The following is a 114,895-nucleotide window of genomic DNA, read 5'->3' as shown; positions in this document are numbered from 1 at the left end:
AAATGCAAGCAGAAAGCAGAGAAAGAGCAACTGAAGAGAGCATGTGGATTTTGAAATCTCAAAGCAGTCACAAAATGTCTCCAGTTTGGCCACACCTTATAAAGAAAGAAGAAAAGTAATGGGGTGAGCAAGCAAGGAGTTGTCAGTGTGGCATTGTGTAAGGTGAGTTGCATGGCTGGCCTTGAGAATAACCTATGAGGCAATTGTTACTATCAGCATAGTGTGGATGAAGTCACTCCACCCTGAGGAAATCAAGGACCAGCTGAAAGTCTTTATTCAGTGACTCAGCAGGAATCCAAATACAGGAAATCTAATGTCAAAGTTCTTATTCTTGCCATTACATCATGCCACTAGAGAAAGTAGAAACGTGAGAAGAAAAATGGAAAACACTATTTAAAATCATGTCAGGGCATTTTCGTTCAACCTGAGAGTACAGTTTAACTTCTGAGTTTGAACAATTTGCTAAAGACCTTTTCTATATAGCACAATCTATTGCATAAGTGAAGACTAAATGACTTATTCTTAATGTTGAATGTCGTAGTTCTATTAAATTACTTCACATTTTCAAACTCAAAGTTCAATTATAGATGAGTGATAAGTTATAGCATATTTAAGGTATGCAATTTAATTGTAAACTCAATAACATTACAATGCAAGGAAAACATTATAACATCAGGAAAAATGATAATGAACTATGTTTACCCCATGAATGACACATAGCCACTGTCAACACCAAGCAACATGAGTCTGTGGTTCACAGTCAATGACAACACAGCCTCCTGTTTCAAATTAGTGGAGGCACTTCTGGGTTATCCTCAAAGTCTGGATCTTCCTCACTGGGTTCATCTCGGGGTTGAGATTCCATTCTTTTGGGTTTGTGTCTTTTCTCTTGTACTATGGTGGACACATCAGGGCAGGAATGCTTGCTGGGGTCAACTTCCAATCTTTCTATCTGCTTTCTTCTACAACAGAAAAAGACAAGTAGGAAATAATGTTACATTGTTTAAAATTAAGCTTCAAAGAAAGTAAACTCATATATTCATTCAGTGAATGCTTAGCGCATGGTGTCTATATGGCACAGAGATTGTACAGAAACACCGTCCTTGGTTTCAATAATTACAATGAATTCTAGAAATAAGACTTTTACTCGTGGAAGAAAAACTAGCAAACAGGGCTGTGCTCCTATTATATAGGCAGCAGGAGATGCAGAATTTGAGAAGCTCTCTTACCTAGGAATTAACAAGCAGAGTCACAGGCCAGGATCAACTGAACTCTAGCCAAGTTTAAGTCCTGAGCTTTGTTATGGTGGAGATATTTAGACAAGTTCAGGTACACAGTTAAGCTCAGCCCACAGCTTCTGCTAGCACAAGTACTTGCTCCTACTGCCCATGCCCAATACTCCCCGAGGTGGTATGACTGCAGAGGACCAGTGAGAAACTCCACTATCAAAAACTCCCAGTGTTTCGATGAACTCTGTGCATGACACACATTCCTGTGCTCCTTTAACAGCAATTTTTATCCTTTGCATCTAGACTCCAGACCAGTGACCTACACATTTCTAACTCTCCCCCAGTGATTCCTCCTGTGTCCAGACAAACATTACAGGAAGCAGAAATTACTTTTCCCTAATATCTTTTAATATCAATGGACTCAATTCCCCAATAAAAACACATAGACTAACAGACTGGCTACATAAACAGGACCCAACTTTTTGCTGCTTACAGGAAACCCACCTCAGGGAAAAAGACAGACACTACCTCAGGGTAAAAGGTTGGAAAACAAATTTCCAAGCAAATGGTCAGAAGAAATAAGCTGGAGTAGCCACTCTAATATCGAATAAAATCTACATCCAACCCAAAGTTATCAAAAAAGACAAGGAGAGGCACTTCATACCCATCAAAGGTAAAATCTTCCAAGATGAACTCTGAATTCTGAATATCTATGCTCCAAATGCAAAGGCATTCATATTCACTAAAGAAACTATGGTAAAGCTCAAAGCACATATTGTACCTCACACAAAAATAATGAAAGATTTCAAGCTGGGCGTGGTGGCACACACCTTTAATCCCAGAACTCTGGAGGCAGAGGCATGCAGATTTCTGAGTTCAAGACCAGCCTGGTCTACAGAGTGAATTCCCGGACATCCAGGGCTATGCAGAGAAAGCCTGTCTCAAATAAACAAAACAAAACAAAACAAAAAAAATAGTGGGAAACTTCAACACCTTACCTGACAGATCCTGGAAACAGAAACTAAACTGAGACACATTGAAACTGACAGAAATTATGAAAGAAATGTACTTAACATATATCTGAAGAATATTTTATCCTAAAACAAAAGGATATGCCGTCTTCTCAGTAACTCATGGCACCTTCTCCAAAATTGGCCATATAATTGGTCACAAAACAGGCCTCAACAGATACAAAAATATTGAAATTATCCCATACATCTTATCTGATCACCACAGACTAAGGCTGATCTTCAATAACAGCATAAATAATAGAAAGCCCAAATTCATATGGAAGCTAAAGAACACTCTACTCAATGAAACCTTGGTCAAGGAAGAAATAAAGAAAGAAATTAAAGACTTTTTAGAGTTTAATGAAAATGAAGCCACAATATACCCAAACTTATGGGACACAGTGAAAGCAGTCCTAAGAAGAAAGGGTCCTAAGAGGAACAGCCTGATAGCACACCTAAAAGCTCTAGAACAAAAGGAAGCAAATTCACCCAAGAGTTGTAGTGGGCAGGAAATAATCAAACTCAGGGCTAAAATCAACCAAGTGGAAACCAAAAGAACTATTCAAAGAATCAACCAAAACAGGAGCTGGTTCTTTGAGAAAATCAACAAGATAGATAAATCTTTAGCCAGACTCACTAGAGGGCACAGGGACAGCATCCTAATTAACAAAATCAGAAATGAAAAGGAAGACATAACAACAGAACCTGAGGAAATCCAAAACATCATCAGATCCTACTACAAAAGGCTATACTCCACAAAACTGGAAAACATGGATAAAATGGATACCAGATACCAAAGTTAAATCAAGATCAGATTAATGACCTAAACAGTCCCATATCCCCTAAAGAAGTAGAAGCAGACATTAATAGTTTCCCAACAAAAAAAAGGCCCAGGACCAGAAGGGTTTAGTGCAGAGTTCTCTCAGACCTTCAAAAAAAGACCTAACTCCAATTCTTCTCAAACATTTCCACAAAATAGAAACAGAAGATACTCTACCCAATTCATTCTATGAAGCCACAATTACTCTGATACCTAAAGCACATAAAGACCCAACAAAGACAGAAAACTTCAGGCCAATTTTCCTTATGAATATCGATGCAAAAATACTCAATAAAATTCTCGCTAACTGAATCCAAGAACACATAAAAACAAATATCCATCATGGTCAAGTAGGCTTCATTCCAGGGATGCAGGAATGGTTTAATATATGGAAATCCATCAAGGAAATCCACTATATAAACAAACTCAAAGACAAAAACCACATGATCATCTCGTTAGATGCTGAGAAAATATTTGACCAAAAAAAAAAAAAATCGAACACCCATTTATGATAAAAGTCTTGGAAAGATCAGGAATTCAAGGCCCATACCTAAACATAATAAAACAATATACAGCAAACCAGTAGCCAACATCAAAGTAAATGGAGAGAAGCTGGAAGCAATCCCACTAAAATCAGGGACTAGACAAGGCTGCCAACTTTCTCCCTACCTATTCAATATAGTACTTGAAGTCCTAGCCAGATCAATTAGACAACAAAAGGAGGTCAAGGGGATACAAATTGGAAAGAAAAAAGTCAAAACATCACTTTTTGCAGATGATATGATACTATATATAAGTGACCCTAAAAATTCCACCAGAAAACTCCTAAATCTGATAAACAGCTTCAGTACAGTTGCTGGATATAAAATTAACTCAAACAAATCAGTGGCCTTTCTCTACACAAAGGATAAACAGGCTGAGAAAGAAATTAGGGAAACAACACCCTTCACAATAATCACAAATAATATAAAATACTTTGGTGTGACTCTACCTAAGGAAGTCAAAGATCTGTATGACAAGAATTGCAAGTCTCTAAAGAAAGAAATAAAAGAAGATCTCAGAAGATGGAAAGATCTCCCATGCTCATGGATTGGCAGGATCAATATAGTAAAAATGTCTATCTTGCCAAAAGCAATTTACAGAGTCAATGCAATCCCCATCAAAATTTCAACTCAACTCTTCACCAAGTTAGAAAGGGCAATTTCCAAATTCATCTGGAATAACAAAAAACCTAGGATAGCAAAAACCCTTCTCAGTGATAAAAGAACCACTGGTGGAATCACCATGCCTGACCTAAAGCTGTAATACAGAGTAATTGTGATAAAAACTGCATGGTAGTAGTACAGCAACATACAGGTAGACCAATGGAATAGAACTGAAGACCCAGAAATGAACCCACACACCTATGTTCACTTGATCTTTGACAAGAGAGCTAAAACCATCCAGTGGGGAAAAGACAGCATTTTCAACAAATGGTACTGTCACAACTGGTGGTTATCATGTAAAAGAATTCGAATTGATCCATTCCTATCTCCTTGTACTAAGGTCAAGTCTAAGTGGATCAAGGAACTCCACATAAAACCAGAGACACTGAAACTTATTGAGGAGAAAGTGGGGAAAAGCCCTGAAGATATGGGCACAGGGGAAATGTCCCTGAATAGAACAGCAATGGCTTGTGCTGTAAGATCCAGAATCAACAAATGGGACCTCATAAAATTTCAAAGCTTCTGTTAAGGCAAAAGATGCTGTCAATAAGACAAAAAGGCCACCAACCGATTGGGAAAGGATCTTTACCAATCCTAAATCAGATAGGGGACTAATATCTAATATATACAAAGAAATCAAGAAGCTGGACTTCAGAAAATCAAATAACCCCATTAAAAATGGGGCACAGAGCTAAACAAAGAATTCTCAACTGAGGAATACTGAATGGCTGAAAAGCACCTGAAAAAATGTTCAACATCCTTAATTATCATGTAAATGCAAATCAAAACAACCCTGAGATTCCACCTCACACCAGTCAGAATGGCTAAGATCAAACATTCATGTGACAGCAGATGCTGGCAAGGATATGGAGAAAGAGGAACACTCCTCCATTGTTGGTGGGATTGCAAGCTTGTACAATCACTCTGGAAATCAGTGTAGCAGTTCCTCAGAAAATTGGACATAGTACTACTGGAGGATCCAGCAATACCTCTCTTGGGCATATATCCAAAAGATTTTCCAACTGGTAATAAGAAAACATGCTCTTGTGAAGATTATATGCCCCAGTACAGGGGAATGCCAGGGCCAGGAATTTGGAGTGGGTGGGTTGGGGAGCAGGGTGGGGGTAGGGTATAGGGGACTTTGGGGATAGCATTTGACATGTAAATGAAGAAAATATCTAATGAAAAAAATTGTTTTTTTTAAAAAAAGCTTGCCCCTAGCTATCTTCAGACTTCCTTTTGGCTGATGCTGCTTTGTGGTTTTTTTTTTTTTTCTGTAATAAATATTAACAATGAGTACAATTGTTCTGAGTTCTATATTCTTAAAATCCATGAGCCTGGGTTCCTCATGGAGATGCTAGCCACTGCCTCCCAATGCAAGCCTTTGATACTCCCTTTAAGTCCTCAGATGACCGCCACTGCTGCCACCTTCTGAAGCAGCCGGACAGGAGATGTCAGTCAAAGCCTCAGAGATAAACAATCAAGGCTGGAGAAGAAGTCCAAGTGTATAACATTAGCAATGCATATACTGTCACTCAGAGAGAAGAAGGCCAGTCAGCAGCTTTTTATCCTCAGACTTTGCTTCTAAAGACTCCATCAAAAAGACCTTCAGATCAGAATTAGTCATCTCCCTTTATTTTTTTTTTTTTTTTTTAGTCATCCCTGGTTATACCCACAACCTATCTTTAAAGCTGAATTAGTGACAGCATACACCAAGTACTCTCCAGGCCAAATTATCTCATAGATGTGAAAGAGACAAAGCACTCAGACATTTCTACTGGAGAACCATGTGGAAAAGAGGGCAGAGTTCAAGGACATTACTCCAAAGGTGAGAATAGGTCATTTAGTTCAGTGTGATCATCACTACACTTCTTTCAGGCACTTTGTGCTATGGTTAGTACTCTTAAACTTAAAGATAAAACATGACTTGTGCCCACAATCTAAGGAAGAAGGCACAGATAATGAACACTCAACTGCTGTGCCCCAGGCTACTTGGCAAGATCTCTGGTGCTGGCACCTTTCATGCTGCTGCAGTACCAAGGAGTAAAGAGCAAATGGCTGGACAGTGGGAGTTATGGAGGAAAGGGCACTGATGCATTGTGAAATTACGCTTTGTAGTTAGAACACAAAGTAAAGTAATGTGTTCCACTGTGACATATATATATATATATATATATATATATATATATATATATACATATATATACATATATATATACATACATATATATATAATATATACATATATATATATATACATATATCATTATACTATGCTCTTATTTTACCCCTCCTTCATCTCCTTTCTGGTTGATTCTCCTGCACTCTCTAAATAGTCTTTCCTTCTGCTTAATGTTACATAACATTAGTTTATCTACTTTCATGTAACATACACAGTGCATGTAATATTTATCTTACCCTGGATAATTTCTCTTAACACTATGATCTCCATTTTCATGCATTTTCCTACAAGTGTCATAATTTCATAGCTCCAAACAGATAAATAAAATTCTATTTTATACACACACACACACACACAAAACCACACTTTTAAACACTCTTCTGCTGACTTCAAGGCAGGTTCCTCTCATCCTCTCATTGCTACAGTGAAAGGGATCTTGATCATTGCTCTCTTCTACAAAATCGCAAACTGGTCCACTATATTGATGACATGCTGATTATACCAAGTAATTGGAAGGCCACACTTGAACTTGTTGGTAGCACATATGCACATCAGAAGATAGTTAATCCAACCAAATTTTAAGGGCTTTCTACCTTAGTGTAATTTTTAGGAGTACATTGGTGTAGCACATACAGATATGTTCTTCTAAGGTGAAAGATAAGTTATTGCACCTGGCCACTCCCACCACCAAGAAAGAAGAGCAATGTGGGCCTGTTGGATTCTTGGGAAAACACATTCTTGGGTGTGTTACTCCAGCCCATATACCAAGTAGCTCAGAAATTGATGGCTTTGTATGGGGTCTGCAATAGGGGTAAGCTCATCAACAAGTCCAGGCTATGATGCAAGCTACTCTACCACTTGGGCCATATGATTGAGCACATCCAATGGTACTTAGTGTGTCAGTGTCAGATAAGGATACTGCTTGGAGCCTTTGGAAGGCCCTATAGGTGAATCACAAAGGAGACATTAAGGATTTCTGAGGAAAGCTTTACCATCATCTACAGACAATTATTCTCTTCACTGAGACAAATTATTCATGCTAAGGGAAACTGCTTCAGTGTGGCCCAGGAGGGCTGAAATGTTTATCATAAGCTGTCAAACTTACAACACCTTGTGTTTTTAAAACCTCTGTCTGGAATTTAGGAGACAGACAGCACATAATGGCCTGTTCTGAGCCACCTGTCCTGAAGCATGCATGAAGCCCCCCAGGACAAGCACCTCTCTGGCCTCTGAGAAGGCAAAAGAATATAAGGCAGATTGGCTATGTATTGCTTAACATCTTGCCTAAGTCCAGTGAGACTGCGCACACACACACACACACACAGAGAGAGAGAGAGAGAGAGAGAGAGAGAGAGAGAGAGAGAGAGAGAGAGAGAGAGAGGGAGAGGGAGAGGGAGAGGGAGAGAGGGAGAGAGGGAGAGAGAGAGAGAGAGAGAAGAGAGAGAGAAGAGAGAGAGATTTACTTTTTTTATTTTGAGACAGGTTTTCTCTGTGTAGCCCTGGCTGTCCTGGAACTCACTCTGTAGACCAGGCTGGCCTCTAACTCACTTCTTATAGAGGGGGGGAAAAAGTAACTCTAGAATTCACTGGGAGGTGGCCCTACAGATTTTATGAAGCTGCCCAGGATTAGAAAAGGTTACATATGTGTCAGCTCAGTTTGTACCATTGTTAAAGTACCCCAGAAAGCTGTTTTCTTGGACTTTATAACCCAGGGAACACAACCCAATCAGCCTAAGCATTGAATGACATAATGTTTGTAGAGAAACTGAAACAGGTCCTGATCTAGTACACTCAGCTTCCTCTTATCACAATGTATTTACTGCATCTTCAATGTTTTCTCAGTTATTCTTGACAATTGCATGCAAGAAAAGAGGAAAAATGGAATTGGTTGAGGACACCAGTGAATTGTCTGGCATGGAGCAGCTCACAATACAAAATAAGATCTTGGGGCAGGGAAGATGGCTCAGTCACTAGAGTGCTTGTCTCACAAGCATGAGGACTTGAGTTCTATAAGCCAAAATCCATGAAAACAAGCCTGGCATCATGCACTTGTAATCTCAGGGCTGTGGAGGCAGAGATGGGATGATCCCTGGGTCCTGCTGGCCAGTCAATCAACCTGTGATGGTTTGTATATTCTTGGACCAGTGAGTGGCACCATCTGGAGGTGTGGCCTTGTTGGAATAAGTGTGACCTGGTTGTAATAGGTGGGTGGGCTTAAGACCCTCACACTAGGTGGCTAAAAGTCAGTCTTCCACTAGCAGCCCTTGAATGAAGACATAGAACTCTGAACTCCTCCTATCCATGCCTGCCTGGATGATGCCATGATCTCACCTTGATGATAATGGACTGAACCTCTGAACCTATAAGCCAGCCCTAATTAAATGTTGTTTTTTATAAGACTTGCCTTGGTCATGGTGTCTGTTCACAGTATTAAAACCCTAACTAAAACACAACCCAAATCATCAAGTTCTAGGTTCTGTGAAAGACTCTATCTCAAAATAAAAATAAGTAAACAAACAAACAAATAAAATCAAATGGAGTAAAAATGATGAACATACCAGATACAAACCTCCATCTGCCAAATGCACATATAACTACACCACATACATGCATGCATACACACACACACACACACGGGCAATATACAAGCACTCAAGTAAAAAGAGTATTTTGCACTAAAACAAGAGGATCAGTAAAAGCAGAAATAAAACCAGAAACAAAACAAGAAGCAATCAGCTATTAGAATATGAAAGTCTGTATTATACAACCACTACTATATTTAAACTGCCTTGAACTTCGTAATAAGACACAAACTTCCCTTTGAGGTGAGCAGTAAGATAAAGATGCTTGACTTCACTTGCTGTATTAGTTACTTCACATAGCGATGACCCAATTTTTTAAAATAAGAAAAACTGACAGAAAAGCTCAGTTACTGGTGGTTAAGAGCACATGGCAGACGCACGCTGGTATCAGGAGGGCCAGAAAGCAGAGAGAATGAAATATAAACTAGAAGCTAGGCATAACCTCCAAAGGCCTCCCCTAGTGACCTGCTTCTTCCAGCTCAACCCACCACTCTCTAAAGTTGTACAGCCTCCCACTGAGGAGCAAGAATTGGAAATGTAAACCCGGGGACTTGAGAGATGGTGACTCTCCAGTTATAGCACTTGCTGCTTTTGCAGAGGACTTATGTTCAGTTTCCAGATATGATGTGATAGCTTACAACTGTCCTCAATTCCAGTTCTAGAGGGCTCGCCATCTGATTTCTGCTGACCACTTGTATACAAGCAATGCACTTATATTCTTCCAGGAAAAGCACTCATACACACAAAATAAAATAACTCTTTAAACAATATGAACCTGTAGGAGACATTACAAAATCTAACCATATCATTTCACACTTGGCCTCCCAAAAGCCCATGGTCATGTCAAAAAGCAATTTGCATTTAGTCAAACTTCAAGATTCTCCACAGTTGCCAGGCACAGTGATTTGTGCCTGTAACCTTAACAGGGTCTGTGTAGAGGAAAACATGTGTTCAAGGATTAGCAGTACAATCCTTAAGTAAGTCTTAAGGAGACACACACTAAAAGTAAAAAGGAGAACTGCAGATGTAGCTCAGTGATAGTCCAGATGTGAAAGGGGCCAGATTCAATCACAAAAGTTTTAACAGCTTCAGTAATACCCACAAACCTAAGTTCATGCTTACTCTCTACTGATACTCAAGGAGATATCTTAGTTGTGAGCCCCTGTAAGATATAAAACAGCATTAGATATTTTTACTATACAATAGCCCAGAGCAAAGGTTCCATCCCAAAAGAGAGGATGTGGGACCAAAGAAAGACTGATCTCGCCAGCAAGAACGACGCTGCAACAGGATCCTTCTGCACACGTTTATTGGGAGAGCTTGATTGCAGGGGTGAAGAGACCCCAAGCCCAGAACTGGTGCTGCTTATATAGGCCTAGGAGAGGCGTGTCTCACACCCGGATTGGTTGTGCTTGGGTTATTCTTATGACCTCATTTGCATGCCTACATCTGATTGGTTAACTTGTCTCTCATCTGATTGGTTAACTTGTCTCTCATCTGATTGGTTAACTTGTCTCTCATCTGATTGGTTAATTCTCAAAACCTCATCTTGGCAAAAAAAGCTTTACTGCCTATGTATGCGTGGTGGCCAGCAGTAGCCAACTGCCACTCTGCAACGGCACATGTGGCTTCCCACAGACTGAAACCCAACAGAAGAACAAGAGTTAAATCTTTAGTTTGTTTGTTTGATTTTTGATTTTTCAAGTCAGGGTTTCTCTGTATAGCCCTGGCTGTCCTGGAACTCACTCTGTTGATCAGGCTGGCCTCGAACTCAGAAATCCACCTGCCTCTGCCTCCCAAGTGCTGGGATTAAAGGCATTCAATGAGCTACCACTGCCTGGCCAAGAATTAAATCTTGATTGGCATGAATCATGTGAATCCCAAGGGACTGCACAGCTCTAAACACATGGCCTCCTTTGATGGTCCCCATGGTCATGGTAATTTAGATTTTACTATCTTAGCTTTATACTTAGATCATTTAAGGACTTCCTGTATGAAATGTGCTAACACACTGCATAGCCATCACAGACTTCTCTGTAAACTTGGTAGAAGCTTCCACAGCTCCCCAAATCTCTCCTTCTACATGTCAACAGATTCAGAACAACACAAACAATATCACATTTAGCCAAACTACAGCCTCATCTGTAACTATATTCCTTTGGTCTATGTGGAGACAGAGAATCATGGGATGGAGTGGGGAGCAGGCCTGGAACAAGAGTAAGTTGAGGCATGTTCAAACTCTGGAAATCTTGTCCTGAAATTGCCAGGCTTGTATGTCCTGGGGCACATAGCCCTGTTCCCCCACCTTTGCCCTACTGGAGGAAGTCACATTGCCTGGTAGCCTTTCCTCTTATAAGGTCATGTTCAAGATCACCGGAAATTCCTCCTTTTGCAAATAAGGTATCCCCAGCACCCTGGCCCCACTCAATAATATGCATACATTCCAATTGCCCCTACTCATCCTACAGACATTCAAAGAGCCTTTGTTCCCCCATTAAAATGAGCTGTCTCACTGGAGCTGCCTCCAGAGAGTCTGTTCTCAACATGCTCAATGCTGCCTGAGGTCTCCTAGCTCCTCGCCATCCCGCTTTGCTTACCCTGTCAGGATCCACTGGTTGTGATCACAAGCAGATCAAATTGCTATGCATTGGGAAGCAGAGCCTGAATAGCAGGAGCCTGGCTGTTTGTCAACTTGGCATCCTATTATCTTTGAATTCAGACTTACTGGAAGTTTCAGAATAAGACAAATTTAAAAAAAAAATCTTTATCCAAATGTAACATGAATAATGGTCAGTAGACAAATTATTTGACTTGTGAATATGGTATTTAGAATTACCATGGAGGGATGTCTCTGGGCATGTCTGTAAGGGACTCTAATTAGGTAGGTTAAATGAGATAGGAAGGCCCACCCTTTAGCTGGTGCCACTGACTCATGACCTGAAAACAAGCATTCCTTTCCCTCTGCTTCCTGACTTTGGATGCAATTGGACCGGTGGCTTCTTCAAGCTCCTGCTACGGCCACGTCCCTGCCATGATGGCCTGTGCCCTGGAACTTTGAATAAAATTAAATCCATTGTTCCTTAAGTTGCTTTTGTCAGACATTTTGTCACATCAATTAGAAAAGTTAATGTATATATAATTAGTCCTCTAGCCCAATTTCCAGTACAATTCTTGTTCCACCTAAAGCCTTATAAACGTATTCTTCATTGTGCTCATTTCTAGTGCATTCTGGTATTTCTAATCCCAAACATAATCCATAATCCAGGGCTTTTCAAGCCTATGTTTCCAAACTCCTCCAAATTTCACCCATAGACTTGATTCAAAAGCCATGGATCCACATAGCCAGGTTTTGTTATAACAAACCCCTTCCTGGTACAAATTTCTGTAGTAATGCTATGAACTAAATACCTGATAGAAACAACTTAAAGTGACAAAGGTTTATATTTGTTCACAGTTTCACCCTACCATGATTAAGAATACATGATGATGAAGGCTAGGTCATGGTCACAGGATATGTGACAGAGGATGCTCATATCAGGACAGAAGAGAAATCAGAGGATGACAGAGTTGGTGACAGACATTACCCCTCGAGACATACCTCTGCCAATTAGGTCATATCTCCTGAAAGTTCCACAGCCTCTAACTCCAAAGTACCATCAGCTACAGATCACATTGGATCTGAAGAGACATTTTAGCTAGAGATCATTAACTTTCCTTATTTAATATTGTAGTGTAATACATACAAAGACAGGATACTGAGAGAATAAGCATGTGCCATAGTTTCAACCCTTAAGTTTCTTGTGCTGGGGCCTGCTGACAATTTCTGAGGTCATCCCACATTCAGACTTTAAAAAGGAATGCAGGGATGCTGGACTCCTCTTTGGACTTAATCCTTCTGAGGTCAAATAAGTAGAGTCTGAACTTGTCTAGCCACTTGATTGGTGATGCGATTTTTCCTTACACATGTGCCTCAGATACAAAGTTGCACAACTGAGATGCCTTTACAAGGCTTTGAACTTCCAAAACTGTGAGCTACATAAGGCTCATCTGTTTATAGTTAGCCTGCTTCTGGTTTTTTCAATGTAGCAATGACAAATGGACTGATATGATTTGCATGTGAAATCAAAAAAGTTGATTTTAAAATTAATGTAGGTATACAAAGAGACAAGAACAGCCAAACTGTTCTTCAAGAAGAAAAGAAGACTTTGGCTAAGAATTATAAAAACTCATTTTACAGCGATGCAAGTTAAGGAAATGGAACAGGTACAGTCCGGAAATAGAATCTAGACCTGCATATTCAGATACATGTGACACAGGGGCCTTGATGGCCAACTTTTTGAGACATTGAGACTGGAAAACATACTTTAAACAAAACTCAATTGCTGATAGAGCATGCCTATATACAAAAGGCAAGATTATAAAGCCCTAGAACACGAGGGTAGAATAAGAGTCCTAGAATAAGGCAAAGAAAGCATCAACCATACAACCATTGTAAATGTCTTATGTTTACTAGTAGATAGAGCAGGAAGGCAATAGTAATGGATCTGGATTGACTGACCTTGTATTTGTTTTATGATCTTGGATGAATTCAACTTTGCATCTCAGTGAGAGAAGCTTTTTTGTGCAGTGCTATTTTGATAGTGAAAACTTGTTTTGTTGAGGGTCTCAGCACCTGCACTCATAAATACCTCCACCTTCGAGGAACCTGTGCAATTTCCTCTGCATCACAGTGTGAAGAGCAACACATGTTCACCAGGTGTTTCCGTCTAGCCATGATGGATAAATCCAACCCCTTCTCTCCCTGACCTGCTCTGTCTATACAGCTTGAGTAGCAGACTGCTCCAGTTAGGAGAAAGTAGAGGTCTCCTCCAGCTCTCCCAGACTATTGCTGCATTGGTGTCCCTCTTCTCTAAAGGTCAACAACCTGGTCAATCTCAATCCCCATGTGCACCTGCAATTGACAGCTGTTTAGTTAATAGAGGCATTAGAAGAACTCCTCAGCTGGGACTCTGCAAAAGCTATAAAGGAATACACACTGGTGTCCACAGGCAGGGGTTGAATCCTGGGGAAGGCAGAATGGAGGCCTCTGAGGACTCAGTTCTCCTCAGCCTACACCTGCAGTCTTTATTTCAACTTACACTTCAGCATCCCAGCTGGGGTTGGTGAACACCACTTGTTCGTAGAGATTCTGTCCACTGTTGTTAGGGGAGTCCAGTCAGAAACAATGTACACAAAGAAGAGTTGAGGCTTACACTGACGTTTGTCAGTGAGGAAGGCTCCAGAAACAATCTACACTTAAGCCCTGGATGTGGGCTTGTGAAATGAGCTTACTCCACAATGAAAATGGGAAACACTTTGTAGAAGTACTTTGCTAAGACATCTCCAACTGCCAACAAATCATGGTAATGATAGTTTTTCTGGGTCTGATAAACACCTCCAAACCAAAGTGATTTGTCTTCCTATCCCACGGTTGCTTCCCAATTAGTTCAGACTGTTTACATGGCTTGAGGATGTTAGGGTTGATTATAACTAATATTCACATAAGACATGGTACCCTAGAATCTGTTATCTGTAGTAAAAAACCACCACGTTGGGAATTATGAATGGTTTTCCAAGGTTAAAAACACAATCAGTTTTCAGTAGAATCTCAATTCCATATCTGTTGTTCAAGCAAATCCAATATTTAAAAATCACTACAAAACCTCCACAGTTGTCTTTGACTATACAAATAGCTGAGGTTTTATGATGCAAAGCACAGACACAACTCTTGTGGAGGTATTTTTTTATGATGTAATTCAGCATATACATTTGGAGCACAGAGATAAGTTTGCCTCGGTCCAAAATAGATTTTACCATCTGGATGTTAAGAGTCTGGAATTCATGAGAAGTAGGATAGCTCAAGGAACTGAGGTCTAACTCCAGAGCCTGGGAACCAGGAAAGCTTTGGATAAAGTACCTTTCATGCTGGAGTCTTTAGAGGAGATTGGCTTTTCCCTGAAGCTTTCCAGGAGGCAGGGACAGGACATTGGAAGAGAAGTTTCTAATACTGTAGAATACTGAAAATGGGTGAGTTTTCCTTTGAGAGAAGGCAGGTTCTGCTGGAAAATGAATTTAGATAGAGGCCTAAAGATGACCTCAGTGTCTTAGGACACTACAAAGAGGGCAGTAATAGAGGGTTTTATCTAGAGAACCCAGAAGCTTGGGTGACAAGGGAGTCATGCATGGATGTAACAAGAACCATGTTATGAACTGTTTCAACAGGCTACATTCAAATCCCCCTTGGAAGTGGGGCTTGAATAGATTAAAGTGGGTACAAAGCAAATGTTCAGCAAATGTCAGCAGTCATGGTTGATAGTGTTGGCCTTACTAATGTTTACATAAGCAGTTGGCACCTGCATGGACACAGATTGAAGTTTTGAGATCAACAGCCTTGAAAGCCAGAGTCTAGGGAGTTGAAACAAACAGGAACATGAATGGTCTGAAGCATTTTCAAGCATTAAATGCTTACACCACCCTGAAAACTGCATCCTGGACAGCACATAATAATGAAAATAGCAATGTGATATAGATAAAGAGAGGCGCAAACATCATACCTGGGGTTTGTTTGTTCCCTGCTACTAGTCGAGGTGGTTTTCACAGACGTGGGTGTTCGTTGACCTCCTGTGATCATTTCTCCTACCTAAAACAAAAACATGACATGTGTAGAGTGCTATGTTCTTCCATGATATGCCCTTAAAAAAAAAAAAAACAAAACAAAAAAAAAAAAAAAAAACAAGCAGCAGAGATCTATGTGTCTATGTGTAATTTTTAAGCTATAAAGCATCTAACTTTTTCTCTCTACGTATTCCATGAAAGAGTCTTAATTTAAGCCTCTTAAACACAACAGTCTTGCAAGACCTCAAGCTAACAAAAGATTGCCAAAGCCAAGCACACAGATTTGGTGAATTAATTTATTCCCAAATGTATTTTATCTGAGAGCCAACAACATGCCAACTGATGAAGGGAAGTGTTGAGGCCGGGATGCTGATTTGAGCAGACCCTGCCTGAGTGTTGCTCCCTAGGAACATGCTGTGCAGAAAGCACCCTAATTCCAGTTAGACCTCTTCCTTCTGCTTTGGAATTAGGAGGGAAACAAACTGCGCTCTCAAAGGCCCCTTCTGGGTCTGAAAATTCTGTAATTCTATTACTTCTTTTGTACTAGGTAAGTTCAGTGTTAAGCATGTTCAGATCTCAACAGACAAATCTATCCAACAAAGGCTGTTTGAAGGCAAAGAGAGGTCATCTAATTTGTGTCCTCTATAAGTGTCTAAGCCCTCTAGTGGAAGAGGAAGAGGACCCACTGCTCCGTATAGGATCCCAGCTGTGCAACAAGCCTAAACTTACTCTTACTATCCTTGTTGCATGCTTTACTTAGGACTCACTTCAGCCCTGAGCAGCATTCCTGAGACAGTTTATTTGCAGGCAGATTGGTGCCTTTAAAACCCCCTCTTTGTATTACTTCGGTCAGGTAAACAATTTAGGGTCATTTGTCCTTTTCATTCAAATGTCAGGGAGGAATATCACCTATCATGCAACTTCATCATCTCCTTCTTCACAGAAAGAACACTCATTCTGGGACACACCTGCCCGGGAGGAACAGGAGGAAGTCATCATTTTGAAAGCTGACATCTACCTGCCTAGACCTAGTGTGTCACACAGCTGTGACACCCCTGGTCCTAGAATTCTTAGACTTGGGACTCAGAGGTCTTGTCACCACCTGGGTCATCTGCTGGCTCACTTAAGCACACTGGACTCACATTTGCATTTGGGAAGGGAGTTGGTGGCCTGGTTTAGCCATAATCCTAAATTTGTCTACCTGGCTGCATAACAAAATTCATACATAGGAAAATAATTTTCTGCCATTTGACTAAGGATTTGGTTTGCCCTCTCCACTAAGCTCACGGAAGAGTTCTGGGTCAGGCCTTGGTTAAGCCTGCATCATTGCTCAGCTTCTCTCACCTCCCATATCTCCCATTACTGGTACCTTCTCTCCCATCTCAGGAGTTGATCATTAGATGCGTCTTGATATTTTGCATAGTCATCTACATCTTAGAACCTGCCTTTTGGAGTACAGTGGCACCTTAGCACCTTTTATCTTTAAAATACTTTAATCCTTTTATGTGGAGTTTACATGCATTAAAATATCAGACTTAAAAATAAAATAAAATATCAGCTTTGTTGTTTTATATGCCTTCCCGTTGTAAACACACTAGCAAGAATGAGAACCTATGCATAATTAGAGTCTTAAAATGCTGGCTTCTAACACTGTTATTTGTCACATATTAGGCACACAGATTCTCTGTTTTTGTGGAAATGCAAATAGAGTCACAGATTTGGAACTTTTCTTCACAGGGAATTTGCTGCGCACCAGAATCTAAATGTGCTTCTTATTTTTAAAAGATATTTTCAGCACAGTTTGTTTCAGAGACAATTTTAGGTTTAAAAGTTACAAGGAATCAAGACATCAGCCATGAGAAAAAAAAAATATGGATGCTGGCATTCTGTTAACATGGGAGTCTATCATCACCAGTATTCACTTCAAGCACAGGGAGACCCTGTCTGGTAGAGTATAGATTCAGAGGGCCAGGGTCCTTGCATTCATTTTTCCATGGTCCTATAATTTGGGGCTGAGCTTCCTCTAGTTGGTAACACCCGTTGAGCAGTGTTCTCACTCATTTGTCCCGTGTATGTTTAGGAATGACTAATGGAAAAGTCGTAAGGTCCGAAATATGTTCAATAAATTAGATAATGTGAGATTAACAGTTTCTTGAGCCCACAGAGAGAAACGTAATCAACTCTCTGAAAATTCAATTCTAGGACAGGCACAGAGGTCCAAATTAACATTTTAATGCTGGTACATTGCATTAACTCTTGGAGGCTTGCTCTGGGGAGCTGGGATAGAACATGGATGCAGAGATATGGCTCAGTTTTCCACAGACTACTCAAACCCCACCTAAGACTTTTTCTGAGCACTGGTTTTTCCAACCCTTGCTTGGCTAGAGCCTGTGTTAGGGCAGCAGCATCCTCAGATCTTCTGTATGGATGCTAATAAAGTACATATGTCTGATTTGCTAATAGTAATTGGCACTCACTCTAAGACCCTGTGACTGAGAAGCAGCTGTAAAAGAGAAACTAAGCTCTTGATTCCCCCTCCCAATTATTTTTTTTTTTTTACATAGAAACATAGGAACTGCCATTCTATGACTATTTCCAATGCTTAGGAGAATAATTTAATATGAATTCAAATCAATAGTAACTCATATGAATCTAGATAAATAAGCAAGGACAATTCATATTTTAGTTGAAAACTTGCTTATAAATTAAAAGAATAAACTGATGAGAAGAAATGAAACAGAAGGACATTTATTGAGGAAAGTCCACAACAATCTGTGGTTAAACACAGTAATCATAAACTCTGAGTCACCAATAATGCATCAGTGCCACCTTAAGGGAAGGAATCACAGCATTTGGAGTCAAAAAGCACACACAAGCCCAGATTTGAATTCTCTGCTTCATTTTCTCAGTGTCTTCCATCCTCCCTCACAAAGAGCTACTCTCTGCATTTATTGAGCCTCACAAAAAGCACCACATGGGCAAGGGATGAGGGATACTTTCCAGAAATCTTTAACCAGTTTTATCAGTGAACAAACCACTGATGCTAACTGACCCCCAAATGACCCAGGAGACAAAAAGCATTGCAAACATTATTGTTTATCAAGCAATATCCAAATGTCATCTTTAACATTTATGGTAGACAGCCATGTGATAAGATTGCTTTCAATGTCTATTTTTGCTGTTTCCAGCAAATGATTATCACAGCAGGCTGGTATTACTCTGGGTCAGGAGCACAGGAGAGTACATAATTCAAGATTATAGCTATGCCTTGGCTTAGGCTATAAAAGTTGATTACTTGGGAAAGCCAAGGTAAACATGGTAGGCTGCTACATGGTTCTCTAAAGGGCAGGTTAAACAAACAGGCTGAGTACGCAGTAGGATGGCAGCCTTAAGTCTTAGGTGACCTTAAGGTATGTTATTAACTCAGCTATCAAGTCCTGCAAGATGCCAGTCTCTTAGATAGTAAGAGATTGGTTTATCATAATGCATTGCCACTGTAATTAATTATTTACTGTTTCTTACAAATTTGACCCTGCTTCTTTAATATAATGTGCACAAAAATGCCAATAAATTTCTCTTGGAGACTTCACTTTTCTCCACAGTTTTAAATGTTACTTCCATTAGGTTTGCTTAATAAAACGTTCGGTGAACACCTACTATGTGTTAAGCACTAAGGGAAAGATAGAAAAGCTGATAGATTAGAAATAGCCTCTGGTCATTTCACAAGGAAAAATGACACAACCAACTGAAATACCTGGATGGATGTAACTGAAAGACAGATGTATGGCCAGCACTCTGAGAAGGCCTATTAAAGGACATGATGTTTCATAACGGAAAGAAACACATGTTTTCCAGAAGACAGAAATAGAGAATATTCCTGGGAAAGAAAAAAAGCAGGATAAAGACAGTAAGGTAAATGAACACATCAGTCACATGGGACCAGGCTGGTCACTCTTGGGGATGATGCTGGAGACCTGGCATCATAGTTGCTGCATCCCTGTGAGGTGTTCAGACATTTCATATGAGGTGTCAGAAGCTTTGCAGTCATTTACTCGCTTGTTCATGTCATGAGGAATATTTAAACTTCCTCATTCACTCAGGCAAAGTGTTTGATAGCAGGAACAACACCTGTAAATCCTCCTCAATTTAGACTGCTTTGTAAGATAGCAGTGTATGTGAAAATTACATTTCCTTACAGACTTCACTGTCTCTCAGTTTTAACTTTTACCTTTATTAAAACTTCATAAATCAAAATGACTCTGAGATTCTATCTTACACATCAGAATAGCTGAGATTAAAACCTCAAGGGACAGCACACATATACCCTTGGAAAACATTCTTCCACTGATGGTGGGGATGCAAATTTGTACAACCATTTTGGAAAGCAATTTGATGGTTTCTCAGAAAATTGGGAATAGTTTTACCTCAAGACCCAGCTCTACCACAACATCCAAACAATGTTCCACCAACGTGGTAACAAGGACACCTGCTCAACTATGTTCATAGCAATTTTATTTGTAATTGCCAGAAACTTGGATCAACTTCAATGTCCCTCAACAGAAGAATGGATAAAGAAAGTGAGGCACATTTACACAATGGCATATTACTAGGCCTTTAAAAAAAATGACATCATGAAATTTGCAGGCAAATGGATTGAACTAGAAAAGGTCATCCTAAGTAAGGTAATTACAAAAAGACAACCATGGTGTGTACCCATTTATAAGTTGATATTAGTCATAAAGTACAGAATAACCATGCTACAATCCACAGAACCAAAGAAGAAGTAAGAAGGAGGGCCCAAGTTGGGACACCTGAATCTCACTGAGTAGAAATAGAAAGGAAATGTAATTTTCACATTGGGGTGGATGGATGGAGGGAACTGTGTCTGGGAGGGGATAAGGAGGGGAGCAGGAGGGATCTAGTGGGGAGATGATGGCGGGAGAGAGTACTAGGACAGAGCACTGGAATCAATGGGGGAGGATTCCTGGGATAAGCTAGAAACCTAGGACAACAAACACTCCCAAGAATCTATGAGGGTTACCCTAGCTAAGACTCGTAGCAATGGGGCATATGGAACTTGAACCAGCCATCTTCAGTAACCTGAAAAGACTCCAATATAGGGATGGGGACACTAACCCAGCCACAAAATCTTTGACTCACAATTGTCCTGCCTACAAGATGCGCAGGTTTAAAGATGTATCAGAAATTATGGGAATGGCTAACTAATGGCTGGCCCAGCTTGAGACCAATCCCATGGTGACAGAGCCCATCCCCGACACAATTACTGATACTCTGCTATACTTGCAGACAGGTGCCTGGCATACTTGTTTTCTGAGAGGCTTCACCCAACAACAGATGGAAACAGATGTAGAGATGTACAACCAGACATTAGGCAGAGCTTGGGACATCCCATTAGAGAGTGGGAGGAAGAACTGACAGAGATAGAGAGGTCAAGGACACTACAAGGAAACCCTACAGAATCTAACTAGCCTTGGCCCATAGCACCCCACAAAGACTGAACAGCCAAACAGAAAGCATGCATGGCTCTCTGCACATAAGTAATAGTTGTGTATCTTGGTCTTCATGTGGGACCCCTAACAGCAGGAGCAGCAGCTGTCTTTGACTCTGCTGCCTGCTTTTGAATCTCTTTCCTTAACTGGTCTGCCTTGTCTAGCCTCAGTAGAAAACCGGGTTAGTCCTACTGCAAACTGATATGCCAAGGTGCATTGATCTCCATGAGAGAACTCTTCTTTTCTTAGGAGAAAGAAGGTGGGTGGGGTGAGAGAGAGGTACTAGAAGAGAGGAGGGAGAGGAAGCTTTGGTTGGGATATAAATAAATAAATAAATAAATAAATAAATTATAAAACTTTCAATGAAAAGTTTACTTGAAGCCTTACAATATGCTTCAAAGTGCTTACTAGTTTCCATCTTTTTCTTTTTTCTTTTTTTCCCACGTGGGCAGCCCCATACACACTAGACCACTGTATATACTCCAAGCTGTAATAACTTACTGCCCTTGCTGGTTCTGTAGGAGATGCTAACTGGTCTACCCTGTACTTCTCAGACCTTTAGGTACTAATTAGAACAAAGTTCAAATACTTTCTACATGAGTCTGCCTGGGAGTCCAGTCTTTCAGCAGATGTTTTCTAGCTGATTCTTGGGTTCTGCCATGTTTTGACTTTGTACTGACTGATTACAGAGCATTTAAGTTTTTCTGGTAGTTGGTGGTGGTGGTGGTAGTTGGTGGTGGTGGTACTATGTAGACAGGTGTGTGTGTGTGTGTATGTGTGTGTGTGTGTGTGTGTGTGGTACTGGGTGAGCCCCAGCTTTGTGTGTGCCAAGAAGATGCTCTAATATTGAACTGTGACTCATTGCTGTATACTTCTCTGTATGTAATTCATTTACAGAACCCATATTTAAGGGAGGATGACAGCATTCCAGGAATTGATGTAGGATCTAGGATAACATGAAGCTATGGATGGGCAATAACAACTGCCTAATGTTCCATTATATACTGTATGTATAGACTGTTCTGTAATGCACTATTTATAGAAACAAGATACTTTACAATTTCTCAATAATTATACCACATTAGCTATCCATTACAAAAATTTGGATCATTGATTTATTTTTTTCTATAGAGTAAAAATTATTATAATTATGAAGTCATAGCATACATTTTAAAGTTTGATATATGACAGTTTTTATTTCCAAAAGGATTAGGTCACTTCCTATTTCTCCTAGCAATTTATAAGAGGACTCTTCCATTGTAGTCTCACTGGCATTGAATTTTTAAAATGTTTCTGATAGAAAATTGGCAGTGTTGTTTGCTTCTGAAAGAGCAAAACTGCTGAGGAAGGGGGATGAAAAGATGGTTTGCTATGCCCTACAAACTTCTCAATACCCATGAATTTTTTACTATAGAACATATCTATGCAAATAAGCATAAGGTATAAAAGTTCATGATCAGATGAATAGGCATAGCATTTTTATTATAAAATATAGTGCATATTTATCTTGCCTTTTGAGTTTTTCTTGCGAGGACTATTCCCAGCATGTCTGAATGATTTTAAGATTTTTTCTGAAACATTTTTGTGATGTATGAATATTATCTCCCACCTGATTTTTTATGTATGCTTTTCTTACCAGTGGTGCAGCAGCATTAAAAAAAAAAAAACTGAATACTGAGTTGTTTATTTATTTAATGTATGTTTTACCCTCACTAAAATGAAAACACCACATGGGCAGAAATATCTGTGCTGGGCATACACTAGGGCCTCAATAGCTTTTATTAACTAATGGATAAAATTTAAACAACAAATCCTGTAGCTTTAAATTAACTATTAAACCTTAATTAAAGCTACAGGAAGTGGCCACCATTTAACATCTGGAAAATGTGACCCCACAAAGAGTAAAAGTAGGTATTTAACTTTATTTCTGCATTAAAATAATATTAACTATTATAAATATGAAATTTATTTTGATGTATCATGTAAAATAAGATGATGTTAAATAAAAATGGTGAGGACAGAGGCTGCTCAGTGGCTAAGAGGACTTGCTGTTCTTCTAGAGAATGGGTGTTTGGTTCAGTATGCCCATAGGGTGCTTCACAATTGCCTGTAACTCTAGCACAGGGGATTCAATTTTATCTTCTGGCCTCAACAGACCCTGTACACATGTGGCATACACAGACAGCCCACATGCATGTAGATATATATTTTTTTAGAAATCTTTTAAAAGATGACAAATTATCTCAAATAGAAAATATTTCAAATTCTTATTGCATAATCATTTATACATTTCCTGTGTTTACTAAATATATTTATCCAACCAGTTTCAAACAAGGAGTCAATAGAGGTTTCTGGTTGTTTCATCTTGCCATTGGAGTAGGCACATTACTTGTCTTAGGGAGCTTATGGTCTGGTGAAGGGGGAAAAGGCCATGCCAGAAATAGGAGCATGGAATTTAGGCACAAGGTACCCAGGAGTACTATGTGCCATTGTGTGTTGGCCCAGGTTAAATTCCCACAAGAGTGTCATTTGAGCAGGGATTATAGGTGGCAAAATAGGGAAATGTCTTGCAAAGAAAAGGGAAGCCTGGGTGAAATGGTTGTAAGTGGGAGAGGATTGAGAGACTGAGAGTGATAGACAGCCCCAGGCTACATAAGTCTGAAGCATGAATACCGAAAAGGGATGGAGGTGAGAGCTGAGCTTACAAACTGAAAGTGCAAGTGGATAATCCACCAGTACAGCGGGAATTTTATTCTATGGATGAAAAGGACACACTCATAGGCTTCAGGACAGGACCGTGGCATCCTGAAGCTGGCAGTTTGTGAGCATTGAAGAGAAGCATAGTGTGTATTCAAGGAAAGAAGGCCTGAAAAGAATAAGGCCATTCATAGGAAGACTTAAGATATGATGACAGCACTGACAGAGGAGTCAGTGAGCTGTAAAAGAGGCAGAAGTCAGCAGGCTGGAACATGGAGGGGAAGGGCAGGGAAGATGATGACAAACAGAGTCACGAAGAAAAGTTATGGAGAAGGTATAGGAAGAACGGAAGGGAAATGAGCTCATCTTTTAACTGAAAATCCTGACATCCACATTCAAGTTAGCAGTTAAAGAGTATCATAAGCCAATTTATCAGGTAGGGTCAGGCAGGAGATGGTAAGGGGAAGGTTACAGGATAGAGGAGGTAGGAGAAGAAAGATAAAATGAAAGCAACAGGCAAACAGAGTGGTGTGTGCACAAGAATGGTCAGGGAAACAATTGGGGAAAACAGTAGCACATGACTTCACCGAGTTATAAAGAGCATGGGTAAGGAGGGGTACCCCCCAAAAAAAACCTCATACAGTGGAAAGATTAAACAGTTTATAAAGAATATGTACAATCTTGTATAGTATGACATGCAGACAGACAGACAGACAATACAAACAGACATACATATATACCCTGAAGGTGTTAAACAACAGGAAGCAGACACTACAGGGTGTTTGATCCATGGTGGAAGAGGTAGCAATAAACAAGAGGCAAGTTTATATGAATTTTTCCTACAAAGCTCTTCCTGATCTGCAAGGCATAAAGAAATGTGTGTCCCTACTGACCTGGAGTCAAAAGCTGGAATGTGAGCTCCCCAGAATGTTACAAGTAAAGATTCCACAGAACGAGACCCCAAGTTAAGCATGTAAATGCTACTTAAATCCTCATCTGGGCTACATGCAAAGTAATGATTGCAAAGCACACAAACACAAGGACCAGAAGAAAACGAGGAAGACACTTTGGCTAAAATCAAGATCAGAAACTGTGTATAGTCTAATAAAATGCTACCAAAATAGTCAAGTGTGACATGTGCATCACAGGCATTCAAGGCTCAGGGAACATTGTAAAAGAGTGGGTACAAAGATCTATTTGTCAGAAGTGAAGAGAGGACTACTACAAAATGGTATATTCTGGATATGACAGGACCACTGCAGCTGTGAACTCCAAACAGATGTGCTTGCCTGCACAAATCAACACATTCAACACTTCATGAAGGAAATAAAGTGAGGAGAGCTCACAAGCTCCCACCCCATGAGGAACAATTGACAATAGATGGCTTCTAGGGAAGGGGCACTCCATTTTCTTTAAGGATAGAGTCCCTGGTAGGTCAACCATGTTCCAGTGAGTGACCCCAGATCTGTGAATTGGACTAGGTATGGGATCATGAAGTTAGTATGGGGGTGGGCTGTGGGATGCAGATCTAGGAAGAGAGAAAAGTGAGTGTGATCAAAATACTTTGTATGTGTGCAAGAAGCAGGTATGGGAGGGTTTGCAGGGAAGAAAGGAGGAGATGATGCCATTATAATTTCAAAAATAAAAGCAAAACTGCTTTTTTAAAAAAGTGAATACAATTATATTTAAAAGCAAAGACTATTAACAAACCATATCTGAAATAAACATTCTTCAAAGGCGAGCTCCATATGTGGCCATGTGGGAAGCACTAATTCGGGATGTGATCTACTGCAAGAAACACCTGGAAAACTTAGGAAAGGTATATGAAACAGCTGATGTGGCATAGTGTCTAGCAGGCCAGGACTGTAATCTACAAGGGTAAGGCGATAAATGAACTGAGCCCTACTGAACAGCTTCTCTGGATCCATGTTAAAAAAAAGAAAATAAAACTTCTAAATACATAAGAAATAACATGTAAGATAAAAGAAACATTGATTTTTCTTCGATAAGAAATCCTAGACAAAATTTGGAAATAAGAAGGATACCTTTAATAATTAAAAATGATGGTTGTGTCTAGTAACTAAGGACCTTTGTTAGGGCCCACTTTCTTTTTTTCTAAAATCATCCTTATTTCTCTATATGCCAGTGTGTGATCGTGAGGTGGCACCATTTCCTGGCAGGGGATCCAGATCTGGGACTGTGTAAGGATGGAGAGAGTGAACTCAGCAGAAGCATGCATGTATCATTGCTTTCTGCTCCTGACTACAAGACGCCACGGGACCACTCTCTCATACCCCTGCCAATGAGTCTTCTCCACAATGATGAACTGTAACCTGGAAATGGGAGATAATTAATCTCCCTTAAGATGCTTCTAACTTAACCAAAATAATCCCAACAGACATGCTCAAGAGACCCATCTTCTAGGCAGTGATTCTACCTTTTGCCAAGCTGAAATTTATCACTGACCATGGCAGTGATCAACTGCTTCTACAGAGGGCTCAAGGAAACTCAGAGAGGAAAGCAAAACCTGTGGTGCTAGACCTACATATCCACACAAGGAACTGCTTCATGTCATACAGCAAATCTATTTGAAATGGGTCATGTATCTAAGGGGAAAAGCTGAAATGATAAAGGAATCTAGAACAGCTAAAAAAAAATGTCATGAACAAGAAAGCAGAGAGCGATCACCCAAATTGAACCAAATCAGAGAAACTATATGCTAGCAGCAACTTATCCAAGTTGCTTTTAATTGGGGGAATTTCATTTTTTCACAGGAACTGGAAAAGAGACTAAGGCCTTGTAAGTAAAGGCCTTCATGTAGCCTTTTTATTTTGTACACTGATCCATTTATTCTTGTGCCACACTAAGACGGCCTGGTGCTATCCTGAAGCTGAATTATTCTGGTCGTTCTTTGGGTTTTCTATGAACTCGAGAACATCAGTTTTCATACCAGAGCCTTGTTGGTATGATACTGGGAGTATACTGAATCCGCAGGTTAGCCAGAGCTCTATTGAGCTCTTAATAGGATGAATTTGCCCATGGTTATGAGACCTCTCTCCATGAAGTGTTTTAAAGTGCATAGTGCTTATCTCTGCATAGAAACTAAGGCTCTTTCATACCATTATAATTACCTTGATGAAGATAAACCAATCATTATGAGTGAGAAAAGTGACTGTATTTATCACCTTACCATCACAATGACAAATATGCCCATATCAAACAACTTATAAGTAATAACGTTTTATTTTTGCTTCAGAGGTTTCAATCCATTGTCACCTGTCCATGTTGCCTTGGGACTAAGATAGCATAATAGGTTGTGACAGTAACATGTGGTGGAAGAGTTTGTTCTGAAGGGAGCCAAGAGGGGGAATGGGGAGGAAAGAAGAACAGAGTGGGGAAAGGAGAGAAGAGGAGGGAAGGAGAATGGAAGGAAGTAGAAAGAGAAAGGTTTCAGGACCCCAGTATTCTCAAGAGCACCCCTATAACCTGAGTTCCTTCTACAAAGTCTTCTACCCCCAAAATAGCACTTCAAGCTTGAAACCATGCCTTAAATACCTGAGACTCGGAGGGTCATTAAAGATGCAAATTATACCACTGACTGAGAGTACAAGCCACAGGGTTAGGAAAAGTGGTTGTGAAAAGGCAGACTTTGAATTAAGTCCTGGTTATGTGTTTCCAAAATGGGGGGTGGGGCAGTGTCTGGAATATATAATGAAGGGGAAAAAGAAGAGTGGGGAGGGGAGAGGGGATTTTCAGCGGGGAAACCAGGAAAGGGGATAACATTTGAAATGTAAATAAATAAAATATCTAATAAAAGATGCCATGCACAAACTTAAAACAAAAAGAGGAAGGTTGCAAAAACTTACGCCAATGATGGTTATAACTGGACCACAGCAGGGAATGTAAACATCACTCCAAGTAATATGTAAGTCATTTGGAGGCAGAGGGCTCCAGCAAGGGAATAAAAGGGACCCATGATTTTAAAGGGCACTCTGGCTTTTCTATGGAGAAGGAATAGAACATGAGGAAGAAAGGTGAGAAGGCCAGGGGGTAGTCTAGTTGAGTACTCACATTGCTTTAAACAGAGGTGCCATCTTCTGAGAGAAGACAGATTTAGAAAAGGAAATGATTCCTTCTGCCAGACTGTGCATGGATGGAAGATGGAGCGTTCAGTCTGCACTGACCTTGTACTTATGGACCTTAGAAGGTGCATATAGTGTCTTTGATTCTGATGCCTGCAATCTTTCATGATATTTATGCAGTCTATAACCCAAGTAGCATGGGACTTCACTTGTGTTTCAATAGCACATTGGAACAACATTTCTATTTCCTCAAGTTTATTTGTTGGTTTCCTCTACATTTTACATTTAGTTTTATTTGTGTTGACTATTAAGTGTAATGTCTATAAGTTTTTCCTTTGGGAATGAAAATCAAAACTTTTCCAAGATTTTGTTTACTCTGAGGCTATAGTCTATAAAGCCATTAATATTTTATAAGAAGACATTTAGCCTTCTGGCAAGGGATATGTTCGTAATATTATTGAAATACTTCTCACGTTTTGTTGATCATATCCATGAAAGAAAGAGCTGTGTGTGTTTTCTAATACAACTGATTCCATTGACATTTCTAAATATTATGGTTTTTAGACTATTAATGAGCAGCCCAATGTAGAAGGGTATTTGGAAGTCATCTTTATATTACCTTTTTAATATGGACACTATAGTGCTATTATAGTTGCTTCCGTTATTGCTGTAATAAAATAACCTACAAAAGTGACGTCATGAACAAAGGGTTTATGTTAGCTCTCAGTCTGAGGGTACGGTCCGGTATAAAATGAGAGCCATAGCATGGAGAACGTCTGCCCCAATAATGGTAAGAGCATGAGGCAGCCAGTCACACTTTGTCCACATTTAGGAGGTAGACAGAGATGACTGCCTCTTCACAGCTCGTTTCCTTTTTTTTTCTTTGTTACGCAGTTCAGGGACCCTGGTCCCAGGGCTACAGTCACCTGCATTGACAGTGGGCCTCCTCTCTGTGGCTGAAACTCTTTGGAAATGTCCTCACAGATGTTCCCAGAGAAGGGTCTCCCAGGTGATACAAAATCTGGTCAAGCAGATAATGAAGGTCAAGTGCCACCAAGAAAAAGACTCTACATGTGGTCAGTGCTACTTTGCTTTAAGTACTGTCAATGGAAACGAATTTAGCTGAAGTGACCCTTGCTTTGCTTAGGTGCACCATCTAGAGCTTCCTGTGCCCTTTAGACTGGAGGGTTTAAGCTATGTGGCAGCTGGTTTCCTCTGTCACCTACTTATCAATAGTTATTGGTTTAAGGTTTTTCTGTACCTGTCTCAGCTCTGTAACACCATTTTACTGTACTAGTCTTTGCAGTTAATTTCTGTAAGGCATTGAAATTTACATGTTTTAATTAAAATATGCTTACTTTCTCTGCCCTATTTATATTCAGTATCAGCATGGATAAGTGAAATAAAAATATTTGGGCTAACAAAAAGAATGTATTTACATTTGTTCTTTGTCACCATAATTTTTCTATTTCGTGTGTTAACCTGAGTCCCCTAGATCATATGTCTTTCTTAAAATATCATCTTTACCATTTTTACAAAGGAAAGTAATCACTTTGGGGAATTTTGGGGAAGTAGTTTATTAGAGAAAATGCTACTATCTATGAAACTGCTGAGTGCACTAGAGAGATGGCAGCTCTTCAGCAGTAGGGAGTGAGTGATTGAGGGTGGACCAAGTGCAACTAGAAAGCAGGATCACTTCCTCGAGGAATCCTGGGAGGGGGAGAAAGGATGTAGTGCAGTCTCCATGCAAGCTCTCTGTAAGGATAGCCTGGGGGAATCTAAGTCTGGGCAGGTGAGAGTACTGTTTTCTCTGCATTTCTAACAATCCAATATAGGTGCCCAGCACATAGCAGATGATAATTAAAATTTCTGGGATGAACTGCAGAATATACAATGATACAGGCTAGCACTGTCAGTAAAGACCTCTAGAGTCACCCATTCCTTCCTATTATGTCTATGAATAGGGGGAAGAAGGTACTGCTGGGGTTGGATATAATGAGAAAAGGGAAGGATTTGGGAAGCCACCAGAGTCCTCACAACTCATGACTCTAATCTATGAGCACACACTGCAACTTTAAATCTAAGTGGAAGGAAACAGTCTCCCCAAGAGTCTGAGCCTATTCGAAACAGACTTGCCCCTTGACACATCTGAGTTTACAAGGATGATGGCTATGGACGGAACAGGGAGGGGACAGACAAGAATGAGCACCTGAGAGACACAGATCCTAATTCCACAGTAATTTACATAGTGCTTCATCTATGCCGCAAGCTTAACAAATGTCAGCTGAGTTTAATAAATATTTTACTTGACTAGTTAATAATTCAATTGTGTAAACTTTTTTCCAGCATTTTGCAGAAAGTTCTCTATTGCTGAGTTCTGGTACCTTACCTTCTACATCTGGAAAGACAAGTGTGCTAAATTATTCCCTCATCTGATATTAATAACTTCCCGATTAGTTATTTATGGGTTCTGCTTATCTTCCCTCCATCATCATTTTGCTTAAGTACACACATTTAACATCCTCACCCTTGCCTGGTAAATAATATCACTTTTTTTGTGCATGAAACTTCCAAACTGTCTACATCCTTTAGATATGAACTTGCCTTGACATAAGCCAATTATATTACTTGGGAATCTGGGTGAGTTGAATCACATTTTATAAATAGTGCTTAGTAATGAGGCCTAGGCAGGCAATTAAAATAGACAACTATTTTCTAACAATCCTTATGTCAACTGCAGAGGAATTTTTCTCTTGTAAACAGTTCATCTAATTACATAATTTCTGGCATTTATAATAAATAGTCATATATATATGTGTGTGTGTATATATATATGTATATTTCTCTTGTACAGCATGTAAGCTCTGACTGTTAGAAAGAAGTACTATTCATCTTAAAATATGGAAATAAAATTTCCTGTTTACCACTTAGCATTAAGTGTTTATGTGTATAAATTTCCCCAGGACATAAATAATATTTATATGCATGCATATTTCTATATATTTGATCTTTTAATTTCGGATTGTTAAAAAAACTCTGGATTTTACTTTTATCTTTTCCTTTATGTTTTTTCTAGATCATGAAGTGACATGAAATAGTAAGAAGAGGTTCAAAGTTATGATTAGTATATTCTATTTGTACAAAGGAATGAACTTATTGTGACATTTCTGTAAGTGGCAAAGTGAATTTTATTGTATTTACCTACATAACATTCTCTTTTTTGCATTTATATATATATGCATTAATTTAAATATAACATAATTATTAATGAAAAAGAGGCCATGGAAGGGATTGAGGGGGAGAGGGTATGGGAGGAGTTGGAAGAAAGAGATGTGAGTAATGTAAATTATATTTTATTTTTTAAAAGTTCAAAAAAGTAAAAACAATTTGGATGATAATAAGAAATTACAGGTATAAGCCATAATGTCTGGCTTGAGTTTTAGATCAAGATCAATTTCCCTGCATTATGCTATATTTATCACTTTTATTTATTAGCAAATATATTAATATCATAGGAAATGTGTGCTTATTCAATCAAAAACTTATATATCAAAGTGTTGATTTGGATTTTTCATATTATATATTTTGACCATATTCCCCTCTCCCAACTATTCCCATATTCTTTCCACCTTCCTACCCACCTGACTTTACATTCTCTCTCAATAAAAACAAATCAAAAATAAAAATCAAACCAATCAACCAACTATATGAACAAACAAACAAAATCTAGTAAGAGAAAAAAGAATAAACCAAATAAAATGAAACAAAAGGCCTCCTCCCCTAAAAAACCAAACAACTCCTTCAAACAACACAAAACTAAAAACCATGGAAACTATTTGGTTTTGGCCAACTATTCCTGAGCATGGTGCCTGCTGTGCAGAACTGCTGATGCACCCAGTGACATTCCGTTGGGGACAAAAATGATTTTCACTCTTCTGACAGGTAAGGTATCAATTGTAAATAACTTCCTGGTTAGGGGAGGAACTTTGTGTGTTCTCAGGGCTGGCATTTTGGCTGGTGTAAACCTATGCGATCTTTTGCCTGCTGTCACAGTCTCCATGAGGGCATGTATGTCAGTACTATTGTGTCTGGAAGTCAACTGTTTCTTTGGAATTACCCACCACCTCTGGATCCTATCATCCTTCTGCCTCCTTTCCATCACAGATCCCTGAGCATGGAAGGGAATGGTTTGATGAGACATTCCATTTAGGATTAAGTGCTCTAGATTCTCCCTCCCTGCACTGTCCAGCTGTGGTCTCTGCTTTTGATCATCCACATAAGGAAGAAGCTCCTGTGATGAGGGCTGGACGAGCAGGACTGCCTTCTAAACAAACTGTTTAATAGTCTGATAAGAAACGCAAATAATTTACCACTCTTCAAGGAGAACTCTTTTTCTATTTAAAGAAAGTTATTAATTCACAATATTAGAAAAATATGTAAATTACCACTGCCATATTAACATCTGTAAACAGACTGAAATGTACTTGAGCCAATCAAACATGTTTTAAGTATATTCTATCTCAGGTCAGTGTGTAACTGTGGCAAGGAGAAGCTCAATCTTGAAAGAGTGATCAGAAGAGCAAGTGGGATGAGGCCATACCGCTCTGAGCAAAGCTTACACCCCAGCGGTCTATGAAAAACCGTTCAATGAAGTTAGGGATAACTCATATAAAAAACAATATTCTTAGTTATATAAAACAGGGATATGCTTTGTAAACTGCAGATGAATATGACTATCTCTAGGTTCCTTTAAATTATTTCTTTTAGGCATGTGTAACCTATCTGACTGTCCCCCAGGAAAGCCATTCATGCACTCCAGGCTGAGAATCAAAGAGGATTGTATTAAGTTAGGGCAAGCACCAAGAATGTTGATGATGTTTAAAAAGAAAACATTATTTTACACCCTTGACAGAGACAGTCTTGATGGAAGCAGCCTCTCTTCAGCTCTAAAAATTCATGATGATTATTGTCATTCATTCATTCAATCACCCATTTAATAAACATTTGTGGAGGTGTCTGCTATGATCCAGCCAACTTCCTAGGTCTTGGGAATTGAACATTGAATACAACTCACAAAATCCTTTGCCCTGATGATCGTATATTATAGTGGGAGGGGAACTGCTAGAAAACAAATACTTAACCTATGTAGCACATGAGCACTGTCGTGTTCAGGAAAGTGACCAAAAAAAAGCTGTGGTGGGACAGAAGGTATGGAAAGTAACATTAGAAAATGATGTTTTAAGGAAATATTGAGATTAAGGGGAGACTTTAAAGAGTAAACAAACCCATCAGGGACCTTGGAGGAATGGAGACCAACAAGTACAAAGGACATGCATTAGGTATTCTTCTGGCTGCTGTGATGGAATGGGACAGAAACAACCTAAAAGAGAAGAAGATTATCCTGGCATAAAGCTTCAGAGGGAGTTGGCTGGTTGTGATGGGGAAAGAAAGCATGGCTATATAAGTGGCTCCATCCATGGCAGTATGAGTGCTTGCTGGTAGGCCTTCACACTGGATGGATACTCTATTAGGGTCTAAGAAAAGCCAACCCTGAGGAATAGCCACATGGGGCCAGGATGTTGGTGACTTTTCAGTGTGGTCAGCATCAGGGAACAGTGTCTCCAAGGAGTCTCGGGGGTAGAGCTGAGTCACAGACTAAACACAAGGCTTGTGATTACCTGTAAACACTTTAGGCTTCTGATAGGTGGCTCAGAAAGCCTTTCACATGCAAGGCCATGATTTCTAGCAATGTAGAATCTATTTCTTGTACTTATGGAGTTAGTCTAAAAGGCATCACTAGCATAACCTTCCTTTCAGGTTGCAATGTTAAGTGCAATGAAGGTTCTCTTAAAGGACTCCTGGTGGTCATCAGGGTTATTTGGGGCAGTCTTAGAGCATCTTGGGACAAGGTCAGATCTCATTTCCACATGGATCTTCTGGTCATCTGGGTCAAAGAAGAAGTGAGAGGCTTATCAAAAGGCCACCACAGACAAACAGGACAGGGAATGGTGGCAAGGGATTGCCAGATTCTGCATTTATTTTTGAGATGGTGGCATTTTAGAGATGTATGAGTGATGAAGTCTATGCTGTCTTTAAGCCTTATCTTGCTGGCTGTGACCTTTTCTGGATCCTATGTGGTTCTAACACAGCAGGTAATAGGTATCATTAACTCTCATTGGAATCCTTTTTGATGGTAGTGTTCCCAGTTGTTTTGAGCAATAAAGGCTTGACAGTTCCTATCCAGAGCCATCCACAGCCCTCACCATCACGAAGTGCTCTAGTCTTTCAGTTTCTCTCTTCCCTATCTCTCACACCTGAGAACCTCTGATGTATTGCCCTGAGAATTTCCTCTACAGCCGTTGCTTATCTTCCCCCTGAACTCCAATGAACCTTATTCCAGGTTCACCTTGTTCTCCTCCACCTACAGTTTCCTTTACGTTGGGTGTCTCTTCTTTATATGGAAATACCAGCACATGAAATCAATATCAGACTGTGCTGACAGCTAATTACTGTTTCTTTTTTAATAACCATAGAAGATTTATTAAATTTCTCTTTGGGATCAATACAATGATGGCATAGAGCTCAAAAGAGACAAATCGTCATTTATGCTTTCCTAAAAATATTGGTTTAATTATGCCTAATGAAACATCAAGTAACTACAAAAATATTTTCTTCATAATAGGAGTACTATCACTTTCCTCTCAAGTCGAATGAGGCTGAGGAGCTAATAAGGACAAGATTCCACGTTGCTGTGTGTGTCCAAGGAATAAACACAACATGGAAACTGGCGTCTTTTCTGAGGCAGAAAACTCCTGGGATGGAGTTTCTAATTAGTCAGTATGACTTTATGGGCAGGAGAGGGTGTGTGGGAAGTGGAGGGCTGGGCACAACAGGGCAGGACCACCTTAATTAGCATCTTAATCTTGTCCCTTTTCTGTTACTATAACAATATGGGAGCCTCAATAATGTGTAGAGGAAAGAGGTTTGTTTTGTCTCATAGTCTACAGGCAAGGAAGGATAAGCCTACAGGATGCATCTGCTGAGGGTTTCATGCTGCTTTGTGCTTGGTGGAGGTTGGGAGGGGAGAGGGAGCTTGACTGGGTGAGAGTAAAGAAGACCTCACTCTGTAGTAGCTAATCCATTCCTGGATAAAGGCAGCAACCCACTCATGAGTGTTCCACCCCTATGACCTAAAAAACCTCCCTCCAGGACCTACCCTCTAACATATCCACATTAAGGAACTGAGGTCCTGACAGTGAGTTATGAAACATAAATTCAAAACAGTTCATCTTGATAAAGATCAGAGGGACTCAGCCCTCCTCAAAGGCACATGCTTACTGAGTTGGCATTCTTAAATACTGCAAAGAATGGTAATTTCTTAGGCTTTTACTCTAAGTGCCCTCTAATTTTTCCTGCGTAGCAATGAGTAAACCAACCAATCAAGAGTAGGCCATTCCTTCCCTTACATGACAACTGACAGGTCCTTCCCTTGTGCTTGACTACGTTAAATGGGAAGCTGTCAGGCTAAGCAGCCTTCTCCCCCCTCAGGAAGTCTGGCTAATTTGCACATTCATGATCCCTCTCAGGAAAATTCATTCTAGCTTCAGGGGCCTCTCAACCACCATTGCTGCCCAAAATGCAACTCGTGCTTCAGCAGGCCTTCCAACTGCCACAATCACTCCAGGCTACTAGTACTAATTTGGAAGAGTCAAGATGATGTTGCTCATCTTGCAATTGTTTTCACTTCAAAATGGAGGATTAGTGTAACCTTGGTGACAAAGCAGAAAGCCTCTGATTGGTGTAATGCAAGACTTCTGGCCTGTAAATATTTAAGGCTTGTGATAGGTGACACAGAGCGCTTTTCACATGCAAGAGTTTCAGAAGCCTCTCCAGTACACCCTACCTTTCACGTTTCAATATGGAGTACAATGGAGGTTGTCCTAAATCATCTTTTCCTACTTGCTTACCTTCCTCATGGGTAAAGTCAGGTAAGATTGGACCCTTCCCCACAGCCTTGGGCTGGCTGACCAAGTCTCTGACACTAGATCCAGGCAGCTGGCTCTGCTACATTTACATCTTCCTGCCAGAGAACTGAGAACTGCCTGCCCACTGAGCTGCTCAAGAGCCTGCTTTGCAACTCAATCCAATTGAAACAAGCAACAGAACCTAGCCGATACAAAGGGACGTATCCTCGGTTTTTCCCATACATGTTCAGAGCTGTACATTAAAAATTGAGCCTAGATCAGAGAACTTTGTCTTGGTTCATTATTTCTCTCACCCTGTCCTTCCCATCCATCCCCAGCTTTCCTTTCAGGGACCCAGTAACCCGTGGCAGTTGGCAGCTATAGGTGGCACCAGAACGAGTGGCCTGAAAATGGAAAGACCAACTGAGTGACACTGTCTTGATGGGGCTCCACAGAAAACAGAAGAAGATGGTATCCTGCATGGTAAACAACATACAGCATTAATGTTAGCACTACAAATTTAATCTTTTGAAGGCTGTTGATTGCAAGGGTGAAAAAAGGATAGAGGCTAGACTGAGTCAGCGTTGACCCAGTACTGATATCAGCTGGGGGTTGACAGTAGAAAATGCGGCTGGAAAATTCTAAACAGGCATTTGCCCACAGTCAAGAACTGCATCAGGCGAGAGGAATAGGGCTTAAAGTAAAATGAAATAAAATAAAAAGAGTAAAAAACAAAAAACAACAAAAAGGGGTGATGCTAGATATACAAGTGAAATGAGAGAGAGAGAGAGAGATCAAAAGAGAAGGAAAATGGATTTCAGAGCTCTCCTAGGGACAGAAGTAAAATCAGGAGACATCCTGCTTTCCCTCTGGCCAACGAAAAAGTGAAACTCAATGTTCCAAGATATGCTAGTCATAAACAGCGACATTCCTCTACCCACCCATTTCCTGGGTTCAGGGAGTATTTGTTCAAAAAGGACCACCCTGACCATTCATGGAACCTGCTATGCAAATGTACTATTGTTAGGTGCTCATAGAAACTGTCTTGAGAAATAACCCGCAGAATTACCAGGTATTCCTTGTGACTCTTGTGACTTTGCACTTCCTCATGACTCTTAACTGGTATTTTTTTGTATTTTCCAACAACTCCCTCCCCACCCCCTTGAGTTGTGGTTTCTTCCTTTAAATACCCCCTTACCCAGCTACTCAGCTCCACAGTCCTCTACCCCTGTGTGGTGTATGACTGTGGGCCTGAGAGTGCTCTTGAAATAAAAGTCCTCCTGCAGTTTGCATCAAGGCTAATTCTCATGAGTGATTTGGGGTGTTGCCTCTCCTGAGTCAGAACGTGGGGGAGTCCTCACATTGTGGGTCTTTCACCCCTACAGGGGACATCTTTCGTTCTGGTTACATCATTCTCTACCCTCTCTGTATTGTCTGTGTTTGGTGCACTAATCTGTCCATGTGTCAATTTGTATCTATTTTTGTTTTGTTGTCTGAATGACTATGCTTCATGTTGAAAGAAAAAATGGTTAAAACTTTATCTGCTGACTATCCACCTCTTGATTCAGTCTCAGTTTGCACAGTGGAGGCTGATTTAATTTTCCCAGCACCCCTTAGCCAGGAGTCAAGCACAGCAGGAGAGGTCATGCTGAAAAGCTGCTTTTAAAAGAGTCCAGCAGCTTCTTAAGTTCTAAGGCAAATAAGCTGATAGTTGTGTTTTCCTAGAAAAATCTCTGCAATTGTGATTGTTGAGTTCAGCAAATGACAAAGTGCTTTTCTCTTGAAATTATACCTAGGAAAGTAAAAGTTCTTGATCTGGTCTAAATTTATAAGATTCATGTAGCCACATCATTTGGTTTCTGACTGGTCTTAAAGGTATAAATATGCTCTGTATGTCTTGGTCATAGAGCATTGGCTTATAAGTTAATGGGTATGATTAAAAAGGTATAACATTGGTAATAAGAAAGTTAGCTTAAAACTGGTAACTCAGGGTTAGAATCATTTTAAACAACAACATATTGCATAAACCAGACCAGGAAGCCAAGCCTCTAAAGATACTCCTAAATTGGGGTAATACTTTATGTAATTCTTATCCTAGAAACTAGACTCATAAGGGATAAGATTTAAAACAATGTCTCTTTAATGAAGCATTAAAAGTTGCACTGTCATGCATTCATATATAAGGATTGGCAGCCAAACTTTGTAATGTGAAAGTAATGCTTTTGGTATTGATTTTAAAGAGAATGGATTGTTTAAAATTGGGTTTTGCTTTCTAAAAGTTATGGTTATGCCTTTATATTGCAAAAGAAACTTAAAAATTACAGTTTAAATTGCCAATGTTCCATTGGTTGCAGTTTGCAGTTTGATTGTAAGCTTAGGATTTTTAACTCACCCATATTTTGCAATTAGAATGATGGCAAGATTAGTAAAAGTATGGGCCTGTTGCCATTTTTACACAAGCTTTATTGGATACAGTGGTAGGAGCAATTTTAACCCCCCAAGATTGGAAAGGAGATCTCTGTGAGAATTTATTTGGTATCAAACAGGCTCCTGATGAACTTTTTCAGAATTTTGTGGATATGCTACTAAAAACAGCTAGTACAATTTTTGGAGATTCTCAAGCAGGTGCTCCTTTTTTTACACATTTGTCTTATGAGAATGCTAATGCAGCCCTCTGCAGCCATCTGGCCATACAAAGCAAAGACAGACTTATCTGGATATATTCATGTTTTTGCAGAAATTGGACCCTCATACAATCAGACTTTGGCTATGGTTGCTGCCTTGCAGAGGACTACAGTACGTACAAGCAATACTTTCACAGCATTAAGGTTATAAGGAATGTTTTAAGTATAAATCATTTTAGTAAAGAGTCCAAAAATCAGAGGCATAGACAGAGAGTAGAATTGCTCCCCTGGAATCTGTCTTCTCTGCAGTAGGGGTAGTAACTGGGCCAAACCTCAGGAAAATGACTCATATTAAGAAATTGAGTTAATGGAAAGCTCAGAGCAGCCTCAGTGAGGCTTGTGTGGCTTTTCTATTATTTTACAAACTCTGCCTAGGGAAATTTGGGGGCCTTACCACTCCTTGCCTCCAGGGAATTATTTTTGAGCCAAAAGAGCATTATTTCAGATCTATCCAGGTGTTGTTCAAAATAAAGTTTAAACTTAAGATTTATGAAAGGTCAATGAGGCTGTGGAACTTGTAGAGACATTACAATCTGGCAGCCTACTCCATATAGACTTATTATAGATTTAGAAGGTTGTTTTTTCTTTACATCCTGATAATTGGGTTTGCTTCTAGTGAGCTTGTAATCACTGAAAAGTTTTGCCTCTAGGAATGACTACTAGCCTTATATTATGTTTAAAAAAAATGTTTTTGTCTCTGCTTCAATACCAGAAGCTAGGACTTTGAATCTTTCAGTGCATATTGTTTATTATGTGGAGCATATTTTATTACCTAATCCCTCTGAAGGGGAATTTTACTACCCTTGCTCTTTTACAACAAGCTTTAAAGTTTTGGGGAGTAGTTGTTGCTCCAGAAAAGATTCAGAGGCGATAACTTTTTCAATATTTAGGGCCTCAGTTATATCTTAGAAAAGTTATGGTGCAGAAAATTCAAGAAATAAAAGATGATTTGCTTACTTCAAACTATTTTCAGAAGCTTCTAGATGTTAATTGGCTAAGACCTCACCTTAAGCTCACCACAGAACTTAAGCCTTTGTTGGATGTTATCAAGGGAGATGCAAATTAACAGGTGAGAGAAAAATAGCTTTGCAGAAAGTAGAGGAAGCTTCTCTGTAATAAATTGTTATTAATTGTAATCAATGGTAATCAAATGTTAGCTGTTTATTTTAGTTATTGTTATTCAATGTGCCCACAGCAATTCTTTGGTAAAGGTAGCATTAACGTGGATTCATCTTTCTTTATTTCCAAGTAAAGTTTTAACATCCTATTATGAAGCTCTTGTGGTGTTAATAAAAAATTGTAGGATAGAATCATGAAGGTATATTTGAAAAGAATGTTTTATAAACATGATGAGACGACTATTCCTTGTTTCAAACAGCAATTAAATTGATTATTGCAGAATATTGTTATTTGGCCTATTGCATAGTAAAATTTTTAGGCAAAATTGTAATTATCCAAAAGACAAGTTGTTAAAATTTGCTTCTTTACATGCTTTTGTATTTCCTGTAAATTTATGCATGCATCCCATAAAGAATATATCTACTGTATTTAAAAACAGCCCTACTATGGGAGAGAAGTATACGTGATTGGATCACATGTTTATTCTTTTGAGTTTCCTCCTGCTTCAGCACGGACAATTGAATTGTGTGCTCTAGCCACTGTTTTTGAAATGTTGTAAAATCAAGCTTTTGATTTGAATACTGATAGTATATCATATATCATATATCATATATCATATATCATATATCATGATTCTACCCTGATTCTATCTCCAGTCCTGCATTTAGGGGTTAATCCACGAGGCCTTATGCCCAATCATATTCAGCAAACAGATGTAACTCATTAAGCAAAATTTGAAAAATTGAAATATATACATTTGTTTTGACAAGAAGGAATTGATTTGCTTCTCTACATACAGGAGAAGCCTCTAGAAATGTAATTGATCATTGTTTACAAACCTTTAATGCTATGGCATTACCTAAAGTCATTAAGACAGATAATGGGCCAGCCTATACTGGCAACAATTTTATATCATTTTGTAAGGAATTTGGTACTGAACATAAAACTGGATGGAATTCTCTATAACCCAATGGGACAAGGAATTATTGAGTGTGTGCATCACCCTCTGAAAATTGGCTTTTACGTACAAAATAAAGAATTTTTTTGGAGAATTATATCCCCCAAGGTCACTAGAAGCACATCTTGCTTTTGTCTTATTTGTTTTATTATTATTATTTATTATTATGTTTACAAACTGATGCTAAAGGTCAGTTTGCAGCAGATAGCCACCGGCATCCAGTCACTTCTAGTTCATATGCCATGGTCAAATGGCGGGATCCTCTAACTAATCCATGGAATGGCCCAGATCCCATTTTAATATGGGGGAGAGGTTCTGTTTTATTTATTTATTTATTTATTTTTCACAAAAGAAGATGGAGCACGATGGCTGCCTGAAAGATGGATTCGTCAAGTGGACACATGTTCTGAGTCTTCTGGTAAGTATGATTCCAATTATGATGATGGCTGAACATCTTTATTAGCCAACTGAGTTAATTTCGAGCATAGCCGCCATTATTTCCTGAGAAGTAACATTTTTTTCTGCTGATTCTCAAATCCACCTCCCCCACACTGGGAGGCCAGACCTTGGGTCTGATTGTTGCTAATTTGCAACTGAATTGAGTGCCTGGGACATCCCCACAGACAACCTTAATCCTGTTGCATTTAATTTTGGATTTTGTATTTCAAGCAGATCTGTTACCTCCTTACAGCAAAGCTCAGTCATGGAAGTTATTCATCTCTCTGAAGAGATGCATTGAGTGCATATTGTGGCTTTTGTCTGAATGGGAAAATGGTGTGCTATGAGGGCTACTGATGATCCTATGTATGACTTTTATCAACGTAAGACAGGCATGTGCGGAAAGGCCATGGTTGTTCATAATAAACACTAAAATTCCATGTTTGTGCAAATAAACACAAACAAGCTGCACGTGTTCCTGGAACAGGTCAGAGGAGTACAGACATTCAGACCCAAGCCAGGTGTGGTCGCCAGCCACCATAATTCCCAGACAGGACCATGGAGCATAGGTAAATTTTATGCACCAGTCCAGCTAATTTTCAATAAATAAAAAGGGAGGAACTGTGCCCTTCCCCCACAGTCTTGAGCTGACTGAACAAGTCTCTGACACTAGATCCAGGCAGCTGGCCTTGCTACATTTACATCTTCCTGCCAGAGAACTGAGAACTGCCTGCCCACTGAGCTGCTGAAGAGCCTGCTTTGCAACTCAGTCCAGCAGAAACATTCAACAGAACCCAAACAAAGGGATGTGTCCTTGGGTTTTCCCATATATATTCAGTGCTGTACATTAAAACTTGAGCTTTGATCAGAGAACTTTGTTTTGGCTCATTATTTCTCTCACCCTGTCCTTCCATCCATCCCCAGCTTTCCTTTCAGGAACCCAGTAACCAGAGGCAATTGGCAGCTACATAAGATGGTTGTTCAAAACTCACAACTTCTAGAAACTTTAGTCTTAGACCACTTTAGCAGCAGCACAAAGGGTCCCTGACAACTGACAAAAATTAGAAGGCATGGATACCAATACCCAAACTTTGGGTGCTTTAACACAAACTGTTGTGTGCTTGCCTATTATCACTCAAAACTCAAAGCAATAGCTTTTGACTTAAGTACTTACAGCTATATGTCTCTGACTGAAATCTTATAGCAATGAGCTTTGCATTCTCAGGGTCTTAAAACCATAAGACATTGGTTTTGAAAATCTAGAGCTTGCTTTAGTCTGAGCACCTAGATAGACACAAGGCTTCTAAAGCCCATGACCATGAGCCTCAATTTCTCAGAGCCTGGTGCTGCATATTTCTAGATTTGTGAGTCTAAACTGTCAGGTTTTGGAGATAAAAACCTCAGGGTAACAACACTAAGGGAGCTGTGACTTTCCTATGTAGGATCTCTATGTGAAAGAGCAAAACCATCCCCAGTAAAATGCTGATGACAATTTGATATAGACAGATGATAAATGGACAGAATGCTCTTCCAAATGGTGAGAGGGCTGGCCAGAAAAGGCTTACAGACAGAGCAAAGATCAAGGTCATTATATGGAACTGAGGCAAATTTGAGGGACTAGCATTGAGAAACTGTGAAACCCTAGAAGGAGAAAACAGGAGGGAAGCAGAGGACGAGGCATAAGCAGAACCATAGAATATTTTCCAGGAGCTCATAAACTGGGGAAGGATGCTGCTGAACATCAGAGCCACATGTTTCAGGTGCCACTTCTGGTTGCTCAGGAAACTGAACCTTATAGTGATATAGGGACATGCACAACTAGCAAGTAAGTATAAATATTGAGTTGTTTTGTGAGCATTACCTTGGAAAAGTATCTCAAAATGTTTGAGGTGGCTTTGAGCCACAGACAAGAACAATGTCCTGAGATTAACTCTTTGTCCATGCAATTGGCATCTAAGTACACATGGGTTGTTGCACCTATCAACAATGGTGCCATTAATGTTAAATCATAATGTTAGTAAATAACCAGCCTGGAGTTTAAGCATACTCCAGTCTTACCCAGAGAAAACCCTAAGAATCAGGGTCTTGGGGTAATAAACAGCAGGTACGTTGTTCTTCATTTTTATAGTTTCTGGTTTCTTATGAGACATTTTAAGGTTGACTTTTTCATCCTACTTTAATTAGCATCAGTGTCTAAAGGAGGCATTGTCAATGTCCTAACCATACCCTTTGAACATTCACTGTCCTCTAGCAGGTTCTTACTACTATTATCTGCAATTCTAGGGCTGGGGTCTCTTTCCTAAAATAGCTCAGGACTGCATGAACTATGATATCAGCATGTCTGAAATCTTGGGTGCTTATCACACAACTCCCACCTTATACAAGGTAGTAGTCATCAAGAGCTGGTAGATGTAAACAGTCAGTTTACAGACATACTAGTCCCATTGCTTCTCATGTACAACTGTCCTGATACATGTTTCTGGTACAACATCCTATAGTTTTCTACAAGGGTTACTGGACTAATGTGGAACTGTCTACAGGTTCCTTCCCTTCTCTAATTCCTGACCAGCATCCATCTTTACTCTTCAAATAAACTGCTATATCCATGTATCTAATAGTCAGCTCCTAAGAGAGCCAAATTTTAAAATGTGTTTAAAAGTCTATGGCCTACAATTTAATAACTACAGTGACTAAGAAATTCTGAATGTCATCTCAAAGAAGAAAATCAAACAACAGGCATGACCAAATTCAAAACTCTCATTGGACTTCTATAGTGTATCTGTGAGTGTCTGGGTTACCTCTGTGTGATGGATGCTCATTTGAAGTAGATTAATATTCTTCAACTTCCCAGGAATCTAGGTCCTGATAAACCCATTGAAAAATAACAGTGTACCCAGTTGAAAATGCACTTAGTTCATGACCTACTGAACATCATAGTTTTGGAGTATAGAGAGTCTCAGTTGTTTGCCATTATGACTATGTAACTAGTTGTGACCTATTATCATTGCATTATAAGAGTATATATATATATATATATATATATATATATATATATAATATAAAATTAAAGAATGATTTCAACTGAATATCCATTTCTCATTACTTTGAAGTAGAAAAATATAAGTTGAGTCATCATAAAAGACAATTTGTATATTAGGGAGAGGGGGATCTGTCCATATATAATTCTTCTAGAGTAAATCTACATTTGCAGGTAGATTTATATCAGATTCCCTTTCTGCATATTCAAGTCCCATCTGAGAACTATTTTAAGATACTATAATGACAGTCCACAAGTCCTCCTGAGAAACAGCTTATTTCTTGTTTTGATTTGAAATTACAATCCTTCAGAATAACAACTCAAGCTGGGAGGTCATTTATGAAAGTCTCCTCACTGACTAGATAAGATTTTCAGAAGTTTTTTTCTGTGATTAATACAAAGTTTTTCTTCAGCCTTCCCTCTGGATCAGTGGACAGAAATTGTTTATTATATCCTTAGGTACTGATTCTATTAAGATTTCAACTCTCCTCACAATGATTGTTGCTCCTTCCTATTCACTGGAAACTATCAGATGATGGAGTTCTGGTGACTTTTAAAGTCAGGAGATCATACATATACTGAATATAGAGAACAGAACTTGTCCCAAAGCTAAATTGAACATTTCCACTCTCTGGCCTTGGTATGAGAAAGAAGCATATAATTTATACTGTCCAAATACACCCAGGAACCAGAATCATCTAGTGACAGAGGGAGATATCCCATGAGAGTGACATAATGAAAATAAAGGAGAGGGATGTTTGATGAAAAAGCAAAAACAAACAATCAAAACTCTGCACAAATGTCAGATGAGCAGAGGGTGAGAGATGGTCACAGGACAAATGTCAGATGAGCATAGGGTGAGAGATGGCCACAGGAGGTAAAAATGGAGATTAACTGGAAACCTCAGAGGTTTCAGGGGAGGGGAGCTGGGGAAATGATGTCTTATCAGAGTTGGTCTGAGAGAATGCGAGAAAATACATGAAGAAATCAAGTGACAGCAATGATGGCGTGGGTGTGGGCAAAGAAGAACCTTTGTTCACTGCTGCAATGATTATGGAATTCAGTATGGTGGTTTTCCAAAGGCTAAAAATAAAACCATCATGTGGCCATTCTATATCGCTTCTGGGCATATACCCAAAGGACTCTATACCCTACTACAAAAATACTTGCTTATCCACATTCATTGCTGTTCTATGAATAACAGCTAAGAAATGTAATCAGCCTAGATGTCCATCAGTGGAAGAATGAATAATGATAATGTGCTGTGTATACACAATGGAATTCTATTCAGCTATAAGTAAAGGTGAAATTTGAAGGCCAAGTGCGGGAACTATTTTTTAAAAATCCACCGAGTAAAGACCCAGAAAGACAAATGCCACATGTTCTTTGTCTAATGTGATTGTCACTTCGACTCTTTAGATCTGTATGCTGAACCTGGAGCTCCCCAAGAAGCCAGGAAAACAGAAAGGGGCTATTGGGTGGTGAATACCTTAAGACAGTGGGGTTAGGTAGATGGAACAAGGGGACTGGAGGTAGATGGGATTCAGCAGGTATGTAGGTTTGAGGCAATATGGGGAGAAGAAGGTGGTTTATTAAAATAAAGGTTATATACAGATGGTTCTGTGCTGCCTATTCCAGGAAACAGCAACCATGCCTTTGTTTCAAAGGTTGTTATTGGCCATCTTGTTAGGACTATCTTGCTAGGGCCACACTGCAACCATGTCTTTGTTTCAGGAGGTTGTTATAATCAACTTGTTATGCTTACGTTCTGCTTCTGTAACTCCACGTTTTGCCTCCCAAACCCCAACTCCTGAGCTATGAAAACCCCATTTCTAATGCTGATCTTTTGTACCTGGCCTTAAGGCTAGACAGCCTGTGAACATGAGTATAAAATTTCTTTAAAAAAATGAAGATTATATGTAAAAAATACAGGGAAACATTTTATTTGTAGGCTGATTAAAATATAAATTAAAACAAAAAATAGACTAGAAAAGTTATATTGTATGATTGGATTGCACTAACCCTAGAAGCCATGGGTTATTAAACAGGCCCCTCCACATAATCAGATATGTTGTTTGTTTGGGTTGCTTTTTATTGGTCATAGGTTCTCTAGAGATCTTTAAAAATATAACCTCTTGTCATTCTTCTTGGTTATTCATTAGAATGAGGTAAGGCTGTACTGCTGAAAACACCATACATCTTGGTCAAAAAACACAAAAGCCAAGCCCTGAGCTAAAAGCTTCCTCCTTTCTCATTAGCTTTCATAATGCTGATACTGGGAGAGAAAAGGCATCAGGGGTCTTAACAAGTGGTTCTATGAACTATAGTTCTAACCCAGGCAAGATGTGCCTACTACTACAATAGTGATTCAACCAACAAGGCAGAAAACAACAGCTCTCTTACTGGAATCAAAGAACACTTTGCTGATGGGAATTCATGTCAGGTATGTAATCCTGATAAAAAAAAAAACTATGCTTGTGAAGACCATAGACCCTAGAGCGGAACCAAATACCATCATTTAGCTAAATGGATATTGAATCAAACTATAATGGCTATTCTTGGCCTAATCAGAAAATTCTCTCTTTACAGTGAATGGTCTTAATAATGAGCTCTTGGCTGCTCAGTGTGCTGAAAATAAGGTGCAACTGAATGCTCGGCCCTGAACATTTATGTCGTCCAGTTTAGCCTCAGTACTATCACAGAAGATGGGGCAAAAGAACACAAGAGACAGAAGGAAGGGAGAAGGGCAGTAGGGTGCTATTTTCTAGGCATGACACAGACATTCAATCATGAACTTACAATAGCTGAACTATCATGCAATGGTAAATCACAATACTGTACCAACCAATAGCTAATAATGGATAGGGGGAGGGCTTTTGAAGCAACACCTCTCCCCGCTGTACTATTTGGCTACTAATGGATTCTGGGGCTATTAACTTCAGATTTATTTATACTGATAAGTCCATCAGGCTCCACAGGATAGTTCCATACCTGTGGTCACAAGACAAGAAGGTCCAAGTTAATTACATCTATTGGGTCACAAAACAAAACAAAAGGGAAATAAAAGTTGTAAATGGAGGATTGTTGACAAGGTTGGGTAGTTAAGAGAGGGTATACTATGAGAGTAATCAGAATGCATTGTATATATGCATGGAGTTATAAAATAATCTTCTAATTTCTATTGCTGTGATAAAATGCTAGGACAAAAAGCAACATAAATGAGGTTTATTTGGCTTGCAATTTCAATTTATTTTCTATAATTTCAAGGAAGTCAAGCAGGAATACAAAAAACTAGTAACCTCACATTCCAGTCAAGAGCACAGACAGAATCTATCTTTGCTTGTTTGATTACTCTCGACTAGTTTGCTCCTTTCTTACATTGTTTAGTACCCCTGCCTAGGGAAAGATGCTGTTTATAGTATGCTAGATTATCCTTTATCAATTAATCAAGAGAGCTCTGGACAGACATGCTCATAGGCCAACCTGATTTACATAATTCCTCAATAAGGCTCTCTTTCCAGATGATTTTCAATTGTGTCAAGTTGACATTTAGAATTAACCAGCACAGAAAACACATTTAATTAATGAAAATACAGTATATAAAGAAAAGATGTTCATTTTAAGAGTCTTATAATAAAGCAGATCTGGGCAATAAATGAAGGGGAAGGTGTTTTTCATTGTCTTTCTTTTTGTTTTTAGAAAGGAGGTGTTTCCAGGATGTTTTTTTAGTATAAGATCCAGATAAACAAACTTCAATGAAACAGTACAGAGAAATAGAATTGCCAAAGAGAGAGAAGTTTCTCTTTGACACTTGAGTTGAAATAGGATCTAGTGCCCCTTGGAGGAAAGGAGTTGAAAAGACTACAGGGTTGTACAACCAGAAAGAAGGAGTAGAAGGACTGAAGTGGATAGAGATAACCTTTCCATGTTTCCATTTTTCAGGGATGGAAGCTTCTGGAATGAGTTCAGACTGAGAAATATAAAAGCAGCACTTTGGATGCAATAGACAAGCCTGGGGAGGTGACAAGGGGCACTCCAGGCCCACATAACAACCAGAGTGAGTCTATTCGGGCTACAAAACTTGCATAGTTGAGTGGAGAAACATTTGCCTTACTAATATGGAAGAAGGTTGTCTGGCTTTTACACAATTATGGTCTGTTCTATTGGCTTTAATATGTGAACTTCATCTCCTGTGTCTGGTGTAAGCAGAGTCAAACAACATGTTCTCTAACCAAAAGGAAAGGCAATCTGCTGTTCAGTTCCAACAGCAACTTCCTTAATCTCAGTTAATTATTCTGAAGGAAATCCCAAAGGAAATCATGAAGCATGGAGTGTTCCTGTAACTTGTCAGTTGAGAATCGAGATGGGAGTTTAGCTAATGAATCAGTTCAACCTGATTCACATGAGCAAGCCCTCTCAGTGCACGCAAAAATTCAGTTAAATCTTGGGAAGCTAGACCATGGTGAGATCACATACCCAATGTCCCTAGGAAAATTAGTAAAGAGACTATCATATTCATATTACTGGGTTTAGTGATACATCCAAAGACCAGGCTGAAGGACAAGCATGGGCTTTAGGTAATGTGCAGAATTGCCTCATTCAAAATAGCAATTAAAATTATATATCTGCAAACAAACTTACAAATGTACAATGACTGTATAGAGAAAATAAGTACAAGATAAAACTGTCTGAGGGACATCGTGTTACAACAGGGGAGTATGTTATTGTATTTCAGGTTTTAAGAATGTAAACAAACCTATTTACCCCACCCCCATAAAATCTACAAACTCAGCTAAATCTAAAATATTGCCATGGCTTAGATGTGGTTGTCCCAATCAAAGCTTATTGTCCAGTGCAATGACATGGGAAGTGGTAAAGCCTTTAAGAGATGAGGCTTTTTGGAAGGTGACTGGAGAAGGCCCTGTGAAGGGATCATGCAAGTCTTATGAAGTAGATTTGTCCCCAAGGGCAGTCTGTTATAAATGGGCAAGCTATAAACCTTTTCCCATTATTACTGATTCTCTTTTCCCTAGTAGTCTGTTCATCTCTCTCTGTGTCCAATCCCATGGACCCTCCACTCCACTCCATGTATGACATTGGGATCTACCCAGGGGATCCTTGTCAGATTTTTGCATTATACTGTTTGTTCTTCTAGAATTAGAGTTATGAGTCAATCTCACCCATCACTAGGCATTCTGTTATAGCCCCAGGGAAGGAGTTAAGATAATTTGGGGGTTTGAATAGGGTATGGTTCCTATAGATTCAAGTATTTGAATGTTTGGCCACAGAGAGTGGCACTGTTAGAAGATGTGTTCTTCTTGGACTAGGTGTGGCCTTGTTAGAGGAAGTGTGTCACTGTGAGGGTGCACTTTGAGGTCTTCTATGCTCAAGCTATATCTAGTATAGCACAGAGTCTCCTTCTGCTGTCTTCAGATCAAGATGTAGAACTTTTTGCTCCATCAGCGTCCTGTCTGCCTGCAAGCTGCCATGCTTCCACCCTGATGAGTAATGGACTAAACCTCTGAAAATGTAAGCCATCTCCAACTAAATGTTTGCTATACTCATTGTGTCTTTTCATAGCAGTAAAGCCCTAGCTAAAACAGATGATTACAAAACAATATGAACTAATATTTCAAGACAATATTAATAGTAACAAACAATATTAATTAAAATCATGTATGTCTCAATACAAATAGGCATTATATCCTAAACACTGTTCAATCGCTTTGTTTTTTAATCAATGTACACCATACGTCATGCTTACAACCTTTTTAAGACTGAACTATTATGATCATTTTATAAATGATACATTAGCAGCATAGATGAGTTGATTTTCTAGAGGTAATACAGATGCTAAGTAAAAGTAAGAAGATTTGATTCAAGTTCTCTAGCTCCAGAGCCTGTGCCTTTAACTATTGCATTCCATTGTATCTACATAGATGGCAACAGTAATTACAGTGGGCTTGCTTTAGAGGCAGAATCTGATAGGCTTATTCTAGACATAATACGAATGGAAAAATGTGAAACAGCTGGAGATTATTGATAATTAGGGGAGATGAATATTTTAAATATTCAAATTCAATTACTTCATTCATGTACATATATATATACATATACATATACATATACATATACATATACATATACATATACATATACATATACATATACATATACATATACATATACATATACATATACATATACATATACATATATATATACCTGTCCAGGCTTTATTGGACAGATGACAACATCAGTCTTGACTGGATATATCCAATGTAATAAAGACATGGTCCCTGATGACTGAGATTCTGTTTCCATCACTCACAAAGCAAAGGCTGATGAACAAAGTTCTGGAAGCCAGGAAAAAATCTCACCAAGCAGTGGACAAGCCAGAGAAGCCTGGGAAATGAGTTTCCCACTCTATTGTCCACTGCCTGATGCTGCTTTTGTGAACAGTCAGAGGGTCTCATCACCTACAACCCCATGAACCACTTTTAACCAAATAGCAGCCTTTGATTACACAGGAGGTATGATACAACACAGCATGCTGGAGATATGGTGATCATAATGTAAGATATAAAGATGAAGAACAGAATCAGAAGTCTGGTAGCATGCACAGGGTTGTAACCTGAACATCTGCAACCCAGAGTAGCTTACATAACTAGCACAGACTGTGTAGCTGGTGTGGGACATTTCCAGATGGCTCTGACAGCCAAAGCAGGATCGCAAAGCTGAGCTGAGGGCTGGGGGCTGGGGGCTGGGGGCTGGGGGCCGGGGGCTGGGGGCTGGGGGCTGGGGGCTGGGGGCTGGGGGCTGGGGGCTAGGGGCTGGGGACTGGGAACACCCACTGATGTTAGCAACAGAAAATTTAACCTTGACTTATGTGATGGGACCAGACCTGAACTGGTCAATTTACCTACTGGTCAACACTCTGTACAGATCTGAGATTCTGAGAAAAGAGAAAAATATCATTTTGACATCATGAAAGTAATGTGTCTAATTTGTAGCTGCCCGCACATGGTGGCATGGTTCCATATTGCAGCATCTCAGGAGACTGAGGCAGAAGGATTGCAAGTTCAAAGCTTTTCTAAGACACATAGTGAGTTCAAAGACAGACAAGGACACGTAGTGAGACTCTGCCTCGGTGTAAAAAAGTAGAAAAAGGAGTCAGGGTATGTGGTTCAATGGGGGAGCCACTGCCTATCATGTATGTACCAAGACCTACATTCAAGTCCTACAAACTGAGAAAAAAAAAAAAAAAAAGGAATATCATGGTGTTGTCTACTCAATGAAAATGTTGTGTTCTGGAAAAAAAAAAACGGATGCAAATTTCATCACCAAATTCCCACAAATCCACATGTTATGTTGTCCATCCAGGCCCAATCAAGCAGGGTCAGTCTTTCACAGTGTTCTTTACAATGCACCACAGACAGACCTACTGAATATCAACTCACGATAGACTCACAATTTCACTCAGACTATCTAAGTAATATAAGATGTTGAAGACTTTGTTAGGTATTCCTGGGAATCCTAGTTTGCTTAACATGCTGACAATACTCTTCCACAAATAAATTGAAATGCTGCCTCTGACTGGATTGATTTTTTTTTTTAGTTTTTAGGTAAGACGATGTATTTTTACTAACTATGCAACCTCTTTGAGTCAGAATTGTCTGTTATTTAAGACCCAGAGAATCCTAATTGTATGCATTCCTTTTATCAATGAAATATACTGTACATATCGAAGGCGTAAACGACCTTCAGCACACAGTAGACAGCGAGAAGGGCAGCGCAGTAAAACAAGCGTATCCATCATCTCAGAGTTACCCTTCAAGGCAAGAGCAACTACGGCCTGCTCATACAGTGTAGATCTCATATGCAAAGTTCCTAACACTAGTTCCTGTGTTGTAAATTGACTCTCTAGACTTTATTGCCCTACACTTATTCTACTCTGTTCTCAGACCTCCCTATTCCTCCTCATTCCCTCTGTATATTTGATTTTCAGAAACATAGAATTAAGTTTGTATATATTCTTTCTGTGCCTGGCTTGTCTCACTTAGCATAATGTCCTCCAGGCTTGTCTACCCCTTGCCAAATGTGCATACATATACCTGTGTATGAATATACAATAGATATGATATAGATCTATAGAATTTATTCAGTTTGCTCTTGGATATATACTGAGGTTCTTACAATATGTTTTAATACTCCAAGGGTTTTCCTTAGTAATTATAATGCATGCCAGACTCACGCAACTACTGAGTAAGCCAGCAAATTCAGACACAGGATATATCTCTCTGGACTCAAGATCACTACTTTAAACGTTTCAGTGAGAGGGAACATTATGAAGGTGTTAGCTTTAAGTAGCACTGACTTTAATCATGATATAAATGAAGTTAGTTCTATTTATCAGCATTGGATGATTTTTAGAAAAAATAATTGTTGTCAAGTTTATATGCTTAAGAATAATAAAGCACTAATTTTAGGCATGAGTTCTTTATTCTCAGAAGTCTGATGTCAGGCCTTCTCTCACCAGTGACAGAAGGTGGCTGGTCTATATGTGTTTGCCCTTCCCATGATTTTTAAAAGACAATCCTTCAAAGAAAACACTAAGTTTACTACTGAAGACAAACCAGAACCAGCTCTACATGGTCTGCCTGCATCATCTCACCTCTACTCTTCTCTAAAGAAGCCATTTGCTGTGATTTTTATCATGAAACATTTAGGCATCTTTGAAAACAAGAAAAAATCCTACTCCTCAGGAGGCAAGGGTAAAAAGATCCAGAATTTAAGTCTCATTGGGTCATACAAGTAAGACTTACTCCCCAAACAACAATGATAACAAAAACTACCATCACAAAAGGCAATGTAAACAAGAGGAAGTGTTTATTTAAGACCCTCATAAGTAGTGACAACAGAGACTTTTTGGTTCCATTGCCTGCCAACCTGAACAAGGGACCGAGTCATGTCTCTAGCTTTCCCTTTAAGAATAGCAGTTATGATTTCACCTTCGCCTTGTCAGTTACACTGGAAGTTTCCAAATAAACGGGTGGAGGTTGAGGGGAGTTGATGCTCATGGTGTCACACAAATGTCTGTAATGAGTGTGGAGGTAATTATGTGTTCTTTCAGATTTCCCTGTAGATACGTTCTAGTTAATATAGGCACACTCCTTTAATTTGCTACGGCCACCAAGGACCACATGATCCTCACAGTACTGTTTGCTATTTTCTGACAACACATTTTTCTTTTTATTTTTTTCCTCAGAATAAAAATACATAATTGGTTACCTTTGGTCAATCTGTCGGGAAATTGGCTATGAAAAATGAAGTTCTATTTAATCATTATGAAAGCCTTATTGGTTAATCAAATTTATATACTTCCTTGCAGACACCCACTCCTCATTATCCTTTCTTTCCCTGGCAAAGGAAGCCTGTTGCTGGTTTATCTATTACTCTTCTGGAAGCCTAAGGGTCACTGAAGAAGGTAACTCTACCCTAGCTCAAAGGATGAGGTGTAATGAGAGAGGTCAATAAAATGGCATCCTACCTTTGGCCACATTGGTTTCATCTTTCAGATTGAGGCTAATCGAAACTAAATGGGCTCTCTTCATTTAATTGGACCACTTATTCTGAAGGGATTTTGTTCCAAGGTGATAACAGATTCTCTCCCCGTGTCTTTGATTTCTGCTCATTTCTATTTCATGTGAGGTGGGGGTGGGTAGGCAAGAAGTGTGCTGGTTAGTTCCTGTACTCATCTGATAAGAGAAGTTTGTCTGAAAGTAATCTGACACAGACTTGCTTTCTGGTTCCATACGGTTTTTACCTTTCTTGACTTCTTGATATTTAGTTGTTCTGTTTCCACGAATCACATTCAATTGACCATTCATAAATGGTTATACATCTCTGCTCTACCATACTATTCAGTAACTCCACTATTTCTACCATGTTTCCATGAATTCTTCTCAGACTGTAGTAAAGTTATATGCTTATAATTATCTCTCCCCATTAAAATCAGTAAAGATCTAAAGTTTCATATTCATCTTTAAGCCAGCAGTTGATACTAGTCAGGTATTAAACATACTGAACTGAATCAATGTGATTCAATTCCATATGAAAATACAAAGAGTGTATCAACTGCTTTCCCCTAAATGAATAAAGTTTAAGGAAAATTAATATGTATATTGTATTATAAAAATTATATTACTAAGATCATGGAGTACTATCTATATTGTGAGTTCTGTTCACATTTATGATTTTAAAAATTATAAGAACTAGAAGCCTGGAGGTATTGGTAACTTTCCAAAAGTTACAAAATGATTAAGCTGAATGCTTAGAAATGCAGTATCTTTAGAGCATCAAGGCCAGCTAGACTTCCAGGCAGCAGACAGGATGATCAGGACCAGTCTCACTTAGAAGAACCATGCGATCTATCTCTCCAAGTGCTACCCCGACTCTGGTCTGCAGAGCTGGTCAACTTTGGAAGTCACCTAGAGCTCCAGTCACACCCCAGTGTTTCTTCTCAGCAGTTTCTTCTCAGGGGCCTTTTTCCTTGTACATGAGCAGATGTGAGAGTATTTCTGCTTCTCTCAAGTAATGTCACCCTGATCAGAAATCATTGTTAGCCACAAGTCACACTCTTTCAGAAACCAACACACTCAAACATAAAGTTTGTCCAACTGCCATTTTCTACCTTGGGCATGCAGATCAGCAAATGTCCTGTTGTCTGGGACCTTTTAGCAGAGCTGCGGTCAGGCTGGACCTCTGTAGAAAGGGCAAGTTGAAATGGCTGGAAATGAGAAGAAAGGGACGAAAAACAGGGGCATATTATAAAAGCCCACCTCAAGGGCTATTTTCATTACAAATTCATCACACACATGTTAAATTAAGAAAACTGTTTAAATACATTAAAATATATTCTAAAATCTATTCTTCATATACATGAACCATGTTAGCTGATTTTATGTGCAATCTAAAGAGTATTCACAAGCCACAATCAGTGAAGTGTTCATGAGTACACCTAGGGTGGAAAGATCACTTATAGACAAAGCATCAATATACTTCCATTTTAATGTCTCTCTGGGCTAACTCGAATGCATACTCAGAATCAGGGAAAAAAAATCCTCGTTCAAAGTGATAAAATTATAGTTTCCATGAATGAACTGGGTGATCATTTAGAATAGTCATTCAATTGAACTTTGCAGCCATGCTATGAACTTCTTAGAAAAATTACAGCACAGCAGGTGCAGGTTTAAGGCACTCATGTTCCTGAGATTGTGGAGGTCACAGCCATGTCTACTGCATACCATCCTTGTGGTGTGGAAGGACATGCCCATCAAACAGTGCACTATCTGGGTTTCTAGTTTTTCCAATTAGAATTTTTTAAAACTGGGACCACATGGCTAACATCAAGACTTATCTTTAAAAATGGCAATATTCGACAGTTATGCCTACCTTTCCTTTGACCATTACTCGAACGTAAGTTGGCTGCACATCAACCTCAATCAAAGAGGTATCCATGTACCTTCAAAATCAAGCATACCACATCTTGTAATTGTCAAAAAAAAAATCCATTCAGCTCAAAAAAGTAAAAACATGAAGACATGCTTACAAGACCACCTAAGATGAAGAAACTTTTAAACGTCTGCACTAAACTGTCCCTAAAATACTAGCCTCAAATTAGTCCTAGTCCAGAGGAAATTCAATATTTCAGCAATTTCATTTTTAGACGTATGAGTACACTTGGCATTGATTGCCCCTAGCCCAAAAATATATTAGGTCTGAAATGCCAGAGGTTTGCAAAAGGAAAAATGGCTTGTCATGTTCTTCCATGAATATTTTATTTTAAGCCCCCAGGATTTCAGCGGCAGGGAATGCTGAATCCACCACACTCTGGGCCAACAGCCACTGGCTCTGCTCTTTGGATGCTTCTGATGCCCTGCAGCTGTTGCACAGCTGCATTGGACCAGTGCTGCTGGAAGGGCAGTTCCTTTCCCCAGAAGGGACAAGCTACTGAACAGGGATGGCAGCCAACCAAGGTCCTTCAGATTTCACACCACACATCAAAATAAGTGTTGCCGAGTAGCTATATTTTAAAAAATGATTTTGAGCAATGATTCAAAAACCACAAATTTTAAGACAGGGAGGGTCATCCAAGGGGGTGCTGGTGGACTTTAGGGGGGCTGGTAGGCTTTAGGGTTAGATAGGATTCTGAGAAATTCACTCCACAGATTCCTGCTTCAAGTCATTAGACCACATATATGAACTCCTCTCAGCCTGTGTTTTCCTCTGTACAATGAAGAACACCCTGACCTCCAAAATGCTCTGAAGGCACATGAGTTGTGTCCCTTAGACTGTTCATGTTAATTTAGTATTACATCATCCACATTTAAGTCATAATATTAACAAGAAGACAGTCCTCCACCACTCTAAGGCTTCTCATGTATTTATCTGCTTCTGCTTTCAAGGTCTTCCTCTGTCTGCTTTTTTTTTTTTCCTACCAGTACTTTATAGGGTAAACTACTTCTCATCTCCTTGTTTCCATTGCTTAGGTCAACAAGTTTCACTGGCCACCCCACTGTCAATCACCAGCCCCACATACTGGCATTCTGGATCCCCGTGCTCTCTTTCTAGCTTACTGTCCTGCACATAGCCTTTCTCCCTCTGTAGTAACTCACGAGGAGTCTGATTGTTTAGTGCCTGTGTCCCCTGTCTCTTGTATAGATAAAAGAGAGCCATGAACATCTGAAATATGTGGGTGACAAGTTCTTCATGCCTTTTGCAGAGGAGACATTCTGTAAGTACTTTTGAATAAAGACAGAGTAATCCATGACACATGGGTTGAATTTCACCTATAGTCACATGTGTCAACAGATAGTAAGGGATTTTAGTGCAATTCAAACGTCAGAAATAATCTCAGTAATATGAGATAGACTGAAAAGGGTGGAACCATGAATACTCCCCCCCACCCTACCCCCACCAAAAAATCCAAAAACCAAAACCAAAAAAAAAAACAAAAATAAAACAGAAATGGAGGCTGGAGGGCTGTAAGAATAGATGAGATGAAACCAGTGAGGGAAAGATGGAGTTTCCTTCAAAGGCAGGGCGGGGCAGGCATCGAGTAGGCAGAGAATGGAGTAGAGTAGGTGGTAGGCAAGAACATAGTGGGGAAAAAGAAGAGCATTTAAGAGTAACTACCACTCATCACAGCCAAAGTGGAAGGAGCACAAACACCTATAACTTACAAAATAAACAATGTGTAGAATACCCATACCATGGAATATTATGTAACCATAAAAAGGAAGGGAATTCTAACACATAGGAAAGTGGATAAGCCATGAAGTCATTATGGTAAGTGAAAACTGTCAGACAGAGGCCATGCTTTGTGTGACGCCATCTATATAAAATTTCTACTGTGTGCTTATTTAAGGATACAGATCTTACATGAGTGATGACCAGGAGGAGGAAGAAATGATGAAGGCTTGGTGGATATAGGGTTGAGGTGACGCTGTCATATGGCTAGACCGCATTGTGAATTTACCAAGTGCTACTGAATTGTATACTCCAAAATGTCTTGGCACGGTGCATTTTTTTTTAATTTTTAATATTTTTATTACATATTTTCCTCAGTTACATTTCCAATGCTATCCCAAAAGTCCCCCATAGCGCCCCCCACTTCCCTACCCACCCATTCCCATTCTTTTGGCCCTGGCATTCCCCTATATTGGGGCATATAAAGTTTGCAAGTCCAATGGGCCTCTCTTTCCAGTGATGGCCGACTAGGCCATCTTTCGATACATATGCAGCTAGAGACAAGAGCTCCGGGGTTCTGGTTCGTACATCATGTTGTTCCGACAATAGGGTTGCAGATCCCTTTAGCTCCTTGGGTACTTTCTCTAGCTTCTCCATTGGGAGCCCTGTGATACATCCAATAGCTGACTGTGAACATCCACTCCTGTGTTTGCTAGGCCCCGGCATCGTCTCACAAGAGACAGCTATATTTGGGTCCTTTCAGCAAAATCTTGCTAGTGTATGCAATGGTGTCAGCGTTTAGAAGCTGCTTATGGGATGGATCCCTGGATACGGCAGTCTCTAAATGGTCCATCCTTTCATCACAGCTACGAACTTTGTCTCTGTAACTCTTTCCCTGGGTGTTTTGTTCCCAATTCTAAGAAGGGGCACAGTGTCCACACTTTGGTCTTCATTCTTCTTGAGTTTCATGCGTTTAGTAAATTGTATCTTATATCTTGGGTATCCTAAGTTTTGGGCTAATATCCACTTATCAGTGAATACATATTGTGTGAGTTCTTTTGTGATTGTGTTACTTCACTCAAGATGATGCCCTCCAGGTCCATCCATTTGGCTAGGAATTTCATAAATTCATTCTTTTTAATAGCTGAGTAGTACTCCATTGTGTAAATGTACCATAATTTCTGTATCCATTCCTCTGTTGAGGGACATCTGGGTTCTTTCCAGCTTCTGGCTATTATAAATAGGGCTGCTATGAACATAGTGGAGCATGTGTCCTTTTTACCGGTTGGGACATCTTCTGGATATATGCCCAGGAGAGGTATTGCTGGATCCTCCGGTAGTACTATGTCCAATTTTTCTGAGGAACCACCAGACTGATTTCCAGAGTGGTTGTACAAGCTTGCAATCCCACCAACAATGGAGGAGTGTTCCTCTTTCTCCACATCCTCGCCAGCATCTGCTGTCACCTGAATTTTTGATCTTAGCCATTCTGACTGGTGTGAGGTGGAATCTCAGGGTTGTTTTGATTTGCATTTCCCTGATTATTAAGGATGTTGATCATTTTTTCAGGTGCTTCTCTGCCATTCGGTATTCCTCAGGTGAGAATTCTTTGTTCAGTTCTGAGCCCCATTTTTTAATGGGGTTATTTGATTTTCTGGAGTCCACCTTCTTGAGTTCTTTATATATATTACAGTGCATTTTATGTTATGTGTATTTTTGCCACATTTATAAAAGCAAAGTTGGAAGAAGACCTGGACAATTCTGTTCTGGCTTCATCAGTTACTGTTTATGTTGAGAGAAGTCACTCTCTGAAAACATGCCTTCTCTTAGATCATTATAGAAAAAAAACTGTCTCGCTCACCTTCCATGGCTACTGTAAAATGGAATGTAACCAAGAGCATGTAAGAAGTCATTAACAACACACTGGCTTTTACTGGAGCATGCCTGGATATGTCCATGGACTTCATTATTGCTATTCCTTCACTCATTCATTCACTGCATCTGTGGTCCTCCTCCTAGGCATGTGCTACTATTTGAGGTCCTGGAGAGGTACGGCCCAATGAATGTTGACATCAGAATTTTAAGACACAAGGAAATGTAGACTTTATCAGAAAGCAAGTGAAGGACAAGGAGTGGTAGAAGTTCTGGGGAAAGGCAGGCTCTGTCCTTCTCAAAAAGTGGGCAGGTCCTCTCTTATAAGATGACATCTCGGCCTAGCAAACACAGAAGTGGATGATCACAGTCAGCTATTGGATGGAGCTAGAGAAATTACCCAAGGAGCTAAAGGGAACTGCAACCCTATAGGTGGAACAACATGATGAACTAACCAGTACCCCGGAGCTCTTGTCTCTAGCTGCATATGTATCAAAAGATGGCCTAGTCGGCCATCACTGCAAAGAGAGGCCCACTGGACTTGCAAACTTTATATGCCCCAGTACAGGGGAACCCCAGGGCCAAGAAGGGGGAGTGGGTGGGTAGGGAATTGGGGGGTGGGGTGGGTATGGGAGACTTTTGGGATAGCATTGAAAATGTAAATGAGGAAAATACCTAATAAAAATAAATAAATAAATAAGGCTGCTATGAAAAAAAAAAAAAGATGACATCTCATCAGAGGCTGAAGGACAGAGATATTAACCATGACAATGACATAGGCACAGGGAAGTGAGTACAAATGAAATGAGGCACACAATGATCAGAAGTCATTGGGCCAGTGGGTCAAATCTAACACTATCAAGCAATGAAATGGAGTGACCTGGACACCTTCAGATTCGTGTTATAGGAAGGGTAGGTGATAATACAGGCAGAGTGTTGAGGCTTAAAACCCAGCACCTTTAGAGCGAGTAATAATGCTCTGCCATCACTAGGAGGGGCAAACATGTCACTTTGCTACTGTGGTCATGCCTGTCTGCTGGAATAAAGTACAACTGAAAACCACCAGTCATAATGTGGGGATCTTGGAGCAGAGGACATCTTGTGATCATGGGCTCTAAGATGGAATGAGGCAGAGAAGGCTCACCACCCAAGGCTCATTTTTTTTATTAGGTATTTCTTTATTTACATTTCAAATGTTATCCCCTTTCCTGGTTTCCCCTCCAAAACTCCCTAGCCCTCTCCCCTCCCCCTGCTTACCAACCCATCCACTCCTACTTCCTGGCCCTGGCAGTCCCCTACACTGAGGCTTAAACCAAGGCTCATTCTTCTGTCATAGTGTTTTGTAAAACAAAGAGGTCCATCAGAGTAACAGCCTAGAAGCAAAGGGAGCCTGGGGTGTGCATATCAGAAAGCAGTATAGCTCTGAGAATCATTTTAACCCTGTCTGTAGGGTTTGAGTTTTCATAGCCATGGGGCTCTGTCTGGGGTAATTGATTCCCCCCTCCCCTTTCATCTTTGTGTGTTTAACTTTACAGTGACGGATGCAGAGATGGCTCAGTGGCTAAGAATGCTTGTTGATTTTGCAAGAGGAGCTGAGTTCAAGTTTCAAGCACAAAGGCTCGTGACTGCCTGAGACTCCAGCTCCAGAGACTCCAGTGCCCTCTTTTGGCCGTCTGTGGGCCCCAGGCTTGTTCATGGTATATATACATCCATGCAGGCAAGCATTTATACATAAAAAAGTAAAAAAAAAAAATCTGTTTTAAAAATTACGGTGAGCATTTGAACTCTTGGAAACAGCGAACCAAGTTCCATCTCTGTGTTACAGAACTCAGGGGGTTGCTATTTAGAAAGAGATCTGATGGGAAGGCCATGAGATGAATATATAATAAAAATGCTTTACCTATAGACAGCCAGGTCCAGGATGATCTGATTGTGTTTCTCATCATCTTTCAAAGAGAAATCAAGTCTAAAAAGGATGCATTTGGGGATATGGGCCAGGCGGGGGGGGGGGGGGGGAGAAAGGTGGCTTTAGTATATTGGTTATATGAAGATATCACATAATATCATATAATTATCATATAATCAAAATAAAAGACAACAAGTATATAAAAATCCTCAATGAGAAACTTATTTTCACTTATCAGACAGTAAGACATCTATGCTGATTAAATTTTTTTAAAAAGAAGCCCAGAAAGTCTATGGATAAATGTACTTTTACTGACTTTAGTGACATGTAAGGCTTTGGTGCAGAGACGGAGACACCTGGTGGCTGAAGTGCTCTCTCGCATTTCAGTTGCCTCTGCTAGAACCCAGCATGGAGTTCTTTCTGGGGACACACATGCTGCCTCTGTGTGCTGTGCTTCCAAAGTCCTACTCCTCAACTCCCAGCATCCTTCCTTCCTTTTTTTGCTTGCCACATTTTCCCCCATCTCCTTTCTTATTGCCATCCTTCCCAAAGTGGGAAAAGCTGAGATACAGCTAGCAGTTTATGAAGTCTATTTTATAGAGAAGCAGAGGTTCTCAGAAAAGGACATGCTCGGAGAAAAGTCAAAGAAATCTAGATAGGTAAGAGCCAAAGCCCCTGACCCTTCAGCTATATCCCCTGGCTGAGCCCTAAATGTAACTGCCTTGATGCCAGCATATTCCATAGAATTACTTTGTCAGTTTCATTTTAAACAACTAGCTTATCAAACTGTAATCTGTATAATCTAACAATTAAACAATTGTTTGGGAAATACAAACTAACCTTTACATTTGGCTATTCACCACAAGTCTACTGCAGCAGGGACTCTTGTTGTTCCAAACAATCTAACCATATAGGGTTCTATGGGGTCTCAAACAAGCCATGCACGCCTTATCTCTTGGGAGCCTTCTATGTATTATCCTCTCTGCACTGATTGTTTATCCCACAATTCTATAGTCTGCCAATCTGAACTCTCCTTCTATGTTACTTAAAACTAACTTTAGAGGTTTGTTCTGGGTCAAAGATCACCAGTTAGGTTCCTACTTTATCTCTAGTAATAGAATCCCATGAAGTCGGTGGTTATACCAAATAAAAACAGCATTTCTCATCCTCCCTTGCACCAAGGTTGGGAGATAAAGGAATGTGTTGTAGGCACTTTCCAGGAGTTTCTCTTAAAAAAAAAAAAGCAACATTTGTGTCCTTTCTGAACTGACTCCTTTATTCATCTGAGAATAGCAAAGCATGCCAAAAGATGAATCACAGAGACTCTTAGCAAGTCATTGAACTTTCTAGGTAAAAGGCAACATTGACTCACCCTAAGATAGAAGTGGAGGAGTTGATGAATAGTTGGACTCTGGTAATGTTGATATAAAAGCATATGGAGATCACTAATAAAAGCCAGGGAGAGGAGAATCCTGAATCAAGGGATTTGGGTTTTAGTGCCAATGGGTAGATAATTGTTACTGAGATGGAGACAGTGGGAGGTAAGGATGTCTGGGTGGGGGATGGAGAGGAGAATGTAGGGAGCTGGAAAGCAGTTGTTGTTCTTCAATCATGTAGGTCAACAAACTAACGCCACCGAGCTATGAATCTAGAAGCCTTGAACTCAGGGAAGAGGCAGAACTTTGTTCTGAGTAATGTGAACACTGTAGGCAAAGTGAGACTACATGAGATTTGGTATTTGCTTTTGCTACATTTAATTTTTTCATTATTTTCTCCCCCATGTTCGTTCTCTCTCTCTCTCTCTCTCTCTCTCTCTCTCTCTCTCTCTCTCTCTCTCTCTCTCTCTAAAACAAAACAGGGGTAAAAAAGCCATAGTAACAACAGTAAAAGCATGGAGTCTATTTTGTGTTGGTTAACTATTTCTGAGCACAGGGCATGTCCTGGAGTGTGATTGACACATCCAGGGCCACTCCATTGGAGAAAACTGATTTTTCCTCTCCTAGCGGGTATCAACTGCAAATAGCTGCTTGGTTAGGGGTGGAAGACTTTGTACCCACTGTCCTTCTCTGTACTTAGAAAAGTCATAGGATTTAATGAAGTTGTGGCCCAGAAAATACAGGACAAAAACAGGGACAGCTAAGAAACTAAAGCTCATAGCAGAAGATCTATCCAAATATAATAGCAAGAGCCTGCTTTAACAAGCAGGAGACTCTCTGTTCCATCCAAGTTCCCAAGGTAGAATAAGATGACACCTGGGCTATGAATGATCACTGTGCAAATGATTCGACTAAAGGAAGTTTTTGGATAATGCAATATTCAGAAGTGGCTTCAAGATGAAATATGAAGTAAAACGTCAAAGGCTGAGTACTGACAAGCCTGCTAAGAAATTTGGCTGCAGCTTAAGGCAGAGAAGAAGAAGCTGACAGAAACTGGAGAAGTGGGGAGAGGGGGCACGTCTTAGTTTTGTTCTTTAATATTAAAGTTACTAAAATATGCTGGTATGCTAGTGCTGTTGGTCCAGTGAAGTGGCAAGGAATGATGACGAGAGCAGAGGACCCTGGGAAGCTAAGTCTTGGATAGTTAAAGAAGCTGGATAGTGAGCTAGCAAGGGGGCTGAGTTTTGACAGCAGAACCATCACAGCAGGAGAATAATGTCTACCACAGGAAACACAAGATGCCTGGTTGATTTTGTTGTTCCAGTGAATAAAGAAACAAGGTCTTTGGTTAAGTCAATGGGTACTTAAGACAGTGCTGGAGATGAGGAAGAGGAAGAGGTGTGACCTTTGCCTGCAAGTGACTGAGCAAATGTTCACAGTGACAGTACAGGAGAACCACAGGTGACTTGAGACCTGTGGTACCTGCACCTACATCAAGGGCAGTGGGTAAAGGTAGATGCTTTAGTGCACACACACTGAGCAGAGGAGGATGCGCAAGATTAAACAATGCCGGGATCTGTGGCTTGGGGATGGTGGACAGAGGGAAAGATGGGAGTTGAGGAGTCAGCTGAGGATGAGTTTCTGTGAGGGATATAAGATCCAAAGCAGCAAGAGAACCCAGTGTGAGGACAATGAACAGAGCTATAGAGTGAGTGGGTTTCTGTGCGGATGGAGCCTGACTGCTAGAGTGGAGGGAGTTTGAGACACTGGGAATGATGGTCAGTGAGTTGACGAGGTTAAGGCTCAGGACATGGCAGCAAATAGAAGGTTGAAAGGAGAATGATATGGCTGAGCTGAAGGGAGAAAAACAGATCATAGGTCACCAGGACAGAGGATGGGGTTGATGCGGTAGACAAATTGTGGTCTAGGTGTTAGGACCTTACTTGAGCTGAGAGGGCAGGTGGTTAGGAAACTGGGTGGGCTTAAGTAGAAGACTAAAAGGGGGGTGAACATTCTACAAACACTAGTGGATTTTAGGGAGAGGGAGTCAGATAGACACCATGTTGCTGTGGGTTATAATTTTACTAGAAATTAGTGAGGAGTAAGAATGTGGTCAACAGTGGAAGCAGAATCTCTGGTCCTAGTCACTAAATATAGATACAAAGCGTCTATGTAGGGAGTGATGCTGGTGATGGATCTTTAAGCTCCAGAAGATAGAGGTAAATGGTAGAAAGAAACAGGGGGAAAAGAAACTGGGATAGATATAAGGGAATATAAGGGAATGAGGACAGATGACCTGGCACATGAAGAAGGAGGGATGTCCAAGACCTTGAGGGACTAAAGGGCAATGAAGAGTAATTTCCTGTAGAGACTTTTAAGAAAACTGGCTTCAGGGAAGGGGGGGGGGGGGAACGGCGGTTAGCGTGGCAGGAAGAATGGTGCACTCTCTCAGAATACTTATGGCTCTGGGAGTCTCCCTTCCCTGTTGAAGCTGAAGATAAATTGTCTTCCCATTGGGACCTTCAGATGTGGTGAATGTGGCTCCTTCCACGTGCACTGCTGCATATGCTGTACCTGACCTACTGTCTGGAGCTGCATTCCTATGTGGGAAGCTGGAGCCTCAGTTGTGGACATCATTACAACTGGGCCAGTGTGGACAAGTCAGATGCATCAGCTTAACCGCATGACCATACTGCTGACCTAAGGAGCTGATATTCTGTCTGCCAAGCATGCTTTCTGTGAAGATGAGATGTGCCTGGGATGCCTCTAAATTGTCTTTGTTGTGGTAATGACATAGCAAATGAAATGATGGCAATAAATGGACTTTGAGTAATGAAATGAAGCTAATGAGATTTAGCCTATAGGCTTGTTATTTGTATTGAGATTATAAAAGGCACTGTGGGTATGCTTACTAATTCTCAGCTTTCAGACAGACAGACAGACAGGGTAGCTCAGGTATTATGAGACTTAAGGATTTTCCTCTCTCTCTCTCTCTCTCTCTCTCTCTCTCTCTCTCTCTCTTTCTCTCTCTCTCTCCCTCTTTCTCTCTCCCTCTCTCTCTCTCTGAGGTATTTTTAGCAATGCCTTTCCCTAGCTTGTGAATCCTTTCTAGATGTGTTCCAGGGAAAATGTAGATGTGAAGGAAATGTCTCAGTGTTTTTAGCTAGACTGCTTGTGGCAGAGTTTCAAAGAAAATATCATAAACAGGACAATGACGCAGTGACAGTTTTCAGGCATAAAACTGTATATGGTCCAAGATTTCATGGGATGCACGGATAACTAAGATTTCCATATGCCAGGATTGTTTTCTAGAAACCAGGAGAACTGTACACTAGAAATAGAGATGTCTAGCCTTCAATCATGCCTAAAATGACATTATGGTACACTCCTCAAACTCCTTCACAGGGGTCAACATGTTCTAGTCAAACCAAGCCTGTGGCTGAGGCCAGAGCAGTGTGTGCTCCAAGAGCAGTGTCTCTACTTGGCCTCACTTACTTGGCTTCGTTGACATTCAGGACTTTCCCATCTTCTGTAATCAAAGTGCGGGGTGGTTTCACTTTCTTTTTCTTTTCACTTAAGGTTTAGTGAGGGTGATGGGAGAGACCAAGGGGCAGACAAGGGAAATAAAGAGAGGATAAATGTTATTAATACATCTTCATGTTACTTTTAGATACTTAATCACAAATCATAAACATTTTTAGACATTTAATCAGGCATTTGTTACCATACTCACAGCTCATTGAGAGTCTGTCCCCTTAATTCTTTATTCCTTGCTAAAAACTGCACCAAGTTTTACTTGGTTATATTTGTATCTCCAAAGACCAAAACAATTTGCCAGGGAATTTGAATTGGGGAAGTAAACTCCTTTTCATGAAATACTCATGAATATTTAAATGAGTCTATTTTATGCATGGTTTACTCAGATAACTGTCAATTCTCCACGTGTGTATAGAGCTTCTGCGTTGGTTGAAATTACCATTTTTGAAATACAAGTGAAATCTATCCTGTGGAAATAAAAATACTGGTGCATCAGGAATGTGTAAACTGACATTCCTCACAGCATCATTTCCAGTGGCACGTCCAGAACTGCTCAGACTCTCTATCAGTGGAGGACTGATTGGCTCTACTGTGGTATGTAACATTGGAAAGAAGCTCACAGCTGCTAAAAAATGTGTTTTCTCTTTACACACTGATGGAAAAAAATGTTGATGGTGTATCTCGCAAGCAAATATGTACCACTAAAGTTTAGGGTTTTGTGTGTGTGTGTGTGTGTGTGTGTGTGTGTGTGTGTGTGTGTATAGTGCTGTGGGTTAAATCAAGGATGTGCATATGCCAGGAAAGTGCTCGACCACTGAGGCTGGTCCCCGACCACTTTTTTATCAAACTCAAACCATGTTACAGGTTGATTTACTCAGAGGTTAAAAGTGATTTACACAGTTACAGGGAAAGGAGAGAAAGCGTGGAGCAAACCAAGTTTGTTCCTTTTCACCATGATGAATGGTGGCATAGGTGAACTGAGGAAAACAGACTGTGCAGAGCAAAAGGTCAGCACATGGTTTTCTTTACTGCAGATAACATTTGAACATGTGAATAGGCAGATGTGGACACAAGGAAGGATGATGTAACCATAGGTAACCATGTGCCTTGAACTTCTACAGTCTTTAAATAGGGATTGTGTGTTCGTTGACTTTATTGTCTTAATCTTACATTCTTTCCAACGTTAACTGAGCCACCCGATCTGATCAAGCTATTTGAGTGACTTAGGACAGAGAGGGGATCTGGAAACACAGAGCTTCACTATGCTCAGTGTGAACAAGAGTTCACATAGGACAAAAGGCTGGCCTTTGTTACTGTTTTCTCTCAGCTAATAAAATAACTATGTATACAAAGGGGACAGGCTAAAGATCATGACTGACACTCCAAGCAATGCAGCTGTACTTTTAAGGTGTTAGGGGAAAAATCTTCCTCCTGGTTCTAGGCTTAGTATGATATAAATTACTTATTACATAAACATATTATATTGTACACATATATAAACACAAACAATACATACTCAGGAGCAAGAATACATATGTCAGGAATACTGTAAGTCTACAAACACATAGAATTTATATTTCAAAGGGCTCTTAAATCTGTATAGAACCTTCATGTTTGTTGGCTTATCTGCCTTTATCAAAACAAACAAACAAAAAGCCCACTGTGGAGTGCTATGATGGGTGATTTGTTTTGCTTAGCAGAATAGGACCAGTTAGGTTCTCCTTGCAAGCATCACAGAGTGGTGGGGTGTCAGGACATGAACGCTCATTTTCTAATGCTGCTCTTCTGCTCTTCTTAAGGCACTATGTGGCCTGGAACAAGTCACCACATTCTGCATTTCTCTCTCTAATTAGGAAAGAACATTTTATGGAAGCGGTAAAGACTTTGGAAGTTTTTCGATTCAGTTTCTTGCTTTCTATTGATAATCATAGAAAACACACTGTTTTTTATAAATCTCCTTGTCATGTAGACAACCATTTCAGAACTAACTGATGACATTCTCAAGCTCACGAATTCCAAGTATTTTACATCGTAGATTCCAGTCTTGACATGGAATGGAAAGAAATAGAGCCTATTTCTGGAAAGGTGCTGTGGACCAAAAGCATTGCCTAGGGATTCTAGCAATTAGCAAGTAGCGAAATTAAATCTAAGCTCTTAAAGTGGCATTGTCCTGTGAAATGTTCAGGAAAGTTGTACCATGAGAATAAAAAGCTTAGTGAAGCTAATTCTAATTCTTCATTTTGCAGATTAACAAACAGACGAAAAATGTTCATTCATCCCACAAAATAATCTTTCTCTTTGAGTCTTCAGTTGTGCTTCTAACCTAGGTGTAGTGGGTTGGCCTAATGCTGCCTGCACACTAATGCTAAGATGGGGCCCCCAAGACTGGTTATGCCAAAGACAATAGAGTCTGTACTTAAGGCACTGAGTGACCCTGGTCCCAGTCAATTGTGATTGGTGAATGAAGATGCCAACAGCCAATAGCTGGGCAGAAGAGACATAGGTAGGGTTGAAGTTTCACGGGCTTGGGTTGGGAAGGACCAGGAGAAAAAGAAGAAGAGGAGGAGGAAGAGGAAGATGAAGGAAGGAAGGAAGGAAGGAAGGAAGGAAGGAAGTAGTCATGGGATAAGGGTCAAGAGAGTGTGGTCCTAAGTGCTGCCCAATCAGGGTTAAGAGCAGCTCAGATGGAACATAGTAAATAGTAAGTAATAAGGTGGAGTTATTGATAGGGAAATAGATTCTAATAGCTTGAAGGGAGCTGCCCAGCTTTTGTGCTGCTTAGGGCATATGAAAATATAAAGGCCTTATGTATCTTTCATCTGCTAAATCAATGATCAAGGTGGGGTAGAAGCCCCAGCCTGGGAGTTTTACTAATTTCCACTATACCTAGATCATACTATTTCTGGTATGTAAAGTAACTAAAAGGAAACAAAACAAAACTCTGTCTCAAATGTCATAATTCATGGTGTTCTAAACTTCTATTTTTATGTAAATGATGTCAGCCAATAAAATTCAACAAAAAGCTATATTTGGAAAAGGCAAGATTCATACATGATAGTTAATAATGGTTTGGCACAGACAATAAGTATAGCATGTGCAATGGAGAGAATATAGAGTCCACTTGAGATTGATTCACTCAGTTATAGGAAAAATGCATACCTTAACTTATCTTGGGCTTTTCGCTGTTTTTCCATGTGTCTAAGAGTTTCCAGTCTAGATTCAGGCGTGAACAAAGATGGTTTGTTCCAGAATGCCAGATCATCTTCAATGTCATCTGATTCCTTTGTGTTGTGTTGCTCTTCTTGAGTTTCTGGTACCTGGAGGTAGTCTTGGTTCTCTGTGGCAGATGGGCTGGGCAGAGCAAACAGACCCAGAGCATGTAAGCCCAAGAATGAACATAGGAGTTTCATCATTAATGCTTCCTCTTATGTGCCTTATGCTTTCCTATGTTAACTTCATGCCTGTGAATGACAAATGCCATTGGGAGTTCACATGAACTAAGGTGAAGGAAATCATTGCCCCAGAACCAAGGCAGACCCTCAGTTTCTATCCTTAAAATATCACAGTACCCAGTCTGGATGTTCATATGCCTAGTTGATATGGGTTACTTGGGAAGCTTTGATTTCTGATTTCTCATCAGAGTCTATTTGCAGATATAGAGCAGGGTCCATGGGTCCATGTGGTATCTTGCCGGAGGTACTGGTGATCAGCTGAGCATGGAGATCACTGGACCTTTGCAATTTCCCCCATATCCAGCCCTCTCCTATCAGATTCACTCTCTACACTACTCCAATCGAGTTCTGGCTCTAAAAGACGCTTTGATCATTTTACTTCGAGGTTCTTCAATAATTTCTCCCTCTAAATGCTCTTCTGAGACGTGAGCCTTTCCGCAGTATGGCCTCCACTTCATTTTTCATGGTTAACTTCTGATTATGTTACTCTGTATGGTAGCAGCTCTCTGTTCTCTTTTACCCAGTCTTTGTGTATTGTCTGGGAATTAAATGATCTCTCTGTGTAATTGAATGCGTGTTTTATGAACTATTCAGCATTTTTTTCCCAGCATGGATTTAAGAAACTTACTGAGCCAGATTCCTGGGCAAGACAGACCATGAGGTCATTTTCAGGGCATAGTTCTGTTCTAGTAGAGAGGAGATGATATCAGTGAACAATAAGGACTGAGGAAGCATCTCTCTCTTATCACTCCCTAGAATACACATTCAGTGTAAACGTATCTGAAGCTAAGTATATTAAATAATAACTCAGTATACATCACATCATTGTATATCTGGATATCATTACCAAAAAAACACTTATTTAGTTGATCTTTAAGAAGAATGTTATTTTTATACAAGCTTCTATTGGACAAAACGTAGGAAAAAGTTCTGCTTGTTTTTTAACATGTTACAAACTGGATATTTCAATGAATAAAATCATGAAAATAACTGAAAAAAAAGACTTTTCCCTACACCTAAAGTTCTTTATGGTACAGAAACATCAGCCTGTGGGGGATCAGTAATATTTTACAATATTCTGCTGGATTTCCGCCAGAATAATTAGCTCCAGCCTTACATAAATTTTCCCTATAAAGTTGGCTTGCTTTCACTTTTTACAATCTAAAATCTAAAATGGTTCAAAACCTCTACCTATGAAAAACCGCATACAACTGTTCTGCTAAATGAACACAGCAATAAATGACTTAGTGGAATACAGCAATATTCATGGATGAGCACATTGCTCACCCAACTTCAGAGACTTCTTCTTGCAGCAGATGGTAATTAATACTGGGACCCAGAACTGGACAATATGCAGAGAGCAGAAACTTTGGAGCACTCAGCTGTAAATGTAATGTCTTATCAGGCTCCTCCCCTAAAGGCTAAGGGAGATACGTGGAGGAGGAAGAGACAGAAAGATCCAGAGGAATGAATGACCTCAAGGAAACAGTGTCTTCCATTCATGAGAAAACTGAATTCATAACAACTATGACAGCAGGCACAATACCTGCATAGGTTCAAGCTAGACAAATTCCAACACTAAAACTGGGTGGACACAAAGTTCCACCCCTAACTAAGAAGCTATTTGCAACTGGTAGCTGCTGGAGAGGAGATACCAGTTTGTTTGTTTTTTCCCCAATAGAGTGTCAATGAATAAAACAATGCAAATCATTGAAAGGAGTTATTTGCTCTAGAGCTAAAGTATGTCAACCACACTCCAGGGTGGGCCCCATGACTAGAAGTAGTTGGTCGACACAAATCAGATTCCATGGTGTGATGGAGTACAGTATGGGGTGTGTGTGTAAGTGTGTGTGAGTGTGTGTGTGTGAATGTGTGTGAGTGTGTTTTTAAGTCTGTGTGTGTGAGTATGTGAGTGTGTGTTTAAGTCTGTGTGTGTGTGAGTGTGTGTATAAGTGTGTGTGAATGTGTGTATGAGTGTGTGTGAATGTGTGTATAAGTGTGTGTGTGTAATGTGTGTGTAGGAGTGTGTGCGAGTGTGTGTATGAATGTTTGTGTAAGTGTGTATGTGTATGTAAGTGTGTGTGTTTGAGAGAGAGCGAGTGAGCAAGAGAACTGTTTTTGCTCTTGCTTTTTAAGAAAGAGAGAAAGAGATTATGAAGTGGATGAGTAGGGAGAGGGGAAGATATGGGAGTAGCTGGAGAAAAGGAAGGACAATCATCAAAATACATTAAATGATAATTTTCAATAAATAAAAATATAAAAAAAGATTTTAGAAAATAAAAAGCCAAGTAACTTAAGGCTTCAAAATCAGATTGAATCTAAATGTGCGTAGCTGGTGATGAGCTCCGTGAACAGAATGAACAGAATCTCCTCTTAATCACTGCTTTAAGTTCATTCTCTTTCTCCCCTCCCCCACTCATCAGCAGAACCCACAATGACATAGACACTGCTCAAGAATAGTTAATTTCATCTAAGACTCAAGTCCAGGCCTTAAAAGGTCCAAAGTTTAAACAAAACTCAAGACTTATATCTAAGCAGAAGCCCCTTATTCCCTGTCCAAATTCCAATCTGTCCTGGTCCATCTCACAGTTGGGTTTTACTTGGGAGACATGCGCAGTCTACTCTCACTCCCCTGCCTCGTCTGCATTTTTTTTTTAAACCTCTGTGCCCATCATTATGCCTGGTTGGATTATCCAGCCTTATGTTTGGCCTGAGAGAACAAGTAGAAGTAGGTGAGCATCAGCCACGTAACCACTGCTCCCGTAACCTCGCTGGTGCCGCCTTTCTCTCCAGACAATGAGTTCTCCAACTAAATTGCTCCCTACTGGGGTGGTCAGCGTGCTTGGCCGATCCTTCTGGGACAACTCCTGAGCTTCTGACATTGCTGATGATTCGGGTCACAGTCTCTTTTGAGGCCACTCTCTTGAGTAGGATCCCTTTACAACATCTCAAGCCTGGTTCCTCCTAACATCAACACTTGACCTGTGAGATGGTCAGATTGTCACCATGTGGAATGCTGGCAGTACCTCCCTCATGATCCCTGGCCTCGAGCTGCTGCGACTCACTAATGCATCTTTTCCACTCTTCATGAAGCTGAGAGGGAAGAGGTTCATCTGTATCCTATGAATCTCAATGGTGGTTTTTGATTTTTTTTTCCTGAAACCTTGAGGGACGGGGCTGCTTCCTTTCCTCCCCAGCTAAGTCAATGACTCAATAATAGCTCAGGAATACCCTAGCCTACATTACTGACAGAGCTTGAGTCCAGATTCACAGATATAATGTCATGAAAGATTTCACAAGTTAGACAAAAAGTACAACAGTAAGTTTTAGTACATTAAGATATTTATAGGCAGATGTCCCTAGATAGCCCTGGCTGGCCTGGATTCACAGAGACTTGCTGCCTCTGCTTCCTAAATGCTGGTGCCACCATTCCTGGACATAGTAAGATATATGCACACTTCAGGGCAGCAGACACCACTGAGGGTAAGGAGGGGAACAAGGGTATTCTGTAGGCTTCTAGCATTTTCCTGACAGTTTATTATTTCTAAAAGATTTACTGCAAGCATACAAATGACTGTCGCTTCTTCTCTCTCGGTGGTGGAACAATAGCTTCTTGCTTAGTTGTTTATAAAGCACTTCTATCCATCTGAAATATTTTATAATTATTGTTTTCTCAATCATAAATATATTATGTAAATATTTGAAACTTTATATAGAATCAAATCAAGTGACTATAGTTGTGATTCACTTAAAATAAATACCATGAAAAATTCAGATTCATAAAGGATCAATTAGAAGGTTATTAATCACATTTTAAAATGTATTCACTATGTAACTCACAAAATAGAATGTTTCAGGGTGCAATCAGAATTATTCATTTTATTATTGGGTGATTTGCATTTAACTTTTCTAAACTATTCCTGCCTTTGAAATCAAGGTACACCTGTTAATTCATCTTTCCGTACATGTTTAGAGAGACTTCTCTAGGGATAATTTCAGATGCAAATGCCAGTTGCTGGTTAGGAAATGCAGTTTTTCTAAGGGAAAAAAAAGTCCTTCTAGAATCGTCATTATGCGATATTCATATCGTTCCCAGCCAAGCTTACTGTGATGTCATGTTCTGGAATATAACTGATGCTGTGAACAACTTGGGGAGAAAATACTGCAGGTGTCTTAATGGGAGTTAACAAGAATGCAAACCACTGATGGACGCACCAAGCAGTGTGGATGTCTGTGTACCAATGCCCATCAAAGCCTGGGCTGCTCTTCTTGTCTTCACTTTCATTTTCTTCCTCGAGTTTCCTCTGAGCTTCCTCTTTCTCTTTGGCTCGTCTAAGGCAGTAAGCTTTCTCCTGCTCTCTGATTTGCTGCTCAACTGATGCGTAGTTCTGCAATGCCTGGATCCTTTCAGAACGCTCTATTTCTTTGCCATCCAACCACTTAAACAAAAAGTAGCAGATAATACAATTATTCACTTCAGCTGAGCAAGGTGATTCATGCCTATAACATTAGCACTCAGGTGGCTGAGGCAGGAGAATTTCTGGGACTATAGGGCCACATTATGTCAACTTTCAAAGAAGGAAAACAGAAGGGGAAGAAATAAAGAAAGAAGGAAGGATCAGACCCATGATAATTTTGATTGATATATTTTAAAATTAGAAATAATAATGCCATAGCAACAAAGAATCAAAGTAATTAATGGGAAATCAGAAATACTGGTATAAATCAATGTTTATTTCATACAAGCCTTATAGTTTACAAAGCACCCTTACTGGAAATAAGTAGGTCTTCTGTCAAAATAATTAATGAAAAGCTCTCAAAATATTTCTATTAATTTTATAACTGCTCACTATATTAAGCTGTTGGGGCTTAAATCAAATCACAGCTCCTGAAACAATAGTATTCTCTGAGCCTCGTCATGGAAAGGGCCTTTACACAAAGAGCCCCAACTCAAGTCAGCTCCTGCGCCACCCTTGGCTATATTAGCAAAGTGTTCATTGTTATAGACAGTGTTTACATGATAGTTATATACCTTTTCCAAATTAAAATGTAAATAGAGGGTGAGAAGATGGCTCAATCAATCAAGTCCTTCCTGCACAAGCATGAGGACTGTGTTCTACCCTTTGTATCCATGTAAACAGCCAGGTGTGGTGGTACACATGTATCACGCCAGCACAGTGGAGCTGGAGACAGGGAGCTCTATGGCCGGCCAGCTAACTGGTGAGAACCAGGTCCCTGTGACAAACCCTGTATTAAAATAAACAATAGGGTTCTGGATCCCTCAGAGACTACTCTGCACAGGTGAGAGTGTGGACTACAGAAGCTAACAGCTTCTGGGACAGGCAGAAGCCACACAGCTTCCAAGGCAGACCCAGTTTCAGGCTCCAGACATCTGGGAACCTTCCCTGCCACAGGAAAGGTATCCACCCTGCCCGGAAGGGCTTTGCCAGAACATCTGGGGGAGCCATCTCTGGTCCGGGATCTCTCAGAGACTAGACTGTGTAGGTGAGAGTGCTGACAATAGAAGCTACACAGCTTCTGGGACAGGTCCTGTTTCAGGCCTTCATCTTCTGCCAGGAGGCAGGTCCAAACAACAGATATCTGTGCACCTTCCCTGAAAGAGGAGAGCTTGCCTGCAGAGAGTACTCTGACCACTGAAACTCAGGAGAGAACTAGTCTCCCAGGTCTGCTGATAGAGGCTAACAGAATCACAGGAGAAACAATCTCTAACCAGAGACAACTATAACAACTAACTCCAGAGATTACCAGATGGCTAAAGGCAAATGTAAGAATCTTCCTAACAGAAACCAAGACCACTCACCATCATCAGAACCCAGCACTCCCACCTCAGCCAGGACTAGATACCCCAAAACACCCAAAAAGCTAGACCTGGATTTAAAAGCATATCTCATGATGATGGTAGAGGACATCTAAAAGGACTTTAATAACTCACTTAAAGAAATACAGGAGAACACTGCTAAAGAGATACAAGTCCTTAAAGAAAAACAGGAAAACACAACAAAACTGGTAGAAGTCCTTAAAGAAAAACAAGAAAACACAAACAAACAGGTGATGGAATTGAACAAAACCATATAAGACCTAAAAAGGGAAGTAGACACAATAAAGAAAACCCAAAGTGAGGCAATGCTGGAGATAGAAACCCTAGGAAAGAAATCGGGAACCATAGATGTGAGCATCAGCAACAGAATACAAGAGATGGGGGAGAGAATCTCAGGTGCATAAGGTCCCATAGAGAACATGGGCACAACAATCAAAGAAAATGCAAAATGCAAAAATATCCTAAGTCAAAACATCCAGGAAATCCAGGACCAATGAGAAGACCAAACCTATGGATAATAGGAGTTGATGAGAATGAAGATTTTCAACTTAAAGAGCCAGCAAATATCTTCAACAAAATTATAGAAGAAAACTTCCCAAACCTAAAGAAAGAGATGCCCATGAACATACAAGAAGCCTACAGAACTCCAAATAGACTGGACCAGAAAAGAATTTCCTGCCGACACATAATAATCAGAACAACAAATGCACTAAATAAAGATAGAATATTAGAAACAAACTGAAGTTATCACAGAAAAAGGAGCCTTCCTTGAAGAAATGCCTCTATGAGATACAGCTACAAGGCATTTTCTTAATTAGTGATCAAGTGGGGAGGGCCCATTGTGGTGGTGCCATCACTGGGCTGGCAGTCTTGGGGTGTATAAGAACTCAAGCTGAGCAGGAAGGAAAACAAGTCAGTAACATTCCTCCATGACTTCTTGACTTCTGCATCCGCTCCTAAAAGTTCCTAACATGTGTGAGTCCCTGTCCTGACTTTCTTTGGTGAACATCAATGTGGTAGTGCAAGCTGAATAAACCCACCCCCCACCACCACCAAAAAAAGAATATTAAAGGCAGTAAGGGGAAAAGGTCAAGTAACATATAAAGGCAGGCCTATTAGAATTAAACCAGACTTTTCACCAGAGACTATTAAAACCAGAAGATCCTGGTCAGATGTTATACAGACACTAAGAGACACAAATGCCAGCCCAGACTACTATATACAGCCAAGCTTTCAATTACCATAGATGGAGAAACCAAAGTATTCCATGACAAAAACAAATTCACACAATATCTTTCCACGAACCCAGCCCTTCAAAGGATAATAATGACAAAAAAAAAATACAAAGACGGAAACTATGCCCTAGAAAAAGCAAGAAAGTAATCCTTCAACAAACCTAAAAGAAGACAGCCACGAGAACAGAATGCCAACTCTAACAACAAAAATAATAGGAAGCAACAATTAGTTTTCCTTAATATCTCTTAATATCAATGGACTCAATTCCCCAATAAAAAGACATAGACTTAAAGACTGGCTACACAAACAGGACCCAGCATTGTGCTGCTTAGAGGAAACCCATCTCAGGGAAAAAGACAGATACTACCTCAGAGTGAAAGGCTGGAAAACAATTTTCCAAGTAAATGGTATTAAGAAGCAAGCTGGAGTAGCCATTCTAATATTGAATAAAATCGACTTCCAACCCCAAGCTATCAAAAAAGACAAGGAGGGGCACTTCACACTGATCAAAGATAAAATCCAAGAGGAACTCTCAATTCTGAATATCTATGCACCAAATTCAAGGGCAGCCACATTCATTAAAGAAACATTAGTAAAGTTCAAAGTACACATTGCACCTTACACAATAATAGTGGAAGACTTTAACACACCACTTTCATCAATGGACAGATCATGGAAACAGAAACTAAACAGGGGCACAGTGAAACTAACAGAAGTTATGAAACAAATGGATTTAACAGATATCTACAGAACATTTTATCCTAAAACAAAAGGATATACCTTCTTCTCAGCACCTCATGGTACCTTCTCCAAAATTGACCATATAATTGGTCACAAAATAGGCCTCAACAGATACAAAAATATTGAAATTGTCCCATGCACCCTATCATATCACCATGGACTAAGGCTGATCATCAATAACAACATAAATAAGAGAAAGCCAACATTCACGTGGAAACTGAACAACACACTACTCAATGATACCTTGGTCAAGGAAGGATTAAGAAAAGAAATTAAGGACTTTTAGAGTTTAATGAAAATGAAGCCACAACATACCCAAATTTATGGGACACAATGAAAGCATTTCTAAGAGGAAATCTCATAGCTCTGAGTGCCTCCAAAAAGAAACTAGAGAGAGCACACACTAGCAGCTTGACAACACACCTAAAAGCTCTAGAACGAAAGGAAGCAAATTCACCCAAGAGGAGTAGACGGCAGGAAATAATCAAACTCAGGGGTGAAATCAACCAAGTAGAAACAAGGAGAACTATTCAAAGAATCAACCAAAGGAGGAGCTGGTTCTTTGAGAAAATCAACAAGATGGATAAACCCTTAGCCAGACTCACTAGAGGGCACAGGGATAGCATCATAATTAACAAAACCAGAAATGAAAAGGGAGACATAACAACAGATCCTGAAGAAATCCAAAACACCATCAGATCCTTCTATGAAAGACTATACTCAAAAAAACTAGAGAACCTGGATGAAATGGACAAATTTCTAGAAAGATCGCAGGTACCAAAGTTAAATCTGGATCAGATTAATGACCTAAACAGTCCTATATCCCCTAAAGAAATAGAAGCAGTCATTAATAGTCTCCCAACCAAAAAAAGCCCAGGACCAGATGGGTTTAGTGCAGAGTTCTATCAGACCTTCAAAGAAGATCTGATTCCAGTTCTTCACAAACAATTCCACAAAATAGAAGCGGAAGGTACTCTAGTCAATTCATTCTATGAAGCCACAATTACTCTGATACCTAAACTACAGAAAGACCCAACAAAGATAGAGAACTTCAGACCAATTTCCCTTATGAATATCAATGCAAAAATACTCAATAAAATTCTTGCCAACCAAATCCAAGAACACATCAAAACAATCATCCATCCTGACCAAGTAGGTTTGATTCCAGGGATGCAGGGATGGTTTAATATACGGAAATTCATCAACGTAATCCACTATATAAACAAACTCAAAGACAAAAACCACATGATCATCTCCTTAGATTCAGAGAAAGCATTTGACAAAATCCAACACCCCTTCATGATAAAAGTCTTAGAAAGATCAGGAATTAAAGGCCCATACCTAAACATGATAAAATGAATCTACATTAAACCAGTAGCCAACATCAAAGTAAATGGTGAGAAGCTGGAAGCAATCCATCTAAAATCAGGGATTATGCAAGGCTGCCCACTTTCTCCCTACCTATTCAACATTGTACTTGAAGTCCTAGTCAGAGCAATTCGACAACAAAAGGAGATCAAGGGGATACAAACTGAAAAGTAAGTAATCAAAATATCACTTTTTGCAGATGATATGATAGTATATATAAGTGACCCTAAAAATTCTACCAGACAACTCCTAAACCTGATAAACAGCTACAATGTAGTAGCTGGATATAAAATTAACTCAAACAAGTCAATGGCCTTTCTGTACACAAAGGATAAACAGGCTGAGAAAGAAATTAGGGAAACAACACCCTTCACAATAGTAATATAAAATACCTTGGGGTGACTCTAACTAAAGAAGTGAAAGATCTGTATGATAAGAATTTCAAGTCTCTGAAAAAGGAAATTAAAGAAGATCTCAGAAGATGGAAAGATTTTCCCATGCTCATGGATTGCCAGGATCAATATAGTAAAAATGGCTATCTTGCCAATAGCAATCTACAGATTCAATGCAATCCCCATCAAAATTCCAAATCAATTCTTCAACGAATTAGAAAGTGCAATTTCCAAATTCATCTGGAATAACAAAAAACCTAGGATAGCAAAAACTCTTCTCAATGATAAAAGAACCTCTGGTAGAATCACCATGCCTGACCTAAAGCTGTACTACAAAGCAATTGTGATAAAAAACTGCATGGTACTAGTATAGTGACAGACAAGTAGACCAATGGAATAGAATTTAAGTCCCAGAAATGAACCCACACACCTATGGTCACTTGATCTTTGACAAGGGAGCTAAAACCATCCAGTGGAAAAAAGACAGCATTTTCAATAAATGGTGCTGACACAACTGGTGGTTACCATGTAGAAGAATGCGAATTGATCCATTCCTATCTCCTTGTACTAAAGTCAAATCTAAGTGGATCAAAGAACTCCACATAAAACCAGAGACAGTGAATCTTATAGAGGAGAAAGTGGGGAAAAGCCTTGAAGATATGGGCACAGGGGGAAAATTCCTGAATAGAACAGCAATGGCTTGTGCTGTAAGATCCAGAATCAACAAATGGGACCTCAGAAAATTGCAAAGCTTCTGTAAGGCAAAAGACACCGTCAATAAGACAAAAAGCCCACCAACAGATTGGGAAAGGATCTTTACCTATCCTAAATCAGATAGGGGACTAATATCCAATATATATATAAAGAACTCAAGAAGGTGGACTCCAGAAAATCAAATAACCCCATTAAGAAATGGGGCTCAAAGCTAAACAAAGAATTCTCACCTGAGGAATACCGAATGGCTGCGAAGCACCTGAAAAACTGTTCAGCATCCTTAATCATCAGGGAAATGCAAATCAAAGCAACCCTGAGATTCCATCTCACACCAGTCAGAATGGCTAAGATCAAAAATTCAGGTGACAAAATTCAGTTGCTGGCAAGGATGTGGAGAAAGAGGACCACTCCTCTATTGTTGGTGGGATTGCAAGCTTATACAACCACTCTGGAAATCAGTCTGGAGGTTCCTCAGAAAATTGGACATAGTACTATGGGAGGATCCAGCAATACCTCTCCTGGACATATATCCAGAAGATGTTCCAACTGGTAAGATGAACACATGCTCCACTATGTTCTTAGCAGCCTTATTTATAATAGCGAGAAGCTAGAAAGAACCCAGATGTCCCTCAAGAAAGGAATGGATACAGAAAACGTGGTACATTTACACAATGGAGTACTACTCAGCTATTAAAAAGAATGAATTTATGAAATTCCTAGGCAAATGGATGGACCTGGAGGGCATCATCCTGAGTGAGGTAACCCAATCACAAAAGAACTCACACAATATGTACTCACTGATAAGTGGATATTAGCCCAGAAACTTAGAATACCCGAGATACAAGATAAAATTTGCAAAACACATGAAACTCAAGAAGAACGAAGACCAAAGTGTGGACACTTTGTCCCTTCTTAGAATTGGGAACAAAACACCCATGAAAGGAGTTACAGAGACAAAGTTTGGAGCTGTGACGAAAGGATGGACCATCTAGAGACTGCCATACTCGGGGATCCATCCCATACTCAGCCTCCAAACACTGACACCATTGTATACAAAAGCAAGATTTTGCTGACACAACCCTGATATAGCTGTCTCTTGTGAGGCTATGCTGGGGCCTGGCAAACACAGAAGTGGATGCTCTTAGTCAGCTATTGGATGGAACACAGGGCCCCCAATGGAGGAGCTAGAGAAAGTACCCAAGGAGCTAAAGGGGTCTGCAACCCTATAGGTGGAACAACAATATGAACTAACCAGTACCCCAGAGCTTGTGTCTCTAGCTGCATATGTAGCAGAAGATGGCCTAGTCGTCCATCATTGGGAAGAGAGGCCCCTTGGTCTTGCAAATTTTATATTCCCTCAGTCCAAGGGAATGCCAGGGCCAAGAAGTAGGAGTGGGTGGATAGGAGAGTTGGGGGGGGGGGTCTGGGAGACTTTTTCGATAGCATTTGAAATGTAATTGAAGAAAATACCTAATTAAAAAATAAATTTAAAAAAGTAAACAATAAAAACACATAAGGTGGTCTTGAGGAGGAATAACTCTTAGATTGGTCCTCTGACCTGTATCTGCATATGCACATGCCTCCATGAAAACACAAGTACATACATGCATGTCCCCCAAATTCACATTAGCAAAAGGGAGAAACAAAAATGCTAACTAAAATACAAAATGTCAAAGCTTCCAGTACAAAGCGATCTTTTAGCCCAGCCCCATTCCACAGAAAGAGGTTGGGGGTTTAGATTGATGCTCTTGACTGAGAAAGTCTTTGGTGCCTGTGATCCAGGCATTGTGAATGTAACCTCATCTGGTCTAAGGGACTGAGATGTGATATAGTTAAGAATATTGGATGAACAGATGGCTTCTCAGTGACTTACAAAGAACCTATAAGTAAGAAAGTTGGGAGCTCCGGTACAAGCTTCAGAGCTGGGGGAGGAGGTGAAGACTGAGGATGTTGAAATCCCAGGAAGTGGCTGGCCATAAACACAAAGGGACGGGTGCCCTCTAGAGGTGGCAAACAGGTAGGCACACGCCTGTCTATACCTCCTCCTTTCCACCCCCCTACCCCCCCCCCCCCCCATGACTAATAGCCCACCAACACTTAGATTTCTGCCCAGGGAACCATTTCTGACCTCTGACTTTCAGAACACTAAAGTGAATTTGTTTTGTTTTAAGGCACTAAATTTGTGTTAATCTGCTGAAACAGGATATTGCAAACTGCATTTAATGAAATACAAGTTTAGTAAAGCATAAGAGTTCTAACTACTGGGATAAGTCATATTACACATCAAAATGCTAATAAAGAGATTAGGAAACATGCTTTCATGAGACTCGTGCAGCTGCTGTGCATCTGGAGGTTTAGTTTTGAGATTCCGGGCAGCCAAGGTAAAAAAGAAAAACACTGCTAGTTAGATATTTGATTTTCTCTATCTTTAATTTTAAGATGTATTAATTTCTGGCTTTCATCTAATATTTAGCTTGGAAACCTATCTTTAAAGCGAGTATCATAATATATACCTTGAGAAATATTACATGCTATTTGGACTAAGATATATTAGAAGTTACCAGACACTTCAGAGACTGATTTTTTTCTAGCATCCTTCCATGAAGACTGAGGGCATGTTAGTCAGTTCACCTCCAGCTGCGTCTATCACTTAAGGTAAGAAGCAGTTGTGGCACAACTTCCAAAAGTGACTCAGTTCATGCTAGAGTTGAGGTTTAATGAAGTGTGGAAAATGAATACGATCATGGCATAAATAAAATAAATTTCTGAAGCACATCATGTAAGTTTTCAAATAAATGTTAGTATATTTATGTAAAGGAGGTCATAAAATATAAATGTAAATATGGGCTATCTATTATTGGATTAGACCTGGAGAGTCTGGCTAAATAGAATTCTTTAATCTAGGATTCTGATGAACTTTGGAAGTAACGTGCTGTTCTTGGTTATAGCTGGAGCACATTTGCCTATTTGATTTACAAAGTCTTTATAAATGTTTTAAAGTTTTCTTTACTCAGACATACTGATCCTAAGAGCATTACAAGAGATCCCTCTATTACATTCCAGACTAGAGACCTCATACTGGACCTCATTTGTTTGAAGATTCCTGGTAGGCATGATTCAAAATTGGCTTACATTTTCTCCAAGTTCAAATGAACCCTTCTAAACTTGTCAAGAAGAACAAGGACAATGGAAACTTTAGTATTTCCTCACTTCCCTCCAGGCAGGGTCCCTGAAGCTGGGACAGCAGTGTGTTCATGCTTAGTGATGATGCCTGTGCACAGGTCCATGCTTCTTGATAAATATACCTGGGTCCACACTTACTGCTGGTAACTGCGTGTGTCCATACTTACTGGGGATAACTGTGCGCTTGTGCTTACTGAGGATAACTGTGCATGCAGAGGAAAGCAACTGAGCTTGCCTCGGGGCTTCATTGAGATCCTCTATAGGAACAACCATCATCCATCTAGACATGAGAAAACTAACCCAAAAGGCCTGCAGCTAATGGGTGGGACAGCAAGTAACACTGTGCTGTGTGCTATCAAGGTCACTGCCACTCACTAACTATAGTGCTGCAGACCAGGGGGGAGGGGGAGAACTCTTGCAAAAGATTTTCTCTCTTTGTACTGCCTCTGTTTTGAGAGGCTGAGTTGAAGTGTTAACACCAGGACCTCAAAACCTGACTCTTAGGAAGACACAGGGATATTGTAGGTATAATTCATTTTGGGGAAAAAAAACATATTGGAGTGGTGTGGGCAATACTGTATAACTGGTGTCATTATAAGAAGAATGCCATGGGAAGGAACAGAGGCCTAAGAACACACTAAGAAAACTGGGGCAGAGGTCAGAGCAGTGAGAGCATGAGTCAGAGAATGCCAAGCACTGCCAGCTGATATATTAGTTAGGAGATAGACCTAGACTCTCCCTCGAGGACGTGAGAGGGACCCACCTCACCCTCTTTTGCTGCAACTTCACCTGGACCATTTGTTTTTCAGAGCTATGGGACATGCGATGGGATAAATCTATCATTTAAGTCCCAGGTAGATTGTGCACTTCACACAGCAAGCCTAGAAAATCAACACATCTACCGCCACTGTCCCTTTCAGACAAGCCTTACAGAGTCTCGGTGGAACGGTACCTAAGATTTCAAAGTGGTTTGCTTCATTTTGCAGTATCAGTAAGCACATTTACTGGCACTACTTTTCACAGGCACTGATGTAAAACCTGAGTGGACTGTCTCCTGAAAGACTCGACCCGATGGTTTACATTAACTCAGAGCAGCAGCAGCAGTGTGTGAGTGTGTGTGTGTGTGTGTGTGTGTGTGTGTGTGTGTGTGTGTTGGAGAGTGGAGGCTCAGAGTCAGACACAGGGAGTGCAGGGTCCTAGTGTTCCAATTGCCAGGTGTGTCAGGCCAAACAATCAAGGAGGGGCAATTCTGTGAGCCCCAACGTCCTACCTCTAATGTGCTTCACTGTCTCCTGTGTGGGTCCAGGACATCCAAGGCATCATTCCCAGAGTACTTTGCACTACCCGTGGCCATTTTTAGTACATAGCGACATCTCCTAACTCTGCCCTGGGCACAGCAGCATGGGCAAGCCCAGCTGTGGTGACCCTGCGGTTCCAGTCTAACCCTGATTCATTCCTTCAGGCTAATGACTCACAGCCTCCATCTCTAGGCTCCACTTTCAGCAAGTTCTGCCTCACACTGCTCATTTTCCTAGGAAGACCTTGTGCAATGACGATCGCCTAGCTTATGTGTTAAAATGATTTACCTCTTATTCTAGGTTCAATTATCCAACTCATTTGCATAGGCTAGGAAATTTTATATGACAAGGTCTAGAATCTAGCAGCCAGCAATTTCTCAACCACAGAAAACACTGAAGATAAAGGAACAAACGCCTCTGGGAACTAAGCCAATGGATGCCACAAACCCAATATCTGCCCATATTCTTGTTAACAAAAGCCTAGAGCCACATATGGACCAAGAACTTTGAACTTGTATGAAAACTAATAGTTTCCCTTTTACTAGTCTCAGTTTTATACTTTCTCTGGAATCATATTTTACTAAATATTAGGTTTAAAATTATTCCAAATAATATTAGTTCTAAAATTATTAGATTTTGGGAATATGATGGCAAAATATGACTGTATTATGATATACAATTTGGTTTTAACCACTGTCTCTGACTTATAATCCCTTCCTCAAAGTGAGTCATAGAAAAAAACTACAATGTCCCCTGTGTTTAGGAAAGCATAGCACACTTCTCTAGAGCTGTGTAGCTGGCTCAGTTGGTATAGTGCCTTGTCTCACAAGCATAGAGACACGGATCTGATCCCTAGAGTTCACATAAAAATGCCAGACTTGCTTACTCCCAGCATTTAGGGAAGGAGAAGCAGGAAAATCCCTGGGTTGCACTGACCAACCTGTCTAGCCTTATTGATGAGCTTCAGCCCAATGAGACACCTGGCCTCAAAAGTGATGGAATGGTGGGTGTTCCTGATGATGGCCCTGGAATTGTTCTCAGGCTTTTACACACACACACACACACACCTGACTTCTTAAGTCCATCATAAGACTCTCCTCGTTCCAGAGGCTTCCTGCTCCTTATCCTTTGAAGGAGGAAAGGGGAAGAGTCTCAACAGACTGTATGCCATAATGGTACCATAAAACCAAAAGGTAGCATTCAAAGGAGTTCCTTGTAACTGGCCACACGCAGATCTCTGGGAAGCAGCATGTTCCGATTGGGCATTAGATTTCCCAGTTCCCTCTCCCATATCACACCTGTGCATCTCTTTAGCTGGGTCCTTTGGATTATCCTTCATAATAAAAAAATAAATATAAGAAAGTGCTTAGAGTTTTGTGAGCTGTTCAATTGAATTAATTAAAACTGAAAAGCGGGGGGGGGGGACATGGAACCCCTGAATATAAGTCAAAAGTTCAGATTAAAAACTACTTAGGTTCATGACTGACCCCTGGCCCCGGGAGGCAGTCTTGCATGCTTGGGATGAGATCTAAACACTATCTCCTTGTAGTATCAGGAGTGAACAAGATTCAAGATACCCAGCCGCTGAAGAAATGACCCGCTATTTGATGAGAACACGAAACCCTGGTATATTCCATGTCAGCAATCTATTGTTCTGATATGAGAACAGAGGTGAAACATGAAAGCAACTGCTTATGCTAGACACACAGAACAGCACAGAACAGAACAGCACAGCACAGCACAGAACAGAACAGAACAGAACAGAACAGAACAGAACAGAACAGTGCTCCTCAGGTGAGTGTCCTGAAGTATCACCAATGGGCTTGTTAGATGTGTAAATCTTATGCTCCATGTCACTCAGACCCTGCTCAGAAGTCTTGAGGATGGGGTCTGGCAATCCGTTTACTGTGGATTGATTGCCTGGTTATTTTTGCTGCTTTTCAGCAGGTCTCATTGTACAGGCCTGGGTGGCTTGGAGCTCACTGTTTAGACCAAACTAGCCTTGCTGCAATCCTTCTGTTTCTTCTCCATCTCTCAATTCTGGGACTGTAGCGGTGAGTGTCAGTGACTGCACAGGGCATACTTCAACGGATGACTCAACTGGTCAGAAAATGGTTACACTCAGCATTTTGATGAGACAGTAGAGAAATCATTGACTTACCTTTTAAAGATCTGATAAAGCTTCAAAACAACATCAAATAATGCAACTTTACTCTCTAGAATATTCTAGTTGCTGAAGCAGCAATTTTTGCCCAACAATTCCATGAAGAAACCAGTAATTCTTGTGGTTGTTTCTTCTCATCTTTCTATGTATCTCCTTTTATCTCCCTCATCTTTCACAACTTTACTCTGAGCATACCTTTAACTGTTGTAAGGTCACCACCACAAACTGCCTGTAGCCATCAAAGTCAGCACATGGGTTACCCATGAGGAACAGCTCCTTCAGATGAATATTGTGTGTCAGGGTTTTAACGCTGCTCAGTTCTCCAATGAAATTTACAGTCAAGTCAAGTTTTGTCAGCCACTCACATCCTATTAAGGAGAAAAGAGAAGAAGAAAAAAGAGGCAAAGGTGACAGTAGTAATAAATTTGTACAGTACCTGATTGCTTCAATGGACTCTCTGATACCAGAACACAATAGGCATTCCTTAGATGTGCCTACATATGCCTCCTTCTGAACTCTTTCTAGTTGTTGCTGAACTAGAGGAAGGCTAATCTGATTTACATGGCAGTCCCTGTAGGCTTAGTTCAGTAAAGGCTGTCTTTCCTTGTGATTTAATTATGTTTGTGTGGATGACACGGCCCAACTCGACAGCCTTCAGTCTCTGAAAATTAAATCCATGCCGCCAGTGCATCCCAGCCCTATGTAAACTTAGTCCGCCAAACTTCTACAGTCCCTCCACACCCCATGCCTTTGATTTCACCATTTCTCTGTTGTTTTCTGGTGGCCACATCAGCAAAATGACCTTGACTCAGATAGGTTCATAGCTCTGCAACCTTGTTCCATTTGGTGAGTGTTATCCCATTTCTCAAAATTACATAGTGGAACTTAATTACTACATGATGATTTTCCTTCCTCCATCACCTTTCCTTGGTCTCAAGTCTTGACTCCACCTTGTCCTGGGCAGGAGGTCTTTTAAATAGGCAGCTTATCAGTGGCTACATCACTGATAAGAATAACATCCCTCCTCCCAAATTTTCTCCTAGATCTCTATCTATGAAACCTACTATGAGCACTGTAACTTTGGTTCTTACTTTTACATCAAGTATAAAAGTAATCTTCTAAACCCATTCAAAACAAGAATGTGTGGAAGGGAGAAAGAAGGAAAAGTAGATCGATGACAGAGAGAACTCAACACCTTGACATGCCACAAAGCAGGAAAGTGTTCAGAAACTGTGAAGAGCACCTACTGACAAGTTGGTCTGTTTGCAAGAACTGCTCTGGCCACGCCTGGAACAATGTGAACATCAAACTAAAAAGCAGACATAAGAAATAATGAGCAAGTATGTGCAGAAGGTGAGGTTCTTGATTAAAGTTGAATATCATCCAATGAATGTGCAATAATGGAACTGCAGGATCATTACTGACTATATTAAAACCAACTTAAAGTCATGATAAGGGACAGGATGTTCACATGATTTCTTAATATAGTCCCATCAGTTGCTTATTAACTCAAATATAAAATTCGGGGAAATATAATGTAGAATGAAAAATTAGATACTGACTGTCCTTTGCTTCTTTTTGTGACATTTAGATATTCTCTGATGTTTAAATTCTCTGTATGACTTTTGTCCTTTCTGATATTTTCTTGTAATGTAATTCAATACTTATAACTTATCTTCTTCTGTTATTATCTGAGCTCCATGGACAATGGGAAATTGTGTTTAAAACAGATTGGCTTATTACATACATGAATAAAAGGAAGCAAAGGGTTAAGACATGTTTGTGGAGGAAGGCAATGGCAGAAGAAAGAGAGGGAAGGAGTAAAGACAATGATGGAGGTATGGGAGGGGTAGTGCATGATGGCGCAGGTTGGACACCAGAGAGATTTGTTAGTTGGCCAGATGAAAACTAAGAAAAACACAACTTTAGAGATAATGGGTCTCCAAGGATAGGGAAGAACACTGACAAAGCTAAGTATAGATCAGAGTCTTTCAGAGCCACACAACAGTTCGTAACAGACAGATGACTGTTACTGTTAGATTGATGCCATACCCAGTATATCCATGGCATAAAATATGTTGGCACGAACATGAAACTAGCTTCATGCTTAGTGTCTGAAAGTGGGTAACTATGGATGCGGAGACATGAGGATCTGAATCCACATCCCCAGAACACACATGAAGTCTGGGCACTACAGTACTCAATTATGATCCCATTACTGGAGATAGGGTAAAAATGGGTAGATCCTGAAGTCTCAGTAGGCACCCAGTTTAGCCTAAATGTCAAGTCCTGGATTCAATGTAAGACCTCATTTCAAATAGAGATATAGAGATAGAGATAAATGAAAAGAGAAGAGAAGAGAAGAGGAGGGGAGGGGAGGGGAGGGGAGGAAAAGCAGGAAAACACTGGATGCTTACCTTTTACCTCCACACAAGCACATATAGATGAACACTTGCACACATATACATGTGTATGCATGCACACACGCATGCGCACACGCACACTCACACACACGCACACACACACACAACTATGTAAAACTGGCTAACCAAACACAGTTTTATCTTTTCATCCCACTATTACCAAAGCATTAAGAATGAGGGTTATGGAAGCTGTATCAGGACATGGGGACCTGATGCTCAAGGTGAAGAAACTAAGATTTAACTCTAAGTTTTAAGATTTCATGTGCTGTGGCAGTGTCCAAGGACTGATGGAAAAACAAGCAACGTGAAGTGATAACAGAAGTGGTCTTAGTGAATTGTTATTTCAAAAATTGCCAATATGACAATATCTGATATTTAATATATATGAATAGAAGAAAAATGTATGAAAATGACGGAAAACTAAGACACAGTTTCTGTGTTTTTCTCTGATCTCCTACTACAAGAGAAGAAGATAGTCAACATGTGCTAAATGCATCTATTAAAATGCCACAGCAAAACTATTTTTATAACTACTGTATTTTAATGAAAACATTAAAGGACTGAGGAAACAGTGGGAGGGACCTGTGTTTTGAATCCCCAGGACCCATATACAAAGCTAGGCATCACCATGAATGCATGCCTGCAGCCACAGTGCTGGGTCAGTGGAGGCAGGAGGATTGTGTGGTCTTACTGGCCAGTTGGTCTAGCTAACAAAAGAGTAAGCTCTAAATTTAATAAAAATGCCTGTCTCAATAAAGATCAATAGAGGAGAGTATTTGATAGTGTCCTTTGACCTCCATGTACATATGAAACCACATACATATAGGAGTACACACATGAATATAACATATAACTGAAAAGATATCAAATTCTTTACAGGCATAAAATGTGCTTATAACCTATATGGTAGTGCCTTATTTAATCCCAACACTGTGCCTATAAGAAAAAGATTATGATAACTGCTATTTAAGGTCAGATTGCTAATGGTGACACTTGGCTCTGTGAGGTTGCTTTCATCATGGAAGCTGGCAGCTAGTTCTGTCCCCTCTTCCTGTACCTGGCCATATCTGAGAGACTTCCTAAGAGATAGACTGGAGCCATCGTGAAGTAATCCTGAGTGTCCCTGAGTATGGGGTGCTCACTAATGCATACACTGTACACATGAATAAAGTATGACATGGTACTTCTAATGTATGTACAATTTTTATGTTCAAGTTGGAATACAGAAAACATACACTAAGGCCTGCTCTTGGAACACTAGGATACTCAGAGTCCAAATGAAAACCCTGGCTACAAGAATTCACTGACCTATCAGAGTTTTAGCTGATATAGAAGTAAGACAGGAACCATCAGCCATGTGCCCTGAAATTCTGACTTACACAACCACGGGACGGGATTGTCTATTGAGACATAGCTTCCTTTAGTTTGTTTCTTTGCCACATGAAGGAATTGGAACTCTAAAGTGTATGAAGCAAGAGCATACCAGTGTTCTCATAGCTCTTGAGTGGCTGAGTTGAGACTTGAACTTAGCTCTGCTTTCCTGAAAAGCATTTCTGAGCTGGCATATGAGAATCTCTGTCCGTGTTACTGCTTTACAAATTTCATTTTTATCCTCATCATCTTCATCACTATTGTCATCATTATCATTGTGACCATCATCTTCATCACCACCATCACTACCACAGCCACCACCACCATCATCATCATGTTAAAGTTCTTAAGATAAAGCTCTCATGCAACACATATTTGTCTACCTAAATAACAGCATTTGTCACCACCAAGCCAGGAGTGGCCTAGGCTGGACTGATCTTGAATCCACAATGGTGGAAAGGGACAGTCTTTTTTAGGACAATAAACTTGGTTTGTTTTATCTTTAGGTTTAAACATGAATGTTCTATAATCTTGGTTTAGCAGTATATTTGTTTCTACATATTACATATGTGTGTATTAAATTATATATTTTCATGATAAAGTCACCCATGGAAGGGTATGATTAAAATTGGATCAAAGAATAAGTGAGCTCTCATGTAAAATTAACCTAGACTCTACTTCATAAACTAACATGAGTTTAAGGCCAAAAGTCCCAGCTCCAACAGCATCAACAGTTTCTGATCAGCCCCTGGTCCCCAAACAATAGAGATGGATAACGGTGACGGGCACAGAGAGAGGGTTCCATCAATGTGGCTGTGTTGTTAGGGGCAAATGGAAAGAACCAACAACTCCAAGTTTAACCTTAGGGTACTGCCAGAGCTTTAAATTTTAACAAGAGAATGGGATAAAGGGCAAGAGGAGAGTATAAGTAAATAGTCACGGTCAACATGAGCACTCACTGGTCATGTTCTGAGTTCTGATCTTTGAGGTGGTCTACAGAAGTCCTGCTCACCCAGGAGGACAAGCTCTTAGGCTGTCCTGGCCACTCAGATGCAATGCTATCATCCTAAGGACAAGTGTTCCCAGTACATGGGACATAGCACATCTGGCTTCTAAATGTGATGCTTGCCTACCAGGACAACTGTAAACTGAGCTCCCCAGGGAATAGATGCACTTGTATTGATTGCTGCTGTTTGACGGATTAGTACCTCATGACTGTGGGGACCTGGAATGCTGTAGACACTAAGGCTGATTGCCTTCAGCTATCTTTAGTCCCTTCAGGGCCATTTAGCACTCATCTTCTATGTCTGATCCAGTGTCCTTCCAACTACCAAGCAAAAACCTTCAGAACGTATGAAATTAGCAGATCATGAGCTTCCAGCAACTTGGACGCCAGACAGCATCAGAACCTGCAACGTGGTTCTCTCTGCTTTGCTGTAACCCACTGACCTGATGTCCCCATAATACATCTGGTACATGACTTTATGCAGTGACATGGGAGCTCATGGACACTTTCACTATAGACACATGATCTGGGGGACACATTCTAGGTTATTTATAGGCCCTGGCCCTCCTACTTGACTCAGAATAAATAATCTCTTGCTACCTGCGAGGTGAGAACCATGCATTGTGCTGACACTAATATTACATTTACCTTGGGAAGCTCGGCAAAACATTTAATGCTATTTTTCTTTCATGTAAGAAAAGCCTGATTCACAAGATGCCAGCAAGATGAAAATGTCATGGTTTGGGGTTTTGCTATGGTTTTAAGAATGAAAATCTCAGGACTCTCTATGTGTTCATAATGGTTAAAACAAAAACAAGTTTTCACTTTGCTTAGATGTGGTCTAAATGTAAAAAAATATTACACCATGTTTTTCATGTCACCGATGAGCATGTCCCAAGGTGGCCAAACTTGACCAACCCTTCTGTGCCAAGGCAATCATTCTCTCCTCCACCCTTTGCTTTCTATCCTAAAAAAGTCTATCAGTAGTAAACTGGCCCATCTACTGGTCACAAACACTTAGTGCCCTTCCCTCCCCTCCAGGTTAGGGCAAGATTGTTCTGGGAGAGGAACAGCAGGGACCTCATTCTACCCTGGTGAATCCTAAACAGAGAACAGAGAAGAGGGGGAAGAAAGATAGAGACAGGTTTCTTTGTTTTGCTTTCCCTATCCTCCTCCCCCTCCTCCTCTCCCTCCTCCTCCTCCTCTCCCTCCTCCTCCTCTTCCTCTTCTTCCTCCTCCTCCTCTTCCTCTTCCTCCTCCTCCTCTTCTTCTTTGCCATCTAGGAAAAGAAGGGGGCGCCATTCCCTTTTTAAGATAAGACTGAGATTTACTGTAGCAGAGGGACTGAATCATCCATCCATCGTCCTCTTCTCTCACATATAGCCCTTCAAATCAAACCAAAAGTACATGCATGCCAGCAAAAAAAGGGAAAAAAGAAAAGAAAAGAAAGAAAGAAAGAAAGAAAGAAAGAAAGAAAGAAAGAAAGAAAGAAAGAAAGAGTCCCTTTTCTCTTTATGGTCCCCCTACACACTTCTAATCTTGATATGCATGTCCCCAAACTAGCCTGTACCCAGTTCCCCTTAGGGCTGGGAGGCACAGTACAGAAGGGAGCACCTGCCCAGACAAAGGTTAGAGGCACACAGCTGTGACTGTAATTTGCAAAGTTCAAACCACAATAGCAACGATGCTGCCCTCTAGTGGTAAATTATCAGAACGTTTGTTAAAAGGGAAGTCCCGGACCAGCAAGAGCTTCTCAACAAAAACAAGTCCTGGATAGCCCAAAACAGGGAGGGGGGTCATTAACTTTCTGACAATTACATTAAAATGTATTATCATGAACTTACGTGCTGAGTGAATGCTGCCATTCCTTTTGGCCACAAGCTAACAGTGACAGAGCTGCCGTGTACACCAGTAGTGACTGACTACTCTTCCAAAACAGGAAGATAGTGATAGAGCTCTGAATCTCAGTACTGATCCTGAATTTGGGGCTTTGATGCTGGCAATTTCCAGGTTTTGAGGATAGGGATTCAAAAGGAACAATGTGTACTTATGACTGTGGGTATGTCACTGAGATTACTCTTTCTGCATGGGGAGGCAAAGAGACTAAAACCCCTGTCCCAAGTGAACCCCTCCCTGTTTTAGCTATTGACAGATGGGAGTTGGGTGGCAGAGCAGCTTGCCTGCCTCAGCTCCCCGCCCCTCACTCTGCAGCAAGACTGACAGTCAACGCGTTCCACCCACTCACAGGGCACACAGCCCTGCCACACACAGGAGAGGTTGGCCAGGGAAACCACCTCACAGCTGTGAGCCCATACCAGCCACTGGACACACAAGACTCTCTGTGTTTGCTGTGTGACACCAAACTAACTACCCCCAATAAAATAGCCCCTAAGAGAGAGTGGCGATCAAGAAAAGGCATCCAGGGAATGGGAGATATTAAAATCAGAGTTCTAACTACATAAAAAAAAATATGTTAGATGATATTATCCATCCAACAACAATCGCACCACAGAAAAGCAGCGATCGGTGCAGGAGGGAGTGAGAAGGTGGAAATTGTGGCCAAATCAGAGTTAATTGAAAATGAAATGAATTCTAGAATGAGAAAGAATTAACATAATTATTCTGGGATTTAAATCTGGTGCGATGTCTCAGACTGCCGAATAAAAAGACAGACTAGTTTAAATAGACATGCAGCTTAGGAGGCATGGGAGTTCCAATGAGTATAACCACACCCAATTAATAGGCACGGGGTTATGAGGAAGAGAAATGATTACAGAAAGACAATGAAGAAAGAAATGATATCTGAAAATAAGATAGGAGGAAAAAAGAAAAAAGGAAGTAGGGAGTAAGGAAAAATGTCAAGAATTCTTTATCTGGGAAACTTCAAAAAATTTTTTTAACAAGTAAACAAAAACTGAGTATCTGCAGCGATGTATCTTCGGCCCAGAAGGAGATAATGCAACAAAGAGTTAAAGTCATGAAAACGCATGTGTTCATGATAGTTCTGATCCTTCCAAACCTGTTCTTTAGCATCTTCAAATTCAAATATTACAAAAAGGATCCTCAATAGAAGCCACTATGTGAGTAAATGCAAAAGTCATATAAACTCACTTTTTTGGTACTTTTCTCTCCTAGCTTATTTTTAAATGACTATAAAAATCAGTCATCATAAATCTGTACTGATGGGTAAGTAATATATAAAGAAGTGATTTGTGGTAACTACAGCAAAAGGGAAAGACAGCAGCATGAACACAATAGCAAGGTCTTGTCTACTGTTGAAATTAACTTAGCATTAACTGGATCTAGACTGTCCTAAAATAAGATATGAATTTTAATTCCTGTGATGCAACAAAGAGGGGGAGGGGAAAGGGTGAATAGGGTCAGGTATGGGGAGGGCAGGAGAGAAGCCCAGAGGGCCAGAAGAATGAGTGAAAATAAGCAGCCTCAAGGGGTGGGAGGTGGGAGGACCCTCTGGAAAGTACTAGAGACCAGAGAGGAGAGAGAAACTCTCAGAGCTCTATGGAGGTCACTTAGCCAAAATGCCAACATTAGAGAGAAGGAACTCAAAGACTCCACCTCCAGATAGACAAGTCTTCAAGTAGAGGGACTGGGTTACCAACTTATAGTCAAAATTTCTGACCCAGAATTTTTTCCTGTCTAAAGTGGAGAATAGATTGAGGGATCCCAATTTGGGATCCATCTTAAGGGAGTGGACACTAAAGCCTCACACTATTGCTGATGTTATGATGTTCATACAGACAGGAGCCTGGCATGGCTGCTCCTCTACTGTCAGGAGCCATAATAGGACAAGCATATTACTAGCAGGAATCTTTCCTAAAACTAGCAGCTGACTGAGACAGATGCAGATACTTAGACCCAACCACTGAACTGAAGTCAGAACCCCTATGGTTGAATTAGGGGAAGGATTGAAGAAGCTGAAGGGTAGGGCAACCCCATAGGAAGACCATCAGACTCAACTAACCCAGACCTCAGGGAACTCCCAGAGACTGAGCCACCAACCAGGAGCATACATGGGCCGGGCTGAGGCCCCTAGTACATATATAGCAGAGGTCTGCCTGGTCTGGCCTCAGTGGAGATGATGTGCTTAATCTTCAAGAGACTTGAGGCCCCAGGGAAGTGGGGAGGCCTAGTGGTGAAGGGAGCATTCTCTTGGAGGCTGGGGGGGGTGGAGAGAAATGGGATGAGGAACTGTGAAAAGGGGAACCAAAAGGGGTGGGTAATGACTGAAATGTCAATAAATAATGTAATTAAAAAATAAAAAAGATGATTAAAAATATATAGTGGGTGTTAGAAATCCAAACGTGGGTCCTTCTGTTTGAGGGCAAATACTTTACCCATTGAGCCATCAGCATAAGAATTCTTGATAGCTACAAAGGTGAAGCATTCATTCCGTGTGCCAATCGACCAACAAACACAAGATGTGGTGTCTCTATGGTGTGCAGTATTATTTACCCATGAAAGGAAAGGACGTACTGAGACATGCTGCAGTGTGGAGGAGTCACTGTGCCTTAAAGGAGGAAGTCAGACACAAGAGACCACACTCACTGCTGCTCCATTTGGGTTGTGTTCAGAAATATGGGGAAAGAGGTGATCTCGAGCTGCCATTTGTGGGTAAGGAGGGGCACGAGTACAGTAAGTACCGAACAAGACGGCATTTTTTTTTTTTAATGATGAATATGTTCTAGAACATACAAGTGTACCAAAACTGCTGGACTGTGCATTCACAGTGGTGAATTTTATGGTATGTAATTTATATTTCAATTTTAAAGAGTGTTTCAACCATGATACATTTTGAGAAAATTTTGAGTGTCTTTTGATACAGTTTACATGGTAAATTTGAAATGGATTGGAGAAGATATGTGTGAAAAATTAAGATGTTGAAAGTAGAACTTAATACAAAATAAACCATATTTAGGAACTACAAGAGAAGAGATTGATGAAGTTTAGTGTATTAGAGAATAAAACATCTGCATCCTAGTATCGTAACTGAAATACACAGAAGAGTGGTGTATCAATGGAAAATATCTGTACCACATGACGATGGTTTAGTATCCAGAATGTATAAGAGTATACTTCCCAAAATGGAAAATCAATAGAAAAACTGGACAAAAGATAGGAAACACCTTAGAATTCACCTGAGGAGAAAGAACTTTTCACAAGCATAGCCAATAACGAAAGCAATCAGTGCCAAGTGGCTCAGTGCTCCTGAGTACGTTTCAGTGTTGGGGAGGCATTTTCTAAGCCATACAGAAATGACACTCATGAGGACCAGCAGGTACAAGGAGGAGCTGATACAATCTTTCAGAAGAAAAAGAAATTGGCAGGATAGTCCAAAATCTGCATATTGAAGCCGAGGAATTTCAAGTCTAAATAAAACCCCAGGAGGGGAGGCAGATGGAAAATGCACAGAGCGGCTGAAGAAGGGTGCGCTGTCGCCAGTTCATTTTAGCAAAGCACTGGAATCCTCAAATGTCCATCTGCAGACAAATGCTTGGCACATCCCTGTGTATTTACGTCATTATGCAGCCTCCAGTCCCTGTTTTTGCATAATAAGATATTGAGGTGATTTCCAGGAAGAAATTAACTTTCAAAATATTATTTATAAGGACCAGAGTGAGAGCTCAGCAGCTGCTGCCAAACATGAGTTAGATTCCCCGGAGTCCATCGCCATAATGTGGAACAAAACTAACTTCTACAAGTTGTTTTGTGACATCCAGATATATTCTCTCTTCCTCTTCCTCTTCCTCTTCCTCTTCCTCTTTCCCTCTCCTCTCTCTTCTTCCTCTCCTTCTCCCCCTCTCACTCTCTCCCCCTCTCACTACCTCTCTCTCTCTCTCTCTCTCTCACACACACACACACTGTCAAAAATGTTAAGGATGAGATGTACAATATGATCTGATTGATAGGAAGCAAAACTAAAGTGAAACACATGTAACATATTCAAGATGTCAATTGCAGCTACCTTTGGTAAGGAGACCAACCGAGGAAGGGATAAAACATTTCTGGCTTTGAATTTACATATCACTTTACTGTTTGAAGTTTTATAAGAACTAAAATGATCAAGATTTATGTAAAAAATAATAAATTTAAAGAATTAAGAATTTTTAAAAAAGGAAAAAAAGATTTATGTAAAATATAATTTTAAGGTAGCCCCTTTGTATCTACACTACCTCACAAAGGTACTTTAAAGTTTTTATTTACTCCATGGAAACCAGGAAATTTCTTACCTTCCAAGTTTTCAATTCTTTCAATGTTGTTCAATGCTAAGTTCAAATATTCAAGTTTCTTCAGTTTGCTAACATTTTCTGTAATACAAATAATATAATTAATTGGCCTTCAATAATATTATTTTATAACTTGTCATGAAAATGATACAGAGAAGCAAAAGATTGCATGTGGCTAGTGGCTTTTCCTATCTTTATGGTCTTAGTCACGCTTTCCACTGCTGTGAGAAATCACCTTGACAAAAAGCAACTTGGGGAGGAAAGGGTTTGTTTCTTCTTACACCACCTGATAACAATCTAGCACTGGAGAAAATCAGGGCAGGAGGAACTCTCAAGGCATGAAACTGTAAGCGGGAGCTGAGGAGGCATGGAAGGAGTGCTGCTTATCGTGCTGTTCCACATGACTTGCTTAGCATGATATCCTACATCATCCAGGTCTCCCAGCCCAGGGGAGGCACCACACACAGTGATCTAGGCCCTCTCACACATCAATCATCAACCAAGAAAATGCAAGACAGTATTGCCCACAGGCCAATCTGGTGGGAAAATTTTCTCAATTGAGGTTTCCCCTTCCCAAATGTCTCAAACTTGTGTCAAGTTGACAGAAAACTAGACAGAACTATACAACAGACACAAGGTCGCCTACAAAGCTTTCCTCTCTTCCTCCCTTCTTCTTCAGGGTACTAATGTTTGCACATGTCCCTATCCATCTCCAATGCCACTGGCCTACGTTTAGGCAAGCTCGCTAGTGTACAGGACTCAGTAACACCTGCTCAGTACTTAGGCTTAAGTCAACCAGCCGGCATCATTTCCTGGAAGCCTTGTACTAAAGAAAGGGACACACACCACAAGTATTCAAAGTCAGGCAAAAACTCCATGCTCTCTGCTTTGGGACTGTATATATCTTTACTACAAGAGGATAACAAGGATATAACTGCTATCCCCTTTAGTCATTCTACTTGGTCATAAAGGAACCAGCTGTAAATAAAGTTTACTCTGTGATGATGGAACAGAGAAAAGGGACCCACTGCCCTTGGAGTCCTCTTTATCTCGTCCTATAGGTGGACAGCCATGAGAAGTAAGCTTTCCTTAACTTAAAGCTAAAATGAACCTGCCATGAGATTATGCATCTTTTTAAAATAAATCTGAAAGGCCATTCACACAAAACAAGTATGAGCTAGACAAAGAACTGCTGTTGAATGAATTGCTGTTTTTAAAATAGTTGATAATAAGACACAGCTGACTATTTGGTATTTACCATATCATATTCTAGGTATTTCACCTATATTAGATTTTAAAAGCCATTTAATTACGTTTATGTATTGTGTGGAAATATATGGGTATGGATGAATGTGTCACAGGATGTGTGTGGGCATCAGAAGACAACTTGTGGGAGTCAGACCTCTCCTTCCACCATGTATATCCTGGAAGTTGAACCCAGGTCATCAGGCTTGGAGGCAAGCATCTTACCCCCTGAGCTAGCTCACAGGCTGTGTGTGTGTGTGTGTGTGTGTGGTGTGTGTGTGTGTGTGTGTGTGTGTGTGTGTGTGTGTGTGTGTGTGTGGTGTGTGTGTGTGTGTGTGTGTGGTGTGTGTGTGTGTGTGTGTGTGTGTGTATACATTCATATGCCAATAGAGTTAATGCACATGTCTGAGATTAAACGGTAGAGTCAAAATAATTAGATTCTAGAGCTGTGCACTGAATCATTACACTTTCTCTTAAAAGAAGAATTATTTGAGGCAAAAAAGAAAGATGGTATCCCTGACTCACCTAAGCAATGCTGCTCTCCCAGGTCCTCTGAAATATTATGAATAGCAAGCATGGCTTACTATCATTGCATTAAGCACTATTCAGAGTTCATCTAAAATTACATATATAGCCTTGAATATATGAGAACAATACTTAGTTCTCAGTGCTTTGAGTCCACTTTTTTTTTTTTTTTTTTTTGAGACAGGATTTGTCTGTGTATCTCTGGCTGTCCTGGAACTCACTCTGTAGACCAGGCTGGCCTTGAACTCAGAAATCCACCTGCCTCTGCCTCCCAAGTGCTGGGATTAAAGGCATGTGCCACCATGCCCAGCCTTTTTTTTTTTAAATAAAGATTTAATATACTATAGATTTTCTGGCCACCACTGCCTGGCAAGTCCACTCATTTTTAAAATGAGAATCTGAGGACAAATTAAGCTTCTCTTAGAGATTAAATTACTCAAGTGGTACTAGTGTTTACAAAAGGGTCTCTAAGGGCAGCTGAGTACTCAGTCATCAACACATTTGGAGGTTTCTGTGTGCCAGCGATCAGGAAAGGCAGAGTGTCTCATCTACATCCTGAACAAAAATAGTCATTCCTCTTTGAATTGCCACCCCACACTGGGATACCTGGCTTGCCAAGAACTCCTTTCCTCACTTCTGTTATTTGCATGGCCCTCAAATGCTGGAATCACCCAGTGGAAATCAATATAAGAGTTGTACAAGTAGAATTTCCTCAGTTAAATTCCCAAGAGACAGGGAACAAAGTGGCTAGAAGATGGGCAAAGATTCTATAAGTGCCCTCTCTAGCAGGCCATAAGAAAGTTTGAGAGCTCAAGCCCAAACCACTGTGGCAGCCCGTGTCCCAAAATGCCACAAGCAGGCCCACAGACTTCTTGTTTACCAAATATCTATTCAGGTAAAAGAGGCTTGTGCATCAATGTCCACTCCCCCCACTCCCTCATCTTTAAAATGCCCACAGGAGAGATGTTGGGAGAGCAGATCCCTGGTGGCTACCCCACACCCAGGCTCTGCACTCTGGTAGGTTCCCAGATGGTCCTTAGCTCACACTTGCTTCATTGCTGAGCAGAGCCTTCCTCCCACCGCCCATCTGTCCCACTGAGTGAGCCAGGGAGCTCTAGGAAAGGCAGTTGCTTTGCAAACTTCTACTTCAATGGTAGGACAGCATGTGTGGATCCTAGAGAAGCACTTTCACTTGCAAAACACATGCCTAAATGCCCATGGGTGGAGCAGCATTGAAAAATCCCATTATTAGAATTTAAAAGAGTGTTTAATTTAAGAATACTTCGGAAGCCAAAATTTAAGCTTTCTCACAGCCCTGAAAAGGCCTGAAATACTATGCTGTTAATTAGTAATTGTGATGGACCCAGCTGTGGAGATTAAAATTTTGGGAACTCTTTTGAGATCTGTACAATTAGCACCGTTCTGCAAAGTGCCCATGAATAAAAGCTGGTGGTTTTATCTAACCGCCTTTTTAATTGAACAGTTTGCCAGAGTTTCCAGTTCCTGGTAAAGCAAAAGACACCAAGAATATTTATCTGAAGAAATATATAGTTTTACTAAATCTTCCCCAAATGATGCAGATCTGGGCTTTTTATAATCTTCTAGCAAATTTTCAATTATCCACAGCATGCTACCAGGCTTTCTCGGCCTTGGTAATGTTAGCATTTTGAGCTGGATAATTCTTGTCTTGTAGTAGTATTCCTGGCTTCTGCTAAGGTGGGACCTGTAACATACATCTCCAACACACACACAGACACACACACACATACACACACACAAACTCCTATGGTAATCAAAATATCTCCAGCCATGGCTAAGTGCCTCCTGTTGAGAACCTCTGCACATCCATGAAAAGTTAACTATCACCTCAACACTGACTCCTGGACTCCAGAGGTGGCACTCTCTCTATTCCAACTCATTCCATCCAGTCCTCCAGTACTATTCACTTTTCCCCTCTGCCTTTGGCTTCAGTTGGCTAACCAGGACAGCCTGGGCTAAGTAATGGCACATATAGCTTGGCAGCTTTCACTACTGAACACTTAATTCATTGTAAGCACAATAATCCTCACACCCATCTTATGCCATACTATATCCCTTGCTACAATAAGTGCTGTCAGCACTATTTTATAAATAAGCCAACGCAGTCTTGGTCAGCTTAACCGACTTAGTTATTTTCACACAGATCACAAATAAGGAACAGAGGAAGGGTTCACAGACAAGTCTACTTGATGCCAGAGCCCATTCGTGCTTTTACCATTCAGGCAGAGTTGCTTTAAGAAGTGACTCACCATTTGTTCCCTTATGGTTGCATAACCCCATTGTATGCCTCTTGATGCATTATTAGGATGCATTATTAGGATACATTATTAGGACTCATTATTAGGGATGCAGGGGACAGGAAAAATCAATTTATTCAATGGGTAAATTGGGAGAAGAAACTGGTTATACACAGTCTCTCCCTCCCTCCCTCCCTCCCTCCCTCCCTCCCTCCCTCCCTCCCTCCCTCCCTCCCTTCCTTCCTTCCTTCCTTCCTTCCTTCCTTCCTTCCTTCCCTTTTTCTAGGATGTCCCTGCCAGAGAACATATAATCTAGCTTCCTCCTGCCATAAAACTTGAACCTAGTTGGTCAGGGGAAACCTGTGGCTGCTCAGCTTGCCCAATAATTAAAGATTTGCCTGAGGGTCGTATTAGCAAGTCTATCTACTTAATAGTGTATGTTATGTTCTGCTAGAACTTTATCGGTGTAATGGATTGAATAAGAATGGTCCCCATTAGCTCACATGTTTGAATGGTTGGACCCCAGTCGGTGGAACTGTTTGGGAAGAGTAGAAGGATAAAGAGGTGTGGCCTTGATGGAGGGATGGCCGTCTTGGAGGAGGCATGGCCTTGTCAGAGGAGTGTGTCATTGGGAGTGGACTTTAAGATTTCAAAAGTCCATGCCTACCCATGGTGCTGGCCAGATATGTGGCAGAGGATGACCTTGTTGGTCATCAGTGGGAGGAGAGACCCTAGGGCCTGAGGGTGTTCAATGCCCCAGTGTAGGGAAATGCCAGGTGGGAAGACAGGAGTGGGTGGATGGGGGAGCACGCTCATAGAGGCAGGGGAGAGAGGATGGGATAGGGAGTTTCCAAAGGGGAGACCTGGAGAGGGGAAAACATTTGAAATGTAAATAAAGAAAATATCCGCCACCACCAACCCTGGAAAAGTCCATGCATTTGCCAGTGTGTGTCTCTTGGCCTTGTAGTTATTGTCTCAACATGTAAGCTCTTACCTACTGTGCCATGCCTGCCTGTCTGTTGCTATGACTTTGCAGTGATGGTAATGAACCCTCTGAAACTATAAGCTAGCTCTCAATGCACTCTTCCTTCTATAAATTGCATTCACAGTAATAGAAAAGGAACTAAGATCATCAGATACAATACTAATAGTTTGATCTTTTTTCCCTCATGACTTCTGCACTTACCTGTCAATTCCATTCCAAACTAAAACCATCTTAACGCACCAAACTGATCACAATACCTGGTACTTAGCACTGTGGCATAACTGGCTAACATAGTGTGTGGTAATCTGACAGACATTTAAAAATACATACTGACTTCTGAGAGCAGATTTATCGTCATAGAAAAACTGAACAGAATGTACAGCTCTTAAATACCCAATTATTTCCCTGCACAACCCCAACTGCTGGTCCCCAATGCTATTAATATCTTATCCCAAGGTGATAGACTCATCAAAACTGATAAGCCTAATTTGACATATCATCACCCATACACTTATTCTTATTATTCTTATTCTTGGTCAGTGTGTCTCAACCTTCCTAATGCTGTGATCTTTTCATACAGTTCCTCATGTCCATGTCGTGACTTCCAACCATAAAATTATTTTTTCGCTACTTCATAACAGTCATTTTGCTACTGTTATGAATCATAATGTTAATATTTTTGGAGATGAGAGTTTACCAATGGGGTCACAACTCACAGGTTGAGATCTGCTACTCTTGGTATACATTCTGTGTACCTTGTCAAACAAACATGTATCCACATTGTCCTACATGCTCTGACTATTCATTGTTCATTACTAGTAGCTCCTGGAAAGCACTGATCTTTTGTGGTTTTTATACTTCTGCCTTTCCCTGAATATCAGTTAGACTCACGTAGGCTTTGCTTTTGCATATTGGTTGCTCTTGGTTATGTACACTGAGGACTCTTTTCTGTGTTTTCATGCCTCAGTAGTCATTTCTTTTAAGCTGTGAATAACACTCCATTTCATGGTATAGCATAGTTGTCTGGAGGATCTCTTGGTTGCTTACAAATTTGGGCATCTGTAACTTTTTAAACCAACAACAACAAAAAAGTATTGGTATACATATATGATAAGAATTTTAAATCCCACATGATCTTACCAGTTTTGCAGAGAGATATATAGCTATGGAAAATGCATGACTCATATCCACCCACTTTGAAAACTGGTAGGAGATTATGGGTGCCTCACACTAAACTCTGCTTCCAATTCCATAACAGCATCCCTCTGGATGCCAGGGCCAACTACACACAGGAAGGCCTGGGGAATATTCTGCAAACAGCTACTGAGAGGTGGTGGTGTCTTTTTCCCATGGCCTTCTTATTCAGTTGTTTTTCAAAGTTCTCCCCCTCAAATCTTAAAAAACAAAACAAAACAAAACAAAAACAACAACAACAAAAAAAAACAAATGAGAAATGAGACTTACCAATTTTTCCAATGAGGTTATTTTGAAGATAGAGAATTTTTAAGTCCCGGCACCATTTGTCAATATGTTCTAGCCTTTCTATTTCTTGCTGATGCAAGGAGAGTTCCTCCAGGGAAAAAATTACACAGTCATTGTGCTCAGCATTCCGTCTAATAAGATCTTCTGTGACTGAAAGAAATTTTGCAGCATATTATATTCCCATTCCCATTGTTCTGTGTCGGGTTATTATGTTATTAACATGCTGGAGTTTCTTTGCAGCCAAGCGTCAATTCTTCAGGCCCAAGTAGTTCTCAGACAGAGAGAGTTCAGACAAATCCTGCTTGCTGCCCACCTCATGGGGTCTGTGCAGAGCCATCATGTGAGGCAAAGAAAAGAGACACAATAAAGCCTTCAGTCTCATTTGTCTTTGCATGTTTAATATCTGTGTTTGTTTTGCTGCATAGATGGAGGAGGACTTGACAGTTGACAGCTGTAAGGACATGAATATAGGTTCTCCTGGTGGTTCCAGACCAAACTGGATAAGATCTACTAATGGACCTAATACAGAGAGAGCAGCTAGATCACAATCTCACTGATAAAGGTCAAAGAAAGGCCACTGGTCACTTAACCAATAACTGCTTATTTAGAACTTCATAGAAAGAAAAGAACAACCAAGATCCCGGATAACTGCTTATAAGAAGAGCAAAAATGAGAAGGAGTTCCCATTCTCTAGCAAAAATGATGTGAAGCAGTGACTACCACCAAGACTCAGGTCTGGGGACTATAATGGTGATGGTACCAAGAGGCTGTGGTCCACTCTTGGAGCCAGGAGTGAAATCACGAATCATATTTATAAGGTGGGCTGGAAGCAAAAATGCAACAATGATTGAAACATTCTGCATTTCCTGTGTGAGTAAAAATGCGTTTGATTTGAACCTCTCATTTTAATAAAATGTATTAAATGATTCCTGTCAATCCCGGTATGTAATGAAGACTTATGTACTGTCATCTATCAGGTGCCAGGCACTAACCTGAATCCTTTAAATGGTTTAAAGTAGTGGTAATTAGAGGTATTATTTACCCTCATCTGGAAAGGAACCAAAGCCTAGAGTTTCCCTAATTATTCAGGTCTTGTCTTCCCTAACTATTCAACTGCTCAGTGGCAGACCATGTTAAAACGTACTTCTCAAAATCTTACAAGATCATTGCTTAAAATACCACATATAGTAACCTAATTAAGATGATTTTCTTTGAAGTGACAAATGAATAAGCTAAATGAAGCCTACCATTTACTTGGAAGCTTTATCTTTTGGGTACACATGAAAAATTACAAATTTTTCAATTGTAGTATGGTTGCATGCATCCACCAACTTTTTAATCTTATAATAGATAAATACCAGCAGTTTCTCATTTCACACTAAATCATGAAGGGTTGATGCATCTGGGTAGAGTATAGTTCACACAGGATGTTCTGTGGTAAAGATTTAAGAGAGGCTATGAACTACAGAGGTGCAAACAAATAAAACCAGCTGAGATTAAGTTTCTCCAAAATGATGGGGATGCTCTATGAGAAGCAACTGCCTTGTCCGACACAACAAAACATAGGAAGAGACAAGTTCCTTACTCCAGCCACCCAATGCTAGCATCTGAGAGAACTAGAAAAGATAACACCTTTATTATGTCACAGGGACAAAATACTTATCCTTGTAAGTATTCAACAGGGGTCTGCTTCAGGGATTAGTACTTCTGCCACATGCTAAGATCTACAACCTCAACTATTAAAAGTTTTACTGCCAAGAAAAACAAATGGAATTTTGTGGAGTGTGTGAAATCTTTTTGATAGTAGGAGATGCCCAATCCCAGATAAAAGACACACAACTTTTATTATTTGCAATAAGCCTTAAACAGCATAAGAGCTTGGCAGATATCTACCCTCAATGCTATTAAAATCCACTCTTCTATTACTTACTATGCTTCATCTGGGCTGGCAGGACAAAGAATTCTGGGAGAGGAGGCAGGGAGGGGACCCAAAAAGGAGGTGAGGAGATAAATGCATGGAAACAGGGTACCTGAGCACAGGTAACTAGCCATGCGGCAAAATGTACGTTAAAATAAATGGGTATCTTTAGTTATGGTCTAGTCAGAGTAGAGCCTAGCTATATGGCCAAGGTATTTATAAATATAATTTGAGTCTGTGTCTTACTTCTGGGAGCATGGAGTTGGGAAGCAGAACCTGAACTTAACTTCAACAGACACAGGTAAACAAGCTCTCTTACAACCCTGGGACACCTGTTGGTTTGTCCTTGTTTCTGAAATGGGACCATGAAGTCCATCCTTCCCAAGTTCCTAGATACCTTTGCATTCGTGTGTCAAGAAATGTTTGGATTGAGAGTAACTTAGTTATATACATGACATTAAAATGTCTTTCTTTGTGTGGGTATTCCATAGTACACCCGGCTTTGTATGTACTGTTGCAATCTAAAGGAAATTTTATCAAGTTATAGAAAGAGTAAATTGAATTTAGCAGAGCACTTATTTTTAATGGCTGTGTGGCACTATCTTCTACTTAAACAAGTAGGAGCCCCTGGACATTCAATGGGCTCCTAAATATGTGGCCTTGTCCAGCTAAGACAAGGTCACATGGCACTATCAGCTGGCATGTGTCCATGCCATATTCTGAAAGACAGATTTTCTTGTCTTTTTAAAATATAAAAACATGTATGAACTCGACTTCTGTTTTGCAGTGTGCTGAACTCTCTGCACCTTCCAGTGGGAGGAGGCAGAGTGGCCTTAGATGACACTTCCTTAGCAGAACATGGGGAATGCAAGTAGAGAGGTTATAACACTACACACGATGAATGTTCCTGCTGCTCTAAGGGCCACAGAGGCAGCTGCAAACCCAGTCCTGGGAAAGACAGGCCAAAAGGATTGCAAAGGAGCCTAAAGGGGTAGCCTGACAAGCTCTGACTTGCTGGGATCCCTTTGCTGTGCCTGGAATGTCTCTACTCATTTATAGGCCAGCCTTCACAAACTATTTAAGAAAAGATGCAGAAAAATAAACAACAGCAACAAAAAAAATTTCCTAGTAACCAAACATTAAAAAGGGATATTAAAATTACTCTCCTGACAGCCATAAACACACACACACACATACACACACACACACAAAGTTGGGTTATTTTGTTTGTTTCTGTGTATTTTGTTTTTGTTTTTGTCTTTCCTGGTAGGGTTAAACCTGGGGCATCTGCCACTAGGCATGTGACTGATGGAACATTTAATTAGCCATTCAGTACCTGAAAACAACTGACAATGCATAAGTAGCGATGGCCAACCTGAGAATATAACAAATCAACTGTATAAACTAAAACCATCACCTCTATCTGTAATCTACAAAAATTCTCTTAGAACGCATGCAACTTATGTTCCAGTTTGAGAGGCATAGCCAATATTACTAGAGCTATTTTAAGGTGATGTGGGTATTATTCACCAGAACAGACAAGACTCTCAAGTGCCTAATGGGTATATCTGTGACCTAGAAACACACAGGGTTTGGGGTGGGGGGGTGGGGGAAATGGGTTGTTGGAGGCCATGTTGTTATTAGGCCTGGAGCCCATGAACCAAGAAAATGTTCACATCTAGAAGTTATGCCGTTTCTTTAGACCATGCCTCGAGAGGGAACAATAACATTTGCTACCTAAGGAGTCCCATATCTGCTCCACACTAGCCACTTCCCGGGGATCATTTACAAAACAGACTATGCCACAGGGTTTGTGGCTCTGACACCCACAGTTTTCAAGGAGCACCTGTTTGCTAGATACAGGAATGACTTGGATGCATAGGCTAGAGTGAAAATAGCATGGAAGAAGAATCAGGGATGTAGACAGGGAAGAAAGAGAAGTGAGACGTGAACCAGAAGACCAGCTTTCCCCCTGAGCCTCTACACTCCAGCAAAGGCTCCCATGGAGACTGAAGAGTTCTATTCAATATAGCCTTTGGGTTGTATGAAAGTATACTTCTCAGGGAAGGAGCTCGTACTTCGTTTAGCAGTTTGGTGTATATCTTGGTGAGCCATTACTTATCTGGTTCGCACCTTCTGATTGAGGCTTAGCTTGATGTATACATGAATACATAACCCAACTAGTTGGAACACTGATAGTTGCTACCCATGGTCAAGTCAAATGTGTGCATGAGAATCCTGGCAGTATCTTAAGTATCACTTGACCCGTGAGCACCTACCTACATAGCCCACTCGGGTAACCTGGTTGCTAACAGTATCACTGCCTCCTCCAGATCTGCTGCCTCACACCCTTCTCCAGCCCTGGAGGCTGAGAGGATGGACTACTGGCACCAGAAAATTCTTCTCTGGCTGCATCTCCCACAATATCATCGCAATATTATATAAGTAAAACAGGTTGCCAGCATATGATTATCAAAATTCCCCTTTTAGCATTGTGAATAGACAATAGGAAGGGGTTATGTTTATTCTTATTTCCTATGCGCAAGAGTTAACATGGTAAGAATTGCTATCAGTTTAAATGGGCAGGATGAAGGAAACTTTTTTAGCATGGAAACCAATCTCACAGATATGAGAATCCCCACAGTTATGATCAGAACAAAAATGTTTCTTCTGAGAAGCAACTACTGTATACAGTTAGGAGAATCTTTTAAAGTGTAGAATTACAAAGGGAGGTGGTAGTACCACGGTTCTATGAAAATTCTTAGTGGCCATTTTCTGAACTTTTTAAAAAAAGTCTAACATTTTTAATGTTTTCACTGAGAATTTCATACATTTTACAATATATTTTTATCATATCCATCCATCACTACTTCCAAGTCTTCCCAGGATCCCCCCTCTATCTATCTCCCATGAAGTTTGATGGCCACTTATTTTGTTGTTAATGAGCACCCTACATCATCCAATTAGCACCACACATGTGGTGTGTGTGTGGGGGGGGTAGGGGTGGGAGCATCTAGTGGCGCATCCAAGGTTCAGGACACATCACAGAAGAGGAGGCAGACAGACTGGAGGAGCTGTAGTTGGTGGATGGGAGGGAAAGCTGTAAAATGTTGACTTCTGGACATGATAGGTCGTTGTGCTCATCATCCTAGAGCAGCCGTGACCTCCTGCACCAGATCAAGCCAGTCAAAACACTGGAGCAGGTTTATAAATGGGCCAACTGCTACAAGGCATACTGTTTTACAGCTCTCCAGAAACTGTTACCTAAGACTGTCTTACCAGTCATGGCAAATATCAGTGTGAAACCCGGATTCAGCCCCTGAGAAGAGGTGTCAAGAGTTTCTACATGATGCATGGAGAAGATAGTGTTTTGCACTTTTAAATGGGAAGGAATTTTGCAATTTTACATTTCACCTAGATTTTTCCATATGTAAATGGTTTGATATTGATGAGAAAAGGTACAAAATCTAAACAGTGAAAAGAGTACTCAATGGAGAGCCATACATAATAATTTATAAAAACAGAAACATGATTACTTAACTTGCCAGTGCTCAAAACGTACCACCTGGATTTTTGTTGGTGCTGCTGGTGGTGTTTTTTTGTTGGTCTGTTTATTTGATTTTGTTTTGAGACAAGGTTTCTCTGTGTAATAGCCCTAGCTGTCCTGGAACTTGCCTTTGTTCAAGGCTGGCATTGAACTTATAGAGATCTACCTGCCTCTGCCTACCTGCCTTTCTTCCTCTCTCTTCCTCTCTCTCTTCCCCTCTCTCTTCTTCTCCCCACCCCCTGCCCTCTGCCTCTCTACCTCTCTGCCTCTGCTTCTCGAGTGCTGGATTTAAAGGCATGTGCCACCACACCCGGCCACACCACCTAGTTTTAACCATGCATTCTTTATCTCCAAGCAACACTACCCACCTTCAGAAAGTCCTACACCAGAAATACAGTACTGTGTTTACATGAGATCATTCTAGGACCTAAAAATCCCTTGGTAGCATTAAAAACCTCATTATGCAACACTTTCAAGAGCAATGATGCTGCAACATGTATTGGACAGGATAGAAGCCATGCCACATGAAATGCTGCTTCTGCATTCTCACTCAGAAAACCACGAGTAACAAAACAGAAACCTCAGATGGAACTTTAAAAGATGTCCTACTGGAAGGAGGTCCTCACTGATACTTGCACACCTGCAGGAAAGAGGGACCAGTGAAGGATATGACAGCTCTAACATACTTATCTCATTAAAGCAGGGCACTGAGGAATTCTAACATTGAACTAATACTGATTAGTCAGACTGGGCGTCTTAAATCTTTAACATATATCTGCAAAATGTCGTTTGTGCAGCCTCGGTGGATGGTTTAGTGGGTGAACATAGCACATGCTATGGAAACATGAAGATGTGAACTAGAATCCCTAGAACTCAGATGAAATAGTACATGTCTGCAGTCAGTGTTCCTATAGCAAGATGGGGCATGTGGGCAAGAGGATCACTAGAAACTCTCAGGTTGGTTGGCTTGACAAACAGCAATGACACCCTGTCTTCAACAAAGTGGAAGATGAGGGGAAAATTCTGAGACTGATCTCTGACCTCCTGCACATGCTAGGGCATAAAAATATACAAACATATACACATGAACACATCACACACACACACACATACACACACACACACATACACACACACACACACAGGACCTGAGTGGGGGTACAGTGTGAAGCAGAATAAAGTTCCTGAGCTATGAAAGTATGTCCCAACATGTTTACTTATGCAAAGGTTTTCAAGGTACTCAGTAAAACTTGACAAAATTCCAAAACCAAAACAATTTGGCATTTGTTCTTTTAGGATTTGTTTGCTTGCCTGACTTAGGGTCTCTCATTACAGCCGACATCCACTACATAGCCCCTATCTCATGACAATACTCCCACAAGCCTCAGCTTCTCAAGTCCAGGATTCTAAGCAAGAACCATCACATCCTGGCCATTTCTTTATGTTTCCTATCATGTTTTGAAAACAATGCTGCTTTTCTTGCTGGACTAGACAAAAATCAACCAGTGTGTTCACAGCAGACTTCACAGATTTTTTTAAACATCTTGAAAAATGTTGCAAATATATACAAGTGCATATATGTATATCCATACATATACATGAAATAAAAGATATTTAACAGAAACATGGAACTACAAGTAAGTAGTTTACCTTTCATAGTAGTTAAATATTTTCTTATTAGAATTTTCAAGACAACACATGTGCTTTTTCTTACAGACTTAATGGGCATCAGGATGCATACTGATTCCCTAATCCAGTGATACCATTAACAGCTGTTGATGTGGCTGTCTTATTTTAAAAAGCATGGAAAACCATAGCAGAAGAACTCAGAAAATATGGTTTGGGCTGCTGAGTCAAAGAAGGGAGGTAAGAAGAGGTTACACGGAGGAGAGACCTGAGCCTTGAAGTGTGCGTAGATGTTTGCCAGACAAACAAATTAGTAAAGGATACTCAAGGCCATTTTGTATATACAATGTGTTGCCTGATTTCCCCTTCATCTTCTTCAAAATTAACAGATTAATTCCATCAGCTGCTGAGAGCTCTGCTGGCCCTCAGTTGTTCACTTTCCTATATAACATGATATATAACATATGATATTATAATATATGTTATTAATAAAACATCAGAAACAAAAAGAAGCAAATTTGCATTTTGGGCAGAATGGCCTCATTGGAGACACTGCTAAGACATGTCTGGGAGGAAAATTTATAGCATTGAGTGTCCATGGTCAGAAAGATATAGAACAGAGACATGATATCAGCTTCCACTTTAAGGTTTGTGGAAAGGACAAATCAAATTCAAAACAAAATAAAGTAATAAAGATTCTAACAAAAATCAAATGACAAAGAAACTAGGGAAAAATCAGAAAAAAATCAAAGCTGATGAATTAAAAAATGAAATTTGTAATCTTTATTCTGACTTAGCAGAAAAATGGATGGAATAAATTGCCAATTTTTGTAATTGGAGATAATACTACTATATAAACATTAAAGGACATATATAAACATATATATGTATGTATATATATCTACTATGCAAATATTAAAGGATACAGAGAATATTATAAATATTATGCACCTCCTCTAAAAATTAATAAAGATATGTTAAATTGTTTAATAAGATGAAAACTACCAAGCTCATTAAAAACCCAAGGGTAGATTAAGGAGCTGTCAGTCACCTCAAGTAGCTAGATATGGAGTCACAAGCCTTCTAGCAAAGAGAATTTAGGCACACACGTTTCCACAGATAAACCATACCAACCATGTAAGGAAAAATAGACTTACCACAAACTCTTCTAGAAAACTGAAGACATGCTAGCAAGCTGAAAGCTATTCAAGGTAGAGCAGGGGTGTCCAAATTTGTTTTTGTTGCTGTGACTAAACACCATGACCAAAACTAACCTGAAGAGGAAAGGGTTTATTTCATCTTATAACTCCCAGATCATGATCTGTCACTGGGAGAAGTCAGAACAGGAGCTTGATTTGACGAAGGAACCATGGAGGAATGATGCTCACAGTCTTGCTCTCCATGGACTGCCTGCCTGCTCAGTTTACTTTCTTGTACAACTCAAGACTCCCTGACTGTGTATGGTATCAGTGGGCTAGGCCTTCCCACATCAAACATTAAACAAGAAAATACCCTCACAGACTTGCCTGTAGAACAATCTGATAAACACAGTTCCTCAACTGAGACTGTCTTCTCAGATGACTCTAATTTGCATTACCCTGACAAAAATTAATCATCACAGAGAGGAGAGTATGTCTAAGAAGGACCCTAAAAATCTCTCCATTCTGTCTTAGTTCCTGGGATCAGATATTGGCCAAGGTGGTTCTTAGCTCTGCGTTACCTCCCATAAAAATGGATCCATTGGTCATGGTTCCCTGACTTGGAACCTTGTTGAGAGAGAGAGAGAGAGAGAGAGAGAGAGAGAGAGAGAGAGAGAGAGAGAGAGAGAGAGAGAGAGAGAGAGAGAGAGAGATGGAAAACATCTGAATCTGGCATGAAATGTGTGAGCACTTGTGACAGTGTCATTCATCTTGTTCTCTGGACTTCATTTCAGGCCACTCTCTTCCACCAGTCCTACGTGGCTAATAGGGTACCTGGTGATAACTCTCTAGCTTCTCAACAGGACATTTGTAAAGGTGACCTCTTGCAGATTTCCAAGGCAAGAAGAAACCCCACCATTTTACTCTCCTTCATTATGTATGTTTACCATCTTACATTCATTCAGTCAACTCTCTCTCCATAGCCCCTTCCTTCCTCCCTCTCTCCCTCCCTCCCATCCTCTTTCCTCCTCCTCTTTTTCTATGAGACTCCCAAGTGCTCTACTGCTGAACTGTGCCCCAGCCCCAATCACAGTCTCTTGACTAAAAAATATTAATCACGGAGGATGAGATGACTCAGCTGGTAAAGAATGAAGGCATGAGTCTAGATTACTAGCATCCATGGAGGAGGGTATGTCTGTAATCCTTAGCACTGGAGAGGCAGTGACAGTCAGGCCCCTCTAAATCATTGATCAGCCAGTTTACTGAATGTACTGAATAGGAGCTCTATTTTAAATGAGAGATCCTGATTTAAAGAAAATACAGTGGGAAGCAATTGAGATATCAGATGCCAAACTCCAGATTCCATATGCACACAAATGTGAATCTGCACACACATGTATGCATGCACACACACGTGCGCGCCATATACACATATGGTGATACTTTGACAATGATAACTGTATGCAAATGCCATTTGTTAGCATCAAAAATTCCTTGATAATAGAAATGATTCAACCTAATCTAAAAACACTTGCTCCTCACATCGCTTTGAGGACAGTTATAATAGCGTTAGATAAACACTTTTACCTATTTACTAAGTCTGTAGAATAAAACCTTGCTGTGGAAATGAGGACGCTGAGGTTCAAAGACGGGGTTCCAGAGCAAAGTTATAGAACTCTTAGGATGGCCATAGAGAAGGGTGTGTACCAAACCATGGCTCTGAAAATTGGTGCCCTCTTCCATTAGACTGCACTATCTTATTCAGCACACAGAGATGGTGGCACACAGAATGTGTGACCCAGGACTTCACAGCCTGAACCAGTCATGTGTTAAGGCTGAGCCATCCCGTCTTCCCGAAGTCCCTTTCTCCCTAGAGCCCACTTCATAGACTGGGTAGCTGCTGGCCAGTGACAAGTAGAGAGCATGGCAGGCACTTGAGAGGACATAAGGAATCTGAGGGAACCTCAAGAGACCTGATAAGACTTAAGGGACTTGAAGGGACCCAAGAACTCCTGAAAGAATTTAGGAGGACCTACAGGATAATGAAATATCATGGTGGGACTTCAGGAGTCATTGAGCAGACCCAGAAGGACCTAAGGGATCTTGAGGGAATCTGAGGAGTACTGGGCAGAAGTCAGAGAGCCTGGTGCAGCTGAGGCACCAGGGGCTGGCCCTGCGGTGGGAGGAAGGGAGAACTGGCTGGCCATGTTCGGAAGCGGGTGCTGAGCCCACCGAGGATGAGGGTCGCTTACTTCGGCCCATGGTGCTTTTCTGGATCTCTGGTCAGGGAAACAGGGAGACCGGCAGGCAGGATTTCCCTCAGCCCTAGCAGCTGCGCCTCTCAGAGTGTAGGACGCAATCCGGGAGTCATGGCAACAGGGATTCTATGGCAGCCGCAGGAGGTCAGGTGGCGCTGGGTTTCCTGACTTCCGGAAGAGAAGCAGTAAGAATAGCAGCGGCAAGCTCCACTGACCCTGACCTAATCCTGTTCCCTGTCCCCACCTGTGGCTTTCCTTGGAGCAGTCCTGCCCAGATCAAAGAGTCACGGGGAGCCTTTACTTCCTAATGGGATCTTTCCCTGGGCGTGTTTTCTGCCTGTTTTCTACA

General features: G+C 40.3%; 1 protein-coding gene across 3 annotated transcripts; it reads right to left on the bottom strand.

The window, feature by feature from the left end:
• Positions 1-251: 251 nt before the first annotated feature.
• On the bottom strand, positions 252-114,650 carry Dnaaf11 (dynein axonemal assembly factor 11). 3 transcript variants are annotated; one of them, XM_021183663.2, is made up of 12 exons: positions 114,541-114,650; positions 104,041-104,208; positions 97,549-97,626; positions 86,696-86,868; positions 73,781-74,004; positions 69,273-69,464; positions 66,072-66,149; positions 61,195-61,260; positions 55,626-55,695; positions 54,865-54,960; positions 15,622-15,707; positions 252-962 (listed from the first exon to the last, which is right to left on the bottom strand). In XM_021183663.2, exons 1-12 carry the CDS (start codon positions 114,548-114,550, stop codon positions 785-787), a joined length of 1,419 nt encoding a protein of 472 aa, XP_021039322.1. In that variant the 5' UTR covers positions 114,551-114,650; the 3' UTR covers positions 252-784. The 3 variants fall into 3 exon arrangements, with proteins under 3 accessions (XP_021039322.1, XP_085687753.1, XP_085687754.1); XM_085831627.1 differs by having other exon boundaries at positions 104,041-104,577; positions 114,541-114,644; XM_085831628.1 differs by having other exon boundaries at positions 104,041-104,381; positions 114,541-114,644.
• Positions 114,651-114,895: the final 245 nt, after the last annotated feature.

This window comes from Mus caroli, unplaced genomic scaffold (genome assembly GCF_978045245.1).
Source record: "Mus caroli unplaced genomic scaffold, Mus_caroli_1 scaffold_16, whole genome shotgun sequence".
Taxonomy (NCBI): domain Eukaryota; kingdom Metazoa; phylum Chordata; class Mammalia; order Rodentia; family Muridae; genus Mus; species Mus caroli.
This window is presented reverse-complemented; position numbering and strand designations above follow the sequence as displayed.

Coding starts and splice junctions, on each gene's coding strand:
- Dnaaf11 (XM_021183663.2), bottom strand. Junction 74,005..86,695: donor TGACCTTACAACAGTTAAAG/GTATGCTCAGAG, acceptor TTTTTGTTTAAG/TGGTTGGATGGCAAAGAAAT. Junction 15,708..54,864: donor TGCTGATCTGCATGCCCAAG/GTAGAAAATGGC, acceptor TTTTTGTTTTAG/GTAGGAGAAATGATCACAGG.